General features: G+C 39.2%; 2 protein-coding genes across 2 annotated transcripts; one reads left to right on the forward strand and one right to left on the reverse strand.

The window, feature by feature from the left end:
* Window positions 1–2769: 2769 nt before the first annotated feature.
* On the forward strand, window positions 2770–61585 carry IPCEF1 (interaction protein for cytohesin exchange factors 1). Its single transcript, XM_040551132.1, is given in 14 exon segments — window positions 2770–2833; window positions 12663–12911; window positions 17395–17445; window positions 21662–21698; window positions 22363–22532; window positions 31694–31770; window positions 34476–34547; window positions 37884–37948; window positions 41127–41215; window positions 46638–46706; window positions 46754–46908; window positions 46955–46992; window positions 56048–56238; window positions 59852–61585. Coding segments are annotated over 12 exon segments (1188 nt in total). The 5' UTR covers window positions 2770–2833; window positions 12663–12911; window positions 17395–17421; the 3' UTR covers window positions 60053–61585.
* A 16395-nt stretch (window positions 61586–77980) lies between these two features.
* Window positions 77981–100392, reverse strand: OPRM1 (opioid receptor mu 1). Its single transcript, XM_040551363.1, has 3 exons — window positions 100225–100392; window positions 84751–85103; window positions 77981–83832 (listed from the first exon to the last, which is right to left on the reverse strand). Exons 1-3 carry the CDS (start codon window positions 100293–100295, stop codon window positions 83306–83308), a joined length of 951 nt encoding a protein of 316 aa, XP_040407297.1. The 5' UTR covers window positions 100296–100392; the 3' UTR covers window positions 77981–83305.
* Between the last annotated feature and the right edge of the window lie 43787 nt (window positions 100393–144179).

Consider the following 144179-nt stretch of genomic DNA (forward strand, 5'->3'; position numbering starts at 1 on the left):
TAGTGAAGGTCTCTTATTTCTCAGCACTGCTGTGGCCATGAGAAGAAGCTAGAAACAAAATCATTTTCTTATGCTGTGAAATTTGCCATGTATATTTCAACCTAATGTTCCTGGAAATTACTTTATTTACTGCTCTCTGTACACAGTGATTCACTATTTGCTCTGCTTCATAAAGTAATTTCAGTTCTGCCCAAACTTTTGCAGTCAATTTATTGCAGCAGTGAGTTCCAAATACTACGCTAAAATCCACTTCCTTCCGTCTGTTTTGTTCATCACCTTTCATTATTTGTTCCTTCCTCCTGCCTCCTCCAGTTTTTGTTTTATATGACTGAGAGATTTATTTCCCTATCTCATATTTTTAAATATTTATGTTCAAATTTATGTACAATCCCCTATCAGATATGCCATGTTACAAAACATTGTTATTTTTTAAATTTATTTTGATACAAGAGATTTTTTTTTTCCCCCTGGCAATTCTTGATCAGTCTTCTCACTCTTCACTTTTCACTATTATTTAGTCTCAGAATGTTTTCCCATTCTTTCTTGGTGATGATTATTTACAGAATATTCTACACAAAGCTGTGTCATCGATTCACACAAAAACATTCTTACCCCCATGATATTATTCACTACTCCCTTCCTTATTTGTCTGAACATTCTGTTCTTTTTTTTTTTTTGACTACAGCTGCACATTAAGCAGAAGCTGTCTTTGAACATGTTGTACACCTTCTTTTTATGTTGATGTTTGCAGCAACAGAGCCATTAAGTTAATCAGTTGAGTATTTTCCACTTCAGATGTTATTAATGGAAATCTAACAACAAAGGTTCGTGCACTTACCTTTGTCTTACCGTGTATCTTCAAATGATATATTGGAGAGAAATTTTTACAATCATCGCCTTAGATGTAATGTGTTAGAAAAGGTCGAAAATAAGAGAGAAACAACAAAAAAAAGTTTATTATTATGTTCTGAAGTATTTACTGGTGCTTCCTAATGCTGATGCAAAGTACCATATGCAAGTAATGCAAATACCAATCTTCAAAATGTAATGCATAGATGATTGACAGCTAAAAAGTAATGTTTAATACTTTATTATTATTATTTATTATTATTATTATTTTATTATTCTTAAAGAAGATGAAAAAAAGAAAGAGGTCTTGCAACCATAATGGTAGTTTTCCTCAGATTTGTGTGCTTGAGGGTGATCTCTGCATTGGCTGGATGCTGTTGGGGATGTGATGGTTCTCTCCTGGCTACAGAGGTGCAAGCTCTAAGGTGGATGGTCAATGAGTTCATTGTTCTGGTACATCTTTAACCCACAAAAGATTCATTTTCACAGCAAAATATCTTCATCTGGGTGCACTGATGTACTGAAAGCAATGCCTTGTTGCTCAGTGTGAACTAGGCTTTCAAGTTACTCCCTATAGGCTGACATGACTCATTTGTTTTCTATGTACTTATGCTTCTGCCAAGACTACTAGAAAGCCTTATAATTATAACAACTGACATTCCTGGCATCAGCAAAGCCCAAATTAAATTTCTTCCGGGTGTCCTACAGGTGGCACTGTAATTTCAGCGTCATGCATAGTAAAGCAGTCAGATCTCTGGATGGTTCCCGTACCTCCCTGTGGACCCTGGAATTTCCCTGCCACAGCAGAGGGAGATCTGAGGAAACACAGGATCATCCCTAGACAGCACAACTCCATGCTGCTTTGAAGAAACATGTCTGTAATATTCCAGTGAGTAAAAAAAAAATCACTTCAAAGCACAAAACAATGTGCCTTATTTTTGACAGTGTCCATCACTTTGAAGAAGAGAGAGGTTTATCAGAGTGTGCGCTCTGTCTGTTCTATGCAGTATGTGGAATAGGTAAAGAATTGTGTAGAGAGTGCAAATAATTTTTTTTTTTTATACTGTAGTTAATTGTTGATTCATTCTCAAAGTCTACATGCCTGTGAATGAAACTGTTGAATGCACAGGCCAAAAAAAGTACACAAAGATACAATTTATTTTTCTTTTTTTGTCTACCAGACTTAGTAAAAATATAACTTTATAAAAACATCTATTTCATATTTTGAATAGGGCTGTTGATTTTGATTTATCAGTGTACCAGTTAATCAAAAAGGAAAAATGGGAAATAAAGATTGTTGATGTGACCAAGGTGCAGCCCATGCTGTCAGCCTCATCCCTGCTTGGGATGCTGTTTCCTGGGACACACCTTGTAGGTGACCCAGAAAAAAAAAACCGGTTGTGCTTCATGTCCCATCCTTCCTGTTGTCCCGAGGGCTTCACTCAGCTGGCTGGTCTTGGGCTGTGGAGTCCTCCTGCACCACCAGGTACACGGTTGGACCCTTGAGGACCAAGGAGACCAAGGCTGAAGGGGCACCCTGGGGAGTGGGTCTGCAACTGAGACTATACTGAGGCTTGTGCAGTGGGATTTGTTGCAGGGCACCTATACTGTGTTTGCTCCTGTCTCCCACCATGCACTCAGAGCCTTTTCTCAGAATTACGCAATACAAGTTTTTTAAACCACTTTCCATTTGTGAACAAAAATTAAAAAACTAGCTAACTGAGAATATTTCTATTTTTTTATTTCCATCCTCCATCCTATTTCTACTTAGCTCGGTTCCAGTATTAATGGCTCTGGCAGGCATGGCTTTTAGCACTTTGATGCCTGGCTTGTGGTTTGCATAGTCATGACTTGTAAAAGACACACCAGTTTCCTCTTGGGCAATTTAAGCTTTGCAACCAATTTCTGTAAGAGTTTCCTCTCTGCTCTGCGAGGTATAGGAGTTGACAGGACAAGTGTGGCTCTTCGTCAAAATTCCGTGCTGGTAAGGCTGTGGCTCCTTTTTCCTTTTAAGTGACAGATGTAGGTGTTGCTGTCTGGTGATATCTACTTTCTTTCTTTCCTTTTTTTTTTTTTAAACAAGCAAACAGTGGTTTTAATTGATGAGAAGTGGCACTTGGTACAGTGAAGGAAGTTCACACTGGCACATAACTGCTATTTTTTTCTACATGACAGTGTAAAAGATCTTATGCTTCCCTTTTTCCTCCATTTTGTTTAAAAAATGCAAATGTGTTACTTAGAAATTATGAATTCATTAGAAATAATGAGGCTTGTTTGTGGAGTGAGGACAAGTGTCGGCATGTATGTGAACAATTTCTATTCTGAACAAGTTCAATTCAGTTATGTTTCAGCAAGATCCAGCAAAGGACAGGGTGACAGTGTAGGTACATGCATTGGGTAAATCAGATCTTTGGAAGAGAGGCATGTAATATGGAAACAGAAGCAGTTCCTTTACTGATTTAGGGTTTTGGAAGTGTACAAATCTAGGATCATGTAAAAAGTATTTAATGTGCAATATGGGGGTAGAATGTAATGTCTTGTGGTGACAGCACTGGGCAGACTGATTTCTGTTTTTAATATGAAAATTTTGGAATACATTAATTTTAATGTTTTTCTCATAGTCATGAAGTTGTATTGGTAGAGACACAGCAAAAGTACGATGTGAATGGGCTCATCCTCACCTTGAAAAATAGGACATCTGGAATTACAATCTTCTGTCCTTTGCCCTGAAATACAAAACTTAAAACACCGACTACATTTCTGGACTCAAGTTTTCTTCCAGTGAAAGCTGAGATTAACAGCTTGTTTAATCATTTCCTTACCCGCTTGCTTCCAGTAAGTCCTTTTTGGGCAGTAGGGCAATACCTTTCTTTACTGGGGGCAGTTATATTAATTGAAGTTCTTGGAAGGCTCATCTCTGCTCAGGGACTGCAATTCAGGTCAATGGGATTTTCTTGTCTGCTAGTTATGCCAATCTTCAATGATTTGAGACAATTCCTAAAGGGAGAGAAATTGCTTGGTTCCTTTGCATGAATATCCTTTCTCTACCTTCCCCTGTGGTGACATTTTTACACTTTTTGGAGATAAAAATTGCCTCTGTGGGAAGGAGAGGCTTCCACAGTGCCACTCTCTTGGTGCTGACTGGTGACACAGCTGCACACCATTTGAGCAGGTGCCCGTCCCGTGGTATTTCTGGGGCTGTGTGCCTCAGGTCAGGGATTTTGAAGCTTTCTGCTTTCAAATGCTTCATCCCTGTGACCTTGCCCACTTGCTGCCTCACTGCCACCTCTGAGAGAGCAGTTCACTCCTTAAAGCAGGGGGAGTAGGTACTCCCACACAGTGCTCCAACAGCTGCTTTCCACTTGCAAGTCAGCCTGATTTCATAGGTGGGAAAGGTGAAATGGCACATTAAAGTGTATACTGTCAGCAAGTGCGTGCTCCAGGACTGCATCAGCATGGGATGCTGGAAGAAATAGGGTGACAGCCATTTATGCCAGGCTGCTAATGTTCTCATGAACTTCTCGTACAAGCTGTCTGCTCTTTGTTCCCATGCATACTGGGAGATCTGACTTCTTGTGGGGCTGTCCAGTGGCCAGACAGCAGCATGTGCTTCTCACTGTTGAATGTGTTTCCGCTAATGGGTGCAGCACCTTGCTGCTGCATGCTCAGGGCATGCTCTCCACCTGCATTTGTGCATTTGCCACAAGGCTGCTGGGGAACACATTGAGCTGACAAGGACTGAAAAGCGTCAGTGGTGGTTAAGATACTCTGCTCTATTTCATCCTGGTTAATTCCAGATAGCAAAGTGTTCCCACCTGCCCCCCAAATCCATCTCCTTCATGCTACTGTATGTGCTCTGACTAAAAAAAATAGTGGCATGGTTGTGAGTGAATGAAGTGAGGATTTGTTTGGGTAGAGAGACAGTGGTAGCACACCAAGAAACTGTACAGACAGAAGTGTTGGCAGCTCCCTCTGTTAAATGGTATGGCCGTCCAGCCAGCTGTGAGTCAGTGTGCCATGTGGAGGTCCGAGCAGATCTCTTGCTGTTGGCTCTGGAGATAGGAGTAGTCACCCAGGGCATGTCGTGGGGGGCCGTGCTGCTACATGACAGGTGAATAAGTTTTCAATTGTTTCATTTTTGTGTGTGGAGATGTATTCAGAGGATCATTCACCCATCTGCTAATGTAGCTGGTACTATTTATGGGCCAATGTGGCTGGTACTATTTATGGGCCTAGAGAATGGGCCCTCCCTGCCTGCCGCATCGCTTACTGCTAATGAAATCATGCTGCGTGTGGTTACACAATTACTGAACAGGGAGACGGGCACTGAAGTAATATTTATTACCTATTTCTGCATCTCAATTTCCCTCTTGGCTAGGACACATTTCTGTCTTTTAAGGATTTTTCTGAAAAGCAATGCATGCAATTAAAGGCATAGCTCATCTAGCTGTTGTTCTCAAAGTACCTATATGCGTGTGTACTGTGTTTATGCCTTAGTGACATGCATTTCTAAAAATTTTCCTTCTGCAGCCTCCTCTACCCTCTAATTGTTCACTTCTCTTTCCTATCATCAAGTTTCAGCCTGTCTGCCCTCCAGTGTCTGCTTCTTTTGCTTTTGCTGTGGGGCATCTCTGGCATAAGTCCCATGAATAAATCGAATTCTTCTGCTACGATGAGTATGTCTGCCCTCCTTTAGCTCCATCCCCTGCCTCTGGCATAGCCAAGTCATGCTTTCTCTGTGGAGATACCTTCAGTTATCCCTGTGCTCGTCTCTTTCATCTCCGAACAGGTCTTGCTGATTGCTTCCAAGGGGAAAAAATCAATGAAGCGATTTAACTGCTTCTCCTGCAGATACAGCTTCCTCATCTGGGTAGAGCTCACCTTCCTTATCTTCCTTTTCCCCAGATCCTCCTCTAGTCTTTCTCCCTTTCCTCAACTAGCATTTTTTTTTCTTCTGTTGAATGCAACAAATCAACAAAAGCCTCTGCTCTCTGCCATAATTTAATCCTTGATTTTGTCTGAAAATCTCTTCTTAAAATCTTATTTTCTGTGATTCTGTCTGCCAATGGTTCTCCACCTGTTTTCTGAGACACTTAAAAATTGCCTTTCAGAAGATCCTGGTACACCCCAAAATGCTGTCTTTGCTCTACTAAAAGATCCTGTCCTCTGATTCATTTTTCCTCTACACTTCATGCCTGCATTATTTCATTCACAAACATCAGTTTAGCTTCTCCATCTACGAAGGGAAGATCTACTCCTGTAACACAGAATTTATTTATTTATTTGTTTACCTATTTATTTATTATTTATCTATTTATTTTCCTGACCAAGTGTAGGATTTGACCTGTATCTCTGATATTTTGTGGCTCAGCCTTTAGCTGGACTCAACAAGATTAATTGCTGCCTTTCATAAGTCATCTTCTCTCACTACCGACAGTTAAACTGTGGTCCAAGTGCCTTTTTCAATTTTCTACGTCTTTGCTTCCAAGCTATGATATTTTGCACATGCTTTCAAATGTCTTCATTCTCCATACACAAATAAACTGTCATCTAAGTTGTCATTATTTCATGTCCCATTTATTGAAATCTCCAATTCTCTGGCCTTCACAAAAGCAATTTCACCTCCTCATATCAATTCAGAAAATCACTAGAAAGATAATTTTCTTACCCTGCTGTTTTGTTGAAATCTCAGCCTATTTACACTTCTGTGCAGCGTCAAACATAACTGAGCTTTAACTTTGATTTTGAATTCTCTGGCATCTTCCCTTTCTCTCTTATAACACTTTCATATGTTCCACAGTTTCCTAAAAATGCTTCATTATTTTTCTAAGCCAGTTGCTAAGACAAACAGTAACCTTGATGCTGTCTGAGACCCAACAGATGATTCTGGTGACTGTTTCACCATTATCTTGGCCTCCTGCTTCCCGTCTACATCCTCCTGCTGTAACCTGCCTTAAACTGGAAGCTGTCAGGAGCAGAGTTACCTTCTCTTTTTTTCTATGTTCCTACAGTACGTCACACATGGTGTGTTACAATGGAAATAAATAAGTTGCAATCTCCATTGCTAATACTTCAGAAAAGTTCCTATAACAATATTATGTGTGATAAAGCTGTGAATCATTTTACATATTTCTCTGCTTTGGTACATTGTGTAGCTGCTTTGTTATCCTCATTCCTTCTTGCAAGGTCTCAGGAGAACTCATGCTCTTACTCTTTAGTATATCCAAGTCTATGAGATTCTTCTAGGAATAGCTGCTGGGTACAAGCATCATCAAATACCGCATCAGTCATATTAATTGTGCTTATTTTCTCTTAATCTAAAGCAAATGCAACTGCCAGGCAATTCAGTTTAGCTCAAATCTCTTCCATAGTTAGTATGTCTCACCTAACATAGAGTAACTTGCTTGAGTGTCTGAGCTTTCTATATCTCCCTAATACCTAAATTATTTGTGTGGATCTCACAAAGCTCAAGGAGAGTGGAGATGATGTCAAATCATCAGGTTTTCTCAGAAAGCAACAGTGTGAAGATGCTTGCAGCAAGTAGGAATCTGCACTTCCAAAATTTGTTGTTGAACACCTCTTCATTTAAGAGCAATTAGGGAATTGAGAGGGGAAGGAAAGGGGGTGGCATTGAGAAGCAGAAAGTATTATTATTATGATTATGTATTAGCAATTTAGTGCACTAGAGGGGTTCTTTTCAGGTGTGATTTTTGTCTTGTGTCTCCACCTGGGATCTTGTGGATTGCACCCAAATGCACAATCGGTGCACTTAAAACACTTTCCCTCCTGCAGAGGCTAAGATTGAAAACATACCCTAAAGTGCCACATAGCATGTGCTGTTGCAGGGGGATGCAAGATTCTCCATAAGCTGTCTGTCTTCCTGATATGTTGTTTGTACCTGGCATAAACTGAGTTGCCAGTGAAGATGCGTAGCGGAGATGCGGTTCTAGAACAGTGGATGACAGCAACGGGACCCCGATCTTGGGTTTCTGTAACTGCAGAAGAGACATCTTGGTCTTATGTCAATTAATTCCTGAGTCCATAGAATTTACTGCAGTTCCCCCACATGGTTGTTTTCTGATGAGATCAGCTTTCAGATCGGGGTTGCATGATAGCTTGTTTGTCTCCTGATGGAAACCTTTGGACAGCTTTAGAGAGACTACAGCATGCTTAACTTTGCTCCTACTTTGGTCCATTACACTGCTTTATGCTATATTCTGTTGCATTATATTTGGGCCCTATATTGCTGTCTGTAGATGTGCAAGGACATTGGGCACTCAGTTAAAATCTGTACCATTTCTCCACTTTTCTCACCCCTTCTTTTACTTTTAATGAAGTCATACAGTATGAAAATATGGGCTACACATGCAACGCTTTACAAAATGTGCCAAAAACTTGACTGACATCCAGTCTGAACAGCTGTTTGACCTACTGACCTGCCTTACAAAGCCCTGTGGAGTTTCAGCCTTGGCTACCTGGAATTCAACCTTTCAGCATTCCTTTATCCTAATATTTGTGGTCAGCTAGCTTTCTTCTGCTAAGAACTGGTGTTTAAATCCTGAAGTGGAAGACACTTTAAAAAAAAAAAAAGAGTAAGTTCTTCTCTTTGGAGTAGTTAATTTATTTATTTATTTTGGAGGAACATGTATTTTTTCTTCCTTAAATCTCATCAAATCACATATTGATGGTCAAAACTTTATCCACTTCATGAGAGGTGGGTTTCTTGTGCTAACCTTCTTATGAGTTTGTCTGTGTTTCATATTAATGCTCAATTGTATGTGAATTATAAAATTAGATGTAAAGACTGCAATAGATTTTGAAATATAAATATCTTTAAACTAGGACATAATGAGCTGTAGTAATGATATGGTTTGATTTCACTTTGTGTTTTGTCACCTTATATTAGGGTACAGGTTTCAACAAAAGGAAAGATAAATGGGGGGAAAAAAAAGGAAATACGCATGTGAGAAAATATAAATGTGAAATTATTATTTTTGTCTAGTTAGTCATTTAGTCATTAGATCATTTATTATCTGTGTTTTTAGATAAAACAATTCCCCTAATTTTTTCACTGTAAGAAGGAAAGACTTTTTTCCAAAGCCGTATATTTTCTTAACAAACTTTGTTGCATTTTGTCTTTTAAGTTTTCTTGTTTAGGGCAGGAAGCTTATTTTATTCCATTTTATTTTATTTATTTTTGTATTTTATTTAATGAGAACATTGTATTCTCTGAGATTCTCTATAGAAAAGAAGTACAAAATAGGACTAATGATAACTTAAGATGAGAAATTTTCTATAAAGTTCATAAAAAACTCTTGCACTGGCTGATAGGATTTAAGTTTGTCATCTTGGTGTGCTAAAGCCACTTAAGTGCAATGGTTATCTTGCTCACATTTAGACTTTCTTCAATGTAATTCTCATCACTGAAAAAAATGAGCATACTTTTTGATGTTAAGGAACAGACAGTAACGGATCTCCTCCAGAAAGACAAGGTGTTTACTGGTGTTTCAAAGGACTTCTACATTCATATGCTCCCCTCAGAGCTGTGTGAGTTTGCTGAGGTGTTTCTGGTCGTGCCGGTGTGCCCCAAAAGCACCGCTCATGGGGTAGTAACCCAGTCATGTTGTGCCAGTGATGCACATACAGGAGTCGTATCCAAATCTTTTGGTGATCTTTGAATCTTTCAAATCTTTTCAATGTCTTTAACAGGGCAGGAGGATTATAACCTCATTGGGCTTGATAATGATTGCAAAAGGCATGAGAAGCTATTTAGCTGCCAACAGAAACAGGATGTGTTGCAGCACTTGAGGAAAGCACGAGAGATCAGCTAGGAAGACAAATACACACCATTGCTTCCCCATGTCAGAAAAAGTGTGTGCTGAAAGTTGTGTCATCAAGTGAATTGATTTAAACTGAGACAATTTAAATTACGGGTGTTTCCAATCCTTGTATTAGCCTCAGACTCTTTAACTGGTATAAATTATAGCTCTGCTGCAATTGGAAATCCAGAGCGTAGGGTAGCTTTTCTCCAGGCATTTACTGCTCGTTAATTATTCATTCTACCATGGGTGTTTTGTTGCCAATATGGCACATGACATGAGAGGGAAAACTCGAGTAACAATTACAAATAATTTATTGAAAGAGGATCATAAAAGTAAGATTAACTATTGAGGCTGCAATTACCATGAGCTATAAACTGCCATGAAATAGTTGATAATATTAATTTTATTTTACATTTATTAAAATTTGTTATCACTGAATAGTCTGGTAGTTATTTTGGCTATTTACTTTTCTTCCATAAACTTGAAAGATATATGCATAGGAATTAGGTTAAAAATGGAGGTACTTTACATCAGAATACACTGATCCAAATATAAAAGGATATAAACAGCAGGGGAGTAGTTCATTAGAAAAACAGAGAGAGAGATCTCTCCTTAGAAGGAGAGAGATAGAGACTTGAAATTGTCCCAAAATATTGGGACAGACACAGCATGGTGGAATTTAGAGGAAAAATTTCATGAAATACAGCTTATGACATCAAAAAGTCCAGGTCTTCTGAGAAAACATGGAAATTGTTCTTGTGAAAGAGCAAGATCATTTTTTAGTTTGGTGTAAATAGTTTTGCTACATTACCTTCCCCTTTAGAAAAATGCTTGCTGCTTTGCTTCCAGATTTTACTACGATGAAGACAACCCCTCAGAAAAGGAGTAACTCACTTTTGTAAGTTTCAAAAAGCAAGTGTCTAATGTAGTCAGAATCTACATTTGCAGGATTAGCAAATTGTCATTTTTAATGATTTATTTCTGTGTGCAGATGTTCTGGCAAAGGCTATAGTGTTTTAAAAACAAGAATCATAGTAAATCCTGTATGCTAAAGGTGCTGATGGCTGCAGAAAAGCATTGTATCAATCTTTTGCAACCAGCAATATTTTTTTTTGTAAATTTTATTTCAGTTCCCAGGGCTAGTTGGTTACACTACCTGTCTTGGACAAAACCCTTTCTCATGGTGGTGGGAGGATATCTTCTAGTAGATATTTCTTACTGTGATCTTCTCGTGTGATGTAGCAGGCTTTTTCCTCTTGCTCATTACAAATATAAAGTAAAAAAGGGCTGGTGCAGCCAAGTATTGCAGTGGTGAGACTTGAGTACCATGTGCGTACTTGGTGTACTGTGAAGGCTGGAAGGAACATAAATTCTTCTATGCTCCTTACTGTTTAATGAAAAATCAAACAGGACTCCTAAGAACTCTGTTTTGGTGAACTTTGAACATTGAGTGGAAATCTGTGATGGAAGAAGCAGCAACTCTCCCAGCTGTTTCTTTCTTGCTTCTTTCTTGCTAATCATCAGCATAATTATTTTGCTTTACTTTTTAAAAGCTATTCTCTCAATGTTTCTCTGGAAAAGTGAATGCTGGCCTTTTGTGTAGAGCTGTCAATGTAGTGAACATTGCCTGGGTGGAAGGAAGGAGGGGAGAATTCACACCTAATATTCAGAGAGTGCAAATAGTAGCAACTTTCTGTGGGCTTTTGTTCTTAAACACAGGAGCCAAAAGTGTGCTCCTGTTATCCTGACGTATTGCACTGCAGTTGTGGTCAGCCGTAACAGGACAATGTCCTCATTGCACTCTTGTCAGGGTGCGTCATATTGCTCAGGTAGCTCTCTGAGTTTTGGGCATAGGAGAAAACTCCATTCACAGTGCCTGGAGAGAGGACAGCTCTAAGCATAGGATGGGCTGGTTGGCTTATGCTCTTGTCTTAGCTTCACGACCTTAAATCAGAAAACTAGCTGGGGGTGGCTAGCTGCCCACCTGCTGGTTCTGCCAGTACCTGAGAGGGGCTATGCCTTTCCCAGGAAGTCCTGCAGAGCATCACGGCAGGAGCAGCTGCAGATGCCCTCCCCAGTGCTCCTCTCTGAGGCTGGTTTACATTCCCATGGTGACTGAGGGGTGGTGTTGCTGTTGGAATTAAAGGTTCTCCAAATAGAAAAGTCCCACTGTGTGCGTTTGGGGGAGGGCCCCAAAGATGGTTTGTCCTTGGGGTGGCGTGGGGCAGAGGTGGAAGGCAGGGTGTGCCAGGCAGCCTCCCTGCCTGTCCCTGGTGGAAGGATGCTGAAGGATGTAGGGGAGCCCAAGGGAACTGGTCAGCTCCACTTGGAAGATTTTTTTTTTTTAATTAACTTTGTTTTAGTAAATTTGGTTCATTTGGATGAAAATACATTTTCTTTTTTCTTTGGACCTCTGAGTCTTGTCCTATTCAGAAAGAGAGCTATTGCTTACTTTCCTTTAGACCAGTATCTCAGAAGGGTCTATAGGCTCTGGGCTTTTTCTTTTCCTAGGTCTCCTCTCTATGTTTCATTTTCTGGGCTAACAGGGAATTGTGCATCTTTGGAACACAGCAAAACACCCAGGAAGTGCTTCCCTAGATCTGAAGTGTTTCTTTTCCCCCTAACTGCACTGAGTTTTCATCCATTTCTGCAGCCACCATCTCAGCTTTGCTTGCTTTTATTTGCCTGCCACAGTGAAAGAGACAACTAGGAGGCCGCAGTAATTCCAGCATTGTACTTGAGGTTTTTGCAAAATTCCCACTTTTAACTTGGGATTTTGTTGGCCTTCAAGGAGCAGAACAGCACTAAGAATCAGCACAACACTAGGAGTCTGCATGAAAATTCAAGTTTGGAGGAGAAGCACTTAGCTAAGCACACCATTTTGAGTTCTTCTCTCTTTTTTTTTTTTAAATTATTTTTTTATTTTTGCCATTGAGGCCCCAGAGGCAGCTGGAGCATCTCTCTTCTGTTGAACCTCTCCTTTCTTTCCAGCTGCTCTCCTCCGGAAGGCAGTGAGCGTGGGCTCCTGCAGCTGCTTTCGTGGAGCTGTCGACGCCTGTCACCTGCCACTCCTGGGCTCCCTGGCTGGACCTGGCTGGACTGACTCCCTGGCTGCGATCCCAGCAGAGCGATGTCTCCAGACCCTTTCTGTCTCCGAGGCGGGAGCAGTGAACTTTGTTCCAGTTTTTCCTGGACCTCTCCCAAACAGAGCCAGAAGTTATCGTTTTGAATTGCTTGCAGGTGAGGGGATTGAATCGTTTCAAATGCCTTTGAAAATATGGTTATAACTGATGGGGTTATAATGTGGCAGATGGATTTTCTTGCTGCTAGGCCTGCTATGAGAATTCTTGTGGCTATTCAAAGGCTAATTTCTATTTAGTATGGTTAAATTTATCCATTGTGGCCAAAGCTGAAGGTACTCTCTGGCAATTATGACTTATATTTTAATGCTTGTACTTTAATAGACTTGTTGTTTTCAATCTCCATGGTGAATTTTATCTGCATTTGGGAATGTGGAGTAATGGAGACCAAGGAGAGTGGAACATAACTGGGGTGACATGGTCCATGAGCTTTTGTGAAAAGAGCATCCATGTCTGTTTGTCATTGCCCCATGGCACAGCACCAGCTCACTACCAGGCTTTCCTGGTGAGACAGCAAATGAAAGAAAATCTGCAGGTCACGAATCAAATTGTACAAGTAGGACAGTTGATTTAGGTAGTTAATTAACCAGTTAAATAACTGACCAGATCTGATTAATTAGTAGCTAATGGTAAGGTTCTGTCAGATTAAATTGATATTTGGAAACCCAAAGGACAATTATTAGCTTATAATCACTGTGATTATTTTTTCCCCTGCATTGTTACAACAACCCCAGTTAGAGGTAATGGGATAATTTAGGACTGTTATATAAGGCTGTCTCCTTGACACAGGACAGTGCTTCAAGCGCTGCTATAATGTGGGGCAATGCTATTCCTAATGCTTGCAAGTGCGATCTGTGATTAAGTAATCATTGATTTTTCTAGGCAAATTTTTGTAACCCTATTGCTAATTTCGTATTGCCTGTCAATTCATTGCCCATTGAAGTGCAGATAGTGGCACACAACAGAAAGCCAACGGAGATGTCAAAGCTGGAACCATGAGGAATGGAGACAGAAGGAAGGCAAGAGTTTCTCTTCCAGGTTGTCTTACAGCCTTGACTTGGTACTTGGTAAAACAGAAGTTTTCCGAATAGTTTGTGTCAATGCCATCTGAACAGGATCTGAGCTACACACATTATGGGTGTTTCGCAATACAAATGATTTGAGTCATGTCGCATATCTCAAATATTTTGCTCAGAAGCAGAAGGCATATGCCCACTTTGGATGGCATCTGAGGGATGCTTGGAAGGCATGTGTGGCAGGCTTATACCAATGTCATTGCAACCAGTATGACAGTGTCAGGCCACGTAGATTTTGACTTCCACAAGAGTATTATTATTAATGGATTAAGATATATATTTTCCAATGAAAATCATTGACTCCCACCACCCCCCACCTTTAACATTACCTTTGATCTTTAACAGAGATATTTCTATTTATTTCAGAAGAGTGATGCAGTCAAATGGAAATGATTGCAAGATATTTCTGATAAGTCACTTGCTGTGTTTCCACATTTGTTGCATCAGCTATTACTCATGTACCTACTTGTTAATTATTCTTGAAAGAACGGGAGTGAAGCGGTACAAATAATAAAGATATGCAAAGTGATGTTTATAGTTCAGTTGTTAAATCAAAACATAGCAAAACAAAAACCTCAGAAATTTGAATTGGAAATCTTATACCTGAAACCATTTTTGACATAATTATTCGATTCAGACTGAAATTAAATGAGTTGGTTTTGACACCTCTAAGAAAAGACAAATAAATGTAGGTTTACAAACTGGTAATCTAAAACCATCTCATTTGCTTTTATCCAATAGATTTGTTGTAGTTTATATTCCAGGATGTGAGAGATTAAAGTTTGTTCTCTCCTTTATAAAGCCATTTGAACTGGGAGAGGTTCCACTGTATTTTATTTTCCCTCTCTATTTGTTTTATCCCATTTTCCAGTTTTAGAGAATTGAACATCCACCACAGCAGACTGCAATCCTGGTGTACATTTTCGGTGTGAGTGCCTCAGTCTGTAGGCTGGAGGGTTTTCCTCTCCTCTTCCCATATCTTATCTCGCTGCAAATGCAGAAGGTTGTGGGGAGGGCTGGAAGGCCACATCCTCATCCTGGTGCTTAGGAACTGAGACCCTGCTTCAAATTCAAAGTCTATCTGAGTGAGGGCAAGGATGTGCACATTCCCGTCTTTAGTCTGTAAAGTGAGCTATGAAATGAGATGGTCTGGGACACGTGTTCTCCTGCTGCAGCTGTTCCAGTTAGGAATCAGGACACCCTCCTGGCGGTATGAACTCAGGTGTTGTCTCCTACTAACCTCTCACTGGCTTGTCAAGCTCTGGAGCTCAGATGTAGCCTTCATGGGCTGGAAAGCTCTTCTGCCAGCCAAAGCACCAGCTGTGGGTGTGCTCCTGGGCTACTGTGGAGCCTGTGGAATGGTGTGACCACCTCATGTCACACACATGGCATGGGATGGACACGGCTTGGCAGGGGATCCTAACTGCAGTGTGGGGAGGGGAATATTTGGGGTGGGGGGTTACAGTTTCCAGAGACAACCCTGGTAGGTTTGTCTATACCAATATCCAATAGGGTGGTTATAGAATAACTCTACATGAGAGGCTGTATTTATCCAGCTCCTATTTTGTCTGTCTGCTCAGAAAGGATAGACTTGTCCTATTGTACAGCTGTGAAGAATTGAAAGGAAACACTTATTTTACTGCAGTGCAGAGATAAACAGGTCATGCCCTTCTGAAATGTTGGTTTTGCAACAGTCGAGTACACTTGAGTAGGCATAAAAATCTTAACACTGTTTCACAGTGCGACTAATCTCACTCAGGTTGGGTTTACTTAGGAGAAATAAACTCATTTTATCTGTATGAGAGCCAGTCTGCAGTAAACGTATTTTTACAGCTTTCCATACACAGGGAATAATAAATTTTACACTTAACTAGAATGAGACAGAAGTCAATGCTGTTTTTGAAAATTGGATGCTGGCTCAAAGACTGCTTAGCCAGTTTCTGGAAATTAAACAAAAATTTGAGTTAAAGTCACTGAGAAGGATCTGCTGAAAGCCACTCCAACTCCTTTGGCACAAATCACACAGGCGGAAATGTTTCCTTGCCAATTAACTAATGCTTCTCCTTGTATAGTAGCTAATTCAGATCTGTGCAGTTTGTAAAATTACACCCCACCCCCCTAAAAACCCCAAAGCATGCATGAAATGGAGAACTGACAGGAAAAAAGGCCAGATGTCACAATAATTACTATAATTTGGTCTGTTATTTCCTTGCTTTTTGGCTCAGCATTTGAAGCTTGATGTTAATTTGCTTGTATAACTAAAGGTGTTTCCTCTGCTTGTTTACACTAGCTATTATTTCTAAACATCCTTGAAATTATTTGCTATAACATCTCTCCTCATCTTTATCTTCAATTTGAGCCACTTTTAGAAAGTGCTTCCTTCTGTTTTTGAACAGAAGCAGTTGGGAGCCAGAAAAATGTTTTTGTTTGCATTTCTATTTTTGGTTTGAAATTGCTGGAAACCAGTAGGTGGGTTTTTATTTTCTAAGACTTTATTTTCAAAATGAAACAAATATTATGTATGAGGAATGCCATATATCTTAAATTACTTGTTTTAGTAACAGGAAAAAGTTCTTGTTAGAAATTCTTCTGAAGTGTGGCTCTATTTCCGGAAATCCTATCTTGCTCACTTCAGCAGTCTTGTACTCTCTCCCATTTCACTGAGTGATTCTTTCATACATAAAGAGATGAGGAGTTCATAGGAACATTGTAGGCATTACAAAGTCGGTATGTTTTCCTTTACCTTCTGTACTGCACAGATTCTTTTGTTATGTGTTCATTCTACCAGCCCAAGGAAAATCATGTAAGGAGTTGACTATTGGTTGTGTACACTGAATGAAATTACATAAATGGGTAACTAGTAGTTTTGGATATCCTTGGGATATAATTCCTACCATATGTTATCAGAGTGTACAATTTTTGCTCTCCAAAAAGGGAAGAGTATAATTCATTATAGGGTAGTCAGCTATGAAATCTCATTGTGCTCAGGAGAGGGGAGCAAATGAGCTGATTAGAACACTCAGAAAACACTGGGAATATCTCAGCTGAGTGGAAATAATTTCTTCTTAGTAGGAATAAAAATCCTATTGATTTCTTTCACAGTGGGGGAAAAAATGATACCTCAGGATTTACTTATTTATTCTCTATTCATTTCTAAAACAAAGCCACAACCCAACAAACCAAACAGAAAAACTCTGAAAGCAAACAAACAAAAAGTACCCTCACCAACCATATCTGTGAATTTTAATGTGTTTATTTCATAAAAAAGAATTGGATAGCTTTGAGTTAGTACTCCTTATCAATAATTGCCTTCTACATCAGTAAAATCTTTTCACATAATATGGCATTACCTTTGGAAAAGATACTTTTTTTGAGAGGGTGGAAGAAGATGGGAGGGTGAAGTGGGCAAGTCAAATCACATTAACACTTTTTTTTCATCTATTGTTAGGACTAATTTATGAAAATATAATGCAGAACTCAAGCAAACAAAACTTTCTCTTTTTACAGCTTTCCCTCTAAACTTTGAAACCATTCATGGAAGCTGATGGCAATGCCCTCGTAAGTATATCTGAAGTTATGGCACAGTTACTGATTAGTTGAAGAGATCATAGAAGACTGAGGACAGCATCAATATCCAAAGATCTTGCTCATGGGTCAGGCCAAGTGGTGAGACTGTTACAGGCTGCCCCAATTCTATTCTTGGGATGAAATTGAATCTGTTGTATGGACCCAAAGCCAGGGGTCCCATCACTTCCAAGGGCTACTCTTCAAAGGATGAGAAAAGAGTAATTTAGGATACATGAGCTTAGCAAAGGACTTTTCTTAGACACACATCTATCTAATCCTTGAGGTTTTAGGAAAATACAGCTCTGTAGAAGACAAACTGATGATTATAGCCTTTGGTACCACCTCAAACTCATGAATTGTGAGTTAAACTTCAGGAGACATGAAGTCTGGTCTTCAGCAGTAGAGCAATGACTGCTTTTGCTTGTAGAACAAACTTTTCCTTCCCGCTCAGAGAGCCTCATACACCTATTTTGCCCCGCTTCTTCCTTCGGGAGCATTCGCAGGCTGCAGTACACCCGGACTCTAGGCAGAAACATCCCAAAGACAAACCCGACTGCTTCTTGGCAACTCTCCAGAGGGATGCTGCCCAACTAGATTTCATGCCCAGCAATAATTGCTCAAGGCCACCCATTTGAAAGGGAGGCTGGAAATTTGTAGCACCCCTGCTATATGTTTTTAAATCAAACATGGGATCTCTATGCTGACGGAAGTCTCTCACTGAAGATATCACTTCTCTTGTTCGTTTTTGCTTATCCGTGGAGCCAGCCTGGCACAGAAGTGGTTGTGAACAACGCTCAGTTGTACAGCTCCCTTTGCAGCTGGCCCACGGTTGTATTTGCCAAGTGGAGGAGCAATGGACAGCAAGCTTGAAGCCTGTGTTTTCATGCAGCATCACTATCCCATCCTGTTCAACCCTTAGATCTCACTAAACAGATGAACAAACAAAACCTCCCCCCAAAAAAGATGAAAAGCTAGCCTGTATTGCCAGCCTCACAGAAAAATTATGACCCTTCTAAAGTTACAAATAGCTGTGATGTTTTGCATTTATTTCAGACTCTCCTGAGGATTGTTGTCCTCAGATTTTCCCTGGAGCTAGAAATATTTTTTTTTCTTAATTTTATTTTTCCTAGTTGAACCTGTGATATTGAAACACATCAGGAAATTTGTCTTTACAGAGGAACATTCACCATTATCAGAATAATAGAAAAGTATGAGCCAAACTGAACATTTTGTTCACTTTCAGGTTGTTCCAGTGACTATGTGTAGTAGTTACGATATGTTCACATCTGAAACTGCTGTTATGCCCCTGGTCGGTACCATTGGTTTTACTGGTAATAACTGCCTTCCACAGTCAGACTTTTCTGTTTGTTCTGCACTGGTGCTGTAGTCTGCTAGGACTGAAAATTAAAAGTATCTCTTAATCAGCATTCATCCAGGTTAAATGAAATGAAAGATTTCCGACTCGCATAAGCCAGTTTTCAGAGGAAAACTTAAATTTACTTTTTGAGGAAAGATTTACAATTGGAGATGTATTAAAGTGTTATATTCTTGTGGAAAACTGAACTGAAATCCTGCTGGTGAGGCATTACGTGAATTTTATGGTAGATTAAAGTAAATATAGATTTTTCTATTGTTTTAAGATGAAAACAGTCTCATTGATTTTTTTTTTTAATTAAATAATTTCATAAAATATCTGACTGCAAACACTGGTGCTGTGGGGAAAGACGTTTCTTTTGTTTCTTCAAAGATCTGCAAAATTTGGGAAACCAATTTGTTGAACAACCCTGGTTTTCTTGGCATATTCCATTGATGTATTCTGTTACTAGAAGATTTTCTTGTGAAGAACAAACAAATTATTTTATGGTTGACAGGGTTGGGCTCCGTGCAGCACTAGAAACATTTAAAAGTTGTTGAATTCCTGGTTGAGAATTAACTCGATGAAATTTAGTCAGCTTTCAGGAATCCTGGAAAAGAAAAAACAATGTAACTTAATTCATGAAATCTCACTCAATGACAATTTATTGTGGATTCATCACTGATTTTATCCAGGCAAACGAATGTAATGCTGGCTTGGGAAACTACCCTTCCTTCCTTGATTAGTTTCCCAACTACTCCAATGAAATATGAAGATATGGAGATCCATTACCCCTGTCAACCTGCAGCAGGAAACAATCATTGCTACTGAATAATAAATGCACATTTGTGAATTCTTTTTGCTACCCAAGCTCTTACTGGGTAATCAGTTCCCACCTCAGTCTGTATATAGAGCAGGCCCTAACAGATAATTTAGGTAATATGGATACTAACCCTCTCTGACAGATGAGCCATAGGCCATAGATGCTATGTTGATCATCAATAAGGTTAGCGGAAAGATCTACTTCTTCCTCAGCTGTTTACAGAGAGCCACATCCTGTGTTAGTGTTGTGCTCCTGTCATTGTACAATTTTATGCTGGGTAAAGATGAAATGACCGCACCACAGTATCATGGCAAAGATGCACTATCACCTGCTTTGCAGTTTTTGCTTATGGGTAGCTGACTCAAATTTGCTTTCCTTAACACCACTTTGGTAGCACTGAAGGAAAATAATGAGTGTGATTGCATGACCCATTGATTCGCTGTGGCTCTCTGTTATTTCCATGTGTCCTAAATAGGGTGTTACTTTCTTTGGAATGAAGACATGAAAGGTGGCCTGTACAGGACGGGGAAATCTTGGAGCTTCAGTATAGCTGATATGTTTTCTCATTGCTTTTCTTTGTCTGTTGTCATGGAGAATAGTCAGGGAGACTGAGAGGCCGTGGTAGAATTAAAAAAAAAATGGTGTAGAGAGGGGAAGAATACATGATGATTAAGCAGGAATCTGGGATTATTCATTCCTGGTAAAGCCATCACGAATGTGTTGCTCAGGTCATCTCAAATAAGCACAAGATAAGCCCAAGAGTTACGATATGCAGTTCTGCACTCTGATATATGCTGCGAGGATAACTGGCTAGAGAATGCTTCAGTTCTTGTAAGTACTGGTGGCAGTGGTTTCTTGTGTTATTGTTTCCAGATGGCGTAGCTTACTCACCTTTAATTTACCTGTGAGAAGAGGCATCAAATCCTTCAAGAAGAACATGAAAAGGGGTTTTGTTTTCCTCCAAAGCTGCCTGTTAGGTCCGGAGACTGCATTAGTAATGTTTCTAGCGTAGCTCTGCAGCGGATCAGGTAGTTACTAGCTTTGCATAGCAACATTGTGGCCAAGCGTATTAAACCATACATAACCTTATCCAGCGTTTGTCATCTGGAGGTTTCAAAACCTTCCTAAAAAATAGGGGTGAATGTTTTTGTTCCCATGCTAGAGATGGAAAGGTTGAGGCCAAGAGAAGTAAAGTGCTTTGTCCACAGCCAGCCAGCCTGCCTGTGGAGGATTTACTCTAAAACCCAAACCTTATTTTCTGATGACCTCTTTCTCAGTCCCTGGTCTTCTGTTTTACTTTCATTTTCTGTGTGTTTACGTGGGATGAAATATGCACACTGATAATGAAAATATAATTCAATTATGTTATTTTTGCAGAGACCCAAAATTCTTAGTATGGCATGGGAAACTTCTGGTATTTTTATATCTTAGAGTTTGGATAATCTTCCAAGCTTGTGTGATTTATTTACCTTTCTTTAAAAAATATGAAACTCTTACTTATGTAGGGGGGAACTATGTTCTTCCGTACTAAAAAAAAAAAAAAAAAAAAAAGAGCAGAAAATTATTTTTTTTTCTTTTTTCAGGGATAGGGGTGCTTAGAATATGCTAAAGGACAATAAAACACCTGCCATGTATTTTAATCACCCTATGTTTGTAAATCCCCCTCATGGAAGCATTAAAATGTTGGATTTCTAACTTTTATTTTTTAACTTCTGAACACAGAATACGATTCAGGGAAGCAAAGTAGAAGCTGCCTGTGGGTGTGTGAAACAGGAAGCACTAGTAGACAGACACATGTATAATAGTTAGATTTGCCCTGGTTCAACTCCACATACATCAATTCTAATTAACACGTTTATGCTTCAGCTACTAACGTCCCTTCAGCAGTGAGTGGGTTATGCATTTCCATCCTGCATATACCACCAGCATCACCACCACGTCCTTCTCTAGCTTCCCCCTCCCCTTTCTAGACAAATGTTGCAACACAATCTGAAATTTCCTCTTTTCTTTCCTTCCTGCATTTCTTACAGGTTCCTTTGCGTCAGAAGACAAAAAAGAAAAGTCAAGGTAATGAGATATTTTTTTTTCTTTTCTCTTCCTCTTTTGTTATTTTCTTAGTATGTCTTGATCTTGGGAGGGTGAGGATTTTATACTGCTGCTCAGCTGGTGGAAGGCTGCTTTTTAACTCCACTGTTTCTTGAAGCAATTCTGAAAAAAATGACAACGTGCTGTTCTTTTGGACTAAATCCTTGTGGTATGTTAATTGTTTCAAAGCTGGAAATCAGTGAGGTAGAATCAGATGCATGCATGCACACACACACACTGACGGTTTTCATGTACTTGGCATAATAGTTTTCTCTAGCTGACTTAAATAGATGTATTGTTTTTCAGTGCAGCTATGTGAAGAGGAATATATGCATGCTTCTCTTAAAAGGATTCAAGGATATATTTTTAATTCACAAAATAATCTTGTGTATGGTTATCTAAATGATAATTAGTATCTGCATTATCTATAGCTTACTATTTTGTTTCTGCACATGAGAATGGCTTTCAAAGGCATGTGTTACTGTCACAGCCATTACAAAACGGAGTGAGTTCTAAGTATATTTTAAGATATGCTTGGATGACTTGTTAAGATCGCTAAGTAAGGTTGATATCTTTAATTGACAGCAACATCTTTCCTGGCAATGTACTTTTAAACAAGCAGAACACTGTATTTTTAATGGCACAGGGTTCTTCACAATGAGCCGACGGAGGATATCTTGTAAGGAGCTGGGGCAAGCCGATTGCCAAGGATGGCTCTACAAAAAGAAGGAAAAAGGAGCTTTCATTGGCAACAAATGGAAAAAGTTCTGGTGCGTGCTGAAGGAGTCATCGCTGTATTGGTACAGCAGTCAGCTGGTGAGTACAGCGTCCATCCAGCCCAGGGATGGATGAATGGCATTTGCTGGGACCGAGACTAGGGGAGCTGGGGTCACAGTTTAAATGCACCCTGGAGAAGTACTAATGACTGGCTTTATTTCTCAGCCCTGACATTTCTTGTAATTTGGAAAGTGTCTATTTGAATGTGAAACATGCAGAAAACTGTGTTTTCTAGTTCAGTAAGTACTTGTGAAATGTTAACTTGCAGTCTGCTCTGCCCTTTGAAGAGCTGCTCTTCACAGGCTCTGCTGGCATTTGAATCTGGTAAAGGTTTTGGGGGTCAGGCAGTTTGCTATCAAGGCTTGAAGCAGTACTGCTTCCTCACTTCTAATTTGCTAAAATTTTAGAACTCTCTCTCTCTGCTTCTTTCTTCATTCCCTTCCACACTAAGATTTATCTGTTTATTTGTTTGGTTTTGTTTGCCTCTCTTCCCTCTCCCTCCCCCCCCCCCCCCTTTTTTTTTTCTTTCTTTTTTTCCCCTGTTTGAAATGGTAGGATTGCAGGTATGTGCACTGGCACTTTGTGATGATTTATTCCTTGTTTGGCTGATGTCTCATCCATAGCATTGTGATTAAAGTCTCTCACGTTCTGCTGATTTTTAACTTCTGCTCTGATGAGTCAATGCAGAAAGTCAAATTTGCAAGAGGACACAGTGTTTTGAATTCAAGGTCCAGCTTTCTGTTCAGGGGATGAGCTTTCCTCAGGACAGCTGGCATAGATAGCATTCCTCTTCCTGACAATCCAACCCAAATAGCCTACTCCACTTACCGTGTGAGTGGGAAATACTCTGAGACAAAGAACAGCAGGTCCTGGATTTATGTAATCAATTGAAAAAAACTAGGAAGTAAAAACTGAAAAGGGGGGAAGAAATCATAGTGAGAAATTCAGAGTAACCCGGAATCCCCTTTGTAGATCACTGTGCTCTGCATCTGGCAACTTCACTCTGCAGATGTGCTACCTGGGTTTTTAATGGAAGGTTATGGCTGAGTGCAAAGAGCCAATGGTTCCTAGGGAAAAGCTGATTTTTATTACAGGCCGTTGCTACAGCAGAGAGAGTGTCTTGTGTGTCCTAGGAAGACTCTAACATAGTTATTCCCTTTACTCTCTTGCACTGCTATTTCTAAGAAAGCTTCTGTTGTATTATAATGATGCTGGCAAAGCCCAGAAACTGGCGCATGCAGAACATTAGGGGATGCTAACAACAACATCAGGTGAAACTGAACAGATTCAGTGTGGGATTGCAAATGGTCATCAGGATTCCTAAATGCAAATGTGTTGCTTGGAAATCAGGATGTCTCAAGCTCAGCAAAGGATGAAGATTAAAAAAACAAAACTGTCTTAATTATTAGAGCATTTGATGACAAATTAAATACAATTTGGATTTTATTCACAGGACTATTTTTATTGCAATAATCCTTGTTAAAGCTCTGCTGTCTCCTTCAAGTTACAAATAAAATTAAAAAAAAATATAAAAAAAATATTAAAATATAAATTAAACAAATTTGCTACGGGAAAATGGACTCTGTCAGTGATTGTAGTGATGAGAACAAAGAATAATGGTTTTAAATTAAAAGAGAGTATGTGAGTAGATTTAGATTAGATATAGGGAGGAAATTTGTTACTCTGAGGGAGGTGAAGCACTGGAATAACCTGCCAGAGAAGCTGTGGATGCCCCATCCCTGGAAATTCAAGACCAGGTTAAATGGGGCTTTGAGCAATCTGGTCTAGTGGTCCCTGCCCATGGCAGGGGGGTTGGAACTGCGTGGTCTTTAAGGTCTCTTACAACTCAAACTGTTCTATGATTCTATGAAACAAATCTTTGTTCTGATAAAGAGTTTATTCCCATTTTCTCTTCAGCTATGATTTTAACATCATAAAAACTGTAACAGACCTTTCTTAAATGACTTTTAAAAATGATATTAGATATTCTTTTTTGGCAAAAGTGAAAACAACTGTGCTGGTCATGGGTTGTGTTATTTTTTTTGTGGGGTTGTGGTAGCCTGATTTAGCTTCCTTTCAAAACCAAGTTAAGTACACACACATAAAAGTAAGAAAAGAAAAAAGAAGAGTAGAAAAATAGGAGAAAAAAAAGAGTGTTGTTTTCAATGCTTGCTGTAATTTTGCTTGAAAGACTTGGTCTGGTAGATACTCCTCAGTGGCGTTAATATCCTGCAAATCCATTGACCATTCTAAACCACTGCTTGTAGTTGTTCCTCTGGCGGCACTTGTTAAGAAAGTTAGCTCTGGATGGCTAGCAGGCATTTTAGACATGAGAATTGTTGGAAAAATTATTCTGAGGAGTAGTCAACCTGAGAAGAAACAAAATGAGGCAAGATAAGGGAAATTTTGCATTCTGGAGAATGGGGGGGATGGGGGGAGGAGAGAAGGTGCAAAGTTGTCCGCTTTTCTTACTTGCGTGGTCTGGCTAAAGTCCTCTCTCAGGATTCAGAGAAACCATGGTCATACAGATCCCAATGCTCCTATACAGCATTGCCATGTGAATGAGCTTGTCATTTTAGTCCATGCCTCCTTTCCTATTGTCATTGACTGCCCCAAAATAAACAAGGTTGAAGAACAGGTAGCAGTCTCATTCAGATTCATTCATATATTCTAAGAGTTCATACAGCTTCAAATACTTCTGGCACATATCAGTCCTGACTTCTCACCTATCACAGTACTTCTTGTAACGTGCTAGCTGGTAGAGCCTCTGTTGCTTTCTTCTGACTCCTCTACACTATTTATGTTAAAAATCTGAAGTTTCTTTGGACAATTAGAGTACAACTTCTGCATAAATTTAGATTCAGGTAACATTTTCAGAATCACAATAACTATAGGGTGTTGAAAGGAGGGGAGGTGTCCTTTGCTAAAATATGCTTGCTTAAAATGATGGACAGAAACATGTTTAGTACCACCCCTTGAGTTAGATCTGAGATGGATTTGACCAATTGTATTTTCACAGATATCTTCACCTTGGTATTTAGGAAAAAAATATCAGTAACATATTCACTGGCTTACTTGATATTTCTTTTTACTTCTTTACATGCCCTGGCTTTAATACTTCCGTCTTCAGTGGTGTTAATCCTTGGTCACAACAGGGCATCCAACGTGACAATTGAGTTTGGGTGTGTGTTGAAGGAGAAGGAGCCTTGCCTCTCCACACTTGAGATGTCCCATGATGGGCCTCTTAGAGGCCGAAGTGAAAGGCAGTGATGGAGGACGGGGGCCGAGGTCAAATGAACTGGGTTATGCTGACTGCTTGTAGCTCTGCCTGACTGGTTTCGTTCTTGTGAGAAAAAAGTATGTTTTGTTAGTGGCCGTGTAGAAAATGCAGTCAGCCAGACACTGGCAACTGTAACATAGCAACAGGGTGCTGGACCTAACCTTTTTTTTTTAGCAGAGCTGGAGAAAATAAGGAGTGGGTGGAATTTGTAACAACAAATGCGCATTATCCGGATTTGGGTAGGTAACCTCAGCTGACATCATGTTCTCGGTGAAGTCTGTATTGAGGCTGCTGCCTCCAAAGCTCTCGAAGTTTCTGTTGCTCAGGTTTAATTTGCCTTCAGGTCACTCCAGTTCTGGGTCTTTCACACCAGGCATATTGGAGGAAGCAAAGTAGGACTCTCGTTGACATTTGCAGACAATTGTTCCTTCAGTTTAGTGTAAAATACCTTGTGAAAGTAACAGCTCAAAAGGAAAAATAATAAAATACTGAGAATGGCCAGCAATCAGACACCTTAGCAGTCAAGCTTCTCACCTACTGAAAGCAAGCATGAGCAGATAATCAAATCCAAATTAGCTTTGAGTGGCTAGCTGAAGTATTGAGAGACAAAAGTTAGGGCACCTGTGGTCTCAGCACATTTGGACAGACTGCTCTGAAACATCTTCCCATATGTACTTGCTCTTTTTATGACACACGGATATCATATGAGGCAGGGAAACTTTTTTTTTGTAGCATGGACATTCCCCAGTCTGGGGAGGGAAAGCTGTTTGGAGGGGGGGGGGGGGGGGGGAAGAGGTTGGTTTTGCAATGGCAATAGAGAAAATTTCAGAAAATGAATTTGAGTAGTCAGACTTTCTGAGTTCATTCGGGATACCAAACTCTTGGAGAGTTGCTCTCTCAATGTTTGCTTCCCTCTTTTCACTACTGTTCTCCTTAGTCATGTGTCTTGAAATATGTTGAAGAGGACAGTGTGTGATCCTGCCATACCCTTACTGGTTTTAGTTCTTTCCTGCCCCTCATACCGAAACCTTTGAGGGAATCAGTACTTCTGCATATGAAGAGGGGTTCAGGGGGAAGATCGGCATGTATAATCCTGGGCTTCTGGCTCATCTTGTGCTTGTTGCAGCTATGTGAATAATGTTGTCTGGAAAGGACAGAGGGCTAAAAGCCTCTGTCTTGTTAGGCCTTTTGGATAGCTCGGTTGGTTTCAAAGTAATGTTGAAATACAGTTTTACAGGATGTGTTAATGATGGTTGTCATGGGGATTCAGCTGAAAAGAAATATAAGTATAAAATCAAAGGGTTTCAGGCTGTGATCTACTGTCACTATTTGTCTTTGTATTTTTTCCCTGCATTCACTGCATTTAAATTGGTCCTCACTCCAAGAGCTTTGCCAGGAACTGTATAATTGCAGTCTTTTAAAACAGGAATCTTTCACCTTTGAGTTATAGTAACTGCTTGCGCGCATGATATGAAGTCATTGATGTTGGCTGATTGTGTCAAGGGTTTCAGGAACCTCTGGTCTAATATGCTACACAAATTATTCACAGCTCTACAGGTCACCCCACTGGAGTACTTGTCAGAGAGAAAAAAAACAAACACACACACAGAAAAAACAAAACAAAACAAAACCACTAAATAGGCTTGAGGACTGAACTGCTCCTCCAGCATCCCTGAGGTCTTCTGCAGGTAGTGCTTAAACACTGTGATGAAGCCAGCAGGTGTAACTTGAGATGCAGAATGGAGCTGTCCTGCAATAACTGAATATTTTCACTTTACAGCACTATTTTTTAACCTTTCTGCATTATTACATCCACTTTAAATATTGAGAAAGGTCTATTAAATGATTTACTAAACCTGCTAAAGTTATAAAATTTGTACTGTATTTTGAGAGGCAAGCTAAAAAGGGCATTAGCCTTTTTTGTTGGGTTCCTTCAATATGTTTCATAAATATATTTGATTATTTTTGGACTAAAAGGTTTTGTATGTATGTGTGTGAAGTGGTTGTTTTCTTTTTGCCCTCTGCATTTGCAGAGACAGTTTTTATTATTGAAAATATTTTCCCATAATTGAGCATAGCAAAAAAAGTGTAGATTTGTATGTTAGTCTAACTTGTGTAAAAAAACACAAGATGTAGCAACTTATTCTTTTAACCATCCTGATTAAATAGGAAACAGGTCAAAGTCTCTGAGTTTTTAGGGCTATTTTACAGCATTGCACTAAAATCTTAAGGAAGCTTGAGTGAAATGGGGGAGTTAAATAATAGCATGTTTAAAATTACATTGGCAATAACATTTCAGAGAAAAGAAAATATTTAGGACTTCTATACATTTCTATTGTCTTAAAATGTCATTTTTATCCCAGTGATGACCAAAATGATTTCCATATGTTCTGTTCCTCATGTTTGTTTGGAATTCAGTTTGTTGACTGCAATGACACTCATAAGCTCATAATGTTTGGCTGTTAAGTTTTGTTTTCCTTTTTTTTTTTCCTTTCCTTTTTTCTGATACTAGAAAATGGAACTACATGTCCATCAAACACCTGTTTTCTATTACACAGATGGCACATCTGAGTTGCAACCAATATTGCATTAAAAACAACAAAAAGTTGTTCCTAAAATTCACACCATTATCTTCCTTCCTTTCACTTGTACATAAAATGAAACATTAAAATTTTCTTGTAAATGAATATGAAATCACTGACAGAAATAATGTAAAGACAGAATGTGATGCATTGAACATCATCTTCTACTAACTGGAACATGTCAGATACTGCATAAGATGAGATTTCTCTATAGTAAAACTGGTAAATGAAATCAAAGGCTACAGCTCTGTCTCCTTGAGAAATTTAGAGACTGTTCCTTTAATTTACATAGTCATGGAATATACTAGTCCTTCAAGTTTAAGTTCCATCTCTGCATGAGCTGGAGCACTCCAGGTGAGTGTCCCCATGCTGAGTAACAGCATACTGTTGATTCAGTGGCCCAACATAATCTGAATGCTCAAATGCTTGTATAAAGTATTTATCTAATGCTTGGTTTTAATCTCCTCATGATTGTCTGTGCAGCATCCTAAACAATTTACAGGATGCTGTCTTGCCATCTAGACTAGTGCACCAATAGTAAAACTGGCTGAGTGGTGATAGCATTCATAACATGTCAGTTCTTCCCCCCCTCCTCCTCCCCCCTCCCCGAACAAACAAAAAAACAAAAACTAGTCACCCAGTCTCCCACAGGATGGTTTATTGTGGGTGAGAAGGTGGTTCAATATATTCCTTTTCAAAGTGTCTTCTGGATCTCCTATTTTATTTGTGTTTTGTTGTTTATTTTATTTTTATACTGGACACTATTGATTGATACTACAGAGAAGCAACTAGCATTGTAGAAGTTTCTTATCCAACAGTGTGCAATAACAGCTTTGATACCACATTAACAGTTTTTTTAAGGTCAGTCTCTGGTGTTTATAGACTGATCTTGAGAATTTCAGTGTCCCTGCTGCACTTGGCCTAGTAAATGACCACTCTTTGTGGTACAGGAATGCAGGACAGTACATTTAGTATCTTCAGTACAATGCAGCCCATGAACAGAGCTCCTCATTTACTCATCTCTGTATACTTGCTGTACTATGAGGTAGAAATATTAGCTTAAGGTCTAATTGTTTGAAACATACATATTTTAAAAACAAACATTTTCTTTTTATCTTGTATTTTTTTAATCTTGTAATTATTTCTTTTTAATCAATTATTATTATGTCTCCATGATTTTAGTCTCACTAAATTCCAGTCTGTGGAATGGCAACAAAAGATCCCCAGACAGGCTCTGAACAAATCTGATAGGTACAAATATAAAAAGAGAAAGTTAAAAACCCACAATAACAAATAAACATTTTTCTGTACAAATGAAGCCACATTGCAAAATCAAAGATTTTTCAGCTCAGATGCTGATGAACATTACTGTTTCTCATGTACCAAAAGAAAATATTAAATAAATAAATCAATACCCCTTCCACTGCTTTTTTGGTCTTGGAGCAGGCAAAACCATTTACTGGTGAAGATGTAAAATATAAACCTCTGATTTGAATATTTAATGCATGTAAACTGGAGGAATAATGGTTATATTGTGATTTACCGTATACAAAAGAACATATGCAGAGGTGCAGGGAAGCCGCTCACTGAAATATCCTTTCTGTATCCATATTTCAGTTCTAAGAGATTTATACTTTCAAACATTAAAGCTCAAAGACTTGTCTTGATGAACATCTTTTTATAGTCTTTTCATATTCATGCATAATATAGCTTGAGATGCTGTCAGTCATCAATCTCCATTTATTCTCTGTCTTTGTAATTATTGTGTATATTTTACCTGCTTTAATTCAGTGTACATTTTCAGAATTGTAATATGGCCAGGGATAAGTCCTGGGAGCTGTAAATAATTGATTCAGGAATGAATGTTTTCTATATTTTGAAAAGTACATTTATCATTTTTTTCTGATGTTATATGCTACAGGCTTTTGCCTGCTTTATTGATCCTCTTAGGAGCAGTCCTAGTCTCTTGCAGCTGATCAGGTAAATGTAGATAGATATAGTAAAAGAAATGTTTCAGCTACAGGCAGGAAAAATGGGGATTTGGGGCCAACTGGTAACTTCAATATTGCTGAAGCCACTCTGGTACAGAGTCCAGCTGACCTGGAACAGAGATGTTACTGCTCAGTAAATGCCCTCCCTTACAGAAAGGGGCAACTGTGTCTAAATAGTTTACTTGAAATGTCTGCCTGGCTTTTGCTACCTCCTGAACCATGGCAGAGAATTTTTGGAGGGAGTGATTGCTGGGTGGTCAAAATCATCTGGGTCTGGTTCACACAGTCTGCCAATGCAGCTCATCTGCTTGGGAACATCCCCTGGCACTGATACCTTCCCACCTCCTGGAGTGGGAGCAGCCCCTGTTGCCTCTCTCTGCCTTGGTCATGTACAGGAGTAGATAGGTGACCTAACAAAATGGTCCATGTTACAATTACCCAGGGGAGACCCTCCTCCACCCTCCTTGGGTCATTTTGGTAACATTTGAATTCCTATTGCTACAGACATTTAGTTTTTGAATATGCATAGATCATTATATGTGTTGCTGTTAAGCATCTGTATAACAGACATGCATGCTGTATAATGGAACATATGCTTGCTTGTTTGAGCTTGCATGTAACAGACACACCAGAAATGGTGATATAACTCTTATTCCTTCCTCTTTAGTCACCCATCTCTTCTGGGTGGCTTCTGATTTTAGAGCTGTTTTTAGAGCTGTGGTTCAGTAGTTTCATTTTCCATGCTATGTGCACAAAGCTTGGCTGGTCTCTTTGTTGAACCAGGTTGTGTGATCATGGATGGCTGAAAAGGAATTGGGTTCCTCTACCTCCATGCTACTTTTAGTCCTTGTTTGGTCCAAACCTAAATTTTGCCCTTGACAATTTTAGACTGGACTTGACTTATGACTTAATCATGAATCTTAGAAAAAGATATTCTGATTTTAAAACAAATAAACAGCAACAACAAACAACTCTGAAGTGAGGAGGCAGGGGAATCTATCTCAGCACTCTTATATGAGCCGAGGATCTTTCCTTGTTCAGGTTCTGTGTTATTTGGAAGTTTACAACAAATCCTATGCTCACAATCTCTTGCTTACATAGATGGGAGTGTAAGCTCCTGAGCTTTCTTGCATCCAGGACTTGCACAAATAATAGCTTGTGTAGGAATAGTTCTTGTTTCCAAATATCAGCCAAAACTTTGGGTGTTAATGCGTCCCCATGGTGATGAGAATATATTTTACAGTATAAAAAAGCTGTCAAAAACAAGCACTTGTATGTTAAATAACGTTAAGCATTGGAGTCTGGTAGTTTACCAATTGGTTGATCTGAGCTGTTTATTCATTGCAGGCTGAAAAAGCAGAAGGATTTATCAGACTTCCAGACTTCAGTGTGGACCGAGCAACAGAATGCAAAAAAAGCAGTAAGTTTATCTCTTAGCCCTGGTTTTGCATGATATTTTTTTACAGTATTGCAAAGAATTGGATCTCAGTAGTGCCTGACAATGGAGCTGTGGGGAGCTCTTCTGTGTTGTATAAATAATGGGATTTTAAATGTGTTACTGAAAGAAAACCATACAGTAAATATGCTTTTGAAAATTCTCTGTCAGATGTCCTCTACTAAAACTGCAATTAAAAAGTAAATCAGTATGCTTTTTTTGTTTGTTTTGTTTTGTTTTTGGTCATTGCATTGATAAGTGTCAGTCTATCTTAGATGCCTTCTCTTGGGTGGTGAGTTCAACAGTGATGCAAGTAATGCTACTTCCCTTTCAGTTGGGACTATTCTTTAAACTGCTGTGGTGCAACTTAGAGCTGTACTTGGAGCCTCTGGTTGTGCAGGGAGTTAAAACCTTGTTTAGCAGAGTACACATCTAAAATATTCTCTCCAAACTCCATGTGCAGCATTGACTTCCAGCTGCTTCTGAGCACACTTCAAGGGTTTGGAGGAGTGTTGCTGCTATTCAAAGTTATAAACCTCAGCATGATTTTTATTTTGTCCCTCAAGAGAAAACCTTATTTGTTCTGTTTGCATGCTGTTCTTAGCCGTAGGAGTTCTTGAGATTAACTGTGCATTTGAATCCTCCAGAGAAAGAGGGGCAGAAATTTTGAATATGGGGAGCTCCAATTTGTTTTCTCAGAAGAATGGTGGTTGAGTCATTAAACACAGGACCAGGAGAAAATGTTGCCCTTCACTTCTGTAACTGTTGACTGTCTGTGACTGGGAGGAAAACACATGCTTGTCACTTACTGAATATGGGGTAAATTAGGAGAGGACTCTGTTGGTCAAAAGTAAAGTATGTCATCAACTTCTAAACCCCTGGAAGTGTGACTAATACCAGAAAGAGAGAGGAAAAAAAAAAAAAAGCTCTTGGTTTTAGGTTTTAATTGCTGCAGTTCATGATCGATAGTGACAAACTGGAAAGGGTATTCTTCTGGTTATAGTCATTACACATTGAGGATACTGTTGGAATTGCTTTTTTCATGTAAAGAAAGCACATTTCACTATAGGAAAGGTGCATGTAATTCAAAAGTAGCATTGTCTTAATGAGGTGACATACCATAGTCAGAACAGATCATGTACCAGTGGATATCTGCCAGTAAAATAAGAAAAGTTGATGACTTTTCTTTCATTCTGCATTTCCAGAATGTTTGAGTCGGCTATTTCAGTTTCCAGTGTCTTCCATCTTCCTTTGTTGTCGATGATTATTATTATTATTTATTTTAAATATAGACACAGTAGGCAGACAGAGATCACTGATGTTTACATATTTTTACATATTATAATTTTACATACTGCAATAAAGAATCAATTGGTTGGATTCACTGTCAATCATTTATGGCAGCTCCCACCTCTATGGACCCTGTTGTATTTTACTCAAGAGAGTCACTCTTGCACTTTGATAGAAGCTTGTGTGTTGTGGCAAAAGGATAAAGGACTATGGGTGGATTCCTGAGATATGGGAAGCTTGCTTCCTAAAGGAACTCAAACCTGTGTGTTCCCCCCTGATATGCCTGCTACAACTGTCAATGTATGCTTCCAAGTATGTTCAGTAGTTTGAACTACCAATGGTTGATATCATTGGAACAACATAAGTAAATTTCCCTTTTTCATTCCTCTTCTCCATTGGAAAAGACAGCTTCAAAACACTGTTAGTCTGCTAGAATGACATGTAAGAATATACGTTGGTTGGTATTTAGGTGAAAGTGTTTTTTCAAAGTTGATGTTTCCTTCTCAAGGCAGTGTTAAGAACAAGCACACTGGGTCAGACCAAAGCAGTCTAACCTTGTATCCTGCCTTCTAAAGTGGCCCAAAGTGGGTGCCTAGCAAAGATTAAAGAAGAAAAACATATAGTGCTATTTCCTTAAAATGTTCTTTCAGACTTCAAACAATTTACTGATGAAGCTTCCTGAGTTAGAAGTATGTCAGTGTATTTACTAACTTATGGTAGATTTCCACCAGTTTGAAATTATTAGGGCTGATTTAGCAGCACTCGTGAGGGTACCCCTAACATCCTGAGGTGGAGTTGCAGAACATAATTGTTGGCATGTCAAGACCTCCATTTTGTTTGTGTCAAACCTGCCACCTAATTGCCTCTTTGGTACCTCCTAAAACTTGTCATGGAAACGACAGTGAAGAATCAGTCCCTATTCACCTGTTGCATGCCACATGTGATTTTATTGTATTATATCTTCTTTTTACCATCAGTTCTCTATGCTGTGGGATCTTAGTCTGATTAATCACCCACAGAATCTGCCCCATACCTTGGGTCATCCCTGACACTTTCTTGAACCTCTTTCAAGTTTGTTTATTTTTCTGAGCTGGGGAGAAGAACGAAACTGCACACTGTTTTCAAGATGTGGGCACACAACAAACTTATGGGGTTGCAAAATGAAAAACTTAGTTTTATTCCTTTTTACATCCTTTTTTAATTCCTGTATTTTATATTCTCTGAATACTGTGTAGCCTCGGAAGAGCTAAAAATAATCTTGAGTTTTAAGGAACTAACTATATGGATGGATAAGCAGATCTGGATTATATAGTGGAGTGAATAAATATTTTAAATAATTAATTCAGCTATTTTTTCTTACATAACTAGTTGTCTTCATCTCTCTCTTATTTTATTTTCTTAAAGTGCTATTAAGATCAGCCACCCACAGATCAAGACATTTTATTTTGCGGCAGAAAATGTTCTGGAAATGAACACGTAAGTAGGGAGCGACTAGCCATGTTTCATCCTGTCTCACATCTGAGAACACCCTGAAAGTTCATTTTGCTGTTAAGCAGTTGTTGATGAAATTATTCTGGGTATTACCAAGTCTGTTTTTTTTTTCTTTTTTTTTTTTTTTTTTTTTTTTTTTTTTTTTTTTTTTTTTTTTTTTTTTTTTTTTTTTGTTTTTTTTTTTTTCTTTTTTTTTTTTCTTTTTTTCCCCTGATCATTAAGTAGAAGGAAACTACTGCTATTTATTCACTAATGAAAGTTGGAATCGGAATCTCATTATTAGTGCAATTCTGATACTAGTCTTCCTGAAATTTGTAGATATAAATCCCTTTTCATTACAAAAGTGAACTAGCAAGTTCATCACCGTGGGAGAAGTGAAGGAAGAAGGGAAAGGAGGGAAAAGCATTACATAGTTTTGTTCCAGAAATGATCTAGTATTTGAATATGATATTGCTTGCTTTCAGAATAGCATGTCAATTAACAAGGTGGGTTAGAGCGATATAAATAGCTGCTTTTTAAATCTAAGCAAGCATTTAATTCCCTGGCAAACTATACTGCAGTTAACAATTCTCATGCCAGGTTAGAAATTTTCTTTCCACGAATGTCTGTAGGAGCAATAATTCATTCATGCTTTTTTTTTTTTTTTCTTAAATGAAAAATAAAAATGGGTACTAATACTGCCATTTTAGAAATCATCAAGCTATCAGAAGTAGATATTACTTGCTATGGTCTATTGTCCAGTTTGGGCCTATTGTATATAGCTCATATTTTCTTTGTCTTTATTACTTCAGATTGCAGTCTGTTCACAATGCTATTGCATAAAAAGGCCAAAATTCAGATACAAAGCAATAAAATTTAAATGGGAAGAGAGCTCCTCTGATAGGTAATTCAAGATTTTAATCATGGCTGTACTAGTGACCTTTGTGTTTCTTCATAGAGCATTGACTGTTCTTCCCCTCTATAAGCAGGAGACCTCATAACTATTAACCACAACATGAAAGGAGAGATGCTGAGAATGTGTTAGACCTTCTGAAATGGCTATAGAGACAGAAATGTACTGTAGTACAGCAGTGTACATGCATAGATATTTACTCATAAATCTGTACTCTGTAGGTATATACATGTAAATATAGATGTAAAAATGTGTTGCCCTTTGTAACTTGGAGAAGTCCAGAGGCTGCTGGGGGAAGTAACCATCTATTTCTATAGGCTGCATTTCCTACAAGAGCTCCTCAGCACAGTAACAGGTTCTTGAGGCAGGTGGTCTGAGGACTGAGAATGGAGGACTGCTGGCCAGAAATACTTCTGTAGAGAAGTGACTGTGTCTGAGAGAGAGAGGAAAGGATGTAGGGGGAAGGTAAAGGAAAAAGTAGCTAATGGGGACATGTGAGTGTTAACAGCCAGTTTGGAGCCCAGCTGGAAATTCTCGTGTCTTAATGACACTTTGGAAATGTTTAGTCTCATGTGAGTGAGTGATTGAAATCTACACAGGTGTCCCAGCTCTTATACCCCAGAATGATTTTCTTCAAAATCCACTTCTGGAGTAAATTTCATTTTGGCTTAAAGCTAGGTAGCCTAGTGTTAGCAGCTTGCACTGTACTTCACTAGTCCTAATTCCTCGCTGTTGTAACTGATGATGTTTTGCTTGGCAAAGTATAAAATACATGCATTTAATACAGAAGTACACGCATACTCACGCATATGTCGAAACAGACTAAAAGACATCTGTTCGCTTGGCTCCAGTCCCACACATACATATGCGTGTGAGTGGTTCCACTGAACTCACTGGGGCATTCGTGTGTGTCGAGTTACTTGTGTGCATAAATACTTGATAGATCATGACCTTTTGCAACTCTTCATGCATATATATCTATTAAGTCAATGGTGGGTTTATTAGTATAGTCATTTGCTTCATTCATTTAGCATATATTTGCCATAATAGTGCACATATGAAAAGCAGATTTGTGCTGGCTAGCTCCATGAACTTACCTGGCCAAAATGTACTCAATTACTGGTGTCTGACCTTGTATTTAATGAATTCCTGGATTTCTTAGCAATTTTTTCTTTTGTTTAGGTTTTTTTTGAATCAAAAAAAATCATTCTCTTACAGTTAGCTGCTACAAGAATCATTAATCCACTCTTATAGAAATGGCACTTTTTTCCCTTTGTTATGTAGCTCTATTATTTATATGACAGTCTAAAATCCAGTTATGGTGCTACTGATCTAACAGACAAATTCCCATTGCTTCAGTAGAATTAAGATCCAACATGATGTTTTCTCTGAGTCATGAATCTTAATTCGTGACCTTCTTACATTCCTTATTTAGGCCTTGAGCTTTAATTTGAAAGGCTTGAGCTTTTTTAGTTCTTAGTTTCTTAAAACCTGGATAGATCTGAATGACTTATAAGCAAGCATAGTATACAAAAAAATATAGCCAGGGATTTTTTTTAACACTAGAAAATACAGCTACCTAGGAAGAGAAATAAATTTAAAGATAAAGAAAAAAAGGAAAAAAGGAAAAAAGAAAAAAGAAAACCAAAACCAGAAAAAACAACCCACAGTTAATAGCTTAAAGCAACACAGGAAGTGAGACTTACTAAAAACAAAGTAATAGGGAGTTGAACAAAGCAGTATGTGATGGTCAGAAAGTCTAGTTTTAAATGGTTTAGATTCTTAGGCTGTGCAATGATAGCTTTGGCTAGGGCAGCTGACATCATCTTGTATGGCTCCTATGCCTTTTGCTTTACCATGGGTGAAATATAACACCTCAACAGTGGGACTAAGCCAGTGACATTGTGTTATAGCACTAATACTTGTCTTCCAGAAATGCAACTCTTTCTTCATCAGTAGTGGTGTTTTTTTTTTTTTTTTTTTTCTTTTTTTTCCAATTTCAGGAAGAAAATGTCCCAAGCAACTAGTCCTGCTCACCACATACGGTCTGAGAAGAGCATAAGGGCTATAAAACTGGGACTGTGAACAGCTTGCTGTTGTACCTGATGGACAGTGGTTCAGAAATCCACGCACAGAAAAATAAAGTTCTAGGTAGTCTACTGCATATTACAAAGTGGGCCTGTGAGCTGTTCAGTGCATTTCTCCTATTGGCAACTGAGCCCTCCACAGTTGTTACAAGGAATGGGAATGTTAGCATCCAGGTAACTGGTGCCTTTCTAGAAAATTCTCTGAGATATAGAAACTGACATTCAGACTTGGGGTTAAAGAAAACAGTCGTGGTAATGCGGAACACATCTGAAAAGTGAGAAACTGTGTCAAAACAGCATGCAAGTATTGTTAATGATGTATTCTCTCTGTTCTGAACATAGGTGGCTAAGCAAGCTGGGGATGGCTGTAGACCCTCAGGCACCCAATGGGAAGATGAAGAAGGTATGTTTCTAATCTTGGTTTTAGTGTGTAACTACAGAATGTCCTTCACAGTTTTTGACGGGCCAAATTTTTGTCAGATCTTTCCTTTCTTTCAAATTGTCACCTTGGGTCTGTCTGCCTGTTGAGCTCAGCAACACCACACTGGCACAGCACAAAGTAGCCATAGTGAAAGATATGCTGGTGAGATGTAGCGTCACTGAAAGATGCTTGCTGTTCTTGCGAGTGATGGGTAACTACCATCTGGCAGTTTGCTGGCTTGCTAAGCCTACAAAGAACATAAAGAAACATCTGTGCTACTCTGGGTTTAGAGCTGGTAAGGTATATGAGAGCAATTGTGCAAAATTTCTAGCTTGGCCACATCTTGTGCAATGTAGATCTGTCCCTCATATCTTCTCCATTTCTGGGGATTTCAACAGCAGCAATAGTTGTTGGTGGTGGTTGTACTGAAGTCTACGATTTTCTTCACAGTCAAGCCCAAAAGTTAATTGTGGAATGAATAATTTTTAAAGTTCCATAGCAATTTATTTATTGTTTTAATTTGTACGATGACATCAGTACTTTTTGGTGGGAGGATACCTGCAGTCAAATCATGAATCTAGGTAGATAGAGAACAAAGAAAGTCCCTTGTTGGAGTCCTTGTTAAAGCTGCTGTGTGAGGATGTGCACATTGGGAACTGATTTAAAATGAGAAGTGCTGTGGGTAGTATTGTGTTAGCAAACCAGGGGCGGACTCTGACCTAAGGAATATATCTTCTTCCGGCTTTTGACCCTCCTTATTTTTGTTTGTTTGTTTGTTTTGTTTGAGAACAGGTTGTGAAGGAACAGGCATTATGAAGAAGAAAGTGGTGTTTAGAGTAATATGAATCATGCTTAGGTGATGCAGCCTATTTTGTCTAAGCACTGAAATGCCCCTCCGTACATTCCTTCTACTATTTCCCAGAATGAGGTTGTGGTTTATGTCCAGGCTTCAGACTTGTAGTGATGTTATTGATTTGCCTCATCTAGCTCTATTTTTACTCTGCTATAAGAAGCAGCTTTGTACTGATAAACACAGATACCACTGATTTCTGGTCACACAGCAAAACTCATAATTTTATTTGTTCTCAATTCATGGCTCCTATTTTGTTCTTGTCAGGAGACTTTATAATTCTTATACCCCTGCACTCTACCAAAATGTTTTTGTCCGCTTTGAACTGAATTTTGCATAAAATACAATCTGTGATAATTAGTATAAGGGGCTGTATTCAGTATCATATTGCACAGCAAGGCCTGCATAGATAATTGCACTTGGGGAGGAGGTATCCAAACATTGTCCATGCAAATGAAGAGATTGTTTGATGGTGAAAGTGATCAAAGTACTATACAGAAAAACAAACATTTTTTTTTTAAAGCCTTAGAAACTGTAGTGGATTGGTTGCATTGGCTGAGTTGATAGCTATAAAACTTGACACAAAATTATGACCGACTAATATTAATAAAAACAAAACACAGCAGAAAGATTACAAAATAATTTATCAAAAACTTCTGCAGCAGATTATCTAATTATCCTGGAATGAACATAACATAGCCAAGATTTCTTCAGTTTTTGAAGCTGGTGGGCCATCTCCCCTTAAAGAAAAGGGGCTCTGATTTGGGTGATCAAACACCTGTTTCTTTCCATGTGTTTTGTCACACGTGCTCCAGCATCTGTCATGAGTGGGGTTCAGAGCCCCATTGATACCCCTGTGTGGATGTGCTCTTGCAGAAGCACTGCTACATCCTGCATCTCAAAAAATGCTGCCATTACTGACAGTCACTTCTGCTCCCAGCAACCTGATTTTCCCCTCTTTCACATATTGTAACTCTTCAGGAGGGTCTTTAGTGTATCAGAAACAGCTGTTTTGTTTTGTTTGTTTGTTTTGTTTTGTTTTCCCATTTCTTCTGCATGCCTGAAAGGGGAGCATAGAAAAATAAGCTCTTTACCAAGAGTAATTCAAGAATGCATTCACAGAGCTTTAGAATTTGATATGGGCTGTACTGCAGCCAGTCCTCAGTGCTAAGATATGCCAGCAAGTATTTTCAGTAAACAGAATTGCAGCTATGCTATTAAAAATCCTATAGTTCTGCAAAGAGTACTGGGAGAAAACTTCACTTTGTTAACATCTTAGAAATCTCTCCCTTGTATAAAATTGCTCTCCTACAACATTTTTTTTCCTTTCTCCTCTTGCACTGTGGTTATTAACCCGCCAAAATTACATGCATGAAAAGTAAGTGTGCCAGTATTAATTTAGTTAACAGACGTGGTAATCACAGCCGATTGGATAATAATGTGGGTCTGGAAAGCTGGTACATGCTGGGATATTTAAAGGGAAGTGATCTGGTCCATTATTTATAACCAGACCCCGAGAATATGATCCAGCAACTTGCTGCCTCCCCGTGTGTCTCATTTTATCAATGATTAGCACTTCATGTAATCCATTGTTAAAAAGCATCTGAGAAGTGTTGGAAAATACCTCCACCTGCTACACATGTAGTTAAATAATGTGCCTGCCTCTCTACCTCCAAAGAGATACTGGGGCTCTATCACCTTGCTTTTTACTTGAAAAGAAAAAGATGAGTAGGGTGTATAGTCGTAGAGTCCCGTGTCTATGTTTATTGCTAGCTCAGCAAGTGTACCCCTGTGCCATGAGGCATGCTGGTGTGAGCTACCGTGTGGTGACAGAAGTCCCCTGAGGGTGCTTTATGGTTTTCAAAGCACCATAAGAGCAATCTTTTTTTTTTGAAAATCATAGCCAAAGCCTGTTGCCAACTTCAAGACTACTTGCTGGTTACAGAGACTATGGGACAGCATCGGCTACTTGCAACAGGTCTCCCTAAATTATGCACAGGTGATGCAGCCTTTCTTTTAAAGGTTTTTAAGGAAGGAAGAAGAACCCAAATTTATTCGTGAGGCTATCTACTGCACTGCCACCTAGTGTTTTTTTGTTTGTTTTGTTTTTACTTAAATGAATAATTAAAGAGAAGGCTGCTATGAAGCAATGGAGTATTACCATAAGTGGGTTAATTTTCAGTGTCATAGACACTGGCATGTTACAATATGGTCCTCAGACCTCTTGGTGACCTTCGATGACCACAGTACCGTGAGGAATAAATGAATGTTGTTTTAACACCTTGTTTTTGCTCATTTTCCATGTCTGCCTCAGAATGCTATAGTGAAAGTGAACACGATGATCCAGAAATAACAGACACGCCACCTCCCCCCTACATGGCCCAGTCACAACCTCCTCAGTTGGTAAGTGTTACTCTAATTAGCTTTATTTGATAGCTGGTTGGAACAAATCTTTCTCCAGGTGGTGGGCCATTGGCTAATAACCTAAACCAGAGGCTGGAGACATCCACTCTGTGTGTCTGAGATGTGGATGCACCAGCTGTGACGGTCCCTGCCCTGTGATGTTCCCTGCAGTTATTGTTGCCTGTGCTGTTAAGAGCTGTACACTAATAATGTCTCCTTCTGAAGGAGGCATATTTACTTTGTTTGGGAAAGAAAGGTGTCGCTTTACCTCATACATGTGATGAGTCTTTTCGTCATGAGATTTTTAACACACTACTGTAACCTAGTTTTTCACAATATTCTTCTTCCCATTTTTTTTTTTTTAAATCCAATCCAAAATCTTCTTTCTTTTTGTGACCCTGGTAACATCATCCAACAGATTTGCATTTATTTACTCAAGTGAGCTGTTCTTAAGTCTGCTGAATTTGAAGCTGCTTTTGTGCCAGTGAGGAGAAGTGAAGAGAAAGAGGCATCTTCTAACAGTAATAAAATCAGTTATTTTCCTGTACCTCTGAGAAAGAGATTATAAAAAAGAAAGCAGCCATCCTCCCTAAATTTGCTCTGTTTTTCTCCCTTGCTGTGAAACATTTGTCCAGAATATTCCCTCCTGCCTAGCTTCTTTGCATAAATTAGAATAAGTTGTATGCACCCTCATCTGTCTAATATTGCCTCTCCTATTTAATAGCCACTTATTGCCCTATTAATCTTGTTTTACTATTGATGTTCTTCACGGTGATCTCATCTCCACTTATATGCACTTCAAGGTACGAGGTTTACCTAATTCTGTGTTTGGAAATGAGTAATCCAGTTGGGGATGGTAATACAGCTGAAATATGAAATCCTGAGTTCAAGCCTTTCCCTTTCCTAGCTGAAAGTTAATATCTAGTGGTATGCAGTAATATGCTTGTTGCCAAATTATCTTATTACATCTCATGGTTGAATAAAAATGCAACAACTACTTTGTTGGTGTGACCCAGGCTCCTGTACTGACGCCTTGAAATGACATCCAATAACTGGGGTGGTCAGATAGGCAGTGAAGCAGGAACAAATTTGAAAAATATAGATGAGCTGGAGCAGCTTGCATGGTCACAGTCAATAATAAAGGAGATGTCATGCACAGAGCTGCCTGTCCAGCAATCTTTAATTAGCTCACATAAAGCTGGGAACGTATGTCTCGCTGTCACCTATTTGCCTCTGCCTGTTTCAGTCAGATAAGTCGGTCTTCACTTCCTCTCCTAAAACAGTTGTGCAGCATTAATCACCGTGAAACAACCCACCTGGCACTCAGGGGATGCGTGGCGTTCACTGCTGTATAAAATGGGATTTTTTATTGCCTGTATTAACTGAAAGTTAAATGTGGCCAAGTGGCTATAAATATTGGAGAAAATAGAAACCTTGACAATACATCTCCAGGAGTTATTCTGGGCCGAAGGCCGATAATGAAGCGTCTTGAATTTTATGCCTCAGTGGCTTGCCTTTAAGAGGCGGTAGATGTCTTTCCCGTCTGCTCACCTCTGAGCAAATGCCGGCATTTTTCCAGATGATGAGTTTTAAACAGGTGTTATTTTTTTTTAGTTTTCTGTTTTTCTGGCTTCCTGCTGCTTGTCAGCCTGTTGCTGCAGAGGCGATCTCCGGTTGTCTTCATCCCATATGCTCTTCTTGAGTGCTGGCCTCAATGTTTTAGCAGGGACACGTGGGATGCAGGGAAAAGTGCAGGTGCTGAGAGGTCTTGTTTCCTCAGCCTCTCCTGTTGAAGGTTGTCTTCCCTCAAGCCTCTACCTCTATCTGCAGATTTCCCTTCTCCTCACCTCCATCTAAAAATCCCTTCCCCATGGACAAAGGTTAGTGTCTCCTCAGCAAATTAATCAACTTTTTACCTCAAGAGCTGCCACTGGAAAAAGCTCCAGCTGCCACTGCTCTGCCCTATGCTCAGATTGCTCATGTGGTGGGTAGGGAGCTGTTAGGCACTGTCAGAGCTGCATTTAACTACAAATCAGAGTCTTCTTTTAACTATCTGATATACTCCCCCCACTCCCTTCAGATAATTACTGGAGGAAGAAAACCTCTGGAAAGACTATGGAAGCACTGTGTTTACTGGGAAGCGAATTCTAGGAGTGGAGCTCTTGTTTGTTTCAGGGAAGAATGGTTAAATGTTGCTTACTGTCTGTTCATTTGCTGTGGAGTTTTTGAACCAAATTATGAGGACCCAAACAAGTGATGGGTTTGGGTTGGTACTGTGGGCGTACACCTTGTTTGGATGGCCTGCTTGAATCTTTTTCAACTTCTCCAATTGCTACCCAGACCACTATCAATGAGGAATGCCACAGGGACTTAGCTGGGGTTTATTTATTTTTATTTTTATTTTTATTTTATTTTTATTTTTATTTTTATTTTTTATTATTTTTAAGTTGTACTATCATCTCCCAAGTGCCAAAGGCATTTTCCAAAATAGAAATTTAGAATCTATGGACGTCTTGGAAAACCAAATATATGCTGGCTAGCAGGAAGGCCTCCACACTTGAAATCAACACCAGATTGGAAAATATTAGTCTGGAAACTAACAGCCACCCAAGTGCAGTCTCTGTTACATGTTAGAGCAGCAAACATTTTGCTGTAATTCTTGCACAAAGTTTCAGTTGCTCTGCTGACCCAGATTGTTTTGGAACTTGAAAAGCAAGAGTAGTGATTATGAGATTTCTATGTTTATGAGTGCTTGTGGGTATTGTTGAAGAAAAAGCAAGTGAAGAACAAATAAGTTTTGACATCTGTAGGACAAAAGCTTAACTGACCATCTGCATTCATTTCTCCACATGTGAATAGATTTATTACTCAAAAATCAACAGCTATATTGAGTTAATAGATTGCAGCAATCCCAAAAGAGCAGTTGAGGTGTTTTGTGGTGATAATTTTTTCTCTGAAAAATGCCTAGAGACTCATTGATCTCCAATGGAATCCTTATGATCTCCTAGCCCAAGCATCTACTTTTTAAAATGTCCCCAAATAGAGATTTATTGTTATGTACATGAATGCAAAACTTCCAAAGGAACCACTCTAGTACTTTAGGTAAACATTTGTCATGCCAAGAAAAAATATTTTCATATGTAGAGAAAGAGAAATACATTCTGGCAGTCTGCTTCATTCTCACCCAAATTTTTTATTCATTGCAAAATGAAAATAAAAACAAAAATATATTCCACTCAGTGAGGTACAGTTTTCATGTCAGCAGCACTTTCTTTTTATGGACAAATGCCAGAAAAATAGAGGTGAGATGTAACATCTTCCTCTCAAGTCTTTAAATAATTGAAATTAGACCATCAGCAACGTGAGCAACAGCTTTCACTTTTTTTTTTTTTTTTTTTTTTTTTTAGTTTTTCTGTTTGTCTGTACAAACACTTCAACAATTTGTCTTTGTTATATGATATCTTAGACAGATAAACTGCTTTAGGTCACCTGTATTCCCAAGGGCTTTTTTGTTATTCACACATATAGTTTATGGCAGCATCACCTTGTCCTTTGCTTTAGGGCGAATTTGTAAAGGTTTCATTTTTAAAAACAAATATGCACCTAGAACACAATGTTGTACTTGTAACACGGGTATAAATAAGGTCCGGTCCTGCAGTGTTTGTAACAGTCTTGGAGGAATGACTTTGAAAATTTACAAAAATGAAGAAAGTGCTGCAAACAAATGGTGACCCACAGTCTCCTCATCTTATGAACTAATTAGTAGTTGCTGGATTAGAAACACAGGAAGGCAATCTTACATTTCTTAATGTAAAAGGGAAGTAGTATTACAGTAACACTGAATTGCAGAAGTTTGTACAGCATAATCCAAAAAATTGTCACTCTTGTTTTAGTTTATATGAATACATTTTCATTCTAGTTTACCAGTGGATTATTAATAGGTATTCCAGGCTAGTCTCTCTTTTGTGTTTGGAGCTCCTCTGGGTTTCCCTAGCAACACCATTTCAGTATTTTTCAGTGCTTCCAGTTTAGTTATCATCTATTTCAGTCCTTACAATTCTGCATATGTATTGAGAATATAAACTTTCCAGAATCGCGGTCCATCAAGTCTGGTATTCTGATTCTGACTCTGTCCAGTAACAGATGATTTGCAGAATGAATAAATTTCTGCAGTAACGATGCAAGAAATCTGGCTTTTATATTATGTCTCATTGTGGTTTCTGCTAGGGGCTGCAATCTGAAGATTTATCTCCCCATGCCTTCAGTTGCTTTGTTTATTATTGTTAATTAATCTTCTGGGTATTTGTGTGGATATTTGTGTGTTTGTGTGTGTATTACTTGTGCATCTGACTCTTTCTCGATTCATCTTTTCAGTGGAGTTTGGTGTTTAGGAAGCAGAGCAATGTTAGTTCTTGTATGAGCTGATTTTGGTGACCAGACAATAGTACAGCTCAGCCAATGCAAATGCCTAGTGTAGAGAGATGTAAGCATATTTGCTCATCTGGGAAGCTACATACTTCTCAAGACTTTGTTTCTTCTCTCAATCTTTCTTTATATGTAATTGTGCATCTATTGCACCCTCTCTTGTTCACCTCCTAGTTCCTGAGGATGACTGTTAGTTGTCACTGAGTCTGCTCTAGTTGTATGAACTCATGTTGAGGCAGGGTGACAAGTACAGCATGGAGAGCCCTAAGATATGCTGATTGCTGATGTGTCTTTAGTGAAGTTTGAGTCCCTTTTCAGACTCATGTGCTCAAGTATGAATCTTGGCAGGTGAATGAGCGGCATAAATCTTGCACCATCAACATTTTTATGCCCTTTGCCCCATGGCTGCCTGCTTTTTCTTTTTATCACTAACTTGCCAACATATTACCTGTCGGCCTTCTTGGCATGGTGAATGATTAGTCCCCAGAATGGACTGGGCAAAAGTGCTTTGGCTGCTGAGAAGATCACTTCAGTGCTGCTTCAAAGCTGCTTGGGCTGTCTATCTGTGGCTATGGCATTGATGGATTTATTGAATGCTTCAAGACAGCTTCATGTTCAATGGCTAAGTCAGGGTTTCACTTCTTCACTCTTGATTAGACTAATAAAGTGAGTAGAAAGAAAAGAGTGAAAATAACAGTGAGACCTAGCATGGAAGGCTGCATTCAACATGGTATTTTTTCTTGTTCTGTTGGTTCTAAGGCTTGTAGCTTTCAACTTGTTTTACCTCTAGCTTCCTTGTGACATAGTTTCTGAAGTTACTGCTCTGTGAGAGATTGGTTTACCTTACTTCAGGCTTGCTTGGATGGATAATCAATCACATTACATCAATTTTTTGGTTACTTTGCATTTCAGCTGCATATCTATTGGGTATAGAGCCTAGAAAGAAGAATAACTTGGAATAACTTTTTTTTTCCTCCCATTTTGTTCTGGAAAGCAGGATCAACAGAAGTCCTCTTTGACCTCGACTCTGTCAAGTGAAGCATCTGCTCTCTCTCATCTCCTGAAAGCACTTTGAACTCCCAAGAGTCATCATCATCCTTGACGTCCAAGTAGTTTATTTCTGAGAGGCAGTCCTGGCTTGACCTTGTTAACAGCTCAGCTGTGGAAGAGGGTGATCAGCCTTTAACCTTCTGTGTGCAGATTCACTCTGATGAGCAAACCAGAAGTAGACTGTGGAGAAGCAGAAGTAAGCCAGATCTGGCCCAGTAGTGGATCCCAAACAACTTTTTTAGGTCTGGATAACATTGCCCTAACTGTGCCAGATGCAACAGGACAGAAATCGCCAGCCAAAGGTGAGCTAATGAGAACGGAGATTACATCTGCAGAACCATAAAATGGGAGTTTGGGGGTGTTTCTTCAACTTCCTTTCCCCTTTCTTCCTTTATATTTTTTATTGAAGAGTTTTCCTGTGGCACATCATTTATAACAAACGTGGTTTATTGTGCCTTAAATATGCATCCTAGAATCAAATTGGTAAGTACATTTAGAGTTTTTCTCATATGTTACCTGTATGTTAAGATCATAGCCTCTGTATAAAATCATAACATAGACGTATTTTTATTGGCTTTATTTATTTTGGTGCAGCTGTCATTTACTAGTTAGGGTTGAATTCAATTTTAGGAAAGTTTCATGACATGAGGGTGGAACCACAGTATGTCACCCTAAGAAAATGCTGTATGTAACATATACTGAATGTGGAATTAGGTCAATTCACCTTTAAAATGTAAATTGTAGTGTTTACTTTCACTATGTATTCCCTATTCATTTGATTGAACTTCATTGTAAACAAGGGGAAACAAACGTGATCCTGAATCAGGAAGTCCTTAAAGACTGGATTTTATTAATCACATAGGTATCTGTATTGTCATTTTGCTATAGAAATATACTGCTAAATTTATAAAGGTGCTGTAGTCCCAGAGTTTGGTTGTTTTTACAGTTATACAGCCATAGCAAGGCAACGTATCTTACCTTTTGAGCAAAGCTTCTCTTCCCTGCATTAAGAGCAGTTGAATCATAAGAGGCATTGAAAGGAGAAGATGCTCAGTCCACTAACTAGAAAGGAAATATATAAGGAAGGAATGACGTTCTTGTTCAATAGCTTCGCCCATGATTCAAAATCCTTGCAAAGATTGAAGAGAGTGTTCTATTAAAGAGAGAGCACTGTTGTCTCAGTCCAGTGCAAAACAAAGATGCATCCAAAAGCTTAGGCTGAAGGAATGCAAAGATGGAAGTAAACTTCACTGACTCATGGGGAATTTATTTATCTTTTCTCTGTGGGTGAATAGAGCTGAGAGCTGAATCTAGGAAGTGTAAGTGTAAGGCATATTAGTTTCATTGTCACAAGTTGTCACTGTGACAATTTCAGGTTATTTTGCACTCAGCTTCATTATCCCTAGAGATCTAAGCTGCCCTGCTAGAGAGTTCTGTGGCAATGAAGATCAGTAAAATTAAAACTGAGAATGAGCATATGTTTTGAAAATCAATGTTTTGTTTCTCACAGGTTTTGGCATTGCAAGTAGTTAAATAGCTGGGCATGGCAGAAATGGAGTCCCTAATGAAATTGTCAACATATATTTTATTATATTCTGAAATTTTACCTTTAGGGTTAAATTTGACCAAGTGATTCCTTTGGGAAATATTTTTTCTATGGACTGAGGGATACCCAGGTTACATTTGAGCCTATATTTAATTATATTCAGGTGGATTGTTGGACTGTATGCCATATAGGGCACAGTAGCTTATAGATCCCATTGAGAAAGATTCAGTGGTTGCTCTTCAGAAGTATAAACTTCACCCTTTGCTTTGAATATGCTACTCTGGTATGGTCAGCAATTCTGCAACAATGCTCAGGTTGACGCTTTCCAACATGACTGTAAGGATGACAAGTACTTTTATGGATGTTGACAGATTTAGCATGACACTTCATAATCATTTAAAGCAGAGTTTTATAGGCTCATACAATGATATAGTAATACTTACCAACAAAACTGCCTTGATTTACATTTTAATCCTCATTTTGGTATATTCCTGCCATTTGCAGGGTGGTTTAATTGTCCCCAAAATGTTCCTGGGAAATTAATTCATTCACTGTTCACTGCTCAGCTGTTGGCCAACCCTAATCGCAGAACACATCTGTGCTAACCACTCTGCTGATCTGTGATGGAATTCCAGAAATAGATCATTTTAACGAGACAGTCACTATAGAAACTGTATAACCTCACTAGTTACTATCTGCATCATAACCATTGTTGAGCAAGTAAGATATATATGAGGAGGGGATGGACAGTGTTTTTTTTTGTTTTGTTTTGTTTTGTTTTGTTTTTTTTTTCAATTTACACTAAAAACTACATGAAATAATTTGCAAAGAAATTAATGAAGCCATTTCAATTTGGGAATGAGGTGAAAAATTAAAGAAAAAAGATTAGAGTAACAATTCAGTTCCAAATGGAAATTGTCAAAAAGGATCCAGTTCTGGTTCTGTGTCTTATCCCCCAAGAATTTCTATCTCCAGTTAGTTGACAAGGATGTACAAAATACTGTCAGATAATTTCTAATTGTGGGATGAAAACTATCTGCAAAACTTCATAATTTGCAATAAATTTAAGAACACCATTGTTATCTGATGTGAAACAAAAAGGTATACCTCAATGATTTGCTAGTGCAATGCATCTTATTTGCTTTGCAATGCTTCCGAACAGTGCATGGCTGGCAGCTCTTTGTGTTCCAGAGTAATGGGACTGCATCCAGAAGGAGCTGGGTCCACCTTGCAGTGGCATGTATTCTGAAAGCATGTGTCCCATGCACATAAAGCCAGCCCTACTGTTGTCAGAACAGCCCCGTAGTCTTTGAATGCTCTCCCACAGAGCCTTCACGTGTGTACATGCTCTCCTTTCCTCATGAGGATAGAAAATCACCTGTCATGCACTCTGCTTTGCAGCTGTGTTCTGCTTAGCAAACCCCGTGAGGAACTCATGGCTGTAGCTGATAGAAGCTGAGAGCTGAGGGGAAAGTTTTTCAAGAATGAGGAGCATTTATGTTGGCAAAAGTCAGAAATGGAGGCCAAAAGTTGTTGCCTAGAAGGAAGAAAGAGTAGCTGTGGCTTTGTGGGAAGAGCTTATTATGTAAATAGGAGAAGAGTAAAGAAACTTTAGAGATGAAATAAACAGTGAAAGAGAAATTTTTCAAAGAGGATAAATGCGTGAATCTCTGTAAGAAAAACAACAGATGCAGCCAAAGGATCATAGATTATTTTGTTAATGAATATTATTTAAAGAAAAATGTTAAGCAACAGTAGGTGTCTTGTGCAAGATGTACCAAATGATATTTTAACGACCTTTTCAGCAGCTCTAACGCTATGAACAATCTCAATCTTAATGCTCAACTCTTGGGAAGAGGTTACGTACCAGAGGGTAGCACAAAGATACAGAAAAGGAGAGTTTAACATTTTTCTCTTTTGAAGGGAAATCAGCATTATATTGAAATTTATTTAGTGGGAATATTTAATACTTCAGCGTTAACAGCCTTTTACATGTACAATGACAAAAGGATTCAATGATGACATAAAGGAGCTGATAGGTAAACAAGAAACAGGAATACAAACAAGTACGTGACTGCGTGCTTGGTATCCAGAAGCTGGCCTTGTCCTGTCTGGGATGACTAGAAACACTCTGTAGCCAAACTCCATCCTTTTGTTTCTTCTGGCAACCGCTGGAACAGAAGGTATCTGATTATGGCCCACTGCTACCATCATCAAAAACAACGTTAACAAAAGGAAGCTGTAGACATGGAGAGGTTACTGTAAGTGAACAGGAATGTGTGTTTGTATTTATGTGGGGACCTTCTACTGTAGCAATAACATCCTTCTTCCTTGCGGTTCCTGAGTGCTTTATGATCATGGCCACATGAAGTTAATGCGTCTTGGCAAGAAACTTTACAGTACCACTTCTGGTTTCTTTATTTTACTTCAGCTTATAGTAGCTAGTAGAAGAGCTGGCATGTGCTGATATTTTGGGAAACCTGGAAATCTTTTCACACACAATTTGAATTTATCTGGGTTGGTTTTGTGGGAAGGAGTTGGTTAAATAAGAGATGGATGTAGTCAATTCCTTCTTTGTTTCTGAATTGACATCCTCTTCCCCTCTTGAGTCTGCCAGTGCCAGTAATAGCCAAAACAGATCCTCTAGTGTGCTCTAGTCCCTCTGCTCCTGCTGCAAAGTTACAGAAAATGGATTGTGGCTAAGACTAGCTAAGAAGCATGCTTATAGAGAGCATTATTGTGTGGAAGAACAACTGTATTTGAATGATTATTTTGCTTCCGATAAAAAAAAAAAAAAAAAAAAAAAGGAATCACAGTGAAAATTATGGTGTTAACATTCTCTGAACTTGGAACAAGACATACTTATTTGTGTTATTTCCAGTTTAGTCACAGCTTGTTAAAAATGACATCCTTTGCTGCTGAATTCACTCAGCTATGTAGTCAAGAGCCTCTGACTGTTGGTGGTAACGTAATTTTCCTGTAATTTTCTCCCACTCTATCATACTTCTTAGTTTTGTAGTTCTGCATTTACCAGTGAGGAGTTTGCCTTCCTAATTCAATATTTCCTTTTCTGTGTAGTTCTGTGGGAAATGTGATTTCCCTGAGGTGTCGTCATATTCACGTTAGAAACTCCACTACTACTATGGAAAATGGATAGGGAGCATGAGCCAGGGTAGGTAAGGGCAAAAGTGGGTTATGATGTTTTCCTCTCCTCTCCCCAGCCTGGGTCTATACGCTGCCCCATGGACATCAAAAGGTTTGGCGGAATCAGAAATAGGGGTATTAGCACAGCCACAATAAGCTTGTAAGTATAGTAAAGACAGGAGGAAGAAGCACATTATATATTTTTTTCCTTGGGATTAATGCACAGCTGGAGAGTTATCAGATCCAGTTAGAGAATGGAAGAACATTTAAATTTCTTGGGTTCAGTTTAGAGTTAGTAAGATATATTCTGCTGGAGGTGGTTTTCAATGCAAAATGCTCTTTCTGCAGAACTTTGCCAATTTCTATTTCTTTACCACTGAGAAGAAATCAGCTTGATTTTTCACAGCTGCTTCTTGAAAAGTTCTGGATAATTTCACTTTTGTGAGCTTAAAGAGCCTTACAGTTGAGAGTTTTCAGGCAGGCTCCTGTGTTGCTGCTGCAAGGTGGGGAGTCTCGATACTGTAATGTCTCCCACCTGCGGCAAGTTGGCTGACAAGAAGGTGGAAGCTGAAAGCTGAGGAGGTGCAGAAGTGGTGTGCTGAGCCTTTGGCAGCTTGCTCTTGTCTGTGATATCTCCTGTTAGGTAGAGAGAAATTCCAGATAGGTGGCATCGAGCCACCAAGCTGTGTTTTACTTCTCCTGAAACAGTTGGTAAGAAGTTTGGGTCAGCCTGAAGTATTACTTTATCTTCATCATCTGAACATAGACAGTCTCTTTCTCTGCAGTGTTAAAATATCTAAGAGCAGGGCTTCCCTTTCTTGGGTCAGGACTAGTTTCTTTCCACTTTCCCCTCTATGGAGTTTGACAAAGTTAAGAGAGCTATACAGTACTATATAATATGTCCAGAAGTGCTGGGAAGGTGAAATAAGTATTTCACTGATCCTTCCAGTGGCATCACCCAACAGAATCGTTTATAGTTAATGTTGCCAAGGGATAGGAAAATTGTACAATGTGTGGTGATGCACATGCTCCAGTGTGCATACGCACACTCATAAATGCACACAACATGTAATAACCTTCCACTGCTGCTGTTTGCTCTTTACCCATAATCTTTCAGTAGCCCTGAGAGAAAAATGAATGTATTTTATCTTCAACATAGAATGAGATAAAGAAGTGCTGTAGTAGGGCGTAGTAAAATTCCTAACTTGAATGCCTGAAACAGAAAGTGTTTAGCTTGAAGTGTACAGGTGGAAAAGATAACTTGCAATATTTTGAAGTGATTGTGAATATGCCTGATGTAACCTGTATCAGCCTGGCTTAAAAGGCTCACTTCAGAGCAGCACTAGTTGGGCCTGACCTTTCCATTTTACGTATTTATTTATTTGCTAGCAGAATATATACATCATTATAAACATTCTGAGCTTAGCAAAACTCAGAGAAGAGATGGCTCTTTTATTTTTGCAAGGCTGACACAGACAATCTGTTTGTTTTTTATACCAAGGCCTGAGCTTGATCGCTATATGCATTTTGCATGGATTTTTACTTTGTGATGCAAAGCAAATATTTTGTAACAATTTAGTAGCAAGGTTTAGACACGCCAGGTTTCATAAGGGGAGTCCAAGTCACTGAAACCTAGAAATACAGAACTGGTGGATGCCTGTGCTTGCGTTAGAGACTTGCTCATGTGCAGGTCAGTGCTCTGTCTGCAGGTACAGAGAGAAATAAGCAGCACAAAGTTGTGGGCAAATGTGCTGTGAATGTTTAAATTTGGAGAAAATAGCCAGTCTATGCTTAAACCTTGAGCTACTTTGCTTTATCTCTGTTATCCAACCTTAATTTTCTTTCAGACATTTGGTGAAGAAAACAAGAAAGCAAACTGTGGGTAGTGCTTCAGTGACTTTCCTGGCATAAAGAGGCTTGTGAAATACTGTAATACACCATTGTGCGAGTGAGGAGAAATATGACTTTTTTTTTTTTTTTTTTTTTTAAATCACTGATCATTTTATTGGGCTTGTTAATTGATTGCTAGACATAATGCCTCTTCCCTTTCTCCATTACCTCTCCCCCTTCCACATTTATAGGGTGAATCTGGTAGGTTCACTGACAGCTTCAAGCCAGTGGAAGATGATGGGCTTTGCTTTCTGAGGCTGGCTCAGGGACACTAGGGATAGTGGAGTTAAAAGTCCAGATAGTCTGGCCTCAATTTATTAGCAGACCTACTCTCTGTCAATAGCAACAGTACCTGCTTCAGTACAAAAGCACAATATTAAGGTACTGTTTTTTTTTTTTTTTTTAACCTGTTATGGGAGAAGGTTGTTGCTCATCACTGTAAACAAAGGTAGAGACCAGAGCACTGTACAGCTCATACCTAGCTCCACACAACCTTGCAGATTTAGATTTACTTTTTTTTTTTTCTTTTTTCTTTTTTTTTCTTTTTCACAACTGTTTCCTTAAATCCCATTTAGCTGCTTCACTGGTACTCCCTTCATCTGCTCCATATCTGAAGAATCCAATGCTTTCTTTTCCCTCTGAAATTAGCTGGCCCTGATCAATCTTTCTGGGGATGGGAGTGTTGGAAGAATAAGAAATAGGAGAGGAGTTTGAGGACGCAACCTTGAAAGGATAAAGGAGCAGAATGCACAGTGTTGATCACGTGCATGGCCAGGGAGCATTATGCTGGGCTCTTCTCACCCCAGCTCCTGCTTCTTTTTCTGTGCTGAGTATTTCTGTCCTCCTTACCTTTACCCACAATTGCACAGAAGATATTGGAGTTCTTAGAATGGAAGAAATGTGTTCAGAGTGGTGTTTTCTCAGGCTTGATGCTTTGTAACCATTTTAGATGTAGCACCACGAGTTAGACACAAAAAGTATCTGGAACAGGGACTTCACATTCCCCTGGGCTTGACTGTTTTTTTTAAAGTTGATGGACAGGGTCAATACATCATTTTCTTTTGGTATGGTCTTTCTTGGTTACCTGATAAAGGTTAATTTATCTCTGGAAGTATTACTGTGTACAGTCCTGAAGGGTGAGGTCTTTAGCACAGCTGAGCCAGTCTTTTGAAAGAGATGGCTAATGAAACAAACAGATGCTTCATCACAAGTAAGTAGGCAGGAAGCTAGTTATAATTACAAGCCTCATGGCATGAGCTGACAGTTTTCAGGAAATACTACTGCCGTGTATTATGCCTTACTCTTGCATTTTCTTTCTATTTCCCACAGCTTGTTAAATATACAACAGTTCTCCTTTTCCTCCCCCTGCACTGTACCAATGAAGGAAGCTATATTTAGTCCTTGTCAAGTTACAGCAGCTTTTTTTGTAATCAAAAAGTAGAGAAAAAAAGGCCAGCAACAGAGTGAAGGCAAATATTTGTAGCATATCATAAACCTTTCTTGTAACCTAAATATTTAGAAAGAAGGGGGATGTAGGTGGATGCTGTACTTTTTAAAACATGGAAAAGATAAGGAGCAGACTCATTCCTAAGTGTGATGACATGCTGGAGGATTCTTTTTGCTGCACCATAAGAGAGCAAGAGGACTTCCTTTTTTTTTTGCTGACTGGGGATGATTTAGAAAAGTCAATGTTTAACTTTCAGTTAAAAGAAAAAATGTACTGCAAGTTCAAACAGCACATGGAGGACTGCATTTGAGAAAAACTGCCACTGCTATCTCCAGTAGAATAAACATGAATGTTATCCCAGTAGCTCTTGAGGGACTCATTGGCATCCTAAAAACACCAAATTTAGGAGACATTGAAGTAGAAAAGCTTGCAGTGTGGACTGTGGAAGAAGTGAGTTGCACAGCCGTTTGCTGAAACTGTCCTTCAGTTGCCCCCATCTATGCCTGGTATATTTTGCATTCCTTGACTGTTCATTTTTAAGTTGTTTTATTCTAAAAAAAAAAAAAAAAAAAAGCATTTGCTTTAACTTTTATCTTATTTTATCCTATTTAATTCCCAGCTTCTTGCTAGCTTTTTCTGTCATATCTTCTCTGTCATGGAAGATGTTGCTGCAGCTTAGGGCTCATCAGAGCTATTAAGTGGAATAATCAAAGCTTTTCTGTGTGGCACCACAGGCAAATTCTGTGCTGCAGTCTGTGAAACTCAAGACTTAGGTATCAGGTACCCCAAGGGTTTCTGCTTTAATCTGTTTTCTAGGGACCTTCTCTTTTGGCCTCTGACACATTTCTGTGTTTCATTTCCTTTCTCAAAAAATATTTTCCTTGTATTTTCAATAATTATCAATGCCTGACAATAAGTTGGTACACCTAATAGAATCTGACCCATGAAATGCCATGTAGAAATGTAATTAACTGTGTGCAGCTTGTAAGGGAAAAGTGAATAAGTGTAGATGCTATCAAAATGTATTCATTCTAATGTAACGTTACTGACAGTTGTTCAAAGTCTGTGATATATTTAGATCATTAGAGCAGCACTAGATCAGTGGAAACATATGCTCATATCTGCTTGGATCATAACCTGATTCTTAAAAATGTCTGAATTTGGTAGTACATCATTCTCATACGCCTAATTACTCTAAAAATTACCCTTGGTTTTGACTCTAATACCATTACTTTTTGACTTGGCTAAGAGTCTGACAGCTGAATGCAATGTTTCTGCTATCTGCTGCCATATTCATATTCTCATACACACTTTATTCTTTGCTTTGCAGATCAGGAAAAATGTGATGATGATGAGATGGAGCGACTTTACAAGTCATTAGAACAAGCAAGCCTGTCTCCCATCGGTGATCGTCGGCTTTCAACCAAGAAGGAGCTTAGAAAGTCATTTATCAAACGGAGCAAAAACCCCTCCATTAATGAGAAACTCCACAAAATTCGAATGCTAAACAGCACATTAAAGGTGAGGTCACAGAGTGAGCCAAGGAAAAGCCTGAGAGAAAGAAACGGTTTGGCTGAAAAAAGAAGCAAGCCTAGACATCAGCCAAATTCTAATTACATATTTATTTAAAGCCCCAGAGAGTTTGGATAAGTTTTTGAAATTGTTTTCTACTTTATTCAGAATAGTGATCTGTGTTTTGTTGTTAAATCTGAACTGGAAACAGAGGGAATAGTTCAGAAGGGACCCTTCTTGCAGAAATTCCAGCCCATTTGGAAAATTTAATAAAGAAAGCTCCTCTTAGTTAGCTGGGAAACCTGCAAACTCAGCTGAATACACTAAACAAGGCAGCCTTAAAACAGGAAGAGCAGAAAAAGGACATCAATGATAAAGCACATGAAAACGACCCTGAGCCAAAAAAGTTTTCCTTATGTGATTATTGGGGAATGTACAGGATGTGCCAAAGCTATTGTAAAGACCTCCTGTAACTAAAATATTTTTAATAACAAAAGCATCCTGCTTTTATGTTGGAAGCGTATCATGAACTGGGGGGGTGGAGGGGTTCAGGGGACGTTCCATGAAAGGGCCAATAAATTTGTCTTGAATATGGAGATTTATGAGGCTGTTTACCTGCCAGCATTGTTTTGAGTGTCATGGGATTTCAAAACCTGCTTCTGAATGGTACTGAGGCAAACAGAAATCTTAACCATAACATTTAAATTGTAAAGAGGAGAAAGAACAAATCCAAACCTGGGGCTTCACTTGATATTTTTTTTTCTTTCATTATGTTTATTGCCTGGAGAATTTGTGGATGATATTTAAGGTCACTTCCAACCCAAGCCATTCTACAATTCTTTTTGTATGCATTAGGAGCAGGAATTGAGTATCACGTTTCAAGTATGTGTATTTGGCTTCAGGAATTGTACCCTGGAGGAATACATGTAAAAACCTCTATCAGCACAATAGTTGATTTGATTATTAGTTGCAATGTGAGGGTTGGCTTTGGTGCCCCGGCCTGCCTTAAACTTCCTGAAGACACATTTGAAAAGACAAGTTGGTGTACAGGCATCCTGCCTGTTGCAGGACTTCCAAGCTACGTATGAGACCCAGTGAAGTCTCTCCTCAGTATTAATGAGTCTTCAGTGAAGTGGCACTGACTATAGTTTTATTCTTCTGCATCAGTAATAAAGTGAGCCCATCATACAGCAGAAATTTATTTTAAAAAGTATGCCAATTTTATGGCACAGGAAAATAAATGTGGAAGCATACTTTGATGTTTTTCCCTGATATGAGCCTCCCTAATAAATCTAAGAAGCAGTTAGTACAAAATGGAGCTGTATCTTCTGGGATAATCCATTTTATTAGTCTGGAGCTGAATGCAAGCCTAGAAGCCTTTCTGTCAGACATGAGCAAGGAGGACAACTTTGCATTGATTTAATCCAGGAGTATTGTATAAATTGTGATTAGCAGTGTTTATAACCTTAGGCTTGTCTAACACTTGTATTTAATATGGAAAAAACATTTTTGGAGTGTTCATAATGCATAAAATGTGTTGATTTTTTTTTTCCTTCTTCAAACCAAGGAGTTGGAGAATTGACAAGACAAATATAGCACAGACATTTTCTCACAGACACGAACAGAGTTGCATGCACAGCAGTGTTTGAGTTAGCCTGTCTAAAAGGCAAATGCTTTCAGTGGGAATGTGCCATATTCTTTACATCAGTGAGATTATGTGCTTTTAAAGTCAACGTTTTTAACATAAAATGTGAGACATGAGACAATTGGAAATGATCTATTGGAAATTTCAAAATCAGAAAAGTTTTGCATCTGATCCATATTTACTCTGCTTTAGTTAAAACCCTCTTAGTTTTGAAGCAAATGATTTATGCAAGCTTCAGTACAATTTTAATTTTGGCCTTTTGACTCCACATCTTTAACAACAGATTAATGTTCCTGCCACAATATATCATTAACAAAACATGCTTAGGATTGTTTGGAAGAGAGGGAAGCTGTGTGCAAATGCATCACAGGCTTAATGAATGTGGGAAATAGATTTAAAGCAGAAGAAAAAATCCACAACATGGCTTTTTGCCACCAAGTCTGTGCATTGCAAATACTTCCCTCTCCCTTCTACTTCCCTATCTCCTCTTCTGCTCTTAGGCTATCAGTGTGTCTCTGCATTTATGCCAAAAGCCCTCTTACAAGGATTAGTCTTGAGGGTGGGACCAATGTAAACCAAACGTTTAACAAGTTTTTTTTTTCTGTTTGAAAAGTGGTTCAGGCATCATAGGGGTTAGAGTAGTTGAGGGTTGATTAGGGTAGTAGTGGGATATGGATATGAGAGCAGCCTATTGCTACTGTCAGGGAGTGTCGTGGATGTGTGAGTGTTCTCACGGTGTTTTGAAGGCAGCCACTAGCACAGAGTGTTCTCAGGTGTTATGAAATTGGTGGCAGTACAGAGGATGGCAAGAACAACCCCATTGCTGTCACACATAGACCTGGGGGGATGGAGCCTGGCAAAAAGAAGTAAAGGTTTGTTAGTGCAGCATGGTGCCTCCATTAAGAAATTATAGTTGCTAACTGAAGCTTCTCTATCCTGTGATCCACTGCATGGATCAGCAATAAGAGCTAGAACAGCAAAAAGATGGATTGCCTTAGAAAATGTGAGGGCATGACTAAATACCTGAGGGGGGCATGCAAAGAGGATGGAGGAAGGCTCTTTTGAAAGGTGCCCAATGACGGAATAAGATGCAATAGGCACAAACTGAAGCACAGGATTTTCTGTGCAAACATCAGGAAACACTTCTTTATTATGTGGGTGACTGAGCAATGGCACGGGTTGCCAAAGAGGTGGTGGTGGGATCTCCCTCCTCAGAGTAATTCAAAAGCTGCCTGGATGTGGTCCTAAGCAACCTGCTGTAGATGATCTTGCTTGAGTCAGGGAGGTTGGACCAGATGACCTCCAGAGGTCCCTTCCAACCTCACCCATTCTGTGACCTCAAGGTTCTCAGTTTCCCTGTATCATGACATGACTGTTCCTGTCTTACAATTAACCCAGGGTCCCTGCAATATACAATCTGAGCTGCTCTTGTCTAACAGCAGAGACCAGATTTGTTAACAGTATCTTGTGGTAGATGTATTAACACCCACACATGATCTAACTACCCATGAGCTATACTGCCAGTGCATGGATTTCGTCCAAAAGTATTTCCTGTCTAGCTTCCAGAGAACAGGAATTTGTAATTGTGCTCAGGCGGGCAAGTATTTTTTTTCAGAAAGTTAGGATTTGTCTGAATTATAGGAATAGATGTCATCATGTCTAGTTTCATGCAACTACTAACTTGTGAGGCAACATAACTAATGTCTAATTTTCATGACTTCTCATTCATACAATTTTACTAAGTATCTTGTAAAAACAAAACTACTTGAAATCATAATCTTGCCTTCAACTGGGAGGAATTTCTGCTGTGGACTTAACTTTGATAATCTTGGTTATAAAAATAGGAACAAATTGCCAGGAGGATGGCTAATTGGTCATCTCCTTGTGCCCTGGTTCTGCAACGTTCCCAGAATTTTATTTTTATGAACAATGAGCTTGACTGTGTCTGTGGGAAATAACCACTTATTCTCTTCCTAGTGTAAAGAACATGACCTGGCCACAATTAACCAGTTGCTAGAGGACCCAAAGTTGACGGCAATGAAGTACAGAGAATGGAGGAACACAAACATCATGCTGGTCCAAGATATCTATCAGCAACAGGAGGTCCAGGATGTGTCCACAGAGAATAGTGAGGAACAAGAGACAACACCATTGGCTATCACTGAAAGTGCTATCTGAGGCTGTGTATCGACAGTTCACTGCAAGATTTTTCCCCCACAGGTCTTCATGTAAAGACACTTTAAACCGTTGCATTCTGATTTTTTTTTTCCCCCGAGTGTTCTTCATAAGGAAAACAGCCCCTTCTCCAAAGCTTTAATTCCTTTTGCAAAACTTATTTCATGTCAAAAGAACAAATCCTTCAAATTAAAACAGCATGCTGGAATCTGGGCTGCATATCTAAGAAGAATATTTTATGAAGCAGTGAAGAAATGTTTTTCCATATTGGGAGAAGTAAATTGTATATGTGCAACTTCTGGAAGTCACAGTGCTATATAATATGAACTGTATAAATGTCAGATACTTGGGGTTGTTTTAATCATGTAACTTGCTCATAAAGGAAGCTACAACAATTCCAAAAGGATGTAGTTTACTCTCTACTTTTTGACCATGCAAGGTAACCTGATATATATATTTTCATTTCTACATTCGTTCACTTTGACTGCTCTACCAGTTGGAATTGAGACAAATCGAGTAGCAATTATGTATGAATTTATACTACAGACTACTTTCAGGCACCCAGTTTGTGTCATACCTGATGTTTTATGAATTAGACATTTATTTACAGTCCAGACCAAGGTACTGTCATTCTATATCAAGAACAGAAGGTCGCTCAATATGTTTGGTAAAATGTAAATTGCTCTTCAGTGAGGCAAACAACCTCTCAACAAGTTTCAAACTTTTCTGATGGACTTAACAGAACTTCCTGGAAGGCTATTTTCTTTCATATTTTTGAACAATCATGAATATATAAGGTACAATTTCACCCCAAACTCCTAGATAGCAAGGTGATCAAGTTTGCAAGGAAGAAGCTAAATACTTAAATTTCTGATGTGGAACTGAAAGTGTAAGGCATAGCTGCAAATATTTTTGTAAATATATGTCATTTTATGGCTTATATGAATGTGACTATGTACTGTATATATGTTTTATTTATATATTTATATATGCTGAATTTGCTAATGTAGATAGAAGCACATGGACCAGACCCACTTATGTGAGTGTACTTACACAGTGACTTGAAATGCTTCTCTGTTCTTTTTTCCATTATGAATCACAGTAATGGATCTTGAATGAAGAGTACCCTGGGACTTCTGCTGTAACTTCTTCTGTCTTTCAACCTAACTTTGAGATTTTGATGAAGAAAATCTGTGTAATTTAGGGCAGGAATATAAGTTTGCTATAAAATTTTGGAATTTCTCTTTGGACAAACAAAAATGAATATGTTAAGAGATTTTGCTACAGGATCATTACATTTTAGCATCACTGTTCTCGGTACAGTTTTTTTTTTCTCCCATCTTCAGCATGTGTGCAAGTATGAGGAACTTTGCAGAGTGCCAATTTCTGAAAAGCAAGAATTAATCCACCATTCTCCAATTAATGCCACTACAAGAACTGGGGGAATTTGCACTTCTGTTGGCTATTTTGTGAAGATATTGTCATTGGTATTCAACAGATTTTATCTTTTAAAGTAAAATACACTATACAGATGCAGCCATTTTCACTTGTCTTTATACATGATATGTTTTATTGTATCTTGATTAAGAAAGCAAATATTAATAGTATTATTGGTAATGTGAAATCTTTTTCACCTGCCAAGTGATATATCTGATTGTTGAGATGGCATTGTTGACACTCAACAACTTTCCTTTGCTACAGGTATCACAGGGGAAAGGTCAGGGAAACCTTGTTGAATGCAGAAGCAGGACTGCACTCAGGATAGCATCATTGCCTCAGGTATAAAAGGGTTTAGACTTAATAATTGGAGCTGGTCTGCTGGTGGGGAACAGAAGTTAGATGAAACTTAGAAGTGAGTGACAGTAACTAAATGGGGAAGCAGACACAAAAAGCAAGGTGGTTAAAGAGCTAACATTTCCAGGAAATCTTCATACAAGTGGTGCTTTTATCGTTTCATTAATTCTAACTGGACATTGATAGAAATTAAGCAAGCTCAATACCTGGTATAAATTGGTTTCTAGCAATTCCTCATTAAAACGCGAGCCTATTTTAAAGTATTTTATCTTTGACTATTCTCAGAAGACCCTCTTGACAGTGGGCGTCTGCAAGTACCCTGTTCCTGAACATAATTTTTCAAAGGTGAGAGAGGGATACACCCTGAATTTGACATGATCAATTATCTGCTGAGCACACACTGAAAATTAGGAGAGTGAGGACTGATCTGCATAGTCCTTCTCAATTTCAACTACCTGCTGCTAAATAATTGATAAATAATGGAGGTCAAGTTGCTTGTACACTTCAGATTTATTCTTACAAGTGCAGGCCCTGCAGTTTGTCATATAAATTCCATTTCTCTTCAAAAGCATCTTCACTACTTAGATCTTAAAAACAAGCACATGCTTAAGAGTTCCGTTGAACTGAGCCAGACTAGTCAGTGCCTTGCAGTTCTGAGCAAAATCCTAGCTAGCCAACTCCATTTGCTGCAGTAGATTTGCACCCTACAAAGGAGAGCACTTTGCAGCCTGTATAGACTGTCAGCTTTTTTTTTCTTTTTTCTTTTTTTTTTCCCCACAACTGTGCTTGTATCAAGATATAAAACACAGGTTTCCCAAATACATAGGCAGACAAATGTCCTCAGACTGCCTGAACTCTACTATTTTTTTTTGATGAGATTAAATAGACTAAAATAACTTTTAAGTTATTTTCTTTTCAGAGGGTCAGTAGGTAATTGCTGTTGCTATTGAGCTTTTGGAATCCAGTTGAGGATGAATTGTATCACCCTCTTAGAAAAGAGCAGAAAATTATTGAACAGGGTTCTTTTAATGCAGTTATTTCTTTAGAAATTTCTTGTGTGTTCAAGAAAAATGTATTGGTTTTATGGAAGTGCAGTGTTGGAAGCCTATCCCCATTCTCTTCAGCTACTTTTTAGACCAAAAACAAATGGAAAGCATGGGAAACATAAAGTGAAAATGGTAGTAAAATAGGATTAGTGTTCCAACATTGCTAATTAATATGAAGGTTTTCACCTGGATTCATCACAAAGGGCTGTGCAGCCATGTGAAAGACACAACTGGAGAAGAACAGTGCACAATCTGACAGCTACAACTGGTAGATGATATGGCAGGGAGCCACGTCAGCAGGAGAAGCTCAGACTACTGTGTGCTCTGCTCAGTCATATTTAGGGCAAATGGTATCTGAGCATAAATTCTGCTGGTCTGAATTTGGAAGGCTTCCATTATTGACTCATAGTGTAGGGAAATTGTGTCCCTTGGAATGTCCAAAAATCTTTAACAGCCTGCCTCATGGGACTTCTTTTGTACTTTTCAGGAGAAAGTGTGCATGCACACAGCTATTCCTCCATCAGTAAAGCCTTTTTGCATTAGTGCAGTAAGTCTAGCTACGCAGACTTTGGAGTAACTAATTATGATATCTAATTTCAGCTGTTTCTGCAGCCTGTCTCTGGTGGCTTTTCTGGAAATCAAATCTCTCTCTGTTTTGGTGGTGTAGATCTTATGAGCTACCAGCATGAGATGGGATCACATTTCCTTTTCCTAAGATGGGAAAGGTTTCATGCTGGGTTAGCAAATTGTTTCTGCATGTAGTTCTGATAATTTACTTAATCCCGGACTTCACTGAAAACAGGAATAAATGATGTGATACAACCACTTTTTACAGATTATTCTGTTTTTGAAGGAAACCTTCTTATGGGAAAAAAAGCTCTTTTAGGACAACAGGGAGAGGGGGAGGGGAAGAAAAGAGGTGATGTTTGATTTAAAACTATGTAGAATTTTGGAGTTTAAAATTATTTTGTAACTAGAAAAAAATATGGGCATGCTGTATCTAATAGGGGAGTCTGTGAGCTTACATGTCTATTGCAGGTTTAATATAAAAACTTTATTTTGTGTCTCTTAAAGTAACAAGGAAGTCCATGTACGCAAAATTTTTATGTGAAGAAATTCTTGTGCTGTGGTGGAAGTTTGGGTTTGGGGATTTTTTTTTTTTTTTTTTTTAACTGTTTTGGTGGTACAGGAGTGACCAATTGCAACAAGAGCTTGGGCTTGCTTCATTTATGTGAGAAATGTCTTTCTGTTAACAGGAAACCAAAGTGGTTTTCTTGTAGTAATAGAGACAAAGTTTTCCTGTTTCCTGTTTTGTGTGGGGCATTTTGAAGCAGCAGACATTTTAAGATGTCATTCAGCAGTTACTTGAACACTTGAAGATTTATCCCATTTTGGTCTTCTCCAAGCTGCCACATTCCTGCATTTTGAAGAATCAGCTTCTCTACTAACTGAAAAAAAAAATTAGGTAAAAAAAACAGAACCAAAAAGCTCTGAGCTATGATCAGTCTGAAGTTCTTGTCTCTGTGCATAAGAGTAACAGGAGCTAAGCTTGCCAAAAGTTAGACATTTAAAAACTGAAAAAAAAAAAAAAAAAAAAAAAAAAGATTGTCAGGTGTTGAAGAGAGTACTAAATTTCTTGAAATTTGCTATGGGTGATGATTCAAAATCTTTCTGTTCTGGAAAAATAATTATTTTTCTATTTTATTTTTTCCTGGTAAAAATCTAAAGGGAGTGGCTTATAAGCTGGCAGAAAGTTAAAAATGAAATATGCATGTAATTCCTTGATAGGTCATCAGCCTTGATGCATTAACATGAAATGTTGGCTTTAGATGACTGACCGACAATTCATGACTGAAAATCCATTTCCTTGGGAAACTATTCTAGTTACCACAATATCAGAGTCATATATACCCTACCTGGCCTATATGAGATCCATTTTGAGGATGTAGATATAAGGCATTTCTATAGGGCAAATAGCTTATATCATTAGACCATAGCTTAGGAATCACGTGAGTTCTAGTGTTCACTGTGTTCTTGATGCCTTGAGACCTACATACGTTATTCTGGCTCTTGAAGTTGCTTATGATTGCTTTACCTTCTCACACCTAAAAATAAAGAAAAGAGATTATGAAAACATCTCCAACTCTCATGTAAAGACAAACACTAATCAAGCAAAAGATTCGGGTACTTCTTGAACGCTTAGCATAATAACTCACCTGATGAAATGCCATATATGCATAATAATAGCAGTGTCCTTGTGTAAAACTTTCAATGGTGAAGACTGATTGAAGAGAGGAATGGGGTTTCTATTCCATTAGACTCTGTGTAGACCGAGAAAGACGTGCCTAGAGGAGTATCTCCTAGGATATCTGCTACGCAGGGGCAGGGCCTGCAGCAGCATGAAGATATACAGAGTACCAGTTTGGTATTCTATCTGCTAAATCTATTTTATCACTGGTTGCATACTCAAAGCACAGTGTTTGCACTCAGCACTGCCTTTTCACTGCTTGTTGCCCACATGTGTGACTCTCCATTTTAATGGAATGATGCACACATCCTGGAGAACCAGAACCTTATGTTTGCACTTGTCAATTAAAAGCTGAAATGCAGTAGCATTTTGCTCAGCCTTTTTTTTTTTTTTAATTTTCACTGCCTTTTTTTTTTTTTTTTTTTTTTTTTTTTTTTTTTTTTTAGTTTGCTGCTATACAATAAAATGGAAACTGTTGGTTCTTAAAAACAAATTCTCCTTGGGACTATTATTAATATTAAACTGAGTAATCTGGAACCAGGAAGAGCCAATGAGTGGTTTGACTGAGGAATGACTTCCACTGTCTGGCAATGCAGTTTTTGAAGCTCTGCTGTTAAATTAGTTAATTTTATTTCATTGGTTGCTGTCCCACCCTTAAGGAAGGATACCCTATGCTTTATGATCTCTTCCAAGAGGTGTGGGACACTGCTGGATTTTTTCAGCTCTCAGAGAAGCCAGTTTCAATTAAAAGAGGACTGGGGTCTTTGTCAGATGTTTCAGTTTAGCTGGCCAAGCCGGGCAGGCAGCACATTAGAGGTGTATTTCCTAAAAAGTGAGCTCATCTGAGGGCTCAGCTGCCCTGAAAGACGTGTGTCCCTGTCCTTCTCTGTTCCCTCAACCTCCTACATGCTCCCACTGCTTGCCTCATGCTGTTCTGCTCATCACTTGGCACCTCTGTCAGCTAAGCGGAGCCAGCCAGCAAGAAACAGACCTAGCAAACTGGATAATTATCTACAGTGATGGTGATTTTATTGGCTTGTGGAGAGATTTGGTGCCTGCCAGAGCCATCACAAGAGAGGCAGCTGGTTTGTGTGGGCAAAAGCATAAAAGAGAGGGAGCTGCAAATGCGGGAGGAAAGAGGGGGACCTCCTGCACTTAGGAGAAGGGCATTAGATTGATGTAGCCTCCCACAAAGCTGTAGCTTCACTTTCAGCAAATGGTGCTTTCATTTTACCCTACAACACATGCTTGTGAAGACAACCTGACGGACAAGTTTTCATGTCTGGTTTGGTGTGATCTCAGACTGTATTTTTGCTTTCCCTGTTTCATGCAGAGCCAAATCTTACTGCTTCCTCTTTTAGTCTTAAAGATAAAATCCTGCAAAAACCCTACAAAAAACAACACTATACTTCTTTAGGATCCTTCCTTGCATGCTTTCTGCAGGTATGCTGTTGTAGACATATGAGAGAAAGTAGTTTGGAGTGGTGGACCAGTTTACACTAGCTACGAAATAGCACCTTACGGGCTTGTAAGGCCTCTTGTTTTTTGCAGGTATTTGATATACACCCTCCTGTGGTAGCATAAAATATAACAATTTCCAAAGTTTCGTAAGAATTGGAATAGTTTCTCATCATGAATCAGATATTTGGTTTTTATGTGCTTAAAAATAATAATAATAATAAAAAAATCTGTAAAAGTGCTGGGCTTCTCTGGGCATCCAGGCATTCCCAGTCAGACTGAGGATGATGTGTTTACTGGTGACACAGAGGGGATGGGGCTATCCAGTCCCATTCCTGGCATCTGACCTGTCCTGTTTCATTATCTCATGTTTTGGAAAGTGCCTGTCATTCTTCTGACATTTTCATGGGCTGTTTCTTATTGGTAGAAGAAAGTATCTACTGATAGCTGTCAGGGTAAAATTCCTGAATTATCTTCCTGTGCTCAAGAAATAACCTAGTTGTCACTACGAGGGGATATTTAAAATTGTGAGATGCAAGCCATGATAATACCCAGAATACTGTGCATAGTGACAAACTGCTCTTTTATTTTGTTGTGGAAATACATATCTTCCCTCTTCTGACTCCTGGGCAGAGTGGGTGCCAGTCTGGCAGGAAACAAGTTCTCTGTGTAGCACCTTTGGGGAAACACGCTGTCTTGAAAGCAGTTCTCAGCAAATTTTTCTGACAGAGGAAACTGATCCCTTAGCACAGCCTGCTGGCTGTTAATGATACAGCAAGCAGATATAAAATTGCACGAGTGGGGAAGTGATGATAATATCAGGCTGCAGGCGTGATGGCCTCCGTCTACAGAAGAGTAATTTCGAGAGTGAGGGGAGAGTGGTTGCTGCAGGTAGAAAGGTAGAGACGCTGTCTGACACACCAACCTGCTCTAGATCTGAAGCAGCAGCAATAAATCCAAGCACAGTACTGTCTGAGAGGGGAAAAGGTTCTGCAAGGTAAAGGAAGTTAACACCAGGGATGCCAAGGGAGGTGCTAGGAAGAGAGCAATGGTAAATCTGGGGAAAAAAGGTAGTTATTGTGTGCAGACTAACAAAACCTGGGAAATTAGAGGAAATACATAACTTGCCATTAAACTGATGTCTCAGAGCGGATGACTTTTAGTATCTGGTTAGTTAAAATCCATGAATTTCAACCAGTAAATTGTTAAACCAGTTCTGTAGACAACCCTGAAAGATCAGGGCTGAGAAGTCAGAGGTTGTTCTGTTGAAAATGTTTACATCTGCTGTTAAGGACAGTGGCACATTTCTTTCCGTCATGAAATGTCCGTGCAGTCTAATAAAACCCAAAAGCCACCATCATGATGTGACACCGGAAGACAGCTGAAAATTGAGGGGCATCTCCAGTGTCCTAGTCCTTGCAATGGCAACCATATCTCAGTCATCTACGGGCTTATTTGCACTCTTGCAGAAGTAGAGGGTACATTTCTAAGGTGTGTGTTTCCTTATTTTTTTCTTAAATTCTTATTTTTATTATAGACAGTAAATTCAGTGCACCTGGGCTAGCACTTAAATTCCTAAATTACAGCTGTGATGAAAATGGCCCAGGTGGTCATGTCCTTTTCTGTGCAATTTGAGAATTTCACTCTACAAATGCCAGAAGGAGTCATGAATAAAATTCCGTACTGCTGTAAAACACGCTCGTCACTTTTCCAGCTTGATGTGATATTTCATCAAGAGCATCATTTTTTTTTATTTTTTTTACAGCGGAATAATTTCTTCTGCTTATCTTGCTGATGACAAGTTGAGGCAATTCAGGTAGCTGTGCTTTATGTGCTGGTTTTAAAACAGGCTTTCTAATACAAGAAAAAGGATGAATGATGATGCTGATGCTAGTTGGAAAAAGCACGTGAAAATCTTCAGGACTTTGGCAGAAAACAAACATCAGCACTTTGGAGACAGTGACACAAATGATGTATACGCCTTGAATATGGGGTGCAAGCATATCCCTCATTAAACAAAGGAAGGAAGCCAGTCCTGTGGGGAATAAGAGGAGTAATGAAGACAGGGTCTGTGCAACAGCACTGTTCATACAAAAACCTGAGGGTGAAATTATCCCTGGGAACAAAGTCCAGATATAGGAAGGTATTCGGGTATCTCATGTTGGCTGGTCTGGGTGATTATTTTAAAGTTAAGATGAGCATTTATTTCAGAGAAAATCTGAGTTAACACTGGGTATAGAAGAGGTCACAGAGAGCACTGCATCATGCACCTGTCTTTGCTTTCTTTCTAGTTGTGGCCTTGGTATATGCTAAGGGGATGCTCATGATTGAATTTAGGCTTAGACTCTTTCAGGGTTCAGAAGAGAAATAATTTAGGATCTGTATTATTAGGTCCTCCATAAACAAATGGGAACAGTTCAAGATAGGAGATGCAGTGATATACTAAAACATTTCTGTAGTGTTTGGTTTGGTTTGGTTTGGCATAATGAGAGATAAAAGTAGAGATTATTTTCTAGGCATCAGAGAAAGCTCAGAGGATAATGTTGAATGTACATTTGAGGGACCAAAGCTCATTTTCCAGTCACAGATAACATGAGATTTTGATTAAGTTGCTCCTACACAGTGACTCAGACCCTTGTTTGTGACATTGTGATGAGAAGTGCATACTACAGAGGACTGTTAATGTGAATTAAGACCAGCAGTACCACTCCACTGATTAAATAGATGATAACGTAGAGTTCCCAACATAGGCTGTGACAGTCAATGGTAAAATGATGAATTTTTCTTATCTTGAGTAGTGACAGTTCATATGTGGGTTGCTGCTGGCAATATACTTGCAGAAAGGGTGTGTAAGGGAAAAGGAAAGTTAAAGAGCTCTCTTTCTTAAGCATCTCCTCTGACTTGAGAAATTATGTTCATCCTGGACATGATGATACCCACCATGAACTGACTGCAGAGTTAGACCCCATGAACCAGATTCTCCTTGTGTGACTTTGTCTCTCCTGAAGCCAGAATATGGCTGTATGCAATTGAAGGTACAATTGCAGAACATATACAGCTGAACTGGTGTAAACCCAGTCATGACTCATGAATTCTTTACTTCATTGCAAATTAACACATTTCCACAGGTACTGTGGAAATCAACTACAGCGTGCCAGCTGCAGTGGTCCAAATACTACTGTGGTGGTCTCAGTTGTGTCCCTGCCCAAGTGTAGGTTGCCTGCAGCCACAGACTCTAAGCGGTGTGTCTGTCCCTCTTGCTACTTATTATTCACTGTTTTGAACAAAAGAAGGTTTTTATATAGGGCTATTGCTTTGGTAAATTAATTTGAAAAAAGATTAGCTATATTTATCCAAGGACAATTCAATAATTTTTGCAATGACTCATGTCTAAGATATTTGATTTTCTCAGAACTACATTTGTAATGTTCTGCCGAGTTCTCTTGAGAGCCTTTTCCTATGAAAAACTCATTCCAACTATATATATATATATGATTTATTTTTTTTTTTAGTACAAAGCTTTTAATCATGTCACCTAGGATCAAATTGAGTACGCATGCGGCAGGACCAATAACTGATTGGAAAATACATTATATTGGGAATGTCAATACTAAAATCTCCAATCCAGGAAACAAGGCCAACACTTGACCCCTCTTTGGTATGAAGCTTCTAATTTAACCCTCTGTTGTTTCTCTTGAACTTCTAAAATTCTTTCCTCATGTCTGTCTTGCATTTTAACAAATAAAATGAAGGTGAAACTACTTGTACTCTTGTACATTTTTGCTGAATTTTATCTGAGCACAGAACCATATTTTTCAACCTTTTCTGCTCCTGAATTTTCTAAAAATTAACGTTTTTTTATTTTTATTTTTTTATATTTTTTTTTCTTTTTTAAAGCAGTATATTTGTGGATACATAACCCAAATTTTGTTTCACTGTTTAATGGGTCTGCGAGTGCACGTAATCAACCTCTTTTACAGAATATTTGCTTAGATTAGTCAATAGTGCAGACATGATACAGGCTGTTTAAATTTAATATATTTTTTTTTTTGTATTTCTAAATTCGAGTATTTCCTTGTATCTCATTTTCCAGAGAGCAGAAGACAAAAGAATATGGAACAGGAGGTGCTCAAGGCCCTCTTGTTCACATGTAAGTGATGCATCCTTCAGGTGTTTCTGCACTTCTGTCTTCTCTCATAACCTCTTTTTATGTAAGTCTCTATTTTTCTCTTGAAGTGCTGTCTGTATGCAGCATCAAAAGAAAGCATTCCTCCCAGTTCTCTACACGTTCAGTCAGAGGGGGAAAAAGGTGGATCAGAATATTTTTGGTGTCTGATGACTAGGACAGTCAAACCCTCTTACTCTGAAAGATGTACCAATTAAGAAGTAGAGAACGGTGGCATCAACTTGTGATGAATCAGAATTTCATGCATTGACGTTAGTTTTTTGGTAATGGAGAAGACAAGTGTCATCACTACATGAACTCTGAACAGGAGAACTTCTAGTAGTGATATAGAAGGATTAGCAATATAGCTATAACCTCCCTCTGTGCTGATGGCCTCTGGCTTAATGAAGTTCATTATAGAGTAACAAAGCTTATTATTATTATTATTATTATTATTATTATTATTATTATTATTATTATTATTATTTCTCCTAAGAAAGCTATTCCTTAGAGTTGGCATAGAATCTCCATGAAACTCCATGTTCACTGTATAACACATCTTCAGGAGAAGGAGCCGCAGAATTATACCTTCACAGTCACATTGTCTATATTTCTGTCTACTGGATTACTGCAGTAAAAGTTTTAAATTTGAATGTGAATAGATAATATATATATACATATTTTTAATTTAAATATTTTTTCTCACTTTATTTTTTTCAAATTATTTTTTAAGAGATTGAAGAGTTTGCTTCAACTTCATGTTTAAATTCTTGTTTGAATGTTCATTATTATTTTGGCTCTTAATAATTGATCTTGTTAAGGTAGACTCATTTGAACTTTGTTTGTCTTAATACATGCAGATACCAAGCGGATCTGGGAGAAAAAAAAAAAAAAAAAAGCTAAACCAAAGTAACTGTGACACCTTTATAGATAATAGTGAAAAATTACAGGGGTAAGAGCTACTGGTGTGATGCTGACAAAGTGAATAAAGCCCTTGGGGAATAATATCCTTGGATGAATATAGTTCCCTCCCAACCCCCCATGTATTTTTCAGAAAGGACAGAAGTTAGTATATGAATACTTTACTGAAATGACATGTATATGGCTGAAACTTTGGGTCAAGTTCTCATTTTTACACCAATACTGACACTGAGAACTGGCTAGTTGACAGTAATTGATATATCATGGGTGGAAATTTGAAAATTGTGCCTTATAGGAAGAATATTAATAAGTTCAAAATAGTTCATTTAGTTGATTCATAGAATTAAGGAGGTTTTGTAATAGTCTGCTTTTTCCTAGTGAGGCTGAATGTTATCTTGGTTCAGTTGAGGTACACTGATAAATGCTCTGGACTGCCCTGAAGGAACCTGCCTCTCTGCCTTGACTTTACTCAAGGGAAAGTTGGGAGAGTGAATTTGCTAGATCAAAGTTATCCCTGTAACAATCAATCCTTGACTACAAATGCAGTCTAAAAAAACTCCAATAAGCAGGGAAGTGGTTTCTGATAGCAGGGAGTCCTTGAACAAGGAAAAGGCATCAGAATAGACAGGAAGTGAAGCATTGGCCAATTCAAATAGTTTCATTGTTTAAAATATATGTAGCGGATACATGTTTTGGGCTGACTTATCATGGGGATGTCGTGGGATTTCTGTCCTCTAAGCTCATTCAATCAAGAATAGCACCCCTCCCACCCCTTAAAAATAAAAATAATAATAAAACAAAACAAACAGAAAAAACCCGCACCACCACCACCACCAACAAAAACAACACGAGATTACATCATGCAGTGGGATTATTTGGGATTGGTAAAAGACTAGCAGAATGGTTAGTTAGAAAGTCCTAACAGAAGGTTATAGCATATTGTCTTCAAATCTACAGATTGTAAGTCTGCCTGTAAGGGATGAGCAAAACCCTGTTTGAAAAAATCCTCAGTGTGTTTTTGTTTAAAAATAATAATGCAGGTCACTAGTAGCAATAGATTTTACATAACACTGTAAAACTTCAACAAACCTCTTATGGGTCTTGAACAAACATATATCAACAACAAAACATAATTTAGAAGTGACTGAGGAAAAGAAAAAGGAAACACTAAGAGAAAAAAAAACACAACACAACAGAACAGCATATGTAAATTTCTTATGCAGGAAAATTCAATGAAAACAGGATTACCTACACTGAATTAAAAGCCATCATGGCAAATTTTAAAGATGATGGAGGGGGTTACCTCCACATGCTGTTTTACTAAGCTTCCCCCTCTCCTCTACAATTCCCCCACCCTATTCCTCCTTTTTCCTTTAACATTGCTGTCCTTGTTTTGTAATTGCTGTATTACCTCCTGTCTGGTGCAAGCTCAGTGAACCTACTGCTGCTTCTTGCCCAACACAACAGCAATCTTCTGTTCATTACATAAAGCTTTCCTTTCCATTTCTATTCCTTTCTAGAAATGATTGTTCTTTTTAAATGTGTAGTTTCTGTTAATGCAATTGATGTCTGTTGCTGGGATTTTGCAGAGAAGTTGATGAGTGTAAAGAGAAGCATTGCTTTTTTCCTCTGTCATGATGATGAAAATAACAGTGGAAATAAAGCACGTTATCTAAAAAGTGTTATACAGAAAAAAAAAAAAAAAGAAAAAAAAAGTGAAATTTCAATAATTTTACAGACTTTACCACACCTTTCTTCAAGCTCAAGATGTTTTGTTCTCTCACAACCAATATGTGCACATTAATAAGTGAATCTGTGGGTATGTGCAAATTTGTGTGTACTTCAGAAAAGGGTGTTGGATTAGAATGAATTAATTGGAGTAATGCACAATAAATTCCTGTCTTTCATCTTTAACCATACTAACTTTATATTTCTCACTAAGATAGCATTTAGGAACTTAACCTGAGATTTTAAATCCAAAAATGTCTCTGAACTGTCCAATAACATCAAAAAAATGTTCTGCTTCTTCCTAAAATCGCATTTTAGGATGCTAATGCCACAGGTGAGTGTGTTGGAGTGAAATTAATTTGATGCTGCACCAGAAGGTGAATACAGGTTTATGTATAGTTATTGTGCTGATCCTTACTGTAAATTGTAACAGAGAGAGTAGAAATAGGGAATGGTTGTAAAGATCCCCATGATAAGAAAAACACCATGTCCTGTCCCTAATCTGATGAGTCATTTTACTGTGGGTCTTTTGGGGACTGCAGGTGGCTCTACATCCCAGAGGTCAGCAGTGTCTTACTGGGGAGCTGCACAGTGTCTGTACAGTCTGTACCTAGGATCATAAACAGAATATAGTGCTGCTGCCTGTCTGGGCAGTAGACAGTATATCAGGGAAGCTCTAAGCTCATGTGGCGGGGTTCCTTTTCTTTCAAGCTGGCAAAATCACTGAAAGATTGAAGGCTGGCTGAATTGTCAGTGCTGCCCAAACTGGCATCACAGTTCAGGTTGTGCTCCACAATTCAGGCCTAGGGGACTGACTTATTTTGGCTGTCAGCTACATCCAAATGTATCTTTGGGAACCAAACCTACTGTGGTATCTCCCACATTACCTCCTAATCCTTTTCTGACACCAACACATACATGGTTTGCTACGTCTGTAAAGCTCACTTATTTTCTGGCCAGGCTGTCTTTGAAACAAATGGAACATAGGTATTGATGCAGTTTTTTTTTTTTTTTCTCTTGATGTGGGATCCTGTTGCCTTGTGTCATTAGGCTAGTAGGATTGTTGGTGTCAGCTGATATGCTTCTTGAGGACTACGGGATAGTCTTCAAAGACTTGCAAAGACATCACGGAGTCACAGAAATAGGATTTTGAACGAATCTCTGGATATAGTAAGTAAGTTACTTCTCTGGTATTTGTGACTTTTCCCCAAATCATGCTGTCTGACTGACAGTGCTTATAGATAAGTTAGCATTTTTTGCTATGGACTTCCACATAAAAGTGTTCAAAATGGCAATGAGCATGTTAGGGAAAAAAACAATTGCAATAAAATCTGTAAAATCACATCTGTCATGGAAGTAATGATGTTCATTATTATTCCTTATTGCAGAGTCATATTTATATTGTCTTGCTCAAATGTCATTCCTAAGAGTCATTATTCACTATTTTTCCTCTCCATGAAAAAAACAAACAAACAAAAATATGTAAGTTTTGCTCAAATACAACCTTGTGGCAGAACTTTTAAAATCAATAAAACAAGAATACTTCAGCACAACTCAAGAGCATGGGAAGCCTCAGTCTGCCAGGAGCTAGGAAGAGAGTTTCCCTCTGCTCACCTAGTCTTTCTGTTACTAGAGCCAGGCTCCTGCACCAGCTGGCTCCTGGAGCTGAGCCTCTCAGCACAAGAGGAATGTACACAGTTTATGTCAAAACAGAATTCTGCCCATATGCCTTTTATTAAAAACAAACAAAAACAGCAAGCAAACAAACAAAACCACCACCAAAACAACAACAAAAACCACAACCACCACCACCAAAAAAACTCAACCTATCTGCATGTCCCTTTTTTAAAATAAAACATAAATATTTAAAGCAGTCAGATAATTAATCCATGAACCTTCAAGGTGATGTGTTGGCATTGGTGCACTACACAGCATTTTCTAAAGCTGAGCTATTAAAATAGGGCATGACATGCTAATCAATGTATACTGTGTTTTGAATATAGTATGTGCAAATATACAGGAAACACAAACTTTTTTTATTAAAGGATCACAGCAAAGATACATAACTTGTGTAATATGCTACTTACTCCACAGCACTCCCAATGACACTCATGCCTTTTGGAAAACAAAAACAAAATAAAATAAAACAAGACATTTAACTTATTTTTGCTAATGCTCTGCTAATAAAATTTGCTTCCTCATATCCTTAGACCATTATGCCTACAACAACATTAGTACTGCTAAAAATATTTACAGTCAGATTGCTCAATTAATTATTGGACTGTTGAAACCTAAAATATCTTTGAAAATATTAGGTCGTTATCGAGTCATAGGATTTTACCAGTGAGCTTCATTACACTCCAAATACAGAAGAAACAATGGCTTCAATTCATTATGTAAAGTCTATGACAGCTAATGTAGTTTGAACTAGACACTAAACTATGAGCTTAGGTTTAATTAAACTTATTTCTCTTCCTGATTTACCAGTTAAGGCTTTTCCAATAGTTGGTCAATGCATTTCAGTTTGCCATATGTGGGCATGGCAGACTGCTCAGAACCTGTCAGACTGCAATGACTTTGGACGATGCTAATCTGCTTCCATTTCTAGTGTAGCTTATGTTCTTCTTGTTAGCTAAATAACACTGCTGTGTAGAGCAAAAGAGCATGCCCAGTTTTTCTGAGGGACCGGTTTTTCTCCCTCATACTTTAAAAACTTAGATGAAAACTCTCTTTCTTAAGATGATGACAATTCTGGTTTAAACTTTAATAATGGCTATGAAGAGATCTTGCTAGACTAATATAAAATTAAATATTAAATCCCTCTGACAGCACAGTGTGTTTTTCAACAGAAAAATAATAATAAAAAAGGCACTTCTGTTATGTCTGGTTTCATATTCTGCTGGTATAAACGGCTACATATTGAGCTGCAACACATTGATGAAACTCCAGTAGCATTACTTCAATTTACAACTTGAAAGGATTTGGCCTTCAATCTTTATTACACAGTCCATGACAGAAACAAAATATTTCACACTAAAAGCATATTCTGTTACACAGATTTGAACAATGAAAAGAAGAAATACACTTTTGCTGCAGAAATAAAAAAAAAAAGAAAAAACAAAACAGCAACCCCATTCCATACAGTTGTGTTTTAGAATATTCTTAAATTCATCAAAGTATTCCCCCCATTACCCCCAGTTAGCTACTGATGATTTATTTACAAAGCAAGTAACAAACAATGGCTAGAAAATACCATTGAACCACAATTATCTACATAGATATTTCTATATTTCATACTAGAAAACAGCTAAGATGGCATTTACTTTGGTACAATGTTTCTTTCATAAATCTTAATGTGTTTTAGTAGCTAATACAAAATGGAGATGTGGACTGTACTACCTTAGTTAGAAAAGCAAACATGGGTTTGGTTAAGAAAAAAATAGATTTTTATCAAAATGTAACTTTATTTTTATTTTTTATTTTTTAATTATTATTTATTTATATATTTTTAAAGCAGCTCTAATGTGTTTACTCTTCCAAGCACTTCACACAGGGACTGTTGCTGACTTCCAAATTTGAGATGTTGCTGACAAGGCAGTTGAAGTTTGAGAAACTAGATGAAAGAGAATTTATCAGCTGCCTGTGCCAGCCCTGACAAGCTTATAGCTGTGCATCTATTCATACTGGAACTTATAGAGTCAATGCTATTTTGGGGATCATTCTACAATCAATAACAGCATGGAATACTTCCATTTATTCATTTATTTCAGAAGAACTGACACTTCATAGTTTTTATTGTAAAAGTCTAGCTCTTATGTGAGAAATAGAGGAGGAAGGTGAAACTTAGGGGTTTGCTTTATTTTCTTTAAATGAGCACTGAAATAAATATTTTCCCTTTGAAGCTGTGGAACATGCAATCCTTGTAAGAGACGACCTCTTGACTTGCCAATGTGTTGTTCTAGATGATCTTGTGAAACTTCACCACACAAATAACCTGCACAGAAAACACCTCTACAAAGAAATTTTAAATGTAAATTGAGTACCCAACAGTATTACAACTCAATTTCCCATTATTTCCTGTTGTTAAAAACTCACCTTCACTTTTCAAACTATAGTTGTCTGTCCTTTTAACTTTTGTCTCCAACCTGTTTAACACTACTGTAACTTGTCAGAGCACTTCAGATAGCTACAGATACAGTAGTTTTGCTTTACACTAACATATGTATTCCTGGTTAACATGACTGTTTTGAACACTGGAGATTGGAAAGCCCCTGTATCTGTTGGCTCTGCTTACCGTTAAGTTTCATGCTTCTGTTACGCGCAATGCAGAAGTGCTGCAGAAGCAGTTTTTGACAGACAGGAAAAGCAGGCACTTTCCTCTTTTTTTTTTTTTTTTTTTTAAATTATTAGTTATTTATTTATTTTGAGGGAAAGTGTATCCTACACCTTCCCATAGCATACTGCACAGAAACACTGTGGCACTGGTTTGTAATTGCTTTGAGAGCTATGCGGCAGGAGACCCTGTCACGGCAGTGGGGTGGTTTCAGCTTCTTGGAGTTCCAACTGAAAGGAAAGAAATTGCAAACACAATGAGCAGTTACTTGATTTCTGCCCTCCCACCAGTTTGCTTGTGTGTGTATGTTTTGTTCTTTTCAAGAATAATTAACTTATCATTTGCAGCTACTGACCTGCCCTGTAAAGCTGAACTGGTAGCCCAGGCAGCAAGGCAAGAATATGCCTTTGTCATAAAGCAACAAAGGCAGAGTAAATGATGAAAGTTTTGTGTCTTAGCTTTAATGACAGAAAAACATTAGATCGGCAGTGCTGTTGTATTTGGTCTATTTCATAGCAAGCCAGTTGTTTTCTTTCTAGAGGGGAACCCTGAATGAATTTCACTTGTAGGGAAGGATTTCACTCCCTGCCTGTATTATTTCTGTAGCAACTGCAAGTAAGTTGGTATTTTACATGCCTATTAGTATCTTTTCTGTGTTCACACTAGTAAATTGACTGACTTCTGGATTCGAATTTAAAGATCCAGTGTGAGATGGAGTTTAAAGATTCTGTGTGAGATGGAGTTACATCAGCAAACAAACCCAACCATCCCCATGCTCTGGGCATCCATGGTATCCGCACCAAATCTTGTTCACATACAGGCATGATAGAAAATCTACAGAAATTTTCAAGCAAATCTGCCTAAGACACATCATGTCCTGAAAGTCTGCAACCTGTTTTGCTGCCCAGCAAACAGAACTTGTTGAAAATGGGGGAGACACTGTCATTAAAGTGGTTACGGTATGGAAAGCAGTCACAGATGAATCCTGATGGACACAAATGAGGGAAACATATTACACATGGGCAAGGATTCTGGGGTGGGGAGAAGGTGCATTTTCTAACTGGATTGTTTTCCAGGTGCTTTCTGCAGTTGGCATCTGTTAGGACTTCTGACTGGAGATATTTTTTTCCAAGGCCAAAACATAACTCAAATGCTTGTTCAATTCAACATGCTATATTTAGGGATTTTTCTTTATTCTGTATTGGAAATGCTCCTCCTCAGCAACTTTTTGTCAAAAATTGAGCTGATCCTAAATGTGAATATGAATCTGAGTCTTTTGGAGAAGTCTAGATCCAGAAATTAATTTTGAAGTTCATATTCACTTCTGAATTGAATTAATAGAAATTTCAGTTCAGAAAGCATTTGGAAAATGGTCTAAGTCATGTGGTTTAATTTTTAGGTAGTCCTGTTGTCTTGTGTGTGGAGCTAGGAGTTGGACTTGATCCTTGTGGGTCCCTTCATTCAAACTCAGGACATTCTATTGTTCTTTTGTGGATTGGATACAGTAGTTTGCTTTTTTTTTTTTTTTTTTTTTTTTTTTTAAACCGGTGAACTTTCTTTTTCTATTTTCTTATGGAAAAAGTGAAATGTTTTTGTCCATTTTTTCTAATTCTCAGTTCAAGAAATGCCACAAACACAAGCAACCTTACAATGCATCTAATTAGTTTCAGCGCTCACAGCATTGTTTATAGATGCTGCCTTTAATGAAATTGTCTAGCAAACACATTCTGTTTTCTTTGTTACCTAGAAGATTCACAAGGGTCCCACGTCAGTAAAAATGTTCAAGACTTTTTTAAATCTAGGAGATAAAGTAGTGCAGAGATTCTCTGTGCATCTGAAGTAAAAGCTCTTTCAAAGTTTGTTAGGGTCTTTGTCATGATCCAGGTTAATGCTAGTGACATCAAAAACAATTCAGACATCTGCAAAAGCTAATATTCATTCCTTTTATTAGCATTCCCTACTATTATTGGGTCATGCAAAGAAAAGTTTGAAGTAAACAGTTCTGTTCTGCAAGATTTTCTCCAGTGTTCTATTATTCCTATTTTCTTGTTTTAATCTTCCATGAAAATGAACTTTAAAGATTGCCCATGCTTCCCTGAAAATTAAAGTGAGTTGAGCCTAAGCTCTAAGCTCACCCTGAAACAATGCAACCTGAACGTTCTGACACAGGCGTTAGCCCAGTAACCCGAAATATATCCCCCACAGATGTAAAGCATCTCATTGTTAAAATTCCAGATTTTGCATGCCTGACTAGCCGCTGTCTTTTCCCCCTCAGAAATATGTTTCTCCACTGGACATGTACTATTTTTCATAAATGCTCGCACCATCAGTGTTTCATTTCTGGAGGAGGTCAGAACTTGTTTTGCACTTTTCCTATATGTAGATAAAACAATAATGCAGTTCTTAACCAAGAACTTTTTGGTAATGTCAAAGAGACATAACGGAGGCCAAATGATAATATCTTAACTCAGAATAATACGAACATTTGTATCTGTTCTTTTGCACTGATAGAAAACACAGCTGTTGTTCCCACAAGTGAGTGCTTATTTTAAGTGCTTCAAGAGTGTGAGGCCCCAAGCAGTTGAGAGCTTGCAGCTCTCATTAACTTTAGCTGGAGTAAGAATTCCCACTTGGGGAAAAAAAAAAAACCACACAACTTGTAGAACATCTGTTTCTATGAAAATAACTTGAGCTGTGCTGAGCACTATACACTGCACAATTAGGATTCATACCAAACGCTCTCCAAGGCCCTGTCTATACAAGAAAGAGCTTGTCAGTATACTTAGATCAGTATAGCTATACTGGCTAGACTTGCCTGTACAGAAAGCACTTACCTGTGAAAAGAATACCCTGTGAACAGAATTTACAAAGCTCACCAAGTGTTTGAGCAAAGTGTTCTTTTTGTTGTTGTTGTTTTCTGAGAACAAAAGATGGATTCACTATAGGGCTTTCTCTGTCTAAAATAAATAAATAAAATGCTACATTTGTAAGTACTACCCAGAAAACCTTTCCAGAGTAGATTAGTCCTAAAACCCTTCTGTCATTTGGATAGTAAGAGACACCAAAAATGTCTTTTACAGAAAAGTTTGTTGGAGAAGAAAATAAGTAAATGAAGTTTAATCTGGTTTGAACATGGCTTGGTGTGAATATATTTCATAGCCTCTGAGGAGGGTGAAAAGGACTGCATCGACCAGCTGGTGTGCTGCTCTCCAGGGAGCGCAGCAGTCAGAAGGTTCACGTCAGCATCCATCGGGCACATCTGGTAGAAATAAACCAGTGGCAACAGCTGCTCAAGCAAGGACTGCTGCAATGATGGTGAGGGAAGTGAAATTGGGCCCATTTATGAGCACTTCAAATTCTCTCAAATACCAGACCATGCAAACAGACCTGTCCACACATCTATGAGGATAGGAGTTTCCAAGTGATGGCTTCTCCCTAGCCTGGGGGAAACATGCTAGCTAGCTGCTAGGAAGAGTTACAGAAGTAGTGAAAGCTGCATAGTCACACAGTTTCTTACGGTTCTGAACACATTTCTTTTGTTACATGTATATTGGCTTTTTGCTTCAATTTTCTCCCTTGCTTCCTCACTCTGACCTTATTCCTGATGTTCTCCTTTCTCCTCTGCATTCTTCCTGTCACCTGTCTTTCTCTTCAGCATCTTCCCTGTCACTTCTTTTTACCTGTGTTTTATCTCTTCTTAACTAATTCCACCACTATCCCCTGAAGGAAACTAACACAAAATCTCCAACTATGTGATTAGGTTGCTCCTTACTTCCATTTTTACTTCCATTATAAAGCTCACTTCTATTCCTGCCTCAACTAGCTCTCTCCCTTGTTGGTGTAAGTTGAAAGATCTCTGTGGGAAGGATCACCTTCTGTTCTGTGTTTGCTCAGTGCCCAGTGAAATAGACTTTATCTCAGTCAGACTTTAGGTGGTACCACAGTAATCTGTGCTAAGGGTAGAAGTTTAGAAAGCTACGGCTCTCCTAAAATTAAGGTAAAGAAGTATAAGTAAATGTAGAAAATCTCTTATTACACACTGCACTGTAAAAAGCTGAAAAAGTTAGACATGAACTAGACAAAGATACAACCCCATTGTCAGACACATGCACAAAATTGACTCCATTGAGGGTTGCAAAAGCCTTAGTGAGAGCTGAATCTGTCTGCTCAACTTTTGCTACACATAGTGAATACTACACGTATATACACACATACATATATGTATGTGTCCATGCCAAGTTTGGCAGTTCTGCTCCACCACTGAAGTGTGGGTAAGACTGAGCAGACGCTAACTGATTTCTCAGCCTGCAGCTTGGCATGTACAAATCATGTTCTGGTGAACGACACCACCAGCTGCAGATGCTCAATAGACCTTCCTCTTCTCCCTTTTGCTTGCTCCTTCCTCTTTTTCTGGTGCATTTACTTTGTATGGATAAGATAATATTCTGATCTGGATTTCCTGATTGCCTGTGTGACAGGTAAGCTATTTCTTTCACGAAAAGCTACTTCTTTGCACCTCAAGAAGGCAGCTAGCTTGTGGGTGAAGGGGCAGCAGTGAGAAGCTCATGAAGGAGCAAACTAAGGATATTGCTGATGTTCCAATGAAAGATGATGTGGCAAGGAATAAATTAGGTTTCTGCCTTTATTTCTTCTTTTTAATGAGTTCCAGATAAGATTCAAACCTTTTCTAACAATTGTTAGGCTAGTATGTTAAGATTTGCCTTTGTGTTTTGCTTGATGTTCACCAAGGGGTGTGCTTTGGAAACTCTCAGGAATAATCACAGGTGCACGGATGTCAAATATGTAACAAAAAGGATTTTTTTTTTTCCCAAAAGCTAAGCAAAAAGAGCCTGAATAAAAACAATCTATATCCTGGTATCTGCTGTGCCATAAAATTCCTACTCTGTATACCTTAAACAGCAAAATGGCACAATACTCCTTAATATGTGTGTGTATACATGTATATTTATATATTTACATATCTATCTATCAAAACCTACACTAGCCAACACAGATATTGATCTGGTACAAGAACTGCATGCAGATGACCTTTGTCTACTTCTTGCATCTCTTACAGGAGAAACATGGCCTTGTAGGCCTTTCTTGTACATCAATCAGAAAGCGTACATGCAGTTTCTTCTCTTTTCAGTTTACTGATGAAATGGTAGGAGAGAGACGTGTATATTGGCCCAACCATGTCTCCCTCAACAGACAGAATAGAGAAATCTTTGATTATTCTCTAACCAGTTCTAAATCAGACACCTGTTGTAAACCTTCTGCAAATGAAACACTCTGTTTTGGGTGTTGTGTATACACATGCATGCTGGACCCTATCATGCAAGGTACCTTTGAAAGCCCTCAGCTTTTGGGCATCAACTAGAGTATAGAACAACTAGCACCGTGCAGGACTGGGGTCTCTGTGTGTGAATACACCAGCTTCAAATGTAGCCCTGAAGGTGTTTAGACGTTCAAATAGCTACAAATCAGTATAAACTGTAACTTCGGAATACATGTCATCTCCAAGCGGGTGGCCTGGATCCAGAGATGACATCTCCACTGCTAGTCATACCTGATGGTTAGTCCTGTCCACAGTGTTGGCAGTGGAAGCATGGTCACGAGTGTTTTGTCGGACTCGGGTGGAGTTTTGCTGCTCAATGGTTGAGGAGGTGGGGATGCAGAACTCTCTGAAACACCTTTTGAAATTCTCATCTAGAAATGCATACAGGACTGGATTAAGGCAACTATTTGTATACCCTAGAGCAATGCAGAAGTGCCAGGAGACAGTCTGGAAAGTAGTTTCTGGGATGTTGACCAGGGCTTTAACGATGACATAAATGTGGATGGGAGTCCAGCAGACGATAAACACTGCCACCACTACAAGAACCATCCTCGTGATTCTCCGCAGGTTCCTGTCCTTCTCCTTAGAGCCAGATAACATGCGAACACTCTTCAGGCGTAAAATCATCAGCCCATAGCACACAGTAATGATCAGGACTGGCATGATGAAGGCAAAGATAAACACACAGATTTTCAAGAGGTTCTCCCAGTACCAAGCAGGGTGGGAGAACTTAAGTGTGCAGTCAATAGAGCCTAGAGATAAAAGAAAAGAGCAGAGAAGAAAAAACTGGTCAGTTTGGCATTTGCTTCCCTTTAAACCTTTTTTGTTAAATATCATGAGCAAATACATGAAGATTTACTATGTAAATAACTAAAACAAAGCAATCTGTGATCTGTCATTGGCACAAACATTGATAGAAAACAGCGCTGCAAAATATGTATGAAGCTTTAGTTAGAAAAACAAGAGTAAAAAGTAACGTCCTCCTTTGCATTATATTGCTTGGAATTCCGCATATATTTAACAAGAAAAAGAGTTGAACTGTCATTAAGTGTTCAAACTTTGGCTCATTTTCACTTTTAAGATAAAACCTGGTGAAAATAAGATGATTTCAGCACTGTATCTGCTGCAAATTTGGGCATTTCAAGGCAAAGGGGTAGAGGATGACATAACATGTGGTAACTGTGCACTTTGGAGTGTTTTTGATTTACGTTGAAAGGCTGTCACTTGAAGGACACCATTGAGCACCAGCAATCCAGAACATGCTCTCAGTTCTGTACCACGTCCTGCTAGATGAGGTAGAAAATGAAGACCAGCAACTTCAGTGGGAAAATCCGTGGTAAAGCACAGTCTCCTGTGCTTTAACAGTGCATATTCCCTTATAGCTGAAGGTAGGCACAAATGCTTTTCCAAACACTACAGGGGCTGTCTAGGGCAACAAGACTCACATGGATCCCGCTGGAGCTGCTGGTCGTCAAAGACTGATCACATGCAGAGCTGTCTCTGGTCAAGCAGAGCCAGCTGCAAAATTTTCCAAGATGGCTATTTGCACTGCCTGCTTCATACAGCTTGCAGGTCAGAAGTTAGTTCAATGTCTCTACAATAAAAAGAAAGAATGCAGAAAGGAGTTTAAACACTGAAATATTTAATTTGGGAATGAAAACAAGACTTACCGTGCCTGTATTTAGTAGTTGCCATGAACATAACTGGCAGGCCAATGGCAGAAGAAAGAATCCAGTTGCAGACGTTAACAATTTTGGCATTTCTGGGGGTACGGAAATCAAGGGCCTTAACTGGGTGGCAGACAGCTACATAGCGATCCACACTCATGGTGCAGAGCGTAAAGATACTGGTGAACATATTGTAGTAGTCTATGGATATAACAATCTTACAAAGGATTGTACCAAATGGCCATGTTCCCATCAAATAATTCACGCTCTGGAATGGCAGAGTACTTGTTGCTAATGCATCTGCCAATGCAAGATTGAAAATATAGATATTGGTGGCAGTCTTCATTTTCGTGTACCTAGAAAAAAAAATCAGCAAAAAATGTGAATGACCATAACTAGCAATGTTAAACAAAATTGAGGCAAGAGCACCACCTACAAGAAACTTCCGTGAAATAATGTTAGATGCTATCAAAGACAACCTCTTCTGCTGTTCACTTTTTAACCAAATGATCTTGCTATGGTTTATCTACAGTATTATTTTGTAATTCAGTCAGACATTAGGTAACAGCTGTAAGAAAGATTAGAATACATTAATTTAACTTGTGCAGAGAGAAAGGACACTTGTAGAAGAAACAGTATTTTGATGGCTAAAGAACAGAATCACAGAATCACAGAATCATCTAGGTTGGAAGAGACCTCCATGATCACCTAGTCCAACTTCTGACCTAACACTAACAAGTTCTCCACTAAACCGTATCACTAAGCTCTACATCTAAACGTCTTTTAAAGACCTCCAGGGATGGTGACTCGACCACTTCCCTGGGCAGCCCATTCCAATGCCTAACAACCCTTTCAGTAAAGAAGTTCTTCCTAATATCCAACCTAAACAAGAAATAAGCTGAAAAAAAAAATATATTTTCTAATACTGGACGCTGTATTAAATGGATAGATTTTGTGTACCTTCTGATGCCATGTCAAGTATGAGAACTGTGGTCTATAAAAATGGAGAAAGCATTTCTAGGTTGTGGAATAGTAATGATGTAATTCCTTAGGGAATAAGTACCTGAAAGATTAGTGTAATTATCAAACCCACTACATCTGAAAATTTATGCTTTTGCTTTAAGACTTTCTTACCTGCTTATAATTATAGAAATTTAAAATAATTTGTTATGATGGTTACTTCATTGCTTTGCTGATTTCAGTGTCCTATACAAATTAGACAGATGTTCTTCCAACTGAACAAGAAGACAGAATCTATTGACCATATGAACTGAACATTTCAATAAAACCACCAGCCCTTTGTGGATGCTGCAGCCCTGTTGCCTGAAGTAGGTGCGCATGCCCTGCTCTGCTCCACAGTGCCTATTGCAGCAGGAGGGACTTCAAGCTACTTTGCACTCCCTTCTTGCTAAGTCTGTGATACCAACTATGCAAAAAACACTTTCTGAATTTTAAATGTGTCACACTTCAACCACAGCAGAGCAGACAGAGCTTTACGTGTTTTAATTTGTGTTTGCATTGATAAAAGTAGAATTCAAATTCCTCTGTCATTTCATCAGTTTTTTTCATGAGCCCTTTACAGTTTCAAGTCATTGTGTCATGTGATAGCCCCTTTTTTTTTTTTTTTTTGATAGTTATACTTTTGCAGTGGCGCAATGAATGTTTTACTACAAGCCCTGTTCTTGGCTAGTCTTTTCTGCTGCCCAGACTGCTGCTGAGTTTGCTAGGCACTGGGGTCATCTGGCTTTTGGGAGGTCATATGGCTTGCTCCTTTGATGAAACCCTCCTGTGATCCTGCAAAGTAATACAAAGTAATAAGCACAGTATTTGTTCAGACATTTTATAATATATTGACCAATTTGCAAGTGGAACAGTACTTTAAAAATATTTTGGGGCAACTTGCTGGGGAAGACAAAGTGTAAAATACACTATTTCATGGTTTGTTTTTTCTTGTTTTTCCTCTGATCTATCCAGATCATGAGTTGGTTGCAAGGAACTGGTGACAGCGCCATGTGGGGAGCACACTTTTGGAACTTTTTTGGTAGGGGCTGGAGGAATGCAGACTTTTTACTGAATGCATCTAGATAACTTTTCTGATGAACATCTGAAGAAGTTCATACTGTCTTTGTTCTCTCATTTCATGGCACTGTGCAGGAGGAGCCACTAACAGCCTTAATGTCAAGCTAGGGTGTTCTGCTAGAATATTTTTAAGTAGATCCAATCTCTTACTTGACTTCTGTCTTGAGAAATATGATCTATGATACTTCCAAGTTTTAAATAAAATCTATACTCTGAAATTAAAGTACTCTAAAAACTTTTCTTAGGGAAGCCCTCCGTTTATCCAACAAATTGCAACAACAGTTTAGGAAGCTGAAGTTGTACTAAGTCCTTTATTTGCTATACCCCTTGCTTCTTATCAAAAATGAATGACTTCTCTATGGGTCTGACAACAGATCCAAGATTAGCTAATTCTGTGTCCAGAGAGCAAACCTGGATGTTTAATGGCAATGTGAGCAGACATTCACAGCTTCCTCCAGCCTAACTGGCTCAGACAGTGATAGCAGTGAACGGGCAGTGACTCTGAACCCTCTGTGGATGAGAAAAGGCAATGCAGAACCTGTGCTCTCATCCAGGCTGCTGGTCCATACTCAGCTCTGAAGTGATTGCCTTGTCTTTACGGCTGGAGAAGAAAACAAGCTTAGGTATGCTTCTTTGTGCTGCTGCCATCACACCTGATTCTGGTGTAGTTCTGTCCAAAAAGAACATCATCATCATCATCAGCAGAAGCAGCTTATTATAATGATTTTTTATCAGTAATTGAAAATATTCCTATGCTTTAAAGGCAGTGCTTGACACAGCAAACAAAATAGATCAGCCAATAGGTAAGTGACTTTCAGATTAGCATGCCAGAGGATGGGTAGAGAAAAACTCTGAATAAATGGAATAACGTCTCTTCACTGACACTACCATGGGCCTTATTCCACTTAAATACAACACAATTTTTGGTTTTGGTATCTTGTTTTCACTGTTGGTTTAAGCCTAAAAGTTCTTGGACTTTCCATTATTTCATGTAATGGGCTCTGTAGGCTATTAATGAAAGATTCTGCTTGATGTACTCCGTAATCTTTGTGTTTCTAATCACCGTTTTCTTACAAAGAAAGGAATCCAAGCTTTTGCGGTGACAGAAAGCATTTGCTTCCACAATTGCTTAATCAACAAAAGCCTACTGAAATTCACAATATTCCTTTCAGTGATTTCTATGGGATTTGAGTATTTCTCTGTACTGAATATTTAGAGATTTTATAAAGAGCTTATTTCTAAAAAGCACATTTTGTTAAAGGTGTATTTCTCCAAATAAGTAGATTATCAGTGTCCCCATTATTGTATTTTTTTTTTTATATGAACAAATAAATACTGAAAGAATTGATTAAAATAGATTTTTAACAGCATGAAAAATAACGGTCCTCAAAATGGAGCTCTTCAAAGCCTTGGTCCTAGCTTTTATTATATCTTTTCTTAAGGTATCCTTAAGTCTACCTATTTGAAGAAGCAGCACAAACAGTTCCATCATACAGACATACACGTGTATGTGATCAAATTGCTAAACTTCAGAGGGACTGGATTTTATATGTAATTAAAGTCACAGGCTATCTGTAGAGCTAACTTATAATGCCGAAAGCACTGTGTTTATAAATGTGATCTTTTAACAGATACCGTTTTCACACTTTCATTCAAGACCATTAAAGAATCTTAAACCAAACAAATGTGTAAAGAAAAAGTCTTAAAGGCAAGCCCTGGAAAATCTGAATGCTGGTATTTAAATTAGATGGGAAGTTCAGCATCTGAAACACTAACTACATTAAGTTTTGCATTACAATGAGTAAGGTTGCAAGTGAGGATAGAAGTTGGCTTTGAGCAACATTACTTTTATTTTCACAGCTCTGCAGTGAAATATTAATACAGTAATATGATGATTCAACATTTTGGTGAACATTTAGCTCAACAGTGCTATGGATAAATATTCACAGAATCACAGAATCACAGAATTGAAGGGGTTGGAAGGGACCTCGAAAGATCATCGAGTCCAACCCCCCTGCCAAAGCAGGTTCCTTAGAGCAGGCTGCCCAGGTAGGCGTCCAGACGGGCACCTCAATTTAATTATGCTCATTATAATACTGACACCCACTAATATGCTTCTTCTATCTCCTCATGGCAGATTTTGTACCATAAAATATCAATTTTTATACAGTGGTTTTTGTTGATATTAGGAGATGATAGATCAGGTTCACAACTTTAAGTCTGTCTAATTCTGTAGGCAGCACTCAGTCTTGCTTTTATCTTTGTTCTATCCAGCAAAGATTTAAAATACACTTGAAGATTTGAGCTCTAGAGATCCACTCAACTGGGATTTGCCTGGAATAAGCAAAAGCAGTAAGGAAAACCCTTTGAATTCTACTGAAATAGCCACTAAGTTCCTAGCACTCCAGGATAAATAAAAGCCTTCAACTGGCAGGCCATGGGCCAACTTTATTTTGGAAACCAAACAAAAGGTTCATCAAACTAACCTAGATAGACCCTGCTTCCATTGTACAAAGTGTAATAGCACCTTGAGCAGGGGAAATGAGCACCTTGCCACCCACATCCCTGACATGCAAGAAGAAAGAGATGTGTTCATGCCTGTGCATGTCTCTCTTTCTGTGAGATGTGTGCCACAGCTCTGTTTGTGGCCCACTTCAACAGGGAAGTCTCCAGGTGATCACCTCTAAATATTTTGAAAAATGTTTTAAGTCTCAATGGCTCAAAAGTAAAGAGCAAATAACATGAATAACATACATTCTCTTAGAAAGAAAGAAAGAAGGAGAGAGAGAGAGAGAGAGAGAGAGAAAGAAAGAAAGAAAGTGAAAGAAAGAAAGAAAGAAAGAAAGAAAGAAAGAAAAAGAAAGAAAGAGAAAGAAAGAAAGAAAGAAAGAAAGAAAGAAAGAAAGAAAAAGAAAGAAAGAAAGAAAAAGAAAAAGAAAGAAAGAAAGAAAGAAAGAAAGAAAGAAAGAAAGAAAGAAAGAAAAAAGAAAATAAAAAGAAAAAGAAAAAGGAAGGAAGGAAGGAAGGAAGGAAGGAAGGAAGGAAGGAAGGAAGGAAGGAAGAAAAAGAAAATTTAGTTCATAGCATGCTTTTTCTAAGCCTAATAGACACAGCTGATAGACTGGCACCTGAGTCTTGTGCAATGGACAAAACATTTACATTCATGTGGGTTGTTGAAATATATCCTCCTCCAGATCCTTCGGCCCTTTTGTAACACATCAGTCTTACACCATCTTTGTACCACTGTCTGGTGCAAAGAAGCCAGAGACGTGGTCCATGTTTAGCCTGATGAATATAGTAATGTATATATGTCATTACAAATTCATTTGAAAGCTCCTATCTAAAGAGTAACAGTGAGGAGAAAAGCAGAAACAGCCTTTTGCACTTAGGAGATAGGATGGCTGATGGTAGATTGGTAACAACTACTTTCAGCAACACAAAGTCATACAAGCTTTTGTCCATAGAATGCTAATTTGGAGACGAAGGCTGCTTCAACTGATCTGTGTTTAAGTAAAATGCAAAATATATGAAAAACTAGCTTAATTAGAAAAGATTCATTGCAGAAAGCAGCCATTTGTGAAACTTGCTTGGCTGCTCAAAGAAACAACAGACAGCAATTAGGTCTTGCATTCAGACAACCTCACATAACTCTTGTTGATGCTGGAGATTAGGTTAGCGTTCAAATTCATGTTCTTCCTGCATAAATGACTTGTTAAACAAATGAAGAATCATTATGTGCATGCATTAGATTTGTTGAGGTCTCCTTGGGTGGGAAGATTAAAACATGTGAAGCATGCCTAGTTGAACCAATTTAAATGAACGTTTATTTTCATGGCTGTTCTGGTACATCTTGTACATGCAACCCAAAAAAAGTAGGAAAGGATTTTTTTTTGTGTGTGTGCTTTCCTAAGACATGAGGTACATTCAATTTTTATTGAGCCCTTAAAGCTCTCACAAAGGTTTAGCCTGGGCTGGACAACCTTTTCTTCTAACAAACAATCCAGCAAGCATGTTTGACACTGAAATGATGTCTCTCTGCTAGGTCATATCCTGAAAAGTACCTTTGGTCTCAAGTAATAGAATTAACTGATGGCTATCCTTTCTATTTGTCCTTTTCCTTTCTTTGCATTGTAGTGGGTCTCTTTCTACGAAGTTAAAGACCTGCTCAGTATCTCAGTTACAGCTGTGGTGTTGTAGGAGGCTGCTACTGATTAAAGCTTTGAAAGCTTTGAAAGTAACATATGTTCTGTAAGAGTCTAATTTACCTGTCTGGGAGCACGTGCTTTCATCAGCTTAAAGACTTGGTCTCTGATTCTTCTATTCATGAATACTCCAGAATACTTATGCTGTAAAGCCATTAAACTCAAGCTTTACGTACAAGCAACATAAATTTGTGTACAAACCTTACATGTTATTATGCAGTCAGGCCATCTGGATTGGAGGTGACATACTGTGGTTAACAATCAACTCGTCCTTTTGATTTATGTTCCCCATAGGAGATTACATACGTGGATGTAATTCAAAAATAACGATCCCTCAGGGAAAGCACACAAACAACAAACAGAAAACAAAGCCAACTCCAGCAGGTACAACATTACAGCAGAAAATGTTCGTGCTTAATCAAAGTGAAATTCTGCACATTTGCTTACTTCCTGCACTGACCCTGAGTTTGGGGGCAAAAACTGAACTGGGGAAGGGAACAAAATGTACTGCCATTAAGACAGACAACCGTTGTTTGCTGCCGTTCAAGCCCTGCCAGTCACTGCTGTGAAGGAGATCAGAGTGCAAATGCTGAACTCTGTTGGTGAATATAGGGCACCATGAAGTTATCTGTTGCCTAGATAAAATTCATCCGGCTTCTCTCTCAGATTTTACACGATTGCAAGACAGCAAAACCTAACTGAGCTTTGGGGTTATGAAGTGTGTGTTGGCGGTTTAATTAGAATCATGAAAAATTCATACAAATATCAGGCATCACTTCAGATGCCAAGGCATGACATACTACGGGAGTGTGATAGGCCTAAGAGTGAAAGGCATAGTTATTTGATGTATTTGGTGGGGAATGCAGCAAGGCCTCCAACCACAGGATGCCAGAGAAGCTGTCCTCTAACTTCCTCGCACACCAGCAAGTGGATGCACGTTTGCTAAAGGAGCTTCAAGGTATGTGCTCAATGTGGATCTGAATGTAGGACACACAATTGCTTCAGCTGCTACCTCTTTTCTCCCTCATCCTTTGTTTTCCCACTGCCAAGTCCCTTTTTCACTTTATTCTTCTCCATAGCACAAGTGAACTGAATCCAGAATTTCACCAAGGTTTACTTCCTAGGCTATCTTCCTATCTTTGACTTCCCAGTTTGTCCTTTCCCTGTGTCTAGCTGTATTAAGGCATGTGCAGACCCACCACTTGGTGGCATTTGCTTACACAGCCCCGTTAGGAGAAGGAAACAGAGCACACCACTTTTCATGGAAGAGCATCTGCTCAGGTCCTCTTCTCCTGTAGTCAGAACCAATTAGCAACTTCAATCAGGCCTCAGCTTTGGGACAGGGAGAGCTAAATGAAAGCCTCTGAGGCAGACACGACTTTCTTCAGACTCCATCACTGATCTTTTCAGGAATGTTGCTGTGCCAATAACAGAGAGTCCTGAGGGCATCTGACTCATCCTGTTTTCAATTAATTACAATAATGTGTTGGGCTTTGGGCTAAAATTCTCTTGCTGCTGTTCCTGCATTTTTTTTTTTTTTGCTACTGAGACAGATCATATGGTGTTTCTCTTTCCGTTGTTTAGTTTGAATTAGTAAGCTTAGTCTCTTCCCAGGGGAAAAAACAACCCTGCCCCCCCCAAAAAAAAAAAAAAAAGCACACACAACAAAACCCCACAAAACCAAAAAACAAACAAAAAAAACACAAAATAAGCTTCTATCTTTGGGAAAAATAGGTACTTTGCAGGGGAAGGCTGGTCCTTTCCCTTCAGGTCTGAATGAAAGGATTAACTAGCAGGGAGATTAATCCAGACAGAAAACACAAACTCCACAGTAGCCAACAGGTAACTATTTTATCACCATATTTCTCTCATTATTTTCATGCCTTTTTAATTACATGTATATGCAAAATATCCCTGGAGCCAGCTAAGGACAGGTCTTTTTATATATATTCACATCAACTTGCCAGGCAAACATTCAAGATGTTGCAATGTCTTATAACTCCTATTACCCTAATTTATTTTTCTTTTCCCAGACACCACCAACAGCTATTTAATAATAAAAAGAAATGACAGCAACATGTATGCTCCAATTCCCATACAGTCAACTGCTAGTAAACTGAACCCTTCCCCTCAGCCTAGTAAAAAGAGGGAAACATTATCCCCAAATTATTCCAGTACTTATTCTGGCCCGTTTGTTAAGCCACCTTTAGCTCAGTTTCTGTGTGCCTCGCACTGAAGCACGTATGGGTTGTTAATAATGGCTGTTGCTTTCACAGTTATTGTGTAACACATCTCTGAGAAATAAATCAATGGTGCTAAAAACAATAACTCCAATATATTGCCATTATCAGGCAGCAGGTGCTTATTGCTGAAGTTTTTTGCTTTGGCAGGAAGACGTGCAAAGGAAAACTGTCAGCATCTTCAACTTAACTTTCTCCCCTGTGCATTCAGGGAAGTGTGATTGGGAGTGAAACCACTGACTACGTCAACGATAACTGAGGTGACATTTTTATAGGAGGAACAAGTTAACAGCTATTTTGCCTGTTTTCAGAAGAGAAGCGATCTTCCAGGTGCTGGTTGCCTCCTCCTGGTTTGTGTTCTTATCTCCTCATGTGAGGACTGTACATGAGACATCCCCTGCTTGGCACACAAGCTGGCAGGGAAGATTTTGAAGGTAGTTCTACTGCTAGTGGATATGAGATCCACAAAAGACTGATGAGGAACAGTAGTGGTTATCCTCCCTGGTAAAAGGCTGTCATCGTGAATATACAGAGATGTGTATATATACAGTGTGTATATAGATACACAGATGTGTGTAGATACACAGTGTGTATGTATATAGATACACAGTGTGCATCTATATACACAGATGTGTATACAGTCTCTTGTGTGCAAGAGACCAGGATTTTCTTGTGAAGGTGTTGAGTGTGATCTGGAAAGGAGCAGCAGAGGTGAGACAGAGGCTGGAGAGATGGTAAAGCCGCAGGAAGATGTGCCTGTGAAGTGAGAGTAATGGTGAAAGCTGGAGATGGTGGAGAAAGACACGACAGACAGAGGGAGCAAAACTACGTGTTTTGAGAAGACCAAATGAAAAGTACAAGGAAATATGGGTTTGGACCCATGTGACAAGGATGAGATTGCACCTGAAACTGGAGCTCTGACAGAGGCACTGAGTCCATCATTTTAGGAGAAGGATTTGTGAAACTGGCTTCCTGCATAATTTTTCTATAGAGGCAGCAGATCCCAGGGCTGGAGGTCAGCACCGAGCAAGGGGAGAACAGGAAAAGGCACCTTAACTGCTGCTCCTTGCTCCGCTTCAAAAAAGAGGCTCCTGTTATGCTGGGATTGCTCTGTACCATGCAATGAGGAGGAAACACCCCATCCTACACAAAAACAGCTTTGTTTTGAAGTTTTATTCCTGATCTGAGGTACAAGATCTTATAGCTGATAATTGAACACTTCTCAGTGAGAAGGTGGAAAAAATACGCTATTTCATGTTCTTCACAGTTACTTGAGTAGCTATAGTCTGTCATCTTTACTTTTTTTTTCATCATGCAAATTCAAAGGGAAATATGAATAAAATTTAAAAGTGTTTATCATGAAACAGATGAATGAGAATGCTTTTTAACACAGTTAGGCTAAGCTGTGGAACTCCTTGCTAGTGAATACCCTTAAAATCCAACTTCCAAAGGGAAGCAGGGTCTTTGAAAGATAATGATAGCATCCCCACTAATACATCAATAAAGACAAATTCTATGGTATAGGCAAAGATGATTATGAGAAGAACTTTGAGATAAGCCTAATAGCAATTCACTAAATATTTGCTTTCTTTTTTTTTTTTTTTTTTTTTTTTTTTTTTTTTTTTTTTTAAGATATAATGAATGGATTTGTGTTTTGAAGATAATTATCAAGGACTGAAAACTTATTTTCAGTTGGAATCATAATGAAAATAAATTGTTTTTTGAAAGTGTCCATTAATCAGGATCTCTATAACACCCATCTTAGAACACCTAAACTTAAAAATAACTAATCCAGAAACTTTAACAATGTTTCAGAATTCTGAAATTTTAACTTTAGAAAATGATTGTTTCAGAACAGCTTTGTTGCAAAGTGGTAATATTTGTGACATTTTATTTCCAACCTTATTTTAGATTGTTTTATTTGAGAAATGTTCACATAAAGCTGTTGATAAACACGCTGATGCAAAATGCAGCTCAGAAAGTCTGTCCACAGTGTAACAGACTGTTAGAAGGAGTCTCACACAGAGAAGCTGCTATTTATTCTACTCTTTGTCTAAACACCAGCTACTGGCTATGGCTGGAAAAGAGGTCATTAAGTTAGAATGATACTGAAACATTCATAATGTTTTGTTTGAGATATTTGTAAACGTCATCTTTTCATCTAGCTGCCACAAAAAGTCAGTAATATTAGACTGTTTTTTACAAGGAAAGTAAAAACATTTTGGAAGTGTTTAACATGATTTTTCCTGCAGGCCATCATCAAAATGATACTCCAGAAAATACAGCAGGATCACAACAGTTTTTCCAAGAGGAATTGAAAGAGAGGGGAAGTTTTCTGCCCACTTCTGCCCAGGATTGCCAGGGGGCAGCTGCTGGCCAAGTGTGGGGACCTCCCCTGTGGGGTCAGCCCCATGTCCCACAGGCAGGAGCTGGCTGGGGCCAGGTGCCAGGTGCCCGCGGTGCCACCAGCTCTGGAGAGGTTGCTGGATAGCATCCTGCACCTGCCTCCCGCTCCTCAGGGAGACCGGGGCCATCCAGGGGTCTTTGACCATGGTCCTATCAATATAATTTAAACAAAATGAGAATACAAAAGTATTTGTGGTATTTTACCTATCTGCTTCCCTTGATCCTGGGGGAGGGAGGGGAGCACCTCAATAGTCAAACATTTACCCATTAGCAAAGGTTGGTAAACTTCTACTGCAAACAGTGTGCGGAGACACCTGCCATTCTGTAGTGCAGGATGCTAAGGCTCATCCTCTCACTGCACCACTCATTTAACTCGGCATCTGTGCTGTTCCTGACCAGTCATGCTCCTTCAGTTATGTCCACAGATCTTCTCTGACTTGTACTGGTGAGCACCATAAATTCATAATTGACATTACTGGTTAAGGCTGCTGGTAACAACACGGAGGTGGAAATTTTTATTTTCAGACAGCTGACAGCATTAGCATACACAGTGCCACCCAAATGCAGAGACGTTCACGTGACTGTGGGCAGGAAAGAAAAGAATGAATTTTATGGATTTCTTGGCTTCTGAATTCCCTGATGTATGCTGCTACAAGACATTCTGTGGGCCTTCTTTCACACTGCATCTGTGACTCCATGTTGCCTTGCAAAGAAGAGCTTCTGTTTTTAGAGAAATTGTCTTCGCTTCAGCCTCTTTCAAGCTTGAGATCACTTTCAGCTTATTTCTCTAATCTGACTCTCCACTTCAAATGCTATAACCTCTGTGTAAACTCCTCAATTTTCCCCTTCTTTACACGTGTGATAATACTTATTCCTCTGGAGACATCAATTCTTCCTACAACTGAAATTTCACCCCAAATTCCCTTCTTAGTAAAATACTTTTCCTGAAGCTTGTGTGAGCCAGGTTGTAGTAAACAGAGCTTTCAGTACAGTGTAGTCTTTCCAAATTATATGATGTTTCAGTCACAGCTTTTTTTTTCTTTTCAAAACATTGTGAAGACGTTGGTTTGAGAAATGCAAAAAGCCCTTTGCTTCAAAGAGGGTTTCTTTCCCTATTTTAATATTTTTTTATATTTTTTTTTATTTTTATTTTTTTAACCAGAGTAATCATTTACTGCAATGAAACAAGGCATTTCTCTCCTCCTGTGAAGGACCACAGAGTACCTCAGGCTCCTTTGTTTATGATATGTGACAAAATTAACAGCAAAGCAATCAAGGCATCACTCTTGACTTGAGTGGCACCAGCAGCTACTGATGGAATCACAGTCCTCTCGGGGCACTTCACATGGTGGAGTGCTGGGGCCTTAGAGAGCTACTCCACTCTTCCAGACCAGCGATGCCAAAGATGTTCAGCAACGATCTCTCACAGCTTTCCAGCATTGTGCATGCAGCCTTAATCACAGGGCACATTCTTCCCACTCTGATGTGTGACTAATATCCCACTGACTTGACTACAAGGCAGGAAAAGCCTATAGATTACTGTGCAAATTAATTCAATACCACATGGTACTAATTGTGCACTGTCTTGTTGCACTCTGCAGCAGCTAGAAGTAGCGTTTGTTGTTGAAATGCCCGTAACTACACGGTGTTCATATCAGTAATTCACACTTACACAAAACACGTACAGAAAATAGATAATAAAAATTATCTACAGATTTTTCAGATTACTGGAAATTCATAGCTGGCAGTAAAACCTGACTATTATCGCTGTCACTCAGAAGACATATTTTATACTTCACAAAGGGAACAGCTCGGCGTTAGTAACACGGGGTTCAGCTTCACACACTGCAGATCTAACATGCTGTAAATATTAATTCAAGGAGGAAAATAGCTGAACAGAAAGCATTTGGAAGAATGAGGGGGGTGGTTGATATTGCATTATTTACAAAGAAAGAGGTATACAAAGCCAATGTCACTGTGGATTGATAATGACATCAATTCCATATCAGGCAAGCACTTGCATGGCTCCAGCTCCAAACCCATGGATCTGCTTCACGTGGAGGAGTTGGAATGACTGGATGGAATTTTAAGGTCATCTGTTTATAAGAATAACATTATAGTTATTCCAAAACATATTTCTAAAAAAGCTAAACATGTCATATTAACACGCAGCACTCTGAAGAGGAAGTCACTGGTGCTTTCACTGGGGCTGGAATCTGAGAAGTGAATAAGGACAGAGTTTCAAAAATCTAACCATTTACCTCCCAACTCTTAGGATTTTCAAGGTAAACTAGGTACCAATATCACTTTAAAATCTTCCTTCTAGTAGTATTAATTCTTCTCAAAATTAATACAAACTTCAAAACCTCCTTCTTCTTGAGCAGGCATGGTGTGAAAGGTAGATAAAGAAGGGGAGCTTTATGTTATGTCAATTGCAATTGAGTGAAAGGTGTGCCTCCTATCCTTGGCTGGATCTAAGGATACATGAACGTAAGCACATAATCTCATAATTTCATATGCACATTTAGGATGACTGCAAATGCTGTCATGGTAGTATAGCTTTCAACAAGAAATAAATCAAAAAGCTCCCTACTGCAGCTCAGGTATACTAAACCTATATAGAAGCACAGAAAGGAAAGGCATTTTGTGATGCTTAAACCACAGACCCTATTCAACCATAACATGTAAGCTCTTTTTCATCCCAGATTGGTAAATAAGTGTACAGCAGTAACTTGGAAGGAACTCTGTCATATGGAAAGCTGTTCTTGTGAAAGCACAGGAGACCTGGATTCAGTCCTGTCTTTGCCACAGAATTCCTGTGTGGTTTTGGGGAAGCCATTTAATCGATTTGTGCTTTCCTCTGTAAAATGAAAACACATTTTTTGTCTTCTATTACTTCTGGCTTTTGTTTTTAAGCTATAATCTCTGGGAAGGATGCTCTCCTAAGACAGAAAGCTAAATGTAGGTGCCTTGTTCATTTTAGCTTTCTGGTGTAAGTGTAATTGAGTTAATTAATGTAAGAGATATGAACCTAGAACAGGTTATGCCCGCTATAAATACATAATTCCAGGGACGACCTGTAGCATATGCTCTGCTGACAACCATCCTGGCTCTGTTATATTGTGCGTCTGCTTTTTCTTCCAGAGGAATGCATTCAACACTTGCTCAGACAACTGCAGCCATGGCCCTGTTCAGAAGCACTTTTGCAGCCGTACCTTCGTACAGCGTCCAGAGAGAGCTTGAATCTCTGACTGACCAAAACCACACGCCAGTAGAAGAATTTCCCAGCTCTGCCTATTTAAAACATAACCTCCGAAGTATAGTTTTAGTTTGAGCCACTGATGCACACAGTGCGTGCTCCCATTAGGTTTACGAACTGCACAGGCTTTGCAGTGACATCCCCAAGACATGCTGCCACATGCAGAAGGAAGCATCCTCCACCACGCCGCTGCACCCTCCTCAGCTCCGGCTTTTTATGGCCAGCACTGCCTCCACCGAGCCCGCCACGGAGCCTCCCGGTGCCTGCGGGGCTCCTGCTGCCCGCTGCCCGCCTGCTACCCGGACCTCTCAGCGCTGCTCAAAGGGAAACGGGCTGCTTCCCGGAGCCGGCGAGCCAGGAGTGCCGGGGCGAGGAGGGAGCGCACCCCGGGGGCACCCTCCAGCAGCTCCCGCGGAGCTCGGCGGCTGCGTGGTGCCTCGGTTCCCACGGGCAAACACCTGCCCGGTCCCGTCCCGTCCTGTCCCGTCCCGCCCCTCCCGTCGCGTCCCGCCCCGCCGCTCCGGGAGGTGGCAGTGTTCCTCCACGGAAGCCGCCTGCCCCAACCCCGGGCAACCAAAGGAGCGCACCCCCTCCCGCGCCTTTTTTTTTTTTTTTTTTTTTTTACGACGATTTACGGGAATGAGGTTTGTCACGCGTGGAAGACGCGCTTGCGATTGACCTTGTACAGCGCGGCGGCAGCTTGCGGGGGAGAAAGGCGCGACATGCGACAGCGCAGGTGGAAGCATGGGCTGCTGGCAGTGGTCGCGACCCCCGCGTATTTACACACGTGCACACGCACGGAGGTACACACGCACATACAGATACGTACGGATATAAACATGCACAGCACCACTTGGGGGAGAGGATCTGTGCATCCTGGCAGAGAGAGGCATTCAGCCGCAAAGTCATTTGTATTTTGCTCCTGCCTTTGGTCTGGGGTCAGCCGCGGGGATGTGTACCGCCTGTCTGTGAGCGCATCCTCACACGCAGCGACCACAAGCCCTAAAACCCTCCCTGCCCAGCGGAGAGGTGCAAACTTCGGCCCCGGCTGCGCAGAGAGCAGCGGGGCCGCAGCACGGCGGGGCCGCAGAGCATCTCCTCGCAGCGCGGCGCTTCCCGAGCGGGCGCCCAGCCCCGCCGCCCCGTCGCAAGTTTCTTCCTCCCGGTTTTCCTCCCTCCCCGGCCCCTTCCCCACAGCCCCCTTCCCCTCCCCTCCGCCGCCCCAGCGCGACCCCCGTCCCCCTCCTCGACGGCGGCGGCGGCGGCCCGGGCGGGGCGGGGCGGCACCCACCTGACGATGACATACATGACCAAGAAGTTGCCGAAGAGCCCCACGACGCACACCACGGAGTACAGGGCCATGATGGCGATGGCCGTGACCACCGAGGGCCCCCCGCCCGCGGGGGCGCAGGGCCCGCCGCCCCCCGCGCTGCCGTTGGCTCCGCCGCAGGGCTCGGAGCGGTTCCAGCCCGCCGCCGCCGAGCCGTTCCCCCAGGAGCCCGGCGGGGCGGCCGCGCAGGGCGGCGCCGAGGGGCGGCAGGCGGCGGCCGAGGCGTTGGCGACGAACGGGTCCTCCAGGGCGCCGGCCAGGAGCGGCGCCGAGCCGTTGCCCAGCAGGTAGGCAACGGCCATGGTGCGAGGCGGTGGCAGAGCCCGGACCGGCGGCGGTGGCGATGCCGGTGGCGGTGCGGAGCGGGCGGTGCCGGGGAGGCGGTGGCGGCTCCCGCCCGCCCCGACGGCGCGCCCCGCCGCTGGGTGCAGGCACATGTGTGCGGCGGGCGGGACGGGGAGGAGGGGCCTGCGGCGGCGGGGACGGCAAGGGGAGGGGGGGAGGTGGGGCTTGCCCCCCTCCTCGGCACCCCAAAAAGGCCCCGGGGGGGAGCGAGCAGCCCCCCGCGGCGGCCGCTTCCTGGTGGGAGCGGAGCAGGGTCCGCCCGCTGGAGGGCACGGGCAGCGGGGGCACGCCAGGAGGTCTCCCCTTCCCTGCTAAGCTGCGGTGGCGCTTGATAGAAAAGGGTTTAAAGCGCTCCCCTTCCCCAGAGCATCCGCGGCAAACGGCGGGGGGAGAGAACCCGGCGACACCTCACGGAGTGAGGGGGCTAAGGAGCGGGGCAGGGAGGGGAGGGGTATGGCACTGATGAACGTAGTGAGTCAGGGATCGTGACAAAAGCGTGCCCCCTGTGATTATATAGCTCGAGGAGGATGAGACTAGGAATAAAACGTGGTGAACTGCACGGCACCGCACCGGGAGTTGAGTGTGAGCCGAGCTGTGCTTTGGAAATGACTCGGATCTCATGGATCCTCAGGGTTTTTAGAGGAGTTTCTGCTCCAGAGCTCTGAGGATCTCCTCTCCCAGACATCGGTGCGATTGTTATTGGATGTGATAACATGGAGAAGGAAGGCATCAACACCATGCTCTGAACCAGAAAGCTTTATGTGCGTTGTACTGGCTGTTTGAGTGGCCCACTGCTTATTTCCACCAGCACATTTCCGTGATCAGTTTGTTCCAGATGAGCACAGAGATGCATCTCCAAGAGTGCCTGCTGGGTGGCTGCTCATTAATTACTAGGACCCATCTCCTTTACTGTCTCTCATCAATGAAATCAGAAGGGATCCTTCGTAAGGCAAAAGAAAAAAAAAATCAAAACACCTCCTAGTGAGCAGGAAGGAGACAGACAGGGGTGGTAATTGCTCCTGCTGCTGCATCATAGACACACACTTAGTGCATCTGCTGACCACAGGCAGAGCACCTCCCGCTACTTCAAGAGTGGTAATGGCAGAAACAGAGGAAAGAGAAGGGTTGCACCCTGCCAGAAAGATGCAAAAATACAGGCATTTTAGTCTGAGGAGTTCCTGTGCTTCCATGTCAGAAGCAATGGCAGCCAGTGCTGATTAGGGCAGGGAGGACAGGAAGGGCACACAAACTCTTTAAAAAGTCTCTCTGACCATTAGCAGTGGGGAGGAAGAAGAGAGAAAGTGAAAGTGGTGTCACTGGACTTTGGGAGGGACATGGATCTGGATAAGAGGTGTTCATTTTTTTTTCAAGTTATGTACTGGTAAGTCTTGTCAGAGATACAGTGGAATGGAGGAAGAAAATCAAGTGAGCTATTTAGGGGCACTTTTTGTAGATAGCATGTATTGCTTCATGGCCAGAGAGAGTATTTTTGGCATCCTTTATTAATGGGAGAGAGCCATTTAGCATCATATTCAGAAAAAGAAAAAGTGCTTTAGAATAGAAAAAATTGTGGACAAGGGGAAATGAAAGCAAGAACTGAGATTTCAGATGGTGAAAGTCACTGCCTCTTTATCTCTTTATGAAGTATAGTATGTTTTAGTCATAGAGCAGGAGGAACAAGGCTTTAAAACTGCGCCATTCTCAGACTTCTATCTCTGGATATGTGCATAGGACAAGACCCTCTCCCACTACTTCCCCTTTGTTCCACCAAAGCCATCAGAAGAGATTAATGTAAGCCCAGACACAATTAGTGCTTAGCCCTATGGATATACCTGTGCCTGGCTGGGTAAGATGGGCAACAAAAATCAAGGCTGCTAGGGACTTTTTGGTGTACCCTGTGTAATAGCCAGATTTGTATCATTCTAGATTATCAGAAGGGCCTTTGATGCATTAAGAAAGTTTTAAAAATAGATGCCCAGGTAAATCTAGTGTTATATACAAGGCTTTATTATTAAGATAGAAGAATTATTATGTCTGATTAAATCAAACTTTTGGCAGGTGCAGATGAAAACTGAGATCTCAGAGAGGATTGGCAACAAGCCTTGGGAGTCAAGCCCATTTAAGATAGGCCTCATTAAGCAAAGTTTCAAAGGTAAGGGAATGATAGCTAAATGCACCTCGCTGCAAAGTTATTATGAATGTTATTGCTCAAGGACATAGGCATTATGCAATAAATCTTTACAATAATGCTTTCAGATGGTGAAGGACAAATTGAGTATAATAGTACATGAGACCCTTTCTTCAAATAGTTTCAGATAGTGAAGGACTGCATAGACAAGATTCTGCTGAAAAGATATTTGTAAAATTGCAGACCAGTAATCCTGTGGATAGTATTGCAGGACACGTAGAAAGGGGAAGCACACACATGTACATCTTAAATGGATGTCTCGACATCAGGCTGGGGGCAGAATTACAACCTCCGACTCAGATCAGATTTTTGCATGTCTCTTTTCTGCCAGAGCACTAGGGATAGTTAAGCTCCCAAGGCTGTAACTAGAAATGGATGGGGTCAATACTTGCAGAGAATTTTAGGGTGAAAACAGTATATCAAAGATTGCCCTAGGAGTACTGGTCAGAGAGGTCACTCTCATGCAATTAGAGATAAGTCTGCAGCAAAACCAGATTTTCATGTAGCAGGTTCACTTCCACAGCCTCTCTGTGAGCCCTAACCTAAATGGAAACCACGTTCCTTGCTTACAGCTCAGTTAATAAATAGAACTAAGAGATTGGGTATGGTGGCTCAGCACTCTGTAAAGATGGCTGCTCTACTGGTACATGTAGTAGCATGTACTAGTAGCCGCTAGTAATATGGTGGCGGGACATTTCTTCTAGGATTAGGGCATGAAAGGGTCTGGAAGCAAACTGTGCTCTTCTTCAGCCTTGCTGATGGAACTATTCCCTCTCCTCACAGAATGTTAGCCTGTGCTGCATCCACATATCCTAACCAGACTAAGGAGCAGAAGTTATGCAAGACTGGGGAAGGTGGGAAATATCTCAGTATGGTAGCCTTCAACTGGTTGTGAACTCCATTAAAGACAGATCCTCCTTTCTCCCCTCAAAGACGTTCTCAGTAATGTAGTCATAGTGTTTTGGTGGCAATATTGTGAAGGCTATTTTAAATTATTTCACTATACTAACAGGCTGTGTGACCTGGCTTCAGGTTTGGCTGGGGTTTGGGCAGAGCAAACCTGTTTATGTCTAGAATAGACTAAGTGTGGTCCTTATGTCTTGGTTCCTTAGTTACGTAACTTTCCACTGTGCAAAATGCGTGTGGAATTCTACCTTCTGTAAATAATGGCATAAGGTCCTGGGCTAAAGGAAGATGAGCTCTTTCATCTCCTTACTGTTTCAGACCAGTCAGCTCTACTCATCATGCAATACAAGGAATGTGTAGCATGGAAAAGGCAATTTAACAAAGTTCAGGTAAGTCTGTTAATTATTATTAATATTTCGGTGGCCACAAGGAACTACTATGGTCATATTGGCTTTTATTTTATCTAACATAGCTCAGATAACTTCTCTGTGTCTTTCTTATTCTTTAAGTCATGTACCCAAAGTCACACTATTTGAGGTGAGCATATCTCCATCTCCTTAGTTTGTTGCAGTGTTTATCCAAAACTTTCCTTTCTTCCCTGAAGTAATCAAAACCTCAATTGTTCAACATATAGGGATTTTAAGTAAGATTTTTTAAATAGATACTACATAATTCTGGGACTTCATTTTAGGTTTCAGAGTTCAGATGATGACAAATAATTAGAATAATTTAGAATTTTTCATTTCAACACTTTTTACATATAACTTTAGGATTTGTAAAAATGTTTTGCATTGGCTTATGCTATTTTGATAATTTTGCTTCTCATCTTTATAGACAATGAAAACAGTTGTGTGTGAATATGTGAACAGTTGTGTGTGAATATGCGAAAACATATTCAAAAACCTATGTGACGACATCTACATAGAAGTTGTGTCTAAGACCCATTGTGCTCAATATACCTGTAATCATCAGAGGGCTTTTCAGCTGACCAAATGTGCCCTCTCTGGACACCACTGATTAGATCTCCATTGATTGTGATGGGAGTTTAGACACCTAGTGCACATGTAGATACCTAAACATAGGACTCAAAATCTGGAGCTGAATCCCTTTTACTGAGGCCTTAGAACTGCCTGCAGTTCTGCCTTAAGTCCTGTGGGTCATCTGTAAAATAGGGCAGGGGTATTTGTGGGAGTAGATGTGCTGGATGGATATCCACGTCTTTGCTTGAGTTTTGCTCCTCCTCTACAGAACATCTTGCTTTGGTGACATCTGGATGGATAGGAAAAATGTCTGTGTCAGGTTTACTGTTCTCTGTTGCTTTAGCATTACATCTTATGGCATTTGGAATCCTCCCTTCCCTGGGTAACCCATTCCAATGCCTAACTACACTTTCTGAGATGAAATGAGGACTTTGATCCCCCAGCCTCCGTCTACGGGTTCAGGGAAATGAAACACTTGGGAAGCCCATCTACCAGTGCAGATGGAGGCAAAGTTGTTGAGTACCTCAGCCTTCTCCATGTCTGTTGTTACCAATTACTCAGATACAGAAATTAACTCCTAATATAAGAAATTAGACACCTATAATTGCTTACACACTACTATTTTCACCCCTCAGTCTATTTTCACAAATGTTAAAGGTGCATGGTGGCCCTCAGGGTCTCCTCCTTTCACCCCAGCGCAGCAGCCCGAAGGAAGCTGGGGTCCTCTCTTGTGCTCTTCCTCGAGGCTCTGTGCAGAAAGGATACCACCTCTTGCACAAGGGCTGGGGGATGGGAAAGAAGCACTCACACAAGCCCTGAGAATTGGCAACAGAGTTCTTTATTGCCGGGACATCCCACAGGTAAGCCTGCGGGATATCTGTGGTGTTTGGTGGCTCCAAGCTAATGCTTGGGATGGAGCTTGCGCGACGAGTAGGGAGCTCGCTGAGCACTCCTGCGATGGTGTTGGTGCGCTCTGATGGCAGAAAGCGAAGACGTGCCGGGGTAGTCGCAGGTCTGCTCTGGCCGAGGTGGATCCATTTCCATCGGTTCCTCCACATCTTTTGGTGGATCCACCTCCATGGGCTCCATGGTGTTGGGCAGAAGGACAAGCCACTCCTTGCCCGGGACTGCCCAAACCGGATTCCTTCCATCAGGAATGTTTTCAGGCCAGGGTGCTGAACCAGGGGGACGTCCAGTTCCACCCCAGGTCCCATGCCACTGTCCGGTTGATTTCCATCTGTGGGTTTGACATTGCCGTCTGCATTACGGCCATGGCTGGGTCCCACGCTGCGTCCTGGACTACGGGCACACCTCTGCTCCACCTGGCTGCCTGCCTGACGCTCCTGCCATTGTCCCATGCTGCCATTGCACCAACGGGAAGGCCCAGGCCCCCTGTCGCTGTATGGCTGAGGGGGCGGCCTGTTCCCCATGTCGTTGCAGTGCCAATGGTACCACCTGTAAGTGTCCGTGGGCTGTGCGCCAGAGGTCTCTCGAGCACTGGTGTCTCTTGTGCCGCAGGCGCGATCCCTCTGCCCATGACACTTCTCATTCTCGCTAAGTGCCTTCCTGCTCGGTGCTTCCTTGGACTGCATCGCTGTCCTTTCACACCGAGGAGGCCTGCTGCTCGCCTTCCTGCTTCTGGACTTCTTCCTGCCACACTAGCTGTCTGTCAGAGTGCCTAGAAGCTCAGCAAATGGTGGGCCAGCTGCAGGGATCCTGTTTTATAGGGCCCGGAGCAAAGGCGGGGCAGTGGTGGCCACTGTGACCTCAGCAAGCCCCTGTGATGGAGTGGCCCACGCATGGCCAAAGGTGGCTGTATTGGGAGCAGCCTGGAAGATGCCCTCATGTGGAAGGAGGAGGAGGGTTGGGGGGGCTGAGGGTCCCTTTTCTGGGGCAGGCTCCCCCAGGCCATTTGTCTTGCCAGAGAGAAAGGCTGCCCCTCGGCCACAGGGACTGTCCTCCACCTCCCATCCTGTTTCCTGGGTTTATTTTTAACACTGTTTTTTAGGAAATTTCATTCTATTCTTTATGGAAAAGAACAGAAACAAGGTGCAACTTCAGCCCTAATTCCCATGTGCGCTTTGTGCTCTGAGTGAAGAATTTCTTCCTCACATCACATCTAATCTAAATCTCCATTTGTTCAAAGCCATTATTCCTTGTTCCATGGCTACACTCCCTGATAGAGTCCCTCTCCAGCTTTCTTTTAGGCCACTTTTATGGGTTAGCTTAGGTGGCAAAACTGCAGGACCTTGCAAATTTCAGCCTTATCTACCTTGTTCCACATGTTCCACATGACCTTTTCCAGCTCAGGCTCTAGCCTTTGATCAGTGTAACATAGAATCATAGAAACATTAAGGTTGGGAAACACCTCCAAGATCGTCTGGTCCAACCACCCCCCTACCACCAATATCACCCACTAAACCATGTCCCTGTGCACCACATCCAACCTTTCCTTGGCTACTAAGATGGTGAAGGGCCTTGAGGGGAAGATGTGTGAGGAGCGGCTGAGGTCACTTGGCCTGTCCAGCCTGGAAAAGAGGAGGCTGAGGGGAGACCTCATCGCGGCCTACAGCTTCCTCACGAGGGGGAGTGGAGGGGCAGGCGCCAATCTGTTCTCTTTAGTGACCAGCGATAGGACCCGAGGGAATGGTGTCAACCATTATGAACTTGATAGCTGCTTCTTAATTCTGGATTAATTTGAGACCCATAGATACCTAGATTTCCACCTTCAAAGTTGCTCAGAAACTTTTTTTGTGCTTAAACATACCTCAAACATACCTCATCCTCCCACAAAATAGATTCAGAGAGGTTTTATTTTTTATTTTTTATTATTATTATTTATTTATTTTTTTGCTAAGGATATTTGCTCTAGGGAGATTTCTGAGCTGTGGGTCCTGCTGCAAAGACCGTTTATACATTTTGTATTAAGTGATAAGCACTTGGTTAATATTTCTTTTTAGGAGGAAGAGAAGGCTTTTCTCTATGATCTCATTATTAGATTATACACTTCTGTGCTTGCTTTCCTCTTTTCATCCAACAAATCTTCAATTATCTCCTATAGATCCAACAAGTTTTACAGGAATAGCAGACTGCTTTCCAGAAGTTTTCACATACTTTAATGTTATGTTGAAATTAATCCCTTGGAGTAAAGGAAGGATTTGAACCTGCATCTGTCATCATCCTGAATGATTAACTGTTGTCTAAAATCAATATCTTTAACTTTATTTTCAAAGACAAAACTCACCTTTCCTGAACAGGGGTCAGGAGAAGGATCAGTGGAGTGTGATACCTTTTCTTATCTCTGGGTCATCGAGAAGGGCAGGAGGTCAGACTCAGTGTTGTCCTCACATTTTCATGTTGGCTAATTTAGGGGGTCACATCCTCAGCAAGCAGAGTTTGGTGGATCTCACTCAAAAGTGCCTAAATCTGCTTGTTTGGTGCACAGGGAACCAAGAGTCCTGGAGTCTGTGTTTTGGTTTCTACAAGTGGACCATTTGGTCAATTAAGGATACAGTGGTCAATGCCACAATAGTTAAGTTGGTGTTTTAGAGTTTTATGTATGTGTAAGTCTTGCCTTGAAAACAGTCTTTTTGAATTGGAATAATTAGTAAAGACAGTATTTTAAATTTAAATCTTATCCAAGGAGTTATGAACTCTTTTTCTTAGCATTGCTGGGAAAGTTCAGAATATGTTTCCAGATTTTTGTAGTTAAACATTACTTGTGTTGGTTTTTTTTAATCCCCATATAATTATTGCTTTTTAAATTCTAGAATGTTACTTTGCATGCAGCTTCTAATATAAAAAGTCAATGGTAATAACAAATTACATTTATATATTTATTCACACTCATGAACTTTTTATTTTGATATCAATGGAAATATGCTTGCTGATATATGTAAAACATGAAAATAAACTTGCTAAAAGAAATTTCTGCCATGCAGAAAAATCCAGAGTAATAATACTGCTTCAGAGGGTTTCAATGGGGAACTGTGTATACTGCATGAAGTTGTTGGAAGATTTCAAAGGGCTAGTAAAAATGATATTAGATAGACTGTAAGTTTCTATGAGGAGAAGCAGAGGAGAGATGAATTTCTTCTCAGTTTATGGATCTTAAATCCTGTAAAAATATTCTCTAAGAAATGTGATGTTTCTTAACAAAAAGTAAATGTTATATTTTAGGATTTTTTTTTTGCTATTGTTTTCATTATTTTTTCAGGTGAAGTTGAATAAAATATGTGAAATGGGAATAAAGAGAGAAAATTGTTGATGTGCCCTTCAAATAACACTCTTGGAAATGCTAAGCATAAGACAGAGCTGAGAGACCACTGAAACAAGCCAATATAAAAATCCAGTGCACCTCCTCACAGCCTTTATCTCTCTATCCTTCAGCATGCAGAGGAAGCACACTTCCCCACCATATCTACATTAATTTATGGAAGAAAATTTTAGAGGCTTGTATAAATCGTGGAAGCAGTGTCCTCACAACAGTTCTTGCAAAAGGGACCAGTAACAAAGCTGACTGAGAGTAATTACCTGCAGGCTTTCTATGGGCTATTCTCGTTAAGCCTTTCCACAGTAATTGATATTGTAAGGTGAATTAATCTCTCCTTTGTTTTCCCAGTAAGTATCAATTAGTGTAAAAGAAAGTTCTCTGTTTGCCAGCTCATGACAGTAATTGTTGTTTCCTGCCCAATTTGTATGCTGTGGCAATGAATACTCAAAATGCTCCTTGAAACATTTGTGTACACTCTTACTGCAGGCAATGTGCCTTACTTCTTTTGAAATTGATTTGGAAAACTGCCTATTTTCTGTACCCGAGCACTACACTTTAGAGCTTGCACTTAACTGATGTAGACCAAAAGACAGAAGCAGGGCTAAAGACTAAGCAAAAATATAAACAACAGAAAAGGAAGATAAGTACTGGAAAACCTTGCCTTCCATAAAGTGTCTAGTTTCAAGCTCTGTCTTTTCATATATACCAGACGCAGCCATAGGAATCCTTGCAAATAGTGAGGGATGCTGAACCTCAGTTTAGGTCATTGGGTGGTGAGGACTAGGAACAATCTCCTTGAGATGCAACACAGCTGAACTTGAGTTAATATAGGTAAAGTCATCAGTTTAGTCATGAAAGGGCAGTTTGAGCTAGGGTTTTAGATAATCACAAAATCACAAACCTGTTCTGAAATATAATGTTCCAGAATTCTATTTAGTTGCCATTTATCACTTGATGTTAAATATTTTGTCACTGCAGTGTTTTCTGGAATAGGAACTGGTACTTAGATTCAGCCCAGAAAGGAAAACTTCTTAATTGCTGAATTAGGAATTATCATTGTCCTTTTGCTTTGGCTAAATAAATGGTTAGTTGTACTAAGTAAAGTGGAGCACCTTCCAAAAGGAGAGAATTTTCACTTCATCTTTTCTCTCTGTCTTCCCCAAACTATCATCTACTCTGTAGGCACTCTGCTAAAAATTGTGCTTACATCTTTTTGATCTCACGAGAGATGTGAACGTAGGCCTTCCTGCTCCTGGGCAGGTGTTCTTCTCCTTGAGGGTCATACGGATGTAAGAGGGAAGAAGCAGCAGCAGTGGTTTATGAGGTGCCATGGAGACAAGCACTCAACTGTGGAAGAAGTCATGGATGTGATTTCAAACAGGAGGGAGGCTTCTCTCTGAAATGTAGGACAAGGGAACTTATGTCCCTAGTAGGACTGCTGATTTTGGTTATCAAATTAAAAGAAATTTTTGCAGACTCTAATTTTGCAGACTCTAATTTTTGCTCTAAAAAAAACCATGGATTTGAACACAGACCAACCTATCCTCTAGAGGTAAGTGTTGCCAGATAATAACACCATTGAAATAGAGTACCTTAAGCAGGAGGCTGATATAGTCTCCTGAGCTTCAGTTTAGATTTATGACAGAAAACACAACACTTCTTTCTGAGCTTGCTTACTTGTATTTGTCCTTGTCATACCTTTGTCAAATGTTCAAGATTGCATCTTAAAAGGACTGTGTCTCTACATGATGTACGAAAGAAAACCACTTAGACTTCTCAACTTTTCTTTCATATTTGTTGCCTCGGAAAGCAAAACTATCTTGGGATGATCCTTCTTTTATTGGTGGCTTGCCAGCTCATGGGCTGAGGAAAGAGGTAAACTCCCTCACTAATCCATTATGAATGACGAACTTTATGATATGAGACTTTGCAGGAGGAAAAAGGTTTTTAAAAAGTGTTTTTTTTTTTTTTTTTTTTTTTTTTTTAAGGAAGTACAGGAGGGAAAAATTAAGAACATATAGCAATCTTTCTGGGTGCCACGTGGTATAGGAGTTCAGAGGAACATGAAGACGTATTATTCTATTCAATGTTCTACTAGATGGTTGTGTTGTGGATGTATGCAAATATGCATAGACTGTTCAGTAAATTATTAATCCTCTTTATCAAATGCATACCAGAGTCAGCAAATTACACTTTGAGTCATAGTTTTCACATTCGTATAGGATGGATAATAGTACTACTTATAACAGGATGAAAGGCTGCAAGTCTGTCCTGTATTTATTTATTTATTTTTAAGAGACATAAAAATAAAAATTTGAAATAAATATTTGTTTCTGATTTTTTTTTTGTTCTGTCTTATTGCTTTTCTATTTTCTGTTTATTTATAAGTAGCCTGCAGTTGCTAAATAGAGAGCATAGGAGATGAATCATTTCCAAAAAAACACAACAGTAGAAAGAAAACAACTTCAAGTGAAGCTTTCACACTTGTCTGTATAATAAGCACTTGTAATTTCTCATCAATTAGTGATTGCAGGAGCTATTTGAAGTAGGAGATGACATATAGAAAGATGACCTTTAATTTGTCACCAAAATTCTGGATGCTAGCAGCCACTGGCAATAGGAAGATGTACTGTAGGGTACATTAACATTTAAAGTGGAGGAAAAAAAATCATCGCTATTTTGCCCTTTGCATTGTAAAATAATTGTTTATGGAAAGTATTTCAATTGCTTTAGAAAATCCTTTCTCTCTTTGATTTCTCTCTGAAGTGTGACTTTGATGTTGTCTTTGCTTGGAAGAATTAAGAGAGTGAAGAAATGTGTGCATTTCTGCCTGAGGTAAATGGTAGCACATATGGGGAACGCAATGGAAAGTTGCATGATGGATGACTAAGAACTATTGTAGTTGTATTTTTTTGTTTGTTTGTTTTCAATTCTTTTTTATGTGATTTGAAGTGATAGAAACTGTAGAATACTAGTATCTGTGCTAGCTTATTCTTGCCTGACTTGGGTATGCTAGTTTTAGCATCACATTCAAATAGCAAAACTTTTCCTTTTGTGGTGTCACTAGCTTTATGTTCTATAAATCATTTAATCAGAAAGAAGACTATGACACTAATTTGGCTGCAATATTACTAAAGTAATTCCGACATAATTCCACTGAAATCACCAGAGTTGTACTAGACAACAAGAAATTGAGGAAAGACTTGTTGACAGCTATCTTTACCTGGGGGAACAGATTCTGTCTGGTATATGGATTTACTTATGGACTGGGACTGCAAAGAGAAATGAGGACAGCAACGGGAAGCCCTTCAACCTACCCAGTGGTGCCTGAGGCCCCATCACCTTGTGCTGCAGCCATATCAGAGCCCAGTTCCGGTTCCGGTTTGGAAGGTAATACAGTAGCCATACTTGATGATATAGCTATCACAAGGTGATAGCAAGTGCTGCAGGAAGCCGAGGAGAGATACAATGGATGGCACTTTTTGTCAGAATCGTTACTGCACCAGTACTTCAGAAAGGGTATATATTCACTTGTTTTACTAAAAGAACACCTGTCCTAATAGGAAAGGAAAACAACTTCCCAACTTATGTGTTCATTAATGAGTCAGTGGATCCAGATGTAAAAGCAAACCTTAGACTTCTGGAATAAAGTGTTCCTGAATTGTTTTATTTCAATGAAACGTGCTGTCATTCCTCACTTCCTTTTGAAGTGTTTATAAAGTCAGATAATATCTTGGTTCTCTCTTGGAAGCTAGCACATTTTAGTGAGGAGCTGAAGCATCCATTACATCTTTTATGTATCTCAGAAGGGTATTATGAAATTCAATAAACATTTGAGAAGTGTTCTGCAATCCTCAAATGACATGTACAGTGGAAACACACAAAATGGTTATTACCCATTGAATACATAAATTTTCATGAGTATATATATCTTTTATCAAATTACTCTTGGATAAAATTATTCTTTTTTGATTAGAGGGCCACTTTAACTTGTTCAAGGGTACTGATCAAATACAGCTTTAGATAGTGTGAGTTTTTTTGCCCAATGGAATCACTCATAGTTGAAGGGAGAGTGATAAATCATTGCTCAAGACTTAATTTATATGAATATCTTCAAAATTCTCAGTCCTGCAACTTGTAGGAACCTATGAAATCCATGTGAAAATAAGCACAAAGGAAAGGAAGTCTAAGAGGCAGGAACCATGATCCTGCCACTGTGAAGATTTCATCTGCCATGCATGACTGTCTTCACAGCCCCTTCACCACTTCTTAGGCCAAGTGAAGTAGGTATAGTAATTAGAAGGTAAATTTAGAGTTCAGATCATCGCCGTAAGTTTGCCCTTTGATATGTCAGATTGTGGGAGGATGGATTGCCAAAAACCTTGAAGTTTCATTAGTCCTGGAATGAATCATTTGCACAGAAGAAAGGCTGAAGTCAGGCTGCCCTCTTTAAATGAATAAAGGCTTTTTTATTTACAAGTATGGCAAAGCTGGTTTCAGAGAACCCAATGATTTGTGCTTTCCAATAGCCCACTTGATCAGTCAGGTGGCCTTTCTGATGAAGCTCTCAAAACACAAGCACCCAAGACAGCATTGTACCATCAGAAGTGATTTGGGGTTAGAGCATAAGTACAAAATGAAATGTAAGCAAATGCGTACAGTCCTTCCACTGTAATGCAGAAGAGTTAATAGCAGCTGAGGATCTGGCTTTAATAAATAACTGCGAGCTAGTGAGCTTATTTCTTCCCTCACAGGTCTTGCTAGGAAAGTGTAACTTTGTGCTTGAGTATCATAACAGAGCAGCAATTGTAACTTCTCTTATGACACCTACTGTTATCCCAGCCCAGTCACAATGAGATTTCTTTCTTTCTGGGCACTGAAGAAAAAGTCTAAACCCTGAGGATGTATAAGAGGGTCAGAAAACAAAGCTACAGTGAGGAGAAGTGATAGCTAGTGAGAGTGGGAAGTATATTGAATTGTTTGTGAGAGGGATTTCTCCCTCCAGAGGAATCCTCTGTCTCTGTTGACTGTGTCCATGGTGGACTGCACTGGACATTGACATCCCTAACACAGGTGCCACTGTTAAGTGCCCAAATGTAAGCAAAATAAATGTAGACTTCAATTTCATTAAGTCCCAGAATTGAATCTGGCCAAGGATATCAAGGGCAAGAGGAAGGGCTTCTACAAATACTTCAATGACAAAAAGAAGACTAGGGAAAATGTGGACCCTCTTCTGACAGAAAAAAAGGAGATCTGTTTACTAGGGACAGTGAAAAAGCCAAGGTACTGAATGCCTTCTTTGCCTCAGCAAGACTGGCTTTCAGGAATCCCAGGTCCCAGAGGCCAGGCTGAGAGGCTTGAGCAAGGAAGATTTATCTTTGGTGGAAGATACAGATCAGGTCAGGGAATATTTGAACAAACTGGACAATCTCAGGGATTGTCCAGCTGACAATCTCAGCGACTGAAGGGAGTGAAACATCTCTCCTGTGTGGAGAGGCTGAGAGAACTGGGACTGTTCAGCCTGGAGAAGAGAGAGCTTAGGGGGAATCTTACCCATGTCTATAAATACGTGAAAGAAGGGTGCAAAGAGGACAAAACCAGGCTCTTTTCAGTGGTGCCTGTACCAGGATGAGAGTCCATGGGCACAAAAAAACACAGGAGATTCCCTCTGAACATGAGGAAGCACTTCTTTACTGTGAGGGTGACTGAGCACTGGCACAGGTTGCCAAGAGAGGTTGTGGAGTCTCTCACTTTTTGGAGATCTTCAAAAGCCACCTGGACAAGGTCCTGGGCAGCTTGCTCTGGGTGACCCTGCTTGAGCAGAGAGTTGGACCAAATGACCATCAGAGGTTCCTCCCAAGCTCAACCAGTCTGTGATTCTATGATAACTTGCCCATGAGAACATGCCATGTCTTGGCATGTTTTGGCATAATCTGAAAGTATTTTAGCCACCCTGCATTACCTTAATCATTTCCCTTAAGTTGGTTGACTTTTTACATGAGGTTTTCAGGCTGAGGTAACAAATGTTTGGCTTAAGTTTATTTCTCTCTTTTCTTCCTTATAATTGTAAAGCTGGAAAGACTAGCTCTTTTGCACTAGGAGGTGTAAAGTGAGGTAGGTTTGGAGGAGCCAGTGGACTTGTGCCTTTTCAAGACAGCTGGTACTGATTTCTCTTGAAGTTTGTGGTGCAATATGGTACCAACTTCTGGTGCTTGTTGAAGCCCTGGGGAAAGGGATGCAGATAAACTGCAACAACTGAGTGGAGGTGATTTCAGTCTCATCGTCTGTGTGGGGCTGAGAAAGAATTGGAGAAAAGATCAGTTGACCTGATGTCGCTTGCTAAGTTGTGCTGATAAAAGTTGTTTGCTATTCTTCACTTCTGCTTCCAGACACCAGTGTATACACAAAGGGATTGTACCTTACACTAGGGCTGGACATACTCCCTATGTAGAAAGAAGATGCTGTATCTATCAACATGCATTCAGGTATCAACCTTTGTCCTCAGTGGAGCATTGGGTGCCCACTGTACCACCTGGTTCTTCTGGCAGGTATGCTTGGAAGGTGCTGGCACTGATTCCTTGCTTGGTACATGTTGCCCTACATCTTTCTCTTATTTATTTATTTATTTATTATTTTTAAAGAACTACAATGAACAAATAAATCAAAATACTTTAATAACGTAATCTGTCATCATATGTTACTGGATGAAGGGAGTACCTTCTCACTATAAATATCTAGTTATTTTTTCCTATTGATTTGAGCTTTTGTTGGTGGGATAGAAAAATATCGGAATAAAGTAGCTTTATGCAGCATCAGAGACCTTAATTTTTATAAGAATGAAGTGTTGATTCTGTCCCAGAGTGCTATTAGAACAACCCAGTATCTCCTTTTTAAAGGATCTGCTCATTCTGTCTAATGGATATTTGTGTGGTAAAGGGTAAAGGGGCTGAGGCACCAATAGTTTTGTACCCTACAGGCTGGAAACCATTCATTTTTTTATAAAGAGCTTGTTTGTTAACCCAGAACAATCTTTAATGATGTATAGGCGTGGGTATTATCACTTCATTTGATGTGCATTAATATACAGATGGACCTATCTTTCCTTTTGGCCCTCGCTTGCCACTCTTACAAAGTCCACTGAACTTGTGAGATTTATTTCTAACATTAAGAGTAGAAGAAAGGGGAAAAAAGGAAATGCAAGAGAGAAGGCCTACCTGTGGAGAAATGCATAATATATACAACACATGACATACTTTGTATGGTTTTACAGATGGAAAAGAGATAATTCATTTGCTGTCCTACACAATCTCTGTTTCCCTCCCCTCCCCTCCCCTCCCCTCCCTTCCCCTTCCCTTCATAGCCTCATCTTCTCTAATAGTAATTTTAAAACAAAAAGTTGTAATCAAAGCCGGTCTGCACCACAGCGGTGGTACACTGTGGATTTTTTTATTATTTTATTTATTTATTTATTTATTTTTATCCTCAGAGCTTCCAGTTCTAGTGCTTCCTCAGATTTTCTTCTGGTTTCCACAGGTTTTCACGTGGGGACTTCCTGAGATGGGGGGGTGTTTTTGCATTTGCTAACTCTGACTTATTTTTTTCTTGGATTCATCTAATCCCCATTGAACCTATGCAACCTCTTAACATTCATGGCATTCAGTAGTAAATGATTTAACAGTCCATTATATGAGAATTATGTCATTTTGCTCATTTTGAAGCTGGTACCTGCTACATATCTACTGATGTGTTCTAAAAAGAAATTGTGAGGAATTGATCTTGTCAATTGTCTTGTCACTGTCCTGCAGTGCTATTTATGAATGCTTAGATTTCTTATTCTTCAACCATATTTCTTTTCTAGGTGGAAGGGTTATTATTATAAATATGGTAATAATGAGCTATAATAATCCAGGAGCAACTGTCAGTGAGCCTTCCCTGGCTCCCATTTGTAACCTTGCATTTTTTTCATAGACAACTAAGTATGATATGTAGTAATGATATTTTCTTCTGTCTGAAAACAGCCTACACCTGTCTTTATTCTTACATATTCATAACAAACAGTCAGCTGTAAATAACAACAAAATTGGACTGCAGACATTTTGTATTTATCTGTCTCTTGTCTGAAATGCATTAACACTTATCTGTATTTAATGCAATATTTGCAGATGTCAGTGTCTCTTCCTCTACCATTGCATCATGATTGCCAGTAGCCAATGTAATTAAGGATGGAGTTAAATGATTTTCAAATATTTAATACTATAATATTAGGCATGCAGACATTTCTGAAAATCAAATGTCTTCTTGTATGAGATTCTGCTTTTTTTTGCCAGTTTGCCATCCACTGCATAAGCATTCTTAACAGTGACTTGCTGACCTGTAATTGGTTTTCTGATTAATCTGATGTCATGCCACTGTCAAATCTGAACTTAAATAGTTTCCATTGCAAAGACGCCAGTGTTTGGATTTTCTGTTTTGCTTCTGGTTTGCATGAAACTAACAGCACATTTTGTCAAGTCTGTAGCAGCTGGAAGAATTGAAGTTGTTTTTTTTTTCAGTTCTTCAGGGCAGTACTACAGGTCATTCTTCTTGTAATGAATGAAACAGTGAAGAATCATTCCCTATTTGCTGTTTCAGTGTCGGTTATGAATTTACAAACTCCTTGTAACTGGGCAGCACTGCAAATGCAAAGAATGTGTAGCTTTGGCTTTAAAAGTGCTCAGACTAGACTACAGAAGCTGGAAGAAGCTCACACCACACAGACTTGTCCCCAGGTCTCAAGCTGGAGTGCTGCAATGTGAAGCCTGCAGGATGGAGGAGTTTCCTGAGTGCTGGTATGCAACCAAACACTCCGACCGTCTGGTTTGCCTCAGCATGCTTTAAGTAAACAGCGAGTGCTATCACTGTAAGTAGCTCCTGAAGTAGAAGTATGTTTCTCCTGCCCATAACTGATGCAGTCAGACTATGTTTGTTGCTAAAGCTACACCTAGACTTTGCTCAGCTTTGTCCTTTACCATGACAAAGCTGGATGAATTAGCTAGGTGTGTCCTCATCTGCTGTTCCATTAAGAAAACAAGTGGGAAAATACATGGGACTCTCAGGGTTGTAAATAAATATATTAGGCAATCAATGTTCAAAAAAGGAAAAGCGATCTCTTCATTTTAGGGATTTTTTTTTTCCTTTTTTTTTTTTGCCCCTACCTCACAGCTTGAGGAAAACTGGCTTAGGACTACAAGTCTTACTTCACTGGGTTTCTCCTCATGAAGAGAGTGCTGTTAACTGCATGAGCAAAGGCCCAGTGATGGATTAATTTTTGGTGTTATTTGAATTGCTCCCATGTTTGGAAAAAAAAAAATCAAATCTGTTGACATGTTTTATGAATGTTAAGAAAGCTGTGACCTTAGTACATGAGTTCCTGAATTCATCTAGACAAGTATCCATGCATTCACTTCCTATTTAAATTACATGGTTTAGGTTAATTAAAATCAGGACTGGATCTAAAAATAAACAAAGCACGAAGTTTCTTCAGGTAGTTGTGTTCCTGAATTCATCTAGACAAGTATCCATGCGTTCACTTCCTATTTAAATTACATGGTTTAGGTTAATTAAAATCAGGACTGGATCTAAAAATAAACAAAGCATGAAGTTTCTTCAGGTAGTTGTATTACTTATGCATTTAAACCAATTTTTCTAGTAGTCTTAATTGCAGCAGCTACTGTTGGACAATATAGGAAATAATACATGACAACCACTGGAGACAGAATGAGATGAGCAGCAATGTAGCATAGATGATCAACTGTTTCAAGTGGTTTATGTCAGGTTAGCTTTAGTGAAGTTGAAAATTTGATGACTGGGAAACTATGAGGCATGAAGAAGAGGTGAGTCAGGGATTTCCACCAGCAAAAAAGTCGGTAGAACTAGCCTGACTGCAAAAAATGCAATGGACACATTTTATGTTATTTCACCAAAACTGTATCCAATCACTTTATATAGATTATGATGATTTTATGTTAATGATTATAAAAGAATAGTCCTTTGTCAAAGTTGTATTCCTCTGACAATTAATTTGTATATAGGGTGAGTTTCCTGCATGCTCCACACACCTCCTTGAAACTTTTCTCTGATCTTAGGCAAAATTTTCTACCTTTACAAGTTAACTTTAAATATGACTCTGACTTCTGACTTTTAAATTATTTTTTCTCCTCACATTTATTTTTGCTGTAAGTTATTATGCACACCATCACTAATGATATAAATTTTAACTGCTATTCAATGCACAAACAAGTAATAGAAGCAACTGTACTGAAGAGATTCCTTTGAAGGATGTGATTACATCGAGCCATTCTTTTTCCCAAATCCAATAGCTATAGATTATGTCTATGTATTACACGGTGCCTGAAGTTTATCCAGGTAGGTTACCATTTTTTAGAATAAAGGAATTTTTTTTTGTAATTCACCTCTATCACTCAATCATTTCAGTAGCCTAATCAACAGAATAATTGATATCAATTTATTGCATTCAGTATAGTAAGATTCTTGTTTGAGCATTTCCTGATTTGTGGACTTGAGTCAAACACAGGGTGGAAATGTAAAGGGAGGATACTTGGTTTTGTTCCAAAGGTCCAATTTCATACCTGATGGAATTGTTTTATACTGTAATAGACAAATGCTTTTTGAAGCACAAAATCTATAGGTAGCTTAGTAATCGAAGTGTAAACCTGATCTTGGAGGCATACGATGGAGCCGAAGCAATATAATGGGCCATTGCCCTGCCTGATGCTTTGGGGTCTGTTGTGTCACAGGCAAGACAGGAAGACAGAATGCCTGGGCCAGTTCTCCAGCCCTGCAGTGGATTGTCTTCCTCAGGGACAGCTAAGGCTTGCCTACAGAGCTCACAGGATTTTCAGAACTGGAGAGCCATAGAAAAGCTAGAGGATGTCACTGACCCATCATGCATCAACAACTAATCCTGATTAGGGAGTCATATATTAGAAAAGCTACCTTCTTTTTCTTTATGGCCATTTATAGTTCAATGTTTTACCTTTTTATTTTTTTTTTTCTCTATTCAGACATTTTGAGCCCTGTTTTCCTTAATTTATAGTTTAATGTTGTTCAAAAGCAGAGATAAATGTAGGGTGTCTCAACAGCTTCTGGCTCAAACTCTTAATTGTCATATGGGATGCCTATGTGATACTTTGTTATATGAAATCAAACACACAAAACTTAGAGAAAAATGGTAAAGTAAAGAAAAAGTTGAGTCAGTAGGTAGACTTCTGATACTGAAGGTTCAGTCCTTCCAGAAATTTCAGTTCAAGTTTTGTTTGAGAACAAGATGGGCCTGGTTCTGGTTACCAGGGGTTGGAGTTGCCACATGGGCAAAAATTTGAAGAGAGTCAAATTGAACGTTATGACATCTGCAACGTGCTCACTGATGCATGAAAGAGAAATGCTGATAGTATACCCCATGCTTTATAAAATTTTAAACAGGACACTAACAGTATATGTCATCTTTTTCTTCTCTTCCTATGGAGTACAGTAGTAGGAAGCAAATTTCCAGAACTGGAGTACATTTATGCGAGGTTATTGGAAAAAAGATCATGAAAGCATTCATCACCATTGCTCATTTATTGTTGTCTCCATGGCCAGAACAGTTAGCTTATTCTTTGACTGATTCATGGTTTCTACTCGAAGGATTTAATAATAAGATTAATGCTACAGAACATAATTAATAGTAGGACAAGGTCTGGTTTGCTGTCAAAGTAAGCCCTGCTGTACCCTGGTCCTGCTTTTCAGCTGGACCAGAAGACCTCCTTGGTTCCCTTCCAGGCTAATCTACTCTCGTTTTGTGATTATGTGCACTCATTATAGAGGTCTGGGCTTATTATTAATTATTATTATTATTATTATTATTTTTATTATTATTATTATTATTATTTCTTCATGCCAAGTGTTCCTTGTATTGGAGAGCACAGTATAGCTAAATCACCATGGCAATTTTCAAGGTTCGAAAACCATCGCCTTGGTTCCTTCCTGAGTTTGGTGTTTTCAATACCCACCTTGAACACTGGGTAGCTCTGCCGTGTGTAGCTGCTTCACCATATCATCAAGGGGGTTATTTCTTCCTTCCATTCAGTCCAAAGAAAGGCTGCTTACTAAACCTATTATATAGAACTAGATCAGAATGTATCTTTCACTCTAAGAATTAGCTGATGGCAGCTGATAACATCTGACTAGCAGTATCTCACTCTTCAAAACTCTTGTACATGGTAGTATGGCACATATATTATTTCCAGAGAGGAACAAAGCCTTGGGTGATATTATGGTCTTTTCTCATCTGATTTAAAAGAACTGCTTTACACATACCATCTAAAGTTAATGTTTTTTCCCTGTTTTCTAAGGGAATGAGACTTCGTTTGTCCTCAGTTGTAATAACTTCTGAACCTGAGAGCCAGGCTGTACAGAGGGGCAGAGCTCTCAAAGGCATTACAGTTCTCAACCTAATGAAGACTACTGGATGATAGACAGAGACAAACACAAATTTTCAGTAAGGCAACAATGCAGCATAAACTCAGTTATATTAATAAATAGTAGCGAATAGTTGAAATGGACAACAGTTATAATGAAATTAGAACATGAAGCTTTGTAAGAAATGCTATGCTACTTTATATATTTTTAAAAATGTAGTATTTTGGAAATAGAAATTGCCACATTTTTCTAAATGCTTCTCTGAAAATGGCTAATAGATTTATTTGTTCATAGCAAAAGAATAAAATTAATGGGTGTTGTATTCCCACACCATTCCACCCTTTTTCAAGCATGTTCGTACAGCTGTAGAAATCAGCTTAGTTTTGCCAATAGTTATAAGCAGCCATACAAGGCACCAGCCACCTCTGAGACATTGGATGTGCCACAAAGAATGGATGCCTTTAATGCATTGCTTTTATAAAACATTTTGGCAAATGAGTTCTTTGACATGTGCTGAAATATGTCTTCATAAGTAAGATGTATAGTGATGCCCCATTACATCTTAAACAATTAGGAAATATGGAAAGGAAAAGAAAGCTGTGGTGTAAAATTTTTCTCTGGGATTATGCTCAAAAATGTCTAGACAAATAGTATTTCACATTCGTTGCAAGAGAAATTTCTGTATTAAAAAAAAATAATAATCCAGAATAACCTTGTAAACTATTTATTTTCCATATATCGAAATGCTACATATTTGTTCTTGAATTCTCATGATTTTATTCATAAATTCATGTAGTTACCTGAAATTGATATCTTTCCTAACCTAAGATAAAGTAAAGACTTTTTTTTTTTTTTTTTTTTGGTATGTGTGTGAGAGATTTATTTTGAGTTTTTACATTTTAATATCACAAACAGTGGAGATTACTTTAGGGCATGGAATTTATGAGTGACAGCACTGTAAGAAAGAAAATAGAACTGAGAGCTTCCCTAAAAAGGGGATATAAACTCAGTTTTGATTATGTGTGTTTACATGGTGAAATGGAAAGCTAGGAATACAAAAATGAGCATTTGTTACTGTTAATTCTTGATTTATTTTTTTGCCAAACAGATGTGTGCCAAATATTATGGAAATAATTAGGGAGCTCTTCTGAAATTTTTCTGCAGTATTGAAACAAACATTAGAAATGAATTAATAAGTAGACCCAGTTTTATATTTCTTCTGTGCAAATAATTCCTTCTGAGGTCAAATTGCTCTTTGTTTACTGATTGAAATATATGACTACTGACATTCTTTGATGGCTAGTTAGGAATCTAATCAGCTTTCCATGCACCTTTTTTTCCTTTCTTCTTCTTCTTCTTCTTCTTCTTCTTCTTCTTCTTCTTCTTCTTCTTCTTCTTCTTCTCTTCTTCTTCTTCTTCTTCTTCTTCTTCTTCTTCTTCTTCTTCTTCTTCTTCTTCTTCTTCTTCTTCTTCTATTTTTTGATAGAAGGATTGTGAGGGGAGGGAGAAATGCTGAGTTTTGGATAGGTGCAGAAAAGGCTGATGCATGTGACAAGCAGAGAGTAAGCATTCAATATTTACAATTTGTTTAATGTAGCAGAAATTCAGGAAAGAATGTTACTCTATGTTTAGTTTTTTTGTAAAAAGATCTGTAAATTCTGTTTTCTCTGGTGGTTATGACCTACTAAAAATAGGAAAAGGGAGACTTGCTAACCACTATAGCTAGCTGTTGTGCATGATTCAGAGATGGTATTGTATAGAGGTATATATATTACAGTAATGCTAGGTTTCTGTAAAATCTGTGAAAGGACACAATAGACATCTAAATTAAGAATTAAGGTTGGACTTTGGCACTGACTGGAAGTTCACTGTAGCCATTCCTGCTGACAGCTACCTGAGAATACTAAAAGAAACAACTGGCATCCAGTTGCCACCCCTACACTTTTAGCAGCTTTTCTCTCTGCTGAGGTGCATTCACAGACAACATAACATTTTTATTTTACTACAAAGTAAAGAAAGACCATAAGAGATGCCATTAAAAGCGTTCTTCTGTCTAGTCTGAGTCTGATCTTGTACGCAATTTCAGAGCACGGTGCCTGGGTTGCAGGTGATGTTGCAGTGACCACTGCACTCTTTCTGAACAGGCGTCCCCTTGCTAAGCAAGAGCTCCATGGTTACAACACGTATGTGGAGTTCTGCGTCAACTGCCATTACTTGCCACTTCTCCCTGAAAACAGGCATCCGCATTTTCCTCCTCCAAGGATTCTGCTTTTTTCTTAGGAAAATACTGTCAGGCTTTTCTGTTACTGTTGTGACATAACTCATAAAACAGTCAAGGGTAGTAGTGAAAGAAAGTAAAAGGCAAGGTCTGATCTTTAGCAACATGTTTAGGATGGTCATCTGGGAGATAAAAAGCTTGGGGCTCCTGTTTCAATAGTCACTTGGGTCTTTTAAATCAAGCAGTCAGTGACTAAAATACACAAATGGTCTGCAGACTGGAACCAGGACGGGATGGGAGCCTGGGACTCCTAACTTTAATCTGAGTGCTCAAGCCACTAAACTACCAAGCCACATTCTTGATAATATTCTATCTTGGCTCCTAATTCCTCTTTAATATTCTTTTCTCAGAGGCTGCATTCACTAAGCAATTTACAAACAATACCCTATCAGATAAAAACGCAAGAGCTGCCTTCCATAATAATAACAGAACACAGAATAAAAAAGACCAGTCTTGCCAATAGTATCTAGATAAGATCTGTTTCAAAGTGAGAACTTACATCATACACTAAGGCTTTTTATTGAACTTCTATGAGAAACATAATTACTACCCAAGTCACCATAGATAAGCTGATACTTGTGACTGATTAAAGTTCATCAGAACTTCAGACACTTTTAAATAATACAGAATTATATACAATAATGTATGGTAATCCATTAAAAACAAACAAACAAAAACCACACACACACAAAAACTATTTGTTAACCTTTCTGTATGACAACTGTATGTTATCCGCAGAAAGTATGTGAATTGTATTGGAGATGATGAAATGTGGACTGTGTGGCCTAAAAGCATAACAAAAGTCTGCACTTAAGACACTGTACTGGTAACAGGTAAGCAAGATTTGCTGAGACTGATAAAGACCTGGGTAGAGTAAAAATGAATACACAGGGGAGTAGATTTACTCCATGGAAATGTAAGGCTGAAAGGAACCTTGGGAACATAGTTCAACCTCAGCCTCCAGATAGAGTTAAATATGCAAAATTCACTTCTGACAAATGTTTCTCTCTCCTTTCCTGAACTATCCCGTGATGGCATGACTTGCCTGAGGTTATATAGAAGGTCAACAGTAGAGCAGAGGGTAGACTTCGGCATTTCTAATATTCCAGTCATCAAATGAACCTTGTTTTTCCAAATGAGGAGTATTATATTTTAAATAGCTCTACAGAATAGAAGAAGTGGTGAAATTTTCTGTAATCAACCATTCTGTACTAGCAACTATAATTAAAAGGGAAGAGGAAACATAAATATAGAGTAAGATTAATTTCTACCTTCTCTGGTTTCAGAGTAGACAAACTGAATCATTCCCATTGATTTATCTCACAAAGCTACATTTTGGGTGATGGCAAATGGTCCCTAAGGAGCGGAAGGCTACTGAAACTTACTGAAGGTACAAAGCTTGGCCCAGTGCAAACCCAAACGCAAACGCAAACCCAAACGAACAAAACCCCAATAAAACAAACAAACAAAAAAGAAAGCAGAATATCATGTAAGGTATTTTTGGATGACACCGAAGACTCTAGTACTAGAACTAAGATGCAATTTAATAACATAAAATACAGTGTCATGAATTTAGGGAATAGTAAAGAGGGTTTCTAAGATAAACTTTGAATTAATCACTTGAAAAATACGTCGGGAGATACCATCTAGTCATGGGGTGACTATGAATTGAAAATGTCCTGCATTAATGGAACCCAACTGCTGTTCTGTAAAGTCTCAGATTAAATATTATCAGTACAAATGGGAAATGTTCAGTCTTTTTAAAAGACACTCTGGAATTGCTCTGGAATACTGCGTTCAGGAAAGAAGAGTCCATGGAGGTAGATAAAAGGACAATTTTTCTTCAATGACAGCCCTGGATGAAGAAATGGAGTAGAGAAATTATAAACTTATAGAAAACAAATAAACGCACATCAGGTTGCTTGGTAGTAAAACAACATTAATTTTATCTTGCACAAACTGACTTGATTGAAGAAAGCAAAATATTCAAGAAGGGTGGACACATACTGGAAATAATGTAAGATAGAAAGATTTTGTGTAGATTTATTTTGTATTATTCAATTATTATTATTATTATTATTATTTTTTTTTTTTCCTTGGGCTTGTCTTAGTTCATGTCAATGCCGTTATTCCATCATCAAATAAGAATACTGTGAATAGGTTCAAGTTTTTTTGATTTATCCACAGACAAAAACTTCATTTAAGTAGTGTTCAGTTTGAAAAAACATACCTCAACAGTTTAAGGTGAAATATGTTTAAATATATTTTAAAGCTGTTGCGATTAATTAGTCCCACTTCATAAGTAATAAATCAAGGGAGTTTATAACTAGGTAGGTGAATTGAACATTAGAAGTCATAAGAACATGTATTTAACTGAGCTAGGAACATTAAAATTCCTTTCAGAACCTTTCCAAATTCTTCCCTTGTCGAAAGGCTGTAACGTTGAAAGGCTCCTCTGTACTCATTCAACAGTGAAATTACCTCTTTTGGTAGAAATCTTGACTTTCCTCATAGTGACATTGTGCAAAGCCTACAAGATTGTGTTTATGTATTTTAATGTTTATCAATCTAAATTCATTTACGTGACACTAATTTTTAAATCCCATATTATTTTATCTACTTTCTCCATGGTGATGTTGCTTTAAGAGAATATGAAGGCAAGAATATGTCAGAATATGTCAAGAATTGGCAGGGATCTGGGGGAGGTGCAAGGAAAAGATTGGGTTTGTACCGTCAGTTTTGTGGATGCATTCTGCCAGATCACAAAGAGAGGTTTTAGTGCCATGTTCCAGGCATGAAGGATGAGAACCACAAGTTGTAGTGGAAAGCCAAAGTGTGCTTATGCCCTGTGGCAGAGTGGCAGCTGAAAGCACTTGTCAGGTTTGCTTTAAACTAGCTTGATTGTGTACAGGAACACTGCAGCTGTGGGAGCAGCACAGGCTATTATTCACTTACTATCTCTGGCTTGGGAGGACAACCTTGGATTCTCCCAGCTATTTTTCCAGTAGTGTTCCCATGATGGTGTGTGAAGGACCTAGTGAGTCTTTCATATCGTTGGTCTGCAGTGGGGTGATACCTGGTACCCTCTGCTTTTGAGTTTCATGCATAACTCCTGCTTAGTAACTTAATGCAAGCCTTTGCTTTATTCCGTTCAAAAAGTGTTATCCTTAGTTAGTGCTTCTTCCTACTTTCAATACTTCTTATTCCATTGTAAAGGGAATTCCAAAGCCCATCAAAGTCCATTGCAGGATTCTCACTGTCCTGTGTGGAATTTAGACCAAATTCTAGCATATAATTTACCTTTATATGCACTACAAATGGTCAGCTGTGAGCATAAATTACGTCACATCTTAAGCTGACCCACTTTTTATTCATATCAAATTGTCTGAAAGTGGATAAATAGCAAAATTTTGCTAAGTAGTCAAAAGGATCTGAATGCCTTTGACAATTTAATGCATTTCTCACTGCTAAAGGAAATTTTGAGAGTATTCAGCTTTTATCTTGCACCCTTATGAGTTGTTTCTGTCAGTAACATTATCCCCCCATGCCCCCCCAGCTCTTTAGCAACCTGATTATGACTGATGTTCTACCTTACCGTCACATAACTTATTCCACCACCATTTGCTTCATTGTGACCTATCAACTATGCAATGTTAGATCTGCAGCTGGCATAAATCAGCATCTTCAGTTGACGTTTATTGTAAAAGAGAGCCTTATGCCAACTATCAAGGTAATACCTATGAGAAATAAATAAATATTGCCAAGTGGCCTCATAAGATCAGCATTACTGTCACTGGTAAAAGCACCTGTGCTAACTTTGCAACTTGGGCAACAGTATTTTTAGGGTTATAAACACTTTAAATAGGTATATGGCTGAGAGACTGATCTACTTTTAATTTATTGGCCTCTGGGGAAGAACGACTGAAAACCATTTTAACGGCAGATTTATCAAAGTGAGGGAAGGTAATGGTTATTGGTACCAAGGATGCTGATGAGAGCTCAGACTATGTGCTTGTAACAAGCCTCTGAGTGGGGGTGTCTCAGCTGAGCAGAAGTAACTGCAGAAAGCACAGGAGTAGCTAAATGATGAAAGTCAGTAACAGACCATTAATATTTTAGCAATGTAGTTCCATAAATACACTTTTGTTGTAGGAAACTCTCTGTGCCTAAGGTAGCTGTCTAGAAAATGGAGTAATTTAAAGAAAAAACATTGTCTCATTATCAAGGAAAGCTGTCAAAACCACTTGGCAAACAAAACACGCAAAGTGCTCAGTGCCAGAAATATTTATGCATTATTCTTAAGAAAAACACACACACATACACATGCAAAACCCACCAAAAAACCCGGTGTATTTTACAGTCTAGCACAAGTTGCAATGCAAGCATTTTGAGAAAGAAGCTATGGGATGTAAAAAGCTCATAGACTGGCCTCTGAAAATGTATTTCCCTGACATTAAGAAAAACAGAATAATATACCTCTCAATTTTGATCGAATTGATCCATCCTAAAATAGAATATAAGTGTTGTATAAGTTTCTTGATCTCATTCCTAGCATGGCTGATCATCTACGTTATCCTTGACTTCCACCACCCAAGGACCATAGTGTCACTCATTGCTTCTTAGAAAGTCATCTGATGAATGCAGGCAAAGAAGCAAGTGGAGATGAGGATTTTGTTGATTGCCTTATCTAGAACTTCTTGTATGCCGAATCAAAATTTCTAGCTAATTCCTACCTTTTTGTGTATGATTTTTCTGACACTTTTTACTGTCCTCTTCCTTCTGGATTTGCCCACCAGCTAAGAAATATCCAAAATTGAATACAGGATGACTAGTCTGACAAGATGAAGATAATGACTGAACAACTGGATGGCCTGCAAGTGTCTTGAAAGGAATATCAAGGCAACTCAGCTAAAAGTTTCTTAGTAATAAAGGTGAAGTGTCAGAGTTTAGACCCAGCTTGTGGTGCTGCCAACTGCTCCCAGAATGCTTCAGACACTCAATTGCAAGCCAAGAAGTCTCACTTCAGTTTCCTCTTTTGTCATATATCTTCCTAACTCCTTTTGCTTTGTTTGTAGACAACAGAGCAAGAGGAGAAATAGAAATGATAGATGCAGCCTCCATTGTCTGCATTGCATAAGGAAGGAGATTTGCAGTAAACAAATTCCCTTCTGAGATTTTTTTCCTTCTTTATACACAGAGAGGAGAAGAGAGGAAGTAAAGGAGCTTCTTGTCTTTTCTACACCTACTACTGATTTAATGTTTGTTTATTTGAATAGCTTGTCAAGCCAAAATAGGCACCTGCCAACCAAGTTGAAGCATGAGTTACTCTGAACGCTGGATAATGACTGTCCCTCCCCACAGAGAGAGGATGCACATGGGGTGAGGAAGGAAGTTGTGTGGGGAGGGATGCTGCGGGGGTTGTATGCTGGAACAGAGCGAAACACCGCACAGGAAAGCAGTTACTCTGCAACTTTTGGATAGTAAGCAAAGGAAGAAAGTTGAGAAAGAAAGGTCTTTGAAAGGGAAGTTTGTTCAGCCAGCCTGGGTCACTAGCTGCCCTGTGGCTGTGCCATCTCCTGACGTGAGTCTGAAATTTAGGGAGATAGGACAGATAAATTATAACAATAATAATAACTTCTATTCTTGCTATTTCATATTATAATAACGATTATTATTGTTGTCCTCTGTGAACCAGGAGCTCTTGTGTTGCCTCGGGCATTGGCAGCTGCCCACGGGGAGGCTGCGGGCTGCCAGCTGCAGCGGTGCAGGCAGCAGGCAGCCGGGCAACAGGCAGCCGGGCCCCGGCTGGGCCACCCCAGCTCCCAGCCCTGCAGTTGCAATTTCAGACCCAACAGGTGGCAATCACAGCCCGGCCTCTGCCTCAGTGGAGCACCTGCACAAGAGCCTCTGCCTTCCGAAATCCTCCAAACCCAGCGGAAGAGAGAGAGTGCCAGCACTTAACATTCACCTTCCTCTCAATGCGCTGCTTCCTTTCAGATTTCAGGCCACTTTCCAAGCGTGATGGAGTGCTTTACTCCATGTCAGAAATCTGAAATAAAAGAAAGCAGCCTCAAACTATGGCTGAGGCCACAGCCTCTACTCCGTGACGTTATCTGCAGTCACAAGGCAGTCCTCAGGCTGTCCTAGGTCTGAGCCTGGTACAGGGTTTGCCCATCTTGTTCTATTTTCAATTCCATATTTGTTCCAGAGCTAAGATAAAATAAACAGTCTCAGGAAAGAAGGAGATAGAGAAGGGGCGGGGGTGGATGGGGGGGGTAACAGCGCTGTTAGTGAAGCTGAAGAGTTCACGCATTTCCATGGAAACATTCACATCCTAGCAACAGCTTATTGATAGCAAGATGACATGGAAAGACAAGAGCTGATGTCTTTGACTCATGGGAAAACAAGCTATCCCCAATTTCTAATTTTTTACCTCGTATTCTTTTTCAAAAGTGCATAAAAACATTATGCATTATGCACTAACATTATGCACTAACATTAACATAAAAAGCCCCAGTCAACTTTTCTTTTCTTATTTGCTTGTGCCTTTGTGTTGAGGCACTACCTGCTAAGGAAAGTTCATACAGTTGAAGTATTATCAGCTTTGTCTGTCTGGCCAGAAAATTAATTATAAGGCAACAAAGAAACCCAAAGGTATTGAACTTTTTGTTTTGTTTTGTTTCTGTTTTTATTTAATTCTGCCTCTAGACCTGATGTCTAGCAAGATGTTTTTGGATTAGCTGAAAACATCTAGAAGGTCAGTGCACCATTTTCTGTCCATCTGCTCTCTTCTGAGAACATGGATGCTATAGCATAGGTTGCTGATATGTAGCTTGGTGGGATTCAAGGTGGGATCAGTTGCTGTATGGTCTGAACTCCATGTGATGTTCAGGGAGTGTGAGTAGCATTGAAAAGCTTTCTGTCTTTGTGCAGCCTTGGGTTAGGGTTGGTAGAAAATGCCTTTCCTTCACTTTCCTTGCATATGTTGGTACAAGAAGCTGCCCTTGGGTGAAGATAGTGTACAGCTGTCACTGCATGTGAAAGGGGATATCTTTGAGAGCAAGGATCAGACAGTTGTTAGTACTAATATTACTATTAAGCTCAGTAGCATTGTGGAGCCCCAGTCATCTAAATATGACTTGTTCCATAGAAATACAGAAGTGCAGAACAAAAGGATGATCAGTTTGTTTGCCAATATGATTGCTCATCAGCAGGAAAAGAAAAAGAAAAACAATAACAACTTTTTTTTGTGTGTGTGTATAGTGGTTGGATATATTTCTGTTAAAGTAGGTATTTCAAAACCATTTTGGAAGTACAGGAAATGTATGCTGTCTTTTTGTACATAGCATCACTACAGTGTAAACATTTGTTTAAGAGTTTTGCTGAATTGGATTCATTTAATGGACTCCCTAAGCATTACTTTTATTGTGAAGAAAAAAAAAAGAATCATAGTATTTCCATGGCTAATAGAAACCACTTTTCATAATGTGACCCTTTATCTGTACATGAATTAAAAATGCAACTAATCATACATCCCAAGAGCAATCAGTGATGGTTACAGAGTTAATGAACTCTGCTTATTTACCTACCTTTTCGATAACAAAAATATTTCAGTTTTTCTGAATTTTTTGTTCTCTTAGCATAACTTTTGCCTTAGACTGCTTGTCTGATCAGCAAGCCAGGTTGCTGTTCTCTTACTACCCTTCCATCAGATTTATAATAAATGAGGTAACTAGTGTTGTGGAGTCATTGAAGGAACAGTTAGAAATGTCTAATGGAGAGGAAGAGTACCATAAGAACAACACTGAAATAACTGGAGATTTCCCTTTGTGCTGTTCAGATGGAAGATTTCTATAGGGAAAGAGAAGATGCATGTAGAAAAGAGCTATGATATTTAAAGCAAGAACTTGATCACAATGTGGGATCCTAAAGTCTATCGCTGTTTTCACCCTATTGACAATGGCACTTTATCTAACTTGGTATCTTCTTTTCTGATCTTCAGTGTGTTCAGTGCTTTCACTGCTGTGGTGCTGCATTTCCAGAGCAGGATCAACATGAGTGATGCAGATTCTACATACATCCTGCCGGGTTCCCTATAGTAAGCAATAGATCAGAAGTAATCCTGAGAGCAGAAACTAGACTTCCCAGGCTCTTCCCAGTTGGCGCATACTTTTACACAGTTTTTCTGAATCTCCTAGCTATGATCGGCTCCAGATTTGAGAGTGGAGGGCAGAGACATGAAGAAAGCAGAGTATTGTCCTGAAGGACCATAGGGGAGCCTCCTACATTTCCTCAGTGCTTGCAAGGCAAAGTAACATGCCCTGTAAATAGTTAGCTAGGGTCTGCTGTGATTTTCACTTACTCATTTGTGCATTCAAAATTCTTTTTGCTATTCTCCCTTCTTGGATGCATTCCACTTTGAGTAAGGGGCAAAGAAAGGAAAGGTAAAAAACTCTTCCACCAAGGTTGGTAGGGGGTATCAATTTGCGTGACAGTATGTTATCAGGTAGCTTAGGTAAAAATGCTTATTCCCTCCACTGAATCTTTGGGAGTTGTCACAGGTTTGAAAAGTTATGTGTTTTGGAAAGGAGCATACAGGCAAGGAACAGCTGCAAATATTGTTGCTGTCTCTCCAAAGCAGAATCAAGACAGTTCTGCATGTCTAAGCTCATAATTTCTCCCTCTGTTGAATAATATGCAACAGTATGAGGCAGGCTTTTCAAGAAATGTGATCAACAATATTATCATCAGGACATTATCTAGAATATTATCTCCAGCAGGAACTGGAGGTGTGTTGACTTTTACAATTTTTTTTTCTCTTTTTTTTTTTTTTTTTTAAATTCTAGGAATTCACATTAATTCAGGGCCTGTGGTACGCATCTAATGCTTCTATGATACTGATTTCTCTTGACTGATACAGTGACAGATACACTGACTGATTTGAAAAAATGTGTCTGTCTTTCTGATGAAGGTGTGTTACCTGTTAGTAGCAGATTGATTAGTCAACATTAGCACCTGGGAATGCCTTGATTTTTATCACTTCAAGCAAATATGTCTGCAGCTGGAGACATAATTATATGAATTGCTGAAACACATTTTTGCTATTCTTTAATTATATTTTGACAGAAAAGAAATGTCAAGGGAGTAGCACTTGCTTTTTAGCTCTGAAACATTTATCTCTGTTGTACACATTTGTCTATGCTTTGTCACGCTATCCTTTCAGATCTTACTTTTGCAGCCTTGTAGTTAGTGTCTTGCTATTGTTCTATGATTTAAGATTTTATACAAAGATTTTATAAACTACAGCTACAAATTGTCTTCTCTGAAGATGCAGGCCATCTTCACTCAGATGCAAAAGTATCAAATCTGGAGGAGCTTTGACGATTTATACTGATTGCAAAGCTGAACAGTCTCTCTAAGATTTCACTCCTGGCACATGGTCCTCTCTGTGAAATGCCAGTGGAGGATATATCCTGTGTGACAGAAGAGGCATTAGTAAGAGTTACATGGGGCTTCAGGATTAGTGTATTTAGGTTCTATTTTTGTGGTGCTTATTCTGATATGCATCAAACAACTGGGAAGAAAAGATAAAACTGGAAATGCCAGAAATGAATTCTGCCTTTCTGCTATTGTCTTAAGAGGCAAAATTTCTGTCTGAGTTGTTTCTTTATACAACAGCCAAGGACCAATCTCATCTGCAATGCTTGTACACAGCTAAAATATAGTCAGATTTAGTATGGATGTTTATCAATGGTAGAGTTTGTCCTACCATCAGTAATCGTTTCCATGTTGAATGACTGTTTTCTAAGAGGAATGCTCACTGTTATAAAATATCCAAAGCCAATTAAAAGAACACAGCTGTAGGGGAATATGGGCCAAATGATCTTTTAGTGAAGTCACTGAACTTACAGCAATAAGCACCAGCTAAGTAGCTGTCACTGTATCCCAACAATAAGAATTTACTGACAGGTCTTTTAAGCAATGCATGGCATTTCTGTATCTAAGTTGTGCTGAGGAGCTGATGAGAGAGACACCATGTACAATGCTGTTTTCTTGAGATCTTACTTGTAATTAGGATATACCCTGAGGAGTGACATAACGGTTGTAAGTCTTGCTGATGATTTAGGTGTCACATTTCCTACAGAGTAATTACTGAACCAGAGCTCTGTTATGATGTACCCTATCATCCCCAGCTCTACAGGGGCTTAAGACTGTAAAATCTCTAATACAGAAAAGACGTACAAAAGCCCAGTTGAAGGAAGACATGCCATGCACACTGCCAGCAGTTTCCTCACCAGACCCCTCAAATTCCTCTGGCATTACTAGCTCAGCTGAGCATGGCTAAATGTTGTCTGAGAGTTGTTTCCCCCAGTCTCTCTCCTCCCCACCTCCTCCCAGGGAAGGTGCACAAGGTCCAGGAGCAACCTCAGGAGAGTTATGAGAGGGAACAAAGAGGGAGCAAGAATGTTCAAGTATGGGGAAAGACACGAGGAAAACTTTTGCTTAGCAAGAAGATACATAAATATGGGGCATGTGAATGAAAGGTTGCACAGGAGTCCTGGCATGAGAAAAGGGGACAGTGGTAAAGAGGAATGGGGGATAGAGACCTTGTGCTTGGCAATGTGGAAAGTGAAAGAGTGGGACCACGCAGTTGAAGATGAGCTGATAGGAGCATGAGTAAAGGATCACAGACACTCCCAGGAGGCTTAGAAATGGAGGAAGGGGGATGGATAGCATACAGGGAGCTGAGGTAATAAAACAAGAAGGAATGAGCCCATGTTTGAATAACACTTGCTAGGCCTTCAAAAAGAGAAGACTGTGATCATCTGGGGATGGGTCATAAGGGACAACTGACCACTGCAGTCCCAGGATGACATGAAAGCTGACTGATTATAAGCAGGCTTCCAAGCAAGTTCTGAATGCTGTGTTTTAAATCCACTTACCTCAAGTATTCAAGAATGCATGTTTAAATTTGCTTTCTACAGTCAAGTCATTCTATTCAAAGTCAGTTGCATTTTACCTTAAGAGGAAGAGAACATGAAAGGAATTGGAAAACACAGGAAGTGAATTAGAATAAAAAGACTTGGTGAATATGTGACATTTTCTCTGCTTGCAGTTCTGAGTAAAGCTTTTCCCATGTTGGACAGGGACTAATGCAATAATAGGAAAAAAAATCAGATTTATTTTTTCAAATCTTTGGGACATCTGAGAAAATGCAGTGGATTGGTTCATTGGTATTTCATGCCTAGCTGCTTAGCATGATAATTATATATTTAAATTTAAATAAGTGAGAAATACATTTTCTGATGTGGTGTTCTTTATGATTTAGGTTGCTATAATAATTTTATTCTAAATGGCCTTTTAGATCTTAACAGGTTTGAAGTCTGAAATTTCTCTTATGAGTGAATTGTCTTTTTGGTAAACCATTTAAACCAATAAAGTGACTATCAGTTCACAATGGGAAGAAAGACATTCAAAAGCTTCAAAACATGAGGTCACAGAATGAGGACAGAAAGGAAAACTTGTGCTAAGTTTGCTTCCATGTGAATTTCTGAGTCATTTTGTGTCAGGGATCAGAATTTAATGTGCAACTGAAATATACTGTCACATGTAACAGAGACAAACAGATGCAAGGTCACTGTCCTTGTCCTGTGTGCATGCAAATGCAGCTGAAGATTTTGTTCTCCTCTTGGACTTTGCTAAGAATGCACTTGAGACCATGGAAAAGAAATGCGGATATGAATGAAACTACTTGTGGAGACCAACGCTCAATCTAACCCGTGCTGGATTTTTTTTTTTTCGTATGTGTATGCACATATGTATTTATCTTTATGTGTTTGTGGGAAGGGTGTATGCCTGTCGCAGCTTCTGTAGTTTGAGGGATCTGGGTCTCATTTTTCATTCCCAGTCTTTTAGTATTTCTTGTACATTATTAACCCCCAACTCTGAAAAAAGTCTCACGCAACCAAATAGATTAAATTTGACTTTTTTTGAAGATTTCAAAGCAAAAGTGACATGCAAACTAGATTCTACATATCTTTATCTTCAATTACATTTACATTTTACTTTATGAAGGAAAGGTACAGGCTTGAATATGAGGTAAAAAGGTTGGGGGAGGCATTTTTCTTTATTAGGTTTCATAAGCTCAAATCCAATACTTTCTTCTGTAATAATGTGTCTTTGTATCTGTGGTTTGGCTCATTATGGTAAGGAACCAAGCAGGAAATATGGGTTCAAATCCTAGTAGCAATTTCTTCCTCACAGCTTCTCCATGCCTAGTCCATCATTCTGCATCTGTTAAATAATGAGATTAATCTAAAGGCAGAAAGCATTGCCATCCCACAGATGGAAGCTACATGTAATACAGAAATGAATTTTAATGCTTGTCTTTATTAAAAGAGAAACAAAGCCACAAATTGAAAAGTCTTTTACATAATGCAGAATTTTATAGAGAAGTATTTTATACAGCTAAACCAGATTTCACATATTTTTCACTTCTGGGGGCATCTCATGTTCTAGAAGAGCAGGGGTCTTTTTGCCTATAAATCTTCATGACAACTTAATCTCTTCTGAGTCCTGTGAATATCATACTGGGGATTTTTATTTATTTGAATTTAAGCTTGTACTTTATGCAGCTGGCCAGAGATGGTGCTGAGTGCTCAGGTACTGCAGAATGAACTGCAGTGGGAACTTGTACAGAAGAGATTTGGGGCATTAATCAGAGCTACAGTCAGCTGCTATGGATTATGACTTTGAGTAAATATAAAATTACAGTACTTGTAACACTTAGCCAGACAGCAACAAATAAAATGATTTTAGAAAATAAGAAAAGGGTTGGGAAGCTATAACACTGGAAAGAAGATTTATTTGTTTGTTATATTTCTTGATATTTTCCTGCTCAGGGAAATAAAGGTGATCTTCTGGAGGTGAATTCATCTCACCCTCATCAGATAGGTAGTGATAATGGAAATAAGCTTGATTTACTAGCAGCACCCGTGGGTTGCACCTCATTTCTTACTGTCATTTCTTAATTGGTCTCTCATTTCATACTTGTCTTTTATTCCAGCATGAAAGTCTGTGCAATGTTGTGGAACTTAAGGCATATGAGGAGTTGCACTGTAAAGGGAGGTGAAGCTCTGCAAACCTTTTCCTTGTTATGAATGCTTATCTAATACCAACTCTATCGTAGTCAGTGCCAGAGCTCACTGGGGTAAAGACATCTGAGGCTTTCTGAGATGTACGGCAAGTTAGCCTGCTTTACACTGTGTACTGGTCTTCTCCAGCTCCTTCTTTCTGTTGGCTTTTATGCCCTGATGTCTCTTGTGATTCATGTAAATATCACCAAAATGTCAATACAAAGAACAAACAAAAACAGACAAATATTCAGTTTCATGGTGTTTTTTTGTTTGTTTCTTTGTTTTTCCACCTGGCTTTTTTTCCCCATGTTTGCTGCTTGTAGCAGCTGGATCGAGCCCTTCTGATGCTGGACCTGTGTTACTGATCTCATTTGTTAGTAACAGAGGCATTCCAATAGATTGAGAAGGGCTTAACCCCACTGAGCTCTTCATCAGGATGTCGTCTGGATGTCTTCATCAGGATGTGTTCTGGATGTCTCCGGGACGTTCTTCCTGCAGGGGCAGGAGTATAAACCTGGAGCAACCTTAAGTCCTGGTCCCGACTGTCCAGACACAGAATCTGTCTGAGCAGCTCAAGTCATCATCTGGCCTTTGTCTAAGCCCCCTTGCCACTGAAAACAGTGCACAGGGAGAATGATGTGTATTTGGGTTTAGCCCTGACAGAGCCGTGGCACGCTGCTCAGTCCCATGGTGTAGATATAGCCTAAGCAGGACTTATGAGGCTGTTGTAACATCATTCCTTTCCACATCCCCACCTTTTTTTACATAATGTGTCTCATGTCCTTACTAAAGTATGAATTCCTTTCAAAAGTATTTACCAGACTACAGAAGTGAAGAAAAAAAAGAAAGGCAAATTCTGCTCCTAGATTTGTATCTAGAAGATTATCTGGAGCTGTGATTTCTTCCTCAGTATATCTTTTTCCTGTAAAAAGAAGGATCTCACTAAGGTCTGATCTTTGCAAGTGTGTGTTGTTTCCTTCTATTCAGTATAACAAAAAAGTTCATCCAAAAGTTTCCCTCTCCTTCCTGATGTCCCATGTCCAGAGCTGTTGACCTTCGGCAAGGATGCTCCTGCATCAAATGTTCAGGAACATCCAGTACTTTCTTTGACTCTTGAACCATGAGGGCAATTTTTCCTAACTAAAGGATGTGGACTGCCTTTGAATCAAAGAGTCAACCAAGAATGTCAGGAGAAAGAAGAAATATTGCAGTGAGAAATCAAGGCTATTTTTTGCTCTCTCTGTCCTCCAGGATATTTTAACTTGAGGAATTTGGGAAGTTCTCTGGGATTTATGGAAGTGATTGTATAATGGGATTGGTATCTGGGAGTCGAATTTCTTAGGATGTCACTAGCTTTATGGGTAGTGGCCATATCAGTAGTGACTGTGTTGAGCCCAGCTATCATGGCTGATATGGTAATGAACAGGTGCTCTCCCATATTACCAAAGCTGCTGAGGGATTTTTACAGAGACTATCTTTGAAATTTCCTGTGATATGCTATTTTCTACACTTCAGGAGTTTTGGCAGAGGTGGTATTCCAAACCTGATAGCATTTGTATATGTACTGAGGAATAGAAGAGACAGAAGCATTGATTCCGAAAATCTGAAGTGGTATGTTTTTTATGAACTCAGTGAGCAGATACTGCTGTCATTAACACATGATCTTGTGTTTACCACAAGAGAAAGCAAAAAGAAAAGATGGAAAATGGGGGAAAAGACACTCAGAATAGCTGTCTATTTGTAACTACTACTGAAAAATTGGCCAGTGTTCAAGATGAGGTTAGTCAAAATGAGCAACATAGAAATGGAAAAGGAAAAAGTTAATAGCTTATCAGTTGTTCAAAATTATTTGTTTTACTTAAAACACAGTGGGCTTTGCCAGTAAAACTCTTTGCAAATCATCTTCCCAATTAATAAGACAGGATTGATATGGTGGAACTGTAACCTGTTTCTACATTTTGTACCCATGAATATTTTGAATGAGGGACACTATTCTGCATCCGTGTCGTTTTTGGAAAATGAACAAATTTAAAGTTTTCTGGACTGATAAAAGGAAGTACTCCTTCCACCACTACTCTGCTCATGACCATTACCTTTTGAAAATGCAGTAGTTGAAGAAAAATAAGGTCTATCCTAACTCAAAGACTCCCCCATGAAGGGGACCATTAACTGGGAAACATTGGATCTACTCAGTCTGTTGAAGATAAACAAGGAACAGATATCTTAATGTGTTTCTTTTCTGAATCATTTACTTCACAAAGTGAATCATAATTGGGCAGATGAGTGGAGCAACATGATAACAAAGTGTCAGATCTGATCACTCTGTTGTGTATTTTGTCCTGCACACCATGTATACACAAATAACAAGTTAGCAGGGGGTAATTATGATCTAGAGAGTCCTGTTTTGTGGGCACAACATGGAAGGCTCTTTGATACTAATGAATAATCCAAATCATTTCTTACTTTGCCAGATATATCTTGACACCTTTTAAATTCCAGTTTGCATTCCTTGACAGGCACAGTACTGGGCGCCAGATAAATAATGCATGAATCAGTCATGTTATTTAGACGTGAGATGGATTAGGATACAGATGGAAAATAACTATGAATTAATATATTCAGTGCTCCACTGCATTCAAATAGTTAGAAATACTTTCCAGCTGTCTTAGAGTATAAATTACAAGCCTGCTTTAAGAGCTTCCAGAGTAGGAGTCCCTGTAATTCATTGTTTTCAGTGTTTGAGATATGTTGGGAAACGCTGCAGACAGTGTAATAGTGGCCTGTCTCACCTGTCTCTATGAAGCTTTGTAAAAATTTCATTACCCTACTGAAATTTTTGTGCTGAGCTGGTGGGCAGACCTGCTGTTAGTTTGTTGATAACAGTGTCTCCTGTCAAATGTTTTCTGATATGTGTTTTCTCCATTGCTTATACTGTTGATCGCATCTTTGGCCTTTTGTCAGCACAAAGCATTTTCCTCTATGATCTCTGACATGTGGGGCACTTTCCTATATAGCTATCATTGGCCTTATTAACTTGCCTGCCTTTTTTTTTTTTTTTTTTCTTTCTTCATCTGAAAAAAAAACACAACGTTTTCCCTTAACTAAGTCTGAGAATGAAAAGGAAAGTATGGGGATGAGGTTTCCAGTTTGAGCTTTGGGCTTGGATCCTGCCACCACACTCCTCTCTGCCTAAGGTGTATTTTGGGTGTGCATTTACTAAGATATCTACCTCTAGCTTGTCACAGTGCAAGGCAAGTTAAACCTGCTAGCACCCATTCCAGGTTATCAGCAGGTGCTGATTCAGCCTCTTGGTTGGTCATACTTTTTCTCTCTGAATAGTCCAAGAAATGCTGGCAAAATTGTGACACACCAGTATGTGTGAGAGCCTGGAGTGTATCTACAGAAGCTGTTTTCCCTCCTGTTCACACAATTTTTTCCAAAAGGCATTGAAAGGAATGCAGTAAAATAAAGGCATCTTGTCACTCTGATGACAGGTGAGATGCAGATATGTGAGACTGCTTGGCTTTGCATTAATGGGAAAAATATTCAGAACTGAGGTGCAAAGGATACATTTTTAGGAGATTTTTTTTTCTTTATTTAATAGGGAAAGCCAATATAGTTCCAAACCACATTTCCAGGGGGTGATTTAGCCCTATGTGCCATAAGAGTACAGTAAGTTTTTATGAAGAGGTTTCAGGACGCAAGGCAGGGTGTGAATGCACAGCACTGCTGACTGTAATGAGAAACTGCCCTGTCTCATGCTCGCAGCTTCTGCTAACCAGCTGCATCCAGGAGGAGTGCTAACTCACATCTACCAACACACCAGGGCAGGCACATCAGCTGTTAAGCTGTAGTAGTCATGCCGTAATTTCAGATCCTTGTTTACCGCATGACAATTTGTCTATGTGCCTCAGGGCACCTGTAATAGATCTGAATTTGGTCATTTCCAAAAAAAAAAAAAAAAAAAAAAAAACACAAAACAAAAAAAAACAGATGCATTCATTTTTATATGCACAGAAATGAAGCAATATTGTTCGTTTGCTCATTTGTTTTGGCTAAATCTTTTTTTTTTTTTTTTTTCCCTGCGTTTAGGTAGTTGTCTGTAAAAAAATAATATTAAACTTCTTCATTATTATGTAATCTCAGGATATGAAGTCCAAGCAATATTGGCCTCTGCAAGTTTTGCTATTCTGTTTCCAAAACAAAACAGTAATAATTCCTCACATATCTTGCAGGACATATTCCTCAATGAGATTTCTTTTCATAGCTTTTAAAAACACAATCCTTTTGAGCAAAATTCCTTGGAAAAGAGTGTTTCAATCTGGGAGAGAAATAATAACATTTTATGCAAAGCAATATGATTTTTTTTTTAAAAAAAAGCTGTATTAGCCATACAGAAGCTGGAAGAAAAAATATGTTTTCTATAAGAAGTGTGTATCAGTACAATTAAAATACGATTAGCTGGAAAATAAGGAAGAAATTAGAAAGATGTTTTATTTCCTTCTGCCCATGAGCCAGTTCCCAGAAAGCTCACTTTTGTTATACTGTGAAGTCAAAAGATTACAACAAGAAATGCAAGGAAAAGCTGAATCATTACTGATGAATTAGATAGTAATTGTCTGTTTCTCTATTTTCCATTAGAACTAGTGACTTCTCAGCACCCTATTCTACTCCAAAAGTACCAGCCACATTTTGTCCAAGATTGTCCAATTGATTAAAATCTTCATTCTAAATATGGAGCATTTATTCTTAACTAGCATTTTTATTTGAAGGTTTTTGCTTCTGGTTCAGTTCTGAAATATAAACTGTGTGACAGACAGCTTATCTGTTTTTTTTTGTTTGTTTGTTTTGTTTTTTTCCATATATAACATATATTCCATAATAACAGCTGGTCTAAGAAAAGATGTTATTGCTTTTCACAAACTTTATCACACTTTAAATATGTAAATCTTGGGGGAAAGCTATATTTTCTCTTTCTTTGATGCTCTGTATAATAGAACAAATTATTTTCTATTTGAATATTCAAAACCCTTTCCTTTTTCCTCTCTGAGAAATACATTTATTTATTAGCCTACCAGCATATGCTACACTATAAATGCCCTATGTTTGAGATCAGAATTGTAAGAAATAAAGCCTGGGTTTATGATGTGTCCAATATGATTTTTTAATAAGGGTGAGATGAGCAAGAATACCAGAATACACAGCTGCACTCTGAGGTAAACTTTAAACCTTCTATGTTGTCTCTGTGGTTATAACCAGTTGACGTTTATTTCTCAAGGGCTATTTCTTATCTGGATTATGGTATTTCTTTTCTCAGCTGGCTGGAGCCCCGCAGCAACAGGAGTGGTGGTGCCATCCCTGCAGGATGCTGTCTTGCCATGTGAAACCTCCCGGGAGGTGGGAACTTCCCTTGCTCCAGCCCTGCCAGCAGTGCACGTGAATTGGCAGGGTACAAATAAGTGGACCCCACTGCCTGGGACTTATCTGCACATCATGATTATCATTGGGAATTAAGCTGTATGGGTGGCTGTCTCTCTGGGCAAAAATGTCACCAGGGAAGGTGCAGGATCTCTAGCTGCGGTTGCTATGGAAATACACCCATATTTCACTTACTTGTCCAACTATCCCTATTTTCAGAAATACAGTTAGTTACATTTTAAGGGAGTAAACGAAGGTAAAATTTTGGCTAGTAGGGATCATTTCCGTGTGGCACAGGACAGGTAGGAGCAGCACGCCAAGCACCTCACAGGTTCATATCTAGAGTCTCTGAGCTGGGAACATGCCCTGATGATTTTATTTATTTATTTTTTTGAACAAAGGGTAATGTATGAAAACTTAGCAAAACACTCTTTTTCAACTTCACAAAAAATTTGTTACCTGTCACAGAATCTTCAGCATAATTTTTGTTATGGTTGCTGATGAATTCTACAAAACCACTGAGTTCTTTCTTAAAAACAAAACAAAAAACAAACAAAAAACCTGTTTTTCTTGCTATTCTGATAATAAGACTTTTTATGAATTATATATCCTCATAATTTTTAGGTTTCTTTTTCATTATTATTATTCTTATTATTATTCCTTTATGGACATTAACTACAGGCATATTTTCTTTATCGCTTTTGCAGTCTTTTCTGCACTTTTCTTTTCTTTTTTTTTTCTTTTTTTTTTTTTCTTTTTTTTTTTTCCCCTGTTCTTCCCAAACTAATCTAGTTTTGCTGTGCTCTAGGAGTCTCTGCTATGTTCTCAGTAAAGCTGTTTCAGCAATGTAACTTGCCCAAAGACTATTTCTCTGGCATATGTATTGTGGGAGGTTTTGATGTACTGCTCTGACACTTAAAAAAAAAAAGAGATGGTAATTTCGATAATTTTAAGGTTAGATCTTGCACTTTATACTAAAATGATTGGTGATTTATGTGAACATAAAAGGCAAAATCCAAGTGTAAACATCATACATTATATTTAACTAAAACTTCTTAATAGCTTCTTCAGTCTTGCCTTATGATAGCTGCTGTAAGAAGCGCTGCCAGCTGTGAGGACCAAAGTGGAGGAGGTGGTGACCAAACACCACATACAAGCAACGAATGAGTGACAATCTGTTGTAAGGCATTTTGGTGCCAGGAGAAAGGCAGTGCCACCAGAGGCAGTGGGGAGCACTTGACCATTCTGGAGATAGCTCCTTCACATCCACATTCAGCTTAGTCACTAAAACATAATTTTGAAACCTGTGGGAGAACAAACAGTTTTTTATATACCCCAGGTAATCTGCAGTGTTTTTCACTACCATTAGAGACAGAGGAACTGTATCCATTATGGCTCCTTTTTGCCCATGTAAGTCTGAAATGGATTCAGATGATATCCTCCGCTACCTAAGAAAGCTGTGAAATGGAGGCTGCGGAGAGAAGAACGAGAGTTTGTCAAGCTGATATAAGAAAGAGCCGTATCTGTGTTTATTTCACTCGGAGGAGTCTCCAAGCGGTGGATGTTAAGGCATTCCTTGTGGTGGAATTTGTTTAAGAGGTAAGGAACTGTGGCAAAAGTTAAAGACCAAGTCCTGGAGGCTGGTCAGGGCAGATAACGATTTATGGTGATCACTGTAAGGACATGGTCTGGAACACAGGGAAGGGAAAATCTCAGTGTTCTACTAAAGCTTTTGGATAAATGGTGTGAAAACTCTCATGGCCTGCAAGTGGGGAAAAAATGTGAAGTTCTTAAGTCACCATAGGTGGCTTTTTTTTTTTTTTTTTTGGTTGTTGTTAGACTTTTCTTCAGCAGGATGAAGAGAGAAATGATGCAATGACTTAGCCTGTCCCACAGTGATCTTGTGCTTAAGGCTGTTGGAGGAGAAATGGAA

Source organism: Cygnus olor, chromosome 3 (assembly GCF_009769625.2).
Source record: "Cygnus olor isolate bCygOlo1 chromosome 3, bCygOlo1.pri.v2, whole genome shotgun sequence".
Taxonomy (NCBI): Eukaryota; Metazoa; Chordata; class Aves; order Anseriformes; family Anatidae; genus Cygnus; species Cygnus olor.

Coding starts and splice junctions, on each gene's coding strand:
- OPRM1 (XM_040551363.1), bottom strand. CDS start 100,295: ATGGCCCTGTACTCCGTGGTGTGCGTCGTGGGGCTCTTCGGCAACTTC. Junction 85,104..100,224: donor GTCATGTATGTCATCGTCAG/GTGGGTGCCGCC, acceptor TTTTTTTTCTAG/GTACACGAAAATGAAGACTG. Junction 83,833..84,750: donor AACTACTAAATACAGGCACG/GTAAGTCTTGTT, acceptor TTTTATCTCTAG/GCTCTATTGACTGCACACTT.